Source organism: Thalassophryne amazonica, chromosome 3, assembly GCF_902500255.1.
Source record: "Thalassophryne amazonica chromosome 3, fThaAma1.1, whole genome shotgun sequence".
NCBI classification, from domain to species: Eukaryota; Metazoa; Chordata; class Actinopteri; order Batrachoidiformes; family Batrachoididae; genus Thalassophryne; species Thalassophryne amazonica.
Genome location: NC_047105.1, coordinates 55,573,114 through 55,686,883, shown reverse-complemented (window position 1 = coordinate 55,686,883; position 113,770 = coordinate 55,573,114). Strand labels below are relative to the sequence as shown.

At 41.5% G+C, this 113,770-nt stretch overlaps 1 protein-coding gene across 1 annotated transcript; it reads left to right on the top strand.

Moving 5' to 3' along the window:
• Positions 1 to 9,153: 9,153 nt before the first annotated feature.
• On the top strand, positions 9,154 to 109,481 carry LOC117506763 (sodium-coupled neutral amino acid transporter 3-like). The gene is given in 19 exon segments (XM_034166351.1): positions 9,154 to 9,335; positions 41,790 to 41,962; positions 42,328 to 42,348; positions 47,290 to 47,327; positions 47,330 to 47,370; positions 47,448 to 47,563; positions 68,152 to 68,225; positions 78,060 to 78,152; positions 78,322 to 78,403; positions 85,336 to 85,418; positions 91,417 to 91,475; positions 91,787 to 91,960; positions 96,614 to 96,693; positions 96,782 to 96,892; positions 99,305 to 99,417; positions 99,509 to 99,584; positions 99,586 to 99,653; positions 103,323 to 103,435; positions 109,377 to 109,481. Coding segments are annotated over 18 exon segments (1,551 nt in total). The 5' UTR covers positions 9,154 to 9,335; positions 41,790 to 41,858.
• Positions 109,482 to 113,770: the final 4,289 nt, after the last annotated feature.

Here is a 113,770-nt window from a genome sequence, read left to right as displayed (position 1 = left end):
GAGTAAATTCATTTATTTCCCTCAAAATTCTACTCACAACACCCCATAATGACTCTTCTCATTTTTGCAAATTTATTAAACATAAAACTAAGAAATTATAGTGGGGGGTGGACAAATGACTAGTGCTATTGGTTTCAATGTGGAAGGTTCCCGGTTCAAACCCCATGTAATTTCGCCATGTAATGTGGATTTTCATCGGGAAGCGTAAAACTTCAAGCTGCAGATCCACTTTGGAGCTATTGTGGTGACACTGAGTGAAAACAAGGGAGCAGCTGAAGGGACTTAATAAAAAAAGAAGAAATTACGTGTACGTAAGTATTCACACCCTTTGCTCAATACTTTGTTGATGCACCTTTAGCAGCAATTACAGCCTCAAGTCTTAATGACTATGATGCCACAAGCTTGACGCACCTATCTTTGGGCAGTTTTGCCCATTCCTCTTTGCAGCACCTCTCAAGCTCCATCAGGTTAGATGGGGAGCGTTAGTGCACAGCCATTTTCAGATCTCCGCAGAGATGTTCAATCAGATTCAGGTCTGGACTCTGGCTGGGCCACTCAAGGACATTCATAGAGTTGTCCTGAAGCTGCTCTTTTGATATCTTGGCTACGTACTTAGGGTCAGTGTCCTGCTCAAAGATGAATGTCACCCCAGTCTGAGGTCAAGTCCCCTCTGGACCAGGTTTTCATCCAGGATGTCTAAATTTCTGCATTCATCTTTCCCTCAATCCTGACTAGTCTCCCAGTTCCTCTCCCAGTTCCTGCTGCTGAAAAACATCCCCACAGCATGATGCTGCCACCACCATGCTTCATTGTAGGGATGGTACCTGTTTTCCTCCAAACATGACGCCTGGCATTCACGCCAAAGAGTTCAGTCTTTGTCTCATCAGACCAGAGAATTTTGTTTCTCATGGTCTGACAGTCCTTCAGGTGCCTTTTGGCAAACTCCAGGTGGGCTGCCATGTGCCTTTTACTAAGGAGTGGAATTCTGTGTGGCTACCATACATGCCTGATTGGTGGATTGCTGCAGAGATGGTTGTCCTTCTGGAAGGTTCTCTCTCCACAGAGGAATGCTGGAGCTCTGACAGAGTGATCATTAGGTTCTTGGTCACCTCCCTGACTAAGGCCCTTCTCCCACAAGCACTGTTTTAGAAAGGCAGCCAGCTCTAGGAGGAGTCCTGGTGGATCCAAACTTCTATCATTTACAGATGATGGAGGCCACTGTGCTCATTGGGACCTTCAAAGCAGCAGAAATGTTTCTGTACCCTTCCCCAGATTTGTGCCTCGAGACAATCCTGTCTCAAAGGTCTACAGACAATTCCTTTGACTTCATGCTTGGTTTGTGCTCTGACATGCACTGTCAACTGTGGGACCTTATATGTAGACAATTTAAATTTCAATTAATTTATATAGTGCCAACTCACGACAGTCGCACCAAGGTGCTTCACACAATTCATAACACAAATTAATTTAAAAGCAAGAAAAGCACAATAAAAACAAGACAGTAGAATAAAAGGAAATTACAAAGCAAATACAAATTAAGACAGTCTAAAGAAGTGGGTCTTCAGTCTTGATTTGAAAGTGTCCACCATGTCAGACTGCCTAATAACAGCAGGTAGATCATTCCAAAGAGTCGAACCACAGTAGGAGAAGGCTGGGTGTGTCTTTCCAAATCATGTCCAGTCAACTGAATCTAACCCAGGTGGACTCCAATTAAGCTGTAGAAACATCTCAAGGATGATCAGTGGAAACAGGATGCACCTGAGCTCAATTTTGAGCTTCATGGCAAAGGCTGTGAATATTTATGTACATGTGAATCCTTAGTTTTTTTTTTTTGTTTTTTTTTAATAAATTTGCAAAAATCTAAGAAAGTGTTTTTCATTGTCATTATGTGGTATTGTGTGTTGAATTTTGAGGGGAAAATGAATTTCACCCATTTTTTAAATAAGGCTGTAATAAAAAATAAAATTTGAAAAGTGCATCGCTGTGACTATTTTCTGGAGGTGCTGTAAGTTGGGGTAATGTAGGGATTTCTGTGTTGATTAAATTTTTAAACCAATGCGTCAGTGTTAGATTTCATTTTGCCCGCTGGGAAGATGAATATCTTGTAGGGAGTTGGTGGCAGGAATGGCGCTCTTTACAACCGTAAAATCCTTTGGACAGTTCATTGCTGGGCAAGAACAATCTCTGTCTCTGCTGAATCTCAGTGAGACTGTAAAGTTGGTAAAACAGTTGTGGGCAGTGAAAGTGGCATGAATCTTGTATCAGTCCTGAACTTGAGGCAGGTGAAGATGGCTGTTTTGGCATTGTTTGGTAAACTGGTATTCCAAAAGACTGGAAGAAAAACTCCCAAAAAGGAAAGATCACCTGGGCTGAACCAACTATGGGGCATTGTACTGTAATGTGTGCCAGGCAAGAGACCTGCAAGGGTCATCATTCTCAGTAGCATTCAGTGCCAGCTACTCCACAAAAAGCATTCTGGTTTCATGCCACTGTTTTTTTTTTATTTTCTTCCAGTCTTATACCTGTTAACCAAACAAGTGCCAAAAAGGAAAGGTGATCACCTGGGCTGAAACAACTATGGGACATTGTACTGGTCTGTGTGTCAAGCAAGATGCATGCAGGGGTCATCATTCTCAGTAGGATTCAGTGCCAGCTGCTTCCTGCTCTGCAAAAAGAGCATTTTAGTTTCATGCCCAAGAATGTAACCATCAACTGCATCATAGCTCTTTGGCTAATTCAGTCAATCAATCAATGCTTTATTTGTAATTGTCATAACACAATTATAAATTACAATAAGATATTGTTTAGAGCAACTTATTGCTGATGTAGAAGTATATTTAGAAAGTGCAAATAGTTCATATGACATTAATGCCCAGAGGAACGCAGCAGCAGTATAAACGTTTCAATGTATCAATGTCATATTTGGTTACTCGGGAGGAGCTCGGAGTCGAGCCGCTGCTCCTCCACGTCGAAAGGAGTCAGTTGAGGTGGCTCAGGCATCTTTTCTGGATGCCCCCTGGACGCTTCGCTAGAGAGGTATTCCGGGCACGTCCCAACGGGAGGAGGCCCCGGGGAAGACCCAGGACACGCTGGAGGGACTATGTCTCTTGGCTGGCTTGGGAACACCTTGGGGTTCCCCTGGAGGAGCTGTGTATGGATCGGGAGGTCTGGGCGGCTTTGCTTGAGCTGCTGCCCCCGCGACCCGACTCCAGATAAAGTGGAAGAAAATGGATGGATGGATGAATGTCATATTCTGTTACAACATTGGGAGGATGACTTTGGAGCAACATCTTTATTATGATATTATTATGTCCAGCAAAGTGGCCTGTGTGTGTGTGTGCGTCTAACTTTCTGTCACGGGGGATCTGGGAAGAGTTGCCATTTGGTATGCTTATGCATTTTGGGTCAAGGATGAACACCTTGAAAACGGAAACTTAATGAGATTATTAAAGGATTATTAAGTGAGCAAGCGAGGTTAAAATTTTATTATATGGTTGTTTGGAGCTGTGTTTTCATCTTGTTAGTCTTCATTTTGGATGTGCACTTCGAGCTCGTTTGCTGTTAATTCCTCCAATTCAAACTCGTCTGTGTAATAAAATTCGCTCATCATTTCTTTGTTCGCTTTTTGTTATATTTCGCACCATGAAAATTGTAAGCAAAGTCGCAAATCTGTTGCATGATCTGGACCAATTGTCATGGTAACGCTCTGATATGGGAAAATATCAGACTGAATATCAGCCAGTCAGAGTGCACATGCTGTTGTAGCCATATAATAAATTAGGGATAATACAGTGAACAATGGACATTGATGTCACTATTAATCAGTCCCTGCTAACCAGACAAGCTTTGAACAAAGGAAATATCTCAACCTTGCCAGTTGTAAAACATGACAAATTTGTCAAATATATACAATTATTCAAAAAACTTTCTCATTTTAATTTCCTGCACTGTCAGTTGAAATCATTATAGAAACTGCATAATTTATTACTACCTTTGAAAAATTTCAGCTACCCATTATAGAAACACTACCCAATCGAGGATCCCCATGGACAATGTGCTAGTTGATATTATATTGATGAATGTCAAGATGTGTTATAATGTCACTGTGCCTGCAGGTCCAGGTTGGAGGACCACCTACAGTCCTGTATGCAGTTTAACATCCAAAAAATGGATCAATTGCCAATGAAGGGTTTTTGTTTGTTTGTTTCATGAGATGTTTCCAGTGTAAAGTGGTGCTTCACTTTCTCCAACCCCACTTCTGAATACTCAGTATGGACTAACATCAGTTAAGGATCTACTGCTCAACTGTTCCTGCAGTGTACTAGAATAAACAAGTGAGTAGTATGGACACAATTTACAGTACCTTGCAAAGGTGTGTGGCCCCTTGGTATTTCACACGTTAATTTATTTATGCCATTTCAAATGTAAAAGGTAAATCACGCTTCTCAATATAAAAATTTCAAAAATGATCTTCCTTAAACTGAAAGCAAATCTCTGCAACTTAATACAACCCCTGGCAAAAATTATGGAATCACCGGCCTCGGAGGATGTTCATTCAGTTGTTTAATTTTGTAGAAAAAAAGCAGATCACAGACATGACACAAAACTAAAGTCATTTCAAATGACAACTTTCTGGCTTTAAGAAACACTATAAGAAATCAGGGAAAAAAAATTGTGGCAGTCAGTATTGGTTACTTTTTTAGACCAAGCAGAGGGAAAAAAAATATGGAATCACTCAATTCTGAGGAATAAATTATGGGCGGGACAAAGCCCAGCATTTATCCAATGACTCGTCTCGTTTCGCTGCAGTCTTTGCTTCGCTATTGAACTCTGTGGACGCTCAGTGTCCACACTGTTTAAAGCACTGTGAAGCTGCGGGAATACGTAAATCAATACATACCTTTTTCCTTTGCTCGTTTCTCCTTTTCTTCTTTCTTTTTCTTTTGAAATTGGGCACCTGATGGCTTTGATTGTTTCCTATCCATGATTATGTCTTACTCCGTTTCGACCACCTCATCGTCCAAACATTGAATGATTCCCCCCTCCCCCTGCACAAACTCTGCACTGTGCAGCGTTGCTCACCTAACGCGAGAGGTGAGATGGGGGGGTGCTCTGCCGTAACGTAACCACGAACTCATTCATGTCATCAGCAGAGTCATCAAGGGAGCCATCAGGAGAGGCTTCCGTCTCATCATTAGGAGGGACAGCTGCCCTTTCATTAGGAGGGTGCTAACTAGAGGACAATAGGTGCTAATTAGAGCTATTGTTTAGTCACTAGCCTATAGCAGTCTGCCTCTCAGTAGGAGGGGTCTGGTTAGGTTTAAAACTCCAGCTTTTGTGACTTCTTGAATATTCTTCTCTACAAGAGTCAAGACAGAAGTCAGACTACCAGAGCAAGAATTTCAGCTGAGGAAGCTTCTGCAATTTGAAGCGAAACGTCCTCGTGTCAAGCAACCCAGTCCAGTCGAAGATTCAAGCTTCTCTACTATGGAAACCACCTGGACAACTGAGAGCCTACACAGAAAGAGTGCCAGACTGTTTGTATTTCTACATAATTGATGTAAATAAATTCCAAGACATATTTGGTGACTTGGAAATGTTCATGTATCCATCTCTAACTTGTCTGAAGAAAACTGGCAATAAAACTGGTTTACAGGTATTATACTAAAGTGTTTCATTACTTATGCAACCCATCATCTTGGCTTTTATATTTTAATTAATGTATATCAAGTTGTAGAGCTCTACTTTGAGTTTGAGTTTAAAGAAGATAATTTTATAGAGAGAGAGAGAGAGAGAGAGAGAGAGAGAGAGAGAGAGAGAGAGAGAGAGAGAGAGAGAAAGATAGATAGATTGAACTGACTGACTGAATAAACTTTATTGTCCCCAAGGGGCAATTTGTGGAGGTGATCTTGGCCTGCCTCATCACTGCTTCTTCCTAAATGTGTTGAATTGTGGGATATTGTTTGAGTCCAATAATTTTCATTGCTGTCTTGTGAATGTTTGCTAACTTGTTTTTTGATTGAGCTGCTATATTCCCAAACCAGGCTATGAGCCCGTACCTGAGCAGACTCTCCACCATGGCTCGGTAAAAAACAAGTAACATGCTTGTGCTCACCCCATACAGCCTCAGCCTTCTTAGAAAATAAAGCCTCTGCTGCAAGCGGGAGCACAGAAAGTCCACATGAGGCTTCCAACAGAGGGCGCAGTCCACCTGGATCCCCAGGTTCTTGTAGGTAGACACCTGCTGGATGGTGGTGTTCTTTATTGTGACAGGGTCATGCTGGCAGATGTTTCTTGGATCCAGCACCATTTCCTGACTCTTCTTGGTGTTTAGTAGCAGACAGTTCCTCTCACACCACTGAGTGAACTGCTGTATTTCACTGTGGTATGAGGAGATGTCAGTGTCCTTATGCAGAAGACTCACTATGGCCGTGTCATCTGCATATTTCAAAATGTAATTGTTTTCATGTGTACTTTTGCAATCATTAGTATAAAGTGCAAAAGTACAGGCGATGCCACAGAGCCCTGTGGAACACCAGTGTTGCAGCTTCTGACCTCTGACAATGTACCATTCACCTTTACTCGCTGGGATCTGTTATTTAAAAATGAGTAAAACCATTTGATTAAAAATGCACTGACACCCATGTTAAAAAGCTTCTCTAAAAGTAGATAGAACTGCACTGTATTAAAAGCTGAGCTAAAATCAACAAATAAAATACGGGCATAGGCCTTTGTGTTCTCAAGGTGCTTGGAGACAAAGTGAACCGTGCTTAGAACTGCATCTTCAGTGCTCCTGTTCTTTCTATAGGCAAACTGAAAAGTGTCCAGTTGTGGTGCCACCTCCTTCTCCAGCAGAGTGAAAACATACCTCTCAAAGCACTTCATAACATTAGATGTTAGAGCCACAGGGCGCAGGTCGTTATTTGCAGTAGTACCAGGTCTTTTGGGAATTGGTGCTATATGTGACACTTTCCATAGAGCGGGTACTGTCTGCGTGTCCAGGGACCGTTGAAATAGAGGAGTCCAGGCAGATGCCAGCTCCTCTGTGCAGCTTTTTAATAGAAAAGCTGGCAGCTTGTCAGGCCCTGTTGCCTTGTTTTGGCACAGACGCTTAAAAAGGTGCTGCACATCACTAGGGTCTATCTCCACCCAAGGGGCTGCCCTAGTGTCTGGCAATGTTTGAAGGAGCTTGTGACATTGCTCTGAGTAGTCTTGATTATCAAATCTAAGAAGTCATTTAACTCATTGGCTCTTTGGAGTTCATCAATTGCTGTGATATGAGTTTTTGCTGGGTTCATATTTGTGACCATCCTCATCATGTCCCACAGCTTTTTGGTGTTTGACCCATGAAAGCTGTTTTCCATGGCCTGTTTATTCTTTTGCCTTGCCTTTTTTTTTAGATGATATTTAAGCTCTTTTTGTGCAACTTGTGACCCAATTCTGTCCTTTTCTCTAAAAGCCTGATTCTTCTTGTTTATGCACTGCTTAATTTCTTTAGTTATATAAGGTTTGTTGTTTGGATACACAACAACCTCTTTTTTTTTATCAACAAGACTGTCTACACAGAAATTAATGTAATCACTAATAGTTGCTTCATCAAGCTCTAGTGAATGGGAGATGGACCAGTCTGTGCAAAGAAAGCATCCCATAAGTGCTTCCATTGTGTCATTTGTCCATATATTAACTGTTTTGTGTTCTGGCTTACATGTCCTGAACACTGATCTGTAAGAGGGAATTAGATGTACAGTGTTATGATCTGAATTGGACAGGGGGGGCTTGGGTTTGGCCACATAGGCGTTCTTCACATTTCCATAGCATTTGTCCAAAGTTTTGTTTTTCCATGTGTCACACATACTGATACTCATACTGATCAAATCCTGCCAACACGGACTCTGGCTTGCAATGATTGAAATCTCCAAGGAAAAACAGAGGGGCTCCCGGTGTCCACTGGATTTGCTTGTGCGCGCACTCTGCCATGCACGCAGCAGCCCTGCCTGCATTGGCACTGGGTGGGATGTACACGGCGCACATCAAAACACAACCGAATTCTCTTGGCAGATAGTGAGGTCGTAGGGACACACAGAGTAGCTCAACATCTGGAGAACATATATATATGTATTGGTATTCAAAATGGCATAAACAAATTATGTGTGAAATGGGCGACATGGTGGATTAGTGGTTAACACTGTTGCCTCACAGCAAAAAAGTCATCGGATCAATCCCCACCTGTGGGTTTCCTCTGGGTGCTCCGGTTTCTGCCAACATTTAAAGACATGCAGGTTAGGTGAATTGGGAACTTTTGTCTGCGCTTTGACCCGTATGTTTACATGTATACTGTGAAATTTTTTATTTTGCAATGACAGACTTTTTAAAAAACAAAATCCCTCCCTGATACTTAATAAATGTGTATTTGTGAAATTCCACAGCCACTTGGATGCTGCTACCATTTATATATGTATGTTTGAAATCTTTGAATTTTCCCAGGAAGTTCTTCAGTTATGAGCTAGGCAGCTACCTTATGAGAGAGCGGACTAGTCTGTTTGCAGACTACAGAGATCATCCAGGTACCACTGCTAAATGTCTACTGAGTATTCAAATACCGTAAGGATGGGAAAGTACTGCTTGCTGCCTGCCATATAGTAATCTAGTATGAGTATTATAGTAAGTTCTTTTGACTGGTCCCCTTGTTTTCAATTGGGGTCACCATGACAGATCCAAGGATTTACATGTTGGTTTGGCACGTTTTACGCCGGATGCCCTTATGAGTAGTATAATGTAGCACAATACTAAACTTTGTGGTTATCCTGGAATCACATGAGCCACGTCTGGCCGAATTAACATTTTCAGCTTTTTGCCAACTTTTAATTTTAATGTCCCAACAACCCCCCATGCTTCCTCTGTGAATCAGCTCAAAGTGGCGCCTGTCTGTGCGTAATTACGGAAAGACATACTTTTTTTTTTCTAAAATTCTTTATTAATAAACTTTCGCCCTTTATTTTCTTCACCTAGCGGTTGGAGTGACGCACGCTGCAGTGCACGGGTTGAGGAAAAAGGAGGCGGAGCTAACGCGACCCCCACAGTTGCGCGTCATACAGGCTTTACAATGCCGTCCGGCCCATTTCTGCGACTCACATTTTTAACTGCTGACTTGGATAGACGGGCCTCAAACGCGCACAAGTAGTTTTTTTTTCCCCCCCCCTCCCCTTAAGAGAAAAGTCAAATAAATAAATATAACTCAAAGGGACGCCGTACCAGCAGAACACATTCAGTTTGCGTAAACTTCTACATCACTGATCTCTGGATTTATCCTGAAAATCCAGCGGCACGAACTTTTGGTAAGACAAAATGTGGCATTTCTTTACATATGTAAAATAATTTAAAGCATGGCTTGCAGCTGTTGTTTTTTTTCATGATGTTTGTATTTTTGGGGCGTGTGTATAAAACGCCATATTATACTGAGAGATGTTGAACACTTTTTGGAGCAACAACAGACAAAAGAAAAAAGTTTTTTAAAAACAAAACCCTTCGAATTCAGAGCCTGTGTTCTTCAAATAACACTCACGCGCTCTGCTTCCAAATGAATCTTGCAAGAAGATATAAAGCTTCGGACTTCTTGTGAGCGCCAAGCTCACATTCCGGCTCCATGTGTCTCCGAGGGGATCGCCGACAGATTGTTCAAGCATTGATGACATTTTTAATCTTCAGTACACGCGTCATTCAGAGCTAAAGTCGTCCTGTTACAGGTAACAGAAGCGTGGCGCGTGGAGGGACTGCATACGTCACCGTGTGAGTGGTTTCGGCCCAAAGTTTGGCGAGGACGCGTAGTTTGGCGGTACGTGGGGCGCTTTAGTTATCACATCTAACACATGTGCGTTTTTAAAACCGTTTTATTGAAGCTTTTGTCCCCGTTTTTTTCTTTTGGTTTTGTGGCCGTGGCCTTGTCCGCGTTCCAGTCCACACGTCCGATTCCTCCATGAGCCACATGGCACCGAGAGACAGAAAAGCAGCGCGCCGCCTTTCCTTTGCAACGTCTACACTGTTAAAGAAGCGTTTGTAAATTTGCCTGTGGCAAGATAAATGTCACTTTCCGACGCTATAACAATTTAAAACGCTGTGTTGTAGTAACTGAGAAGAGATCCACAGTTATTACGCGCGATCAGTCCACCCGATTCTTATTTTAACATCACTTTGTCACTTGGACCAAAAAAAAACAAACAAAAAAAAAAAGGTGAAAAAAATAAATGTTCACACAGCACTTCAAAACTCAACCATATTTACAGGTTTAAAGTAGAGAAAAATAATAAGTCATGAGATTTGATTATTTTCTATGATAAAACTGTAAAACATAATTAACTATTACAAAAGCTGTTCTTATTGTGTACCTGAGTCATTTTTGGTAAATGTTCCCAATGTTTATGAGTGAACTCTGTGAAATAAAACTTCATACAACACACTACTGGAGATACCAGTAAGACCTTAATGCAGATATTTTAAGTTATATTTGAAGTTTGTATTTTTAAATGCATATTTTTTGTTTTCCCCTGGCTCACTTGTATTTCCCATGATTAATTCCATGAACTGTTGAATTATGCAGTGTGTGTGTGGTCGGGGGCTATCAATATGTAGCCGTATTAATAATACCAAACTGTATACAAACGCAGCACTTCTGTGCTTCTGATTGGTCACTGTATTATGACATTATGCACCTTTACTTGCTGTCAAAATCTAACCCTCATCCATGACATGACACCAAGGCAACAGATCAGGTAGGGGATTGCCTGTTGGTGTGAAATTGTTGGGACCTTGTGTGCCCTGTAACCGCTACCCTCAAAAAACTGATTCATTGGATTGGATTTCCATCGAATAAATATATGTAGTCACAACTCAAAAAAGCACATCCATGCAAGATAATTCAATTTAATTTAGTTGGGACTACATATATTTATTAGATGGAAAGCCTGCACATAACTGAATAGAGTTCATCCATTGAGCCATTTTTTGAGGAACCCTGAACATGAAATGGCCAACGAGGCTGTGGTGAAGCAAGAAGTCCTCAACAGGGGATCAGGCGAATGAGGAGATGACTGCTTGTGACCCAATGGCTATGAAGGCGGATGAAGGCTGCAGCAGGTCTTCAGACCAGACTGTCGGACCAGACTGTCGGACCAGTCGGACCAGACTAAGGATTTGTCAAGGACCATGTGTTTGTCGGTATGCAGTGCCATTCCCACGCTAAACAAACACACAGACAGGTGCATCTAGACCAGTGGCGTCCACAGTATTCCAGAAAGGGCCAAGAGGGTGGGAATGGCACTGCATACCGACAAACACATGATTTCACTGATTAACATCAGTTTGAGCAGATGGGATGAGTTCATCAGTGAAATCTCCTGCTGGAGTCACACCCTCTTGGCCTTTTCTGGAATACTTTGGACACCACTGGTCTAGACTAACCCTGGATGCAGATTTTGTATGTCGTGCTGCATAACCACAAGCCTTTCAGCAATCAATTTGAGCAATGATCCATGTTGGAGTGAACGTCTTCAAAAAAATTGCTGCCACACAACACTGAAGAGAAAGAGGATGAGGAAGAGCAAGATCCTGACCGGCAGAAGCTTCCTGCAGCGCCACCGGGGTTTGCCATGATGCAACGTGTTTTCAGTCTGCAAGTAGGTCTGAAATTAGCTTTTGAAGTGATGATCTTAAACACTTTCTATCTTTTTAACTTTACCACGGTCATTTAATACCTGAAGTACAAAAACAAACCAATTCAAACCCATGCCACTGGCCCAAAACTCTGAGCAGTTACACCACAGTGTCTCATGGTGTGCAACATGTCGTAGCAGCAGAGTACTCTAAACTTAATTTAAAATCTGACCTTATCTGTAGCCCATAACACGGCAGTGCTATGTATAAATAGAATGTGGAATTATTAAAACAGCTACATGGAAATAGCCACTTTAAATGACCAATATTATCCCTTCACTCCAAAAAACTCAATTATGTGCAGGATTTCCATCTAAAGAACTCAAATAAAGCACATCCATGCAAGATAATTTAACTTAATTTAGCTGGGACTACATATTAGATGTAAAGCCTGCTCATAATTGAATTGAGTTCATCCAATGCATGTTTTTTGAGTGTGTACATCTTGTACGGCATTCTGTTTAATAGGTTATAGACACTTGAAATCTGTTAGTTACACAACATAGTGCCATTTTTGTTCTTTTTGTATCTTCAGTGTGGCGAATATTTATAATGATATTTTGTGCTGCATTGGGTGTATAAATGTGAGTTTCCTGCTACAACAGAGGTCTCCAACAGGTTGCCTGAGGGCCGGTTGAGAACGTAGATCTAGAAAAACATGGCCGCTACAGAGCCTTATCATTTATTATTAAAATCTTCTGTTTTTTGCATTTAATTCTTGAAAGTGTCCATTATGAACATCATGTTTTTGTAAATAAAAGCATTATGCCATGTTTTTCTGGTTCGTGTGACAAACACAACCTATCACAAGTGTACCCTGTGTACACTCACAGAAATATTTACCCTAACTTTTAAGATTTATGTAATTTTATTACATGACAAATTCCCATTTACTTTTTTTTTTTAGATCATTTTAATATAAACCTACCAAATAAACCTTACATGATGCATATTCATTAATCCTATTTATTTGAAATGCATAATCCTCAGCTTTCTGTATTTAGTATTAATAAAATATAATTACTCTAAATCAATAATGGTGACAGTATTTATTTAAAATACATAAAGTATATTGTTTGAATTGCATAATAATTATGTTACACTATACCATTTATCTTGTATAGGTAACAATTATTATGCAATTCAGACAATATACTTTATGTAGTTTAAATAAATACTGTCATTATTGATGTAGAGTAATTATATTTTATTAATACTAAATACATAAAGCTGAGGATTATGCATTTCAAATAAATAGGATTTATTACAGTAATGAATATGCATCATGTAAGGTTTATTTGGTAGGTTTGTATTAAAATGATCTAAAAAGTAAATGGGAATTAGTCATGTAATAAAATTACGTAAATCTTAAAAGTCAGGGTTAAATATTTCTGAGTGTACTGAGCTCAACCATTTTTGAGTCATAACATTGGAGTATTATTGATGTTGCTGCACTTTGGTGGAGAGTCCCATATTCAGAGGCCATAAGAAAAATTGATCTGTGTCCATTGTTATATTCTTCATTATGAAACACTGAGGTGCATACGCTAAAAAATTTAAATGATTATGCTGTAGTCATGAAACGGCAGCCATTCCAATCTGCAACCTGATCCTGTCAAATCTCAGAAGTTAAGTGGAGGACAAAGACCCCACCTTATGTAGCTCATATCATCCGGTAAGCTTATTGAATTGTGATTATAAAATCCTGACAAAAATCCTGGCTACGCGTATTGAAGCTGTTCATCCAAATATTATGAACCCCAACTGGTTTTATACCGGGCAGACAGTCTTTTTATAATAGGCGGCATCTAATTAACATATTGTATACACCTCATTCAGAACAGTCAGAGGTCGTGATATACTTAGATGCCAAGAAGGCATTCACCTCTGTCGAATGGCAATATCTTTTCGCTGTCTTGGAAAAGTTTGCATTTGGGCTGTCTTTTTTAAATCATGGATCAAAATCCTATATTCTTCCCCAACAGCTGCATTATGAACAAACATTACGGTCTCTGACTATTTCCAACTCTATAGGGGCTACAGGCAAGGTTGTTGCCTCTCCCCTTACCTCTCTGAGTTGGCGATTGAGCCACTCGCAATAGCTTTTAGAGCAGAGGGCAATATTAAAGGAATTACTTGGGGAGGTAAATCCCATAAAGTGTCGCTTTATGCCGACAACCTTTTGTTATATATATATATATATATATATATATATATATATATATATATATATATATATATATATATATATATATATATCTCACCCAGCAGAATCTATATCAAAATTATTACATATTTTCAATGATTTTGGTCATCTGTCAGGTTATAAATTAAACTATTCAAAGAGCTTGCTTTTTCCAATTAATGATATGGATAACAATTATTCTATTTTTCCATTCAAACTGGAAAAAAAACGAGTTTACATATTTAGGGGACAAAATTACTCACTCAATGGGAGGCTTGTACAATAATAATTTTAAGACATTACTAGACAGGATGACTCAAGATTTTAGAAGTGGTCAGCACTTCCAATTTCTTTAGTAGGCTGAATCAACATTGTGAAGATGACAGTAATACCTCAATTCCTCTATCTTTTTCAGATGACCGCAGTTTTCATACCAAAGACAACATTTCAGCAGCTAGATAGTTTAATTGTGTCGTTTATTTGGAACAATTCAAACCCCCAGAATGAAGAAAATATATTTAGAGGTGCCTAACGAGTCAGGGGGTCTCAGACTGCCAAGTTTTATTTTCTATTACTGGGCTGCAAACGTTGTAAAACTTTTACATTGGGTATTTACATATAAAAATAAACATGGCATAAAATGGGCGGAGATGGAATTACTATGTAACCCACTACCTATACTCACCTCCCAGTTGCCGTATAGTCGTAATATAGAACTAATAAATCCAGTGGTTAAAGAGTCACTAAAAATTTGGCTTCAGTTCAGGAGACATTTTGGGTTAAAACAGGCCAGTTGTTTTTTTGCAGTAGAAAATAATCCCTTCTGCCCCCCGTCTGTGTTGGATAATGTTGCATTTCATTTGTGTTGCATTTCAACATTTGCATGGAAAGGGATTGACATTTTTCAGTGACTTGTTTACAGATGGCACACTCTCCTCATTTGAGACTCTCAGGAAAGACCACAATTTATGCAACACCCATTTTTAGATACCTTCAAATATGTAGTATTACTAAGAAAGTGTTCCCCTCGTTTCCTTACCTGCCACCTAAAAGTCAATTAGACAACAGGTTTTTAGACAACATTAACGGCAATTACATATTTTGGCAAAATTACAAGTTGAAATTACCATTAAAAAAAATTCATCATGAGGTTTATGTCACAGAAATCCTACTTTACAATCACTGCAGTCATTGTTAAATTATTTCCTGTTGCATTTACAATAACCATTTGTATTTATTTACAGTGTCTGTTTTTCTGGTTGAAATGAGATATAAATAATCTACCAGACTTAAAAAATGTACAAATTTCCATGTTATTTTGTCTAAAAATAAATGTCTGAGGTTCCTTATGTTAAACAAGAAATTATCTAATCTGAAATCACAGGTGGTTTTAATTTACAGATGAAAAGTTTCTAAAGAACCATTTATTGATTTATTTAGCTATTTTAATTACAAGTGTTCTAAACTTTTTTTAACAGTAATCAGAAATTCTGAGGTAACAAACAACAGCAACAAAAAACATTTCCAAGGATTTTTCTTCAGAAAACTTCTCCATAAATGAGCAGTCCTGTGACACGTTTGTTTGTAGAGATCAGTGGTTTCTGCCACTAGTCTTCCATGTTTTGTCCCGACGCATCATTCCTATTGGACAACGCAAAGGTACGTCACAGCTCAGAGCATCGAAAGTTGGATTGGACTGAACTTTGACCGCATCAGACTGCCGACAAGCGGCAATGCGCGCTCCCGTCAGAAGCGTCGGTTTAGCTCAGCTTTTGACGTGACGCATCTGATGCATCTAAAAAACAACGCGTCTCATTGAAAATAATGCTTTTTAGACCGAGTTTTGACGCATCTGACGTATTCAGTGTGAAAGGCCCATAAGACACAATGTAATTCAGAACCTCTGAAAGTTACACACTCATTTTTAACCGCTTAAGTCCCTTTCACACCGGGCCTGCGTAGAGTTGCATTGTGATGCTCATCTAGTATGTAGGAATGGCTGCGTAAGTTGCATGCAGACGGATGCTTGGCAGGAAAGGCTGTGTAAGTTGCACGCAGGGAGGAGAAGCTTGGCTCTATCACACTGTTTTTACAGACTGCCTGGACACGCACAAGAATTTCATACATTGGAAAAAGTCAGAATACATTATTTCCAGCAGTTAATGGACTTTATGCAACGTGCCACAATTGTGAGAGAACGTTAGGAGGTGAAGGCATAGCTGCAACTTGTGATCGCACGTGGGATCTGTCCGTAAGGAGCTAGTGGACGTGGACATGTCCTCTCGCTGGCGATCCGTCCATGAGGAGTTATAGTGGATGTGGAAGCTTGATCTGCCTCTTCTTCTTCTGTGGTTTTGAAGCTTCAAAGCCAGCAAAGTTCAGCGGGATGAATAAAATCTAGCAATGCAGGTATGTACTGATAAAAAACCTAAAAGGATTTTTCGCCGGACTGGCGTAGGGTTGTGTACAATTGCGGAGGCATGGTGTACAGTCGTGCAGTGTTGCAGAGACTTGCATACAGTAGCAGAGTGTTGTGTAGGCTTGCATAGAGCACTGTGCCGTCACTGTGCATGTGCTTTTTCAGAGCGTCAGCAGCGTCATTTTTGAGTACCAGCAGCGATTCACCCATTATCACCTAATTTCTGCTCAAAACTGCACTCCAGTCATCATCTGTGTCAGTGACAGATATCTGAAGCTTTTGTACAACAATCATTTCCATATGAATTCAGGATTATTTCATCATAAAAGACGGGGGAGCAATCAGAGTTCCACAGCAGCATGTCTGAGTCTGATGTGCTGCTGCTGTGCCTGTGTCATTTTGGCACATCAGTAGCAAATTCACCAGTTAACCCTTCATTTCTGCTTAAAACTAAGAGATTTAAGAGATTTTAATTTGTCATCTGAAGGTTAATAATCACATTATTCCCTTTGATCGGTTTGGGTGTAGAGAGTCAGACTCAGAGAGTCAGACTCAGACTGACTCAGCTGCTCTGATTGGTCCCCCGTCTTTTATTATGAAATAATGCTGAATTCATGTGGAAATGATTGTTGTACAAAAGCTTCAGATATCTGTTGCTGAGATAGATGGTGACTGGAGTGCAGTTTTAAGCAGAAATGAGGCGATAATCGGTGAACCGCGGCTAATGACGCATGCGCAGTGAAGGCAGAGTGGACCAGTTTTTAGAAGGGACCGTTCGGTCGGTGACACCGGAACCTAGTCAGGAGCGTGGCTAATAGGGGCTTTGTGATGGCAGTAAAACGCACGCCCATTATGTGAGGGACGTGCCTCAGAAGTAATACACATGTACTCCACACTTGCTATTAGTAGGGCCCACAAGACAGAAGTACATCACACTTTCTACCCCTATGTGTGGCGTGCACGCAGCACATGCGGCCCACATGCAGCAGAGGTGGCAAGACTCTGGGTATATATATTGGGGAGATTGTGTAGCGTGTAGCATTGTAGAAGGGGAGATGATAGCTGTAGCGATAATGCCACAACGACCGAGAGCATTGGACCTCTATAGGCAGATGGTAGAACCTGAGGAGAGGCACAAGCTTCCGTGCTGCTACCCACATGCGTCACAAGTGCAGCCTATATTCCTGGCTTTCGAAACTAGTTAGTTGCAAGTCACACGCACTGATCACGTGCATCAGACATAGGCTTTGCACGGGCTAGTGACACAATTGTCCGTACACGTCGTGTAAGTCAGGCATAGCAGGCAAAGTCACATCCTGTGGCTCAGTGAGCCCGTCCAGTCAGGCGCATTGAGCTGAACGCGGCCACACAAACATGTCCTTATCTCATAGGCTATATCCTCATGTGCTCCTTTGTTAAAACTCACACAGAAGGTGTTGCGCTGATCTCCCATTGCCGATTTTTGCCACCCGTTTGGTTACGATAGCGATAAAAAAAAAAATTGGAATAAAAAAAATCGGATACCCATTCGGAGCATGTCATCGTATTCAACAGAGTGCTCATAGTGGTGTAGTAGAACTTTACAACCAGTCGTGAAAATTTCAAACCTGTTTGAAATTATTATGAGGCTGTGACCTATCGTGGTTCACAAAAGTAAGCCTGATTGTAGTCTGTGCAGATAGGAGCTGTAATGTGTATCTTTTACTTTAATTTTATGGATGGCTTTGGCTTTTATTTTGTAACTACATCCTAAAATAAATAATTTCTGCCTGAATGTGGATTTAGCTGTGGGGTGTCATCTACTCTGTGGGAATGTAGCTCAGTGGTAGCGCACGTTTCACATGTATGAGGTTCTAGGTTCAATCCCTGGTGTCTCCAGGATAGTTGTATGCAATTTCCACTGGGATTAATAAAGTATTGTCAGCATTCAATTTTAGAGGTGACTTTCCAGGATAGTTTGGGTTTATGTGTGTGCGTTGCTGTGCGAGGGTTTTTTTTAGTGCCAAGCAGCAAAGCTACAAAGGCACTTATAGTGTTTCTACCTTTTCTTATTCTTATGTTATTATTTTGTTTGTCCCCTTCTACTGGAATGGAAATATGTGGCAACCCATATAACTGCATAATTTGGCACATTAACTCAGCACTGTGCTCTAAATCTTTTCACCAACTTGGAAAAAATGGATTTCATATGACTTTTGTTGCAGTGTGGAATCAGATTCAAAATGGATAAGCACACAAATCAGATTTTTAATGGGACTCTGAAGAAGTAGTCTCTTACATTCATGTCTTTGGGTCTTCAGCCTTTGAAATCAAGAGATACTCTGGAAGAGCTTGGGAAGAATTTGGTGTACAGAGGTGTTTGGGAATGATGATATCTTCACAAGATGACAAAGGTCATCTGTTTGGTATGATCATCTGCTGTGTCAAAGTTCACCCGATATTAATCAGTTTATCATGAATAAGCCCTTTAATTTTGGAAACAACAGCATTTATTTATCTTAATTATCGTGTTCCAAACTGGAGGAAAAATGGATACATTAATTTGTTGATCTTTCAACTCACTATATTTTACAGGCATGGATGTTTTAAGGACTATTTACCTGATAGTGTACTTGTACTATCATACTATATATATAAACCAATGCTAAACATTCAAAGTCAGGAAAGTAAAAAAAAACAGGAGGGGGGGGGGGGGTGAGTGAGGCTGTATGTTAGCTGGTTTGGCTAATAGTAAACAAGTGTGACAGAAACTCCTTCATTTTATGTTGTACCTGTGTTATTTATATTACTTGATTTTGGTTGTAGTCTATTGTTTACTGTATTGAACAATGAAGAAGTTATTAATAAAGTTAAAAAAGAACATTAGCGGTAAGTAAACTGACCGGAGCTAACTTCTAACACTGACAAAGTCTGATTATTTTACTGCAATTCTGGTACATTTTTCTAACTCCCATGGCAGTTGCGTTGAGAGGGTAGCCCAGTGTGATAAAGAGTTGACCTATCAATACGTAGACCTGGGTTAAGATTCCTGGTCACACTACGAGTCTGAATCCTTGGACAAGACAGTTCATCTGTAAGTGGGTACTGGCCTTGACTGGGAGTGTAACCTGCGTCAGACTGCATTCCTGTCCACACGGGAGTGGTACATTATCATCCACTTCACGCTATGGCATCCAGGGATAAGCACCGGAATCATAAGCACAGGGATAAGGCCTCAGGGCCTGTACAGGACACAGAACATTGACGCTCCTTTGTTTCTTCCTCCATTGATTTTACAATAAAATGAGAAAGAAATCACCAAAGATGAGTGCTAAATATGTTTTGATATGAATGGGGTTGTAAAAATCTGAATCTACCCTTTAAAGCCCCCTGCCTATACTCAAATGTTTCATATGTCAGTTGTGGAACTCAGAATGGGTCTTTTCACTCCTATATCCATTTGTGGGAGATTTATTACACAAGACAACCCACTGTGGGCTCCAGCAGAGTGTAAGGTCACTCTCATGGTGCTGAGTAGATGGTAAGATGGTCGTAGGGTATTTTCTCAAGTGGATTTGCTCTGTAACTCTTGAAACCGAAACAACAATGCAACATCAGTGTATATTTTATCAGATGAGTCTCATGGCTTTTGTTACAGTTGTTATATCATTCCATCCACAAACCATGTTTTTTCAGAAAGATCTATCTGTTGTTTTGGTAACCAAACCCATCACTACCCCATCTTCAGTCCATTTGAATGTCTGTCGGTGTGTTCCGACACAATGTGTGATTTTGGTTACCCAGGCAACAACCGAGGTAACTGTAATATATTACTTAAAGATATACGAGGTCTGTCAATAAAGTATAGGTCCTTCTTATTTTTTTCAAAAACTATATGGATTTCATTCATATGTTTTTACGTCAGACATGCTTGAACCCTCGTGCGCATGCGTGAGTTTTTCCACGCCTGTCGGTGATGTCATTCGCCTGTGAGCACTCCTTGTGGGAGGAGTCGTCCAGCCCCTCGTCGGAATTCCTTTGTCTGAGAAGTTGCTGAGAGACTGGCGCTTTGTTTGATCAAAATTTTTTCTAAACCTGTGAGACACATCGAAGTGGACACGGTTCGAAAAATTAAGCTGGTTTTCAGTGAAAATTTTAACGGCTGATGAGAGATTTTGAGGTGATACTGTCGCTTTAAGGACTTCCCACGGAGCGAGACATCGCGCAGCGCTCTCAGGCGCCGTCGTCAGCCTGTTTCAAGCTGAAAACCTCCACATTTCAGGCTCTATTGATCCAGGACGTCGTGAGAGAACAGAGAAGTTTCAGAACAAGTCGGTTTCAGCATTTTATCTGGATATTCCTGTTGTGTGGGCCGCTGAAGAGGAGGTACTGCTGGCCCACCACCACTAGAGGGCGCCCTGCCTGGAGTGCGGGCTCCAGGCACCGGAGGGCGCTGCCGCCTTACAGGAGCAGCCAGGATGACAGCTGTCACCCATCACCGGAGACAGCTGATCCCAATCACTACGGAGGTATATCAGCAGGACAGCATCTCCACCTCATTTGCCGAGATATCGTTTCTACCAGAGAGGTAACGTATCAAAGCAAATAGAGTGCATCTTTTGGATTGAGCTAGTTTTTTGGATTACTGTTCCAACGAGAGGTGGAGGTACCTTTCCTGCTGTTCGGAGTCCTGGGTGCATACGCGCCCCCATCTAACTGTTCTTTGCTCCTCGCCAGCAGTACCAGGTCCGACACGCGGAGGCAGTGGCCACCTGGGAGTTCGGGACTTGGCGGCTCCAGTATTCCCGGGGTCCTGTGGCGGAGGAAGCCGTGTGGTTCCGGTCTTACCTTGGAGAGGCGTCTCCTATCTTCGAGCCTGCCCACACGACACTTTTGTGAATTGACTGTTGTCCATTGCTGTGATTGGTTGTATTCGTTGTGCACATTCACAACAGTAAAGCGTTGTTATTTTGACTTACTCCATTGTCCGTTCATTTGCGCCCCCTGTTGTGGGTCCGTGTTCCTACACTTTCCCAACAATTCCACTGTTAAAGGAGATTTTTTTAATGAAAGACATGTGGACGGATTGCAGCGTCGGCTCGCAGCCGCCGTGATGCTCCGGCACAGGAAAAACACCTCCGTTGGAAGCCTTAAGGACAAGTTGGAACATGTCCAGCTGTTAAACAATTTCTCATATATTCACTCCACTGAAAGCCATCAAAAGCCGCCTGGATTTTACAAATGGTTATCAACACGGAGGTGTTTTTCCTGTGCCACCGCACCGCGCCGGCTGAGTCCTGACGCGCGGACCCGTCCGCACGTCTTTCATTAAAAAAATCTCCTTTAACAGTGGAATATCCGAATAAAATGCTGAAACCGACTTCTTCTGAAACTTCTCTGTTCTCTCACGACGTCCTGGATCAATAGAACCTGAAATGTGGACGTTTTCAGCTTGAAACAGGCTGACGATGGCACCTGAGAGCGCTGCGCGACGTCTCGCTCCGTGGGAAGTCCTTCAAGCGACAGTATCACCTCAAAATCTCTCATCAGCCGTTAAAATTTTCACTGAAAACCAGCTTAATTTTTCGAACCATGTCCACTTCGATGTGTCTCACAGGTTTAGAAAAAATTTTGATCAAACAAAGCGCCAGTCTCTCAGCAACTTCTCAGACAAAGGAATTCCGACGAGGGGCTGGACGACTCCTCCCACAAGGAGTGCTCACAGGTGAATGATGTCACCGACAGGCGTGGAAAAACTCACGCATGCGCACGAGGGTTCAAGCATGTCTGACGTAAAAACATATGAATGAAGTCCATATAGTTTTTGAAAAAATAAAAAGGACCTATACTTTATTGACAGCCCTCGTAGATGCCAATAATGGATTGATATCCTTTCCTCTCAACGGCATTTATAACTGGATAGGTTTTAACTGGTGCAAATTCAAGAAAGTCCTACTGAAATTAAATCTCCACCACTAATGATGCAAAATTACAAAATTTTATGCTAATAAACCCGTGGGGTGTAACCAGAAATCCGTGAAACCAAAAAACTGAAAGTATTTATTAAAACCCAAAGTCTGCAACATTGGCTATATGGTCATGTTCATGTTTGTTTGATTGTTTGTTTATTTGTTAGTACACAAAATGCAAAATTAATTTTCAGGATGTGGAAACTGGAGATCTTTAAGCCAGTTGTTGAACATCTCAAGTCGCACAGTGCATCCTGAAAGTATTCACAACGTTTCACTTTTTCTACATTTTTTTTTTTTTTTTTACATTTTTTCCTTATTCCAAAATGGATGAAATTTTTTTTTTCTCCAAAATTTTACACACAATACCCCAAAATGACAATGTGGATTTTTTTTTTTTGAGATTTTTGCAAATTGATTTAAAATAACAACAACCACAACAAAAACCCAGAAGAACTCATATGTACCTAAGTATTCATAGCCTTTGCCATGAAGCTCAACACTGAGCTCAGGCGCATCCTGTTTCCACTGATCATTCTTGAGATGTTTCTACAGCTTAGTTGGAGTCCACCTGGGGCAAATTTGGTTGATTGGACATGATTTGGAAACCTGTCTTCATATAAGGTCCCACAGTTGACAGTGCATGTCTGAGCACACACCAAGCACGAAGTCAAAGGAAGTGTCTGTAGAGCTCTGAGACAGCATTGTCTCAAAGCACAAATCTGGGGAAAGCTACAGAAACATTTCTGCTGCTGTGAAGGTCCCAATGACCACAGTAACCTCAATCATCCGTAAATGTAAGAAGTTCAGCTCCACCAGGACTCTTCCTAGAGCTGACCACCCATCTAAACTGAGCAATGGGGGAAGGGCTTTAGTCAGGGAGGTGACCAAGAACCCAATGGTCACTCTGCCAGAACTCCAGCACTCCTCTGTGGAGAGAGAGAACCTTCCAGAAGGACAACCATCTCTGCAACAATCCACCAATCAGGTCTGTGTGGTAGAGTGGCCAGACAGAAGCCACTCCTTAGTAAAAGGCACATGGCAGCCCACCTGGAGTTTACCAAAAGGCACCTGAAGGACTCTCAGACCACGAGAAACAAAATTCTCTGGTCTGACCAGACAAAGGTTGAACTCTTTGACATGAATGCTAGGCATCATGTTTGGAGAAAACCAGGCAACATCCCTACAGTGAAGCATGGTGGTGGCAGCATCATGCTGTGGGGATGTTTTTCAGTGGCAGGAACTGGGAGACTAGTCAGGATTGAGGGAAAGATGAATGCAGCAATGTACAGAAACATCCTGGATGAAAACCTGCTCCAGAGCGCTCTTGACCTCAGACTGGGGCGACAGTTCATCTTTCAGCAGGACAATGACCCTAAGCACACAGCCAAGATATCAAAGAAGTGGCTTCAGGACAACTCTGTGAATGTCCTTGAGTGGCACAGCCAGAGCCCAGACCTGAATCTGATTGAACATCTCTGGAGAGATCTGAAATTGGCTGTGCACCAACGCTCCCCATCCAACCTGATGGAGCTTGAGAGGTGCTGCAAAGAGGAATGGGCAAAACTGCCCAAAGATAGGTGCATCAAGCTTGCGGCATTATGTTCAAGAAGAATTGAGGCTGTAATTGCTGCCAGAGGTGCATCAACTAATGTAACATAATTGATGCCATTCTAACATAACTGTCAGAATGGCCTAAGCAGTGGATCACCCCTTTGAGTCTGGTCTGCTTGAGGTTTCTTCCTCAGTATCATCAGAGGGAGTTTTTCCTTACCACTGTCGCCTGTGTGCTTGCTCTGGGGGTGGGAAAGTTAGACCTTACTTGTGTGAAGCGCCTTGAGGCAGCTTTGTTGTGATTTGGTGCTATATAAATGAAATAAATTGAATTGAATCAGCAAAGTATCAAGCAAAGGCTGTGAACACTTGTGTACATGTGATTTCTTAGTTTTTTTAATAAATGTGCAAAAATCTCAAAAAATCTTTTTTCATGTTGTCATTATGGGGTGTTGTGAGTAGAATTTTGAAGGAAAAAACGAATTTACTCCTTTTTGAAATAAGGCTGTAACATAACAAAATGTGTAAAAAGTGAAGTGCTGTGAATACTTTCTGGATGCACTGTATTTTTGTATTATTTTAATTTTCTGCAAATTCTTTGTTTATACCTGCTTTATGCAACGTGACAAGACTGTGCTGTGGTTTGAGCTGTAGCATGAGCTTTGGGTGCTAAAATCCAACCGCTCATCTGCATTGTGACACCTGGGTGACACAGGTCACAACAAATTTACCTCAAGATCAAGGTACATTTATTGTCATTCCAGCATGTAACACACAAAAGGAATGAAATTCCTTATTCAAGGCCCGATGAAGGCATGACAGTAAAAGCTATGCAAAATTGGTAAAAACAAGAGCAATCGGAAATTTCTGACATCCGCCAAGGGTTGACGAGAACTCAAAATAAAAGATATGTGATTCACATCGTGACCCGGACTTTACCTGGATCTGGATTCTACAACACAATCCAATAATTGCAAACTGATCCAGAATGGTCCGACTGAGCAAGATGCTGCAATCTAATACAATTGTATGCAAAAGTTTGGGCAACCCTGATAATTTTCATGATTTTCCTTTATAAATCATTGGTTGCCTGGATCAGAAATTTCAGTTAAATATATCATCTAGCAGACAAACACAGTGATATTTGAGAAGTGAAATGAACTTTCTTGTATTTACAGAAAGTGTGCAAAAATTATTTAAACAAAATTGGACAGGTGCATAAATTTGGGCACCCTTGTCATTTTATTGATTTGAATAAATTTAACACTAATTATTGGAACACAAAATTGGTTTGGTAAGCTCATTGACCCTTGACCTCCTTACACAGGTGAATCCAGTCATGAGAAAGCGTATTTAAGGTGGCCATTTGCAAATGTTTCCCCGCTTTGCATCTCTTCTAATGAATGGCAACATGGGAGCCTCTAAACAACTCTCAAATGACCTGAAAACAAAGATTGTTCAACATCATGGTTTAGGGGAAGGATACAAAAAGCTGTTTCAAAGATTTCAGCTGTCAGTTTCCACTGTGAAGAACATAGTGAGGAAATGGAAGACCACAGGCACAGTACTAGTTAAGGCCCAAAGTGGCAGGCCAAGGTAAATCTCAGATAAGCTGAAGCGAAGGATGGTGAGAACAGTCATAGTCAACCTACAGACCTGCTCCAGAGACCTACAACATGATCTTGCTGCAGATAGCATCTCTATGCATCGTTCAACTATACAGCGCACTTTGCACAAAGAGATGCTGTATGATGCTGTAATGCAGAGGAAGCCTTTTCTGCGTACACGCCACAGAGTTGCTTGAGGTATGCTGAAGCACATTTGGACAAGCCAGCTTCATTTTGGAATAAGGTGCTGCGGCCTGGTGAAACTAAAATTGAGTTATTTGGATATAACAAGGGGCAATATGCATGGCTGAAAAAGAACACATCATTCCATGAAAAACACTTGCTACCTACAGTAAAATTTGGAGATGGTTCCATCATGCTGTGTGGCTGTGTGGCCAGTGCAGGTACTGGGAATCTTTTTAAAGTTGAGGGTCACATGGATTCCAGTCAGTATCAGCAAATTCTTGAGAAAAATGTTCATGAATCAGTGACAAAGTTGAAGATGTGCCAGGGCTGGATCTTTCAACAAGACAGTGACCCTAAACACTACTCAAAATCTACTAAGGCATTCATGCAGAGGAACAAGTACAATGTTCTGGAATGGCCATCTCTGTCCCCAGACCTGAATATTATTGAAAATCTGTGGTGTAATTTTAAGCGGGCTGTTCATGCTCAGAACCCAACAAACCTGACTGAACTGGAGATGTTTTGTAAAGAAGAATGGTCCAAAATACCTTCAGCCAGAATCCAGACTCTCATTGGAAGCTATAGGAAGCTTTTAGAGGCTGTTATTTCTGCAAAAGGAGGATCTACTAAATATTGATTTATTTTTTCTGTTGGGGTGCCCAAATTTATGCACCTGCCTAATTTTGTTTAAAGAATTATTGCACACTTTCTGTAAATCCTATGCACTTCATTTCACTTCTCAAATATCACTGTGTTTGTCTGCTATATGATATATTTAAAGGACATATAAAGGACAACCTGCCTCCATGCCATGGTCCCCAGCACTGGGAACCTCCCACTCAGTGCTGGGCCTCATTTGAGCCTGTTAATGTAGAGGACATCTCAACCATCATGAATAAAGTGAAGCCATCCTCTGGTATTTTGGATGTTCTTCCGTTTAAACTGTTTGTGAATGTATTTGACTCCATCGGGCCCTACATTGCTAAAATGTTTAATATATCTTTGTCGAGTGGTGTGTTTCCCTGTTATTTTAAACATGCCATTTTGGAACCACAGTTAAAGAAAGCTGGATTGGATTCTACTGAGCTCAAGAACTTTAGGCCAATATCTAAAATCCCTTTCTTCGCCAAAGTCTTGGAAAAGGTAGTCTGTGCTCAACTGAGATCGTTTTTGCAGGCTAACGACATCCATGACACTTTTCAATCTGGGTATCGTGAGTTTCATTCTACTGAAACAGCCCTGTTGAGGGTGTCTGGTGACATGATGATGGCAGCTGACACTGGCAAATGTTCTGTGCTGATTCTGCTTGATCTGTCTTCGGCATTTGATACCGCTGACCATGGCATTCTGATAAACAGATTGTGGGATTTGGTTGGAATGTCAGGTTGTGTTTTAGAGTGGTTTACCTCTTACCTGACTGGTAGAACTTTTAGTGTGATGGTGGGCAATGCAGTGTCGGAATCAGCAGATCTTCTGTGGGGTGTGCCGCAGGGATCAGTCTTTGACCTATTTTGTTCTCGTTGTATCTCGTTCCTCTCGGCAAGCTGATCCAGCAGTTCAGTGATGTGTCCTATCATTTGTTTGCTGATGATCTGCAGCTGTACTGCTCTTTTAAGATGACTGAGCCTCAGAAACTCTGCTCTCTCACTTGTTTGGCCAAAATTACGGAATGGCTCACTGAGAACAGTCTGCAGTTAAATTCCAGTAAGACTGAGACTCTGATTGTAGCACCACATAGTGCTGTACCTGGAATTAAGCAGCATCTCGGTAGCCTAAGCTGCACGGTCAAAAGCAGCCTGCATAACCTGGGTGTCATTTTGGATGGAGGGATGTCTCTGGAGCAGCACACAAATGACCTGGTTAAGAATTGTTTTTTCCAAATTCGGAACATCTCTAAGCTCCATAAGATGGTGACTTTAAAAGAGCTTGAGATAATTGTTCATGTGTTTGTCTCATCGCGTTTGGATTATTGTAACAGTCTTTTCACCTGTCTGAATAAGAAGGAGTTGGCCTGCCTGCAGGTTGTGCAAAATTCTGCTGCGCGCCTGCTTACCCGTACCCACAGGAGGGACCATATTACGCCTATTCTTAATAGGCTGCCTGTCTCCTACAGGATTCATTACAAAATCCTGGTATTGACTTTTAGAGCTCTGCATGGACAGGCACCGGAGTACGTCAGGGACCTGATCCAGCCTTATGCTTCCTCCAGGAGCCTCAGGTCGTCCAATCAGAACCTGTTGATGGTTCCTCGGACTCGTTTTAAAACTCGCGGGGACAGATCTTTTAAAGCGGTGGCGCCTAGCCTCTGGAATGAGCTTCCCTGTGCTCTTCGTTCGCTGGATTGTATAGATACTTTTAGAAGGCAACTAAAGACGCATTTCTTTAAGTTAACTTTTTAGCCTAATATTGTATTTTATTGTTTTCGTATGTTATTTTTAGATTATTTTTGTATGCCATTTGTAGCACTTTGTGACCTTGGTCTGTGAAAGGCGCTTTATAAATAAAGCTTACTTACACTCAACAAAAATATAAACGCAACACGTTTGGTTTTGCTCCCATTTTGTATGAGATGAACTCAAAGATCTAAAACTTTTTCCACATACACAATATCACCATTTCCCTCAAATATTGTTCACAAACCAGTCTAAATCTGTGATAGTGAGCACTTCTCCTTTGCTGAGATAATCCATCTCACCTCACAGGTGTGCCATATCAAGATGCTGATTAGACACCATGATTAGTGCACAGGTGTGCCTTAGACTGCCCACAACAAAAGGCCACTCTGAAAGGTGCAGTTTTGTTTTATTGGGGGGGGGGGGGGGGGATACCAGTCAGTATCTGGTGTGACCACCATTTGCCTCATGCAGTGCAACACATCTCCTTCGCATCATCCGTGAAGAGAACACCTCTCCAACGTGCCAAACGCCAGCGAATGTGAGCATTTGCCCACTCAAGTCGGTTACGACGACGAACTGGAGTCAGGTCGAGACCCCGATGAGGACGACGAGCATGCAGATGAGCTTCCCTGAGACGGTTTCTGACAGTTTGTGCAGAAATTCTTTGGTTATGCAAACCGATTGTTCCAGCAGCTGTCCGAGTGGCTGGTCTCAGACGATCTTGGAGGTGAACATGCTGGATGTGGAGGTCCTGGGCTGGTGTGGTTACACGTGGTCTGCAGTTGTGAGGCTGGTTGGATGTACTGCCAAATTCTCTGAAACACCTTTGGAGACGGCTTATGGTAGAGAAATGAACATTCAATACACGAGCAACAGCTCTGGTTGACATTCCTGCTGTCAGCATGCCAATTGTACGCTCCCTCAAATCTTGCGACATCTGTGGCATTGTGCTGTGTGATAAAACTGCACCTTTCAGAGTGGCCTTTTATTGTGGGCAGTCTAAGGCACACCTGTGCACTAATCATGGTGTCTAATCAGCATCTTGATATGGCACACCTGTGAGGTGGGATGGATTATCTCAGCAAAGGAGAAGTGCTCACTATCACAGATTTAGACTGGTTTGTGAACAATATTTGAGGGAAATGGTGATATTGTGTATGTGGAAAAAGTTTTAGATCTTTGAGTTCATCTCATACAAAATGGGAGCAAAACCAAAAGTGTTGCGTTTATATTTTTGTTGAGTGTACTTACTTACTATTTAACTGAAATTGTTGATGCAAACAACCAATGATTTATAAAGGAAAATCATGGAAATCATCAGGGGTGCCTAAACTTTTACATACAGCTGTATTTAATTCACAAGCTGAAACAAAATAGTGTCTTTCTGATCTTGGTTTTACATTGTGATTTCATATCCGTGAAGTCATTTTGACGTAGTCCTTAAAAGTCTACAAAGTGAAATCCTGATCCAGAATCCGGATCCAAATCCAGGGCACCTCCAAAATGTAATGGAGTCTTCCAAAACCTAACACCAAGATGTGGTGAAAATTTGGTGAAAATCTGTTTTGAGTTTTGATGTAATCCTCAAAATCCAACGTGAAGGGTACAAATTGAAATCCTGATCCAGAATCCAGAACTGGATCATCTCCAAAACTCAGTGGAGTCTTCCATGCCCTAATATGTATCTGTGGTGCAAATGTGGCGAGAATCCATAAAGCAGTTTTGACATAATCCTGCTAACAGGCAGATAGACAGGGTTGGGATGGTTAATTTAAAAATGTATTCCGATACAGTTACTAGTTACCTGTTGAAAAATGTAATCAGTAACGTAATCCAAGTACCATAATATTAAAGTAATTTTGATTACTTTCAATTACTTCTGGATTACTCCAATATCAAATATGCTAATACAGACAAAAGCAACTAAATAGAAATAGTCTTGACCACATAGTACAGTTTATTAAGCAAAAATAAAACTGTTTCTTTTACATGGCATGCTCTGTTTTACTTCACATTATGAATTAAGAGCACCCACAATATTCTTTTAAACACACCCAGTGTTCACCTGCTAAATTTTCAACAAAAAATGCCAAACAAATGAAGGATAATGAAAACTCAGGTGGTGGGCGCATGAATTTTTTAATTAAAAGTGGCTTGCAGAACAATATACACAGGGGGTCTGGATTTTAAACACTGCTTGAAAGAAAAGCCTAGACTGCTGAAAATACATCTTGCGTATAAAGAAATAAGTCCCATATACAGTAGGCTCTAAGCATGTCATTCTGCTGTTCGTATGTGTCCGTTAATGTTAATAAAGCCAGTTAATTTCCTGTATGATTGTAATGTCAATTGTGTCAGTAGCATGGCCCAAGCAGAGGGTCGCCCCTTTCAGTCTGGTCTGCTTGAGGTTTCTTCCTCAAATCATCAGAGGGAATTTTTCCTTACCACTGCCGCCTGTGTTCTTGCTCTAGGGGTTGGTAAGGTTAGACCTTACTTGTGTGAAGCGCCTTGAGGCAGCTTTGTTGTGATTTGGCGCTATATAAATGAAATAAATTGAATTAAATTGAATTGAAATGAACAAAACAAAGGCTGGATAGTTCATGACAATAACCAACTCGGAAGTAAACAAAACTGTCGCGCATTGGAGCCGTCTCTTGGCAACGGCGCTCGTGAGGCCGTTATGCCCATGAAAACTGGCGACTAAGGTTAGACGGCTAATACCCAAGTTAAATTGTCAATGTGAAGCAGTGATTAAACGGATATGTTGGGCGACTAACTGTAGTTGACTAAATAAGTATAATACACTAAAAGATTAGACTGCCCTATGAAACCAGGCCTAGATATGAATTTAGATTAGACTTATCTAAACATTCCAGTCATGGCACCTTTCAGGGCAGAGCACGTGAGATGGATAGAGTGCTTTTCAGTATGATCAGCTCTTTAATTTGGGATTTTTGTGCATTATTGTAATGTACTTTTTATTGTTGGCATTTATTCTTGTTTAGTGTTCAGATTCCTGGGAAAGTCCTATTTAAATAAATCATTATAATTATTGTTATTATTAAGGAATGTGTGAGTGTGCAGTATATAATCCTCACTGGAGTATAAATTACAGGCCCTCCCAACTTAGTAAAAAAAAAAAAATTGAATTACACTCTGGAATATGTGGCACTTTAATTTCACTATAATAAAAGTAACACATCGCTGTTGATTGAAAACTGACAAATTACACTGTAATTATTTAAATTGTATCAAGCTGGTAGTATAAATTTCATTCACTTCAGTCTTGTCAGTCACACTATTTAAATATATTACTTTGAGCTAAATGGCCAGTTTATTTTTTGCCATTATAATGCTTATCATGGGAAAGTCAAAATTGCATTTTGGCGGTGAGATGACTTTAGCATAGATAGATGATAGAATTGAAACCAGAATTGATGAATTCCCCTGAGAAGAAAAATATATTTTTTTAAATTCTTTTTTTTTTTAATCTTCATGCCAGTTCTGAGGTTGTTGCCTGAATTCCAGCAGGAAATGGGATTGCGTTAAAAACACGGCCGCTGATGGGCCAAGCTGGTGAGATGTTGATCGTGGTGTCAGACGGTGAGAATTGGCGAACCCACACTGAACGCCTCGCAGGGCATCAAGTGTCAGAAACACAGGGAGGAGACGGAGGCATGCTATAGCTGCGTCATGTGATCTGTATGTGCCTGAGCGTGATGGAGAGCTGCAGCGTATTTATTGTGTGTGTGTTTGAACTAATAGAGTGATGAACAGAAGTGTAGAAAGTGTAGAAAAAGTCGACTACTTGTTCAGTAAACATAAAATTATCTTACTTTAGTCTTTCACATAACATTCGCACCATGTTTAACATATCAGTCCACTTATTGAACTTTCAAAATAAGAACAAAAGCATAATGAAAACCATTAAGTAAATACTGTCAGTAAGGAGGCGTGGTCGCCATTTTAATTCCGGGCAAGTTAGTGATTTGCGTGCATAGAAGTTCAAGAAACAGGTGGAATATGCCGGAAAGCTGCACATGTTGACAAAGCCACAAACGGAGGAACAAGGGAGACAATATTTCCTTCCATAAGTAAGTGGTTTTGGTTCTTCTTGTCACTTTGTCCGTGATATTTGGATGATAAACAGCTGTATGTCTCCTGCCGTACCTGTGTCGTCCGATGACACGGACCATTAACTCTTCACTTATGTCTAGTTGATATTTTCCACTGCTAGACCAATGTCTAGTTAAAATAGTTGTTAAAATAGCGGAAAGGGGGCACCTTTTGAGAATTTAAGCTAAAAATTGGCCATTCTAGGGTTACCCAAAGGGGAAAAGCCAGGTACGACAGCCCAAGTTCCTTCATCATGTCCAGAAGGCTGGGGAAGTTTGTTGAGTGGGCAATCTCATTCTGGGTTAGCCAGGACATGGCCCTCAGTGAGGCAGTCGGAGTCCATGGACATTTTTAAGTCAAGACTTAAAACCTATTTTTATTCTCTTTCTTATGAGTAGTTTTTATTTTGTTATGTTATGGAGTGACATGTTTAGCCGCATGTTCTCCTTGAATTGCTGGCTGTCTGAGTGGTGTCCAAAAAAAAAATGAGGTGGGCTTCATAGATAATTGGCAAAGCTTCTGGGGAAAACCTGGTCTTGTTAGGAGAGACGGCATCCATCCCACTTTGGATGGAGCAGCTCTCATTTCTAGAAATCTGGCCAATTTTCTTAAATCCTCCAAACTGTGACTATCCAGGGTTGGGACCAGGAAGCAGAGTTGTAGTCTTACACACCTCTCTGCAGCTTCTCTCCCCCTGCCATCCCCTCATTACCCCATCCCCGTAGAGACGGTGCCTGCTCCCAGACTACCAATAATCAGCAAAAATCTATTTAAGCATAAAAATTCAAAAAGAAAAAATAATATAGCACCTTCAACTGCACCACAGACTAAAACAGTTAAATGTGGTCTATTAAACATTAGGTCTCTCTCTTCTAAGTCCCTGTTGGTAAATGATATAATAATTGATCAACATATTGATTTATTCTGCCTTACAGAAACCTGGTTACAGCAGGATGAATATGTTAGTTTAAATGAGTCAACACCCCCGAGTCACACTAACTGTCAGAATGCTCGTAGCACGGGCCGGGGCGGAGGATTAGCAGCAATCTTCCATTCCAGCTTATTAATTAATCAAAAACCCAGACAGAGCTTTAATTCATTTGAAAGCTTGACTCTTAGTCTTGTCCATCCAAATTGGAAGTCCCAAAAACCAGTTTTATTTGTTATTATCTATCGTCCACCTGGTCATTACTGTGAGTTTCTCTGTGAATTTTCAGACCTTTTGTCTGACTTAGTGCTTAGCTCAGATAAGATAATTATAGTGGGCGATTTTAACATCCACACAGATGCTGAGAATGACAGCCTCAACACTGCATTTAATCTATTATTAGACTCTATTGGCTTTGCTCAAAAAGTAAATGAGTCCACCCACCACTTTAATCATATCTTAGATCTTGTTCTGACTTATGGTATGGAAATAGAAGACTTAACAGTATTCCCTGAAAACTCCCTTCTGTCTGATCATTTCTTAATAACATTTACATTTACTCTGATGGACTACCCAGCAGTGGGGAATAAGTTTCATTACACTAGAAGTCTTTCAGAAAGCACTGTAACTAGGTTTAAGGATATGATTCCTTCTTTATGTTCTCTAATGCCATATACCAACACAGTGCAGAGTAGCTACCTAAACTCTGTAAGTGAGATAGAGTATCTCGTCAATAGTTTTACATCCTCATTGAAGACAACTTTGGATGCTGTAGCTCCTCTAAAAAAGAGAGCTTTAAATCAGAAGTGCCTGACTCCGTGGTATAACTCACAAACTCGTAGCTTAAAGCAGATAACCCGTAAGTTGGAGAGGAAATGGCGTCTCACTAATTTAGAAGATCTTCACTTAGCCTGGAAAAAGAGTCTGTTGCTCTATAAAAAAGCCCTCCGTAAAGCTAGGACATCTTTCTACTCATCACTAATTGAAGAAAATAAGAACAACCCCAGGTTTCTTTTCAGCACTGTAGCCAGGCTGACAAAGAGTCAGAGCTCTATTGAGCTGAGTATTCCATTAACTTTAACTAGTAATGACTTCATGACTTTCTTTGCTAACAAAATTTTAACTATTAGAGAAAAAATTACTCATAACCATCCCAAAGACGTATCGTTATCTTTGGCTGCTTTCAGTGATGCCGGTATTTGGTTAGACTCTTTCTCTCCGATTGTTCTGTCTGAGTTATTTTCATTAGTTACTTCATCCAAACCATCAACATGTTTATTAGACCCCATTCCTACCAGGCTGCTCAAGGAAGCCCTACCATTATTTAATGCTTCGATCTTAAATATGATCAATCTATCTTTGTTAGTTGGCTATGTACCACAGGCTTTTAAGGTGGCAGTAATTAAACCATTACTTAAAAAGCCATCACTTGACCCAGCTATCTTAGCTAATTATAGGCCAATCTCCAACCTTCCTTTTCTCTCAAAAATTCTTGAAAGGGTAGTTGTAAAACAGCTAACTGATCATCTGCAGAGGAATGGTCTATTTGAAGAGTTTCAGTCAGGTTTTAGAATTCATCGTAGTACAGAAACAGCATTAGTGAAGGTTACAAATGATCTTCTTATGGCCTCGGACAGTGGACTCATCTCTGTGCCTGTTCTGTTAGACCTCAGTGCTGCTTTTGATACTGTTGACCATAAAATTTTATTACAGAGATTAGAGCATGCCATAGGTATTAAAGGCACTGCGCTGCGGTGGTTTGAATCATATTTGTCTAATAGATTACAATTTGTTCATGTAAATGGGGAATCTTCTTCACAGACTAAAGTTAATTATGGAGTTCCACAAGGTTCTGTGCTAGGACCAATTTTATTCACTTTATACATGCTTCCCTTAGGTAGTATTATTAGACGGTATTGCTTAAATTTTCATTGTTACGCAGATGATACCCAGCTTTATCTATCCATGAAGCCAGAGGACACACACCAATTAGCTAAACTGCAGGATTGTCTTACAGACATAAAGACATGGATGACCTCTAATTTCCTGCTTTTAAACTCAGATAAAACTGAAGTTATTGTACTTGGCCCCACAAATCTTAGAAACATGGTGTCTAACCAGATCCTTACTCTGGATTGCATTACCCTGACCTCTAGTAATACTGTGAGAAATCTTGGAGTCATTTTTGATCAGGATATGTCATTCAAAGCGCATATTAAACAAATATGTAGGACTGCTTTTTTGCATTTACGCAATATCTCTAAAATCAGAAAGGTCTTGTCTCAGAGTGATGCTGAAAAACTAATTCATGCATTTATTTCCTCTAGGCTGGACTATTGTAATTCATTATTATCAGGTTGTCCTAAAAGTTCCCTAAAAAGCCTTCAGTTAATTCAAAATGCTGCAGCTAGAGTACTGACAGGGACTAGAAGGAGAGAGCATATCTCACCCATATTGGCCTCTCTTCATTGGCTTCCTGTTAATTCTAGAATAGAATTTAAAATTCTTCTTCTTACTTATAAGGTTTTGAATAATCAGGTCCCATCTTATCTTAGGGACCTCATAGTACCATATCACCCCAATAGAGCGCTTCGCTCTCAGACTGCAGGCTTACTTGTAGTTCCTAGGGTTTGTAAGAGTAGAATGGGAGGCAGAGCCTTCAGCTTTCAGGCTCCTCTCCTGTGGAACCAGCTCCCAATTCAGATCAGGGAGACAGACACCCTCTCTACTTTTAAGATTAGGCTTAAAACTTTCCTTTTTGCTAAAGCTTATAGTTAGGGCTGGATCAGGTGACCCTGAACCATCCCTTAGTTATGCTACTATAGACGTAGACTGCTGGGGGGTTCCCATGATGCACTGTTTCTTTCTCTTTTTGCTCTGTATGCACCACTCTGCATTTAATCATTAGTGATTGATCTCTGCTCCCCTCCACAGCATGTCTTTTTCCTGGTTCTCTCCCTCAGCCCCAACCAGTCCCAGCAGAAGACTGCCCCTCCCTGAGCCTGGTTCTGCTGGAGGTTTCTTCCTGTTAAAAGGGAGTTTTTCCTTCCCACTGTAGCCAAGTGCTTGCTCACAGGGGGTCGTTTTGACCGTTGGGGTTTTACATAATTATTGTATGGCCTTGCCTTACAATATAAAGCGCCTTGGGGCAACTGTTTGTTGTGATTTGGCGCTATATAAAAAAATTGATTGATTGATTGATTGATGTTTTATTCTTTTACTTCTGTTTTTACTTAGGTATTTGAATTTTTTATTTATTTATTTATGTTAATTTTTTATGTTGAACTGTTCTGTGTGAGGCACCTTGAGACAGCTTTTGTTGTAATTTGGCCCTTTATAAGCTGGCTAAATTGAAATTGAACATTTTATTGAGTCTTAAAGTAAATAAATATGAAATTGGTTACTGGATCCTTAAACTCTGGACATAATAAACTCTACATGGTGGATCCTTGATCTCTGGACATAAACAGAAATAAAATGTTAGTTTTTGTCAAAAGCATTTCCTTTCAGACAATATTACTGGCATGAATGTATTTCCATACCTATGAGCTGCAGCTCTTGCAGATGTGCTGCAGGTCAGGATTATAAAGAATGCAGGATGTCTCATTTTGGCAGGAAAAAACGTTTTAGTCGACGGTAGTTTATTGTCTGTATTGCAACGTTTGTAAGAGGTGTCATTTTATTTAAAGCGGCGATTCGTTTTGAAGTTATTCATTCTGAACGGACTCTGTCTCAACAGAGAGCCGCACAGCGTTTAAAGCTGTTACAAAACGGAGGCCGATTCTCGTTTCTCGACTGCAACAAGACCAGAGTCCCAGTTAGTGACTTTAATCCACACAAAAGTGACTCATGGTATTTTAATGGCTTTCAGAGGGGTGAAGAAGCGGACTTACCGCTTCTGAAGAGCAGCGAATCAAAGAGCCACGAGCCATTGAATCGAAGCATTGCTTCGATTCACGCTTCAAACTGGAGTCACGCTGCAGAAACGGTTGATTACAGACGCTGTACTGAAAATCATAACGGTCCAAAATTATAGTGTAATGGGCGGTGACGCAAGTTTGCACTAGCTAGAACCCTGGATAATATCAGAAAATGCATTAAAATTGTAATCCTGCGAAGTAATCCCCATTTTTACTAAATATACCTGTAATCTGAATAGGTCTTTTTTTTGTAACTGTAGTGGAATACAGTTACCTTTTTTTTGTATCCTAATTACGTAACGCCGTTACATGTATTCCGTTACTCCCCAAGCCTACAGATAGACAAATAAATATTTATTTTTATTACGTCTTTGCCAGACGTAATAAAATATAACAATACATTAAACGTAACTAAAATAAGTTAAACCTAACAGAAGAGCCAGTGTGGTGAACTGAAAAAAGTGAATTGTGACCATTTTGCACTCCGTCCTGTTTAGCAGTATTGCATTAGCTGTGTGACCTTTTGCTCATCAGTCTGATAGCTCCTAGAAAGAAGCTCACCCCCGTCCTGGCTGATCACCAAAAAAAAACAAAAAAAACTGTACAAACCGGTATGATGACAAAGCAGTTTTGGTTGTATCCTGTAAGATCCTGATTTTATCAAAAGTTGTACCTTGACTTGTACAGAGATTTGAAATGCCGCGGCCAGGACTTACTGTTCTGTAAAATTAACTAAATACTTATCACTTTACAAAGTTCAGAGAACAGTGTCAATTTGTGACAGGTGCATAGAAAACAACTATTTTCACAATTAATTATTATTTAATATGATTGATCATTTAGAATCTCTAAATATTTCAGTGAACCAGATCCTCAAATTTGCAAATTTAAATCACATATAATGATTTTTTTTTTCTGTCTTAACATTTTGAAATATGACATACATGTTAAAATACCACAAGAAAGCAGTGATCATATATGGAAAAAAAAATCATGATGCATCACAATGAGCCTCCATACAGTATTTACTGTAAGCAGTGGTGGGCACAGATAACCAAAAAATTTACTTTGATAACAGATAATCAGATAACTGAAAAGTTATCTTCGATAAAGATAAAACAATAAACCACTCAAAAATGTATCGGAAGCTACAGATAACCGATAAATTCCAATATTGTCTCTGGTACATTTACAAGTACTAATAAAATGAATTTAAGTTTTATTGCCACAATAGCTTCTAGTAATATCAAAAGTAACAACAGACCCAAACAATGAGACCACACTTTCATCTTTGAACATTCTGCCCCTGGTAGAAGCGCTTGTTTATTACAGCGCTTCCAGCACAGAGGCACTCTGAGAGCAGCCATAAAGCCAACTCTCTATCAATTACAACATTCTGGTCAGGCGGAGGTCTTGAAAAATAAAGTCATGCTGACTTATGGTTTTGATTTATAAATAACATTAATACCGATAGAATAATTCCATTAATGTCAATTCTGTCATTTGTACAAAGTTAAAATATAGCATATATCTTTTAATGTTGGATAATGCACTAATTCTGAGGTTTTGTAACAAACACAGACAGATCGCAAAGGATTCTGGGTAAAAGTGCCTCTGCTAAACACTGATTGGTTCAGTCATTCATTATGTAAACCAACACGTTAATGTGACGTCTGTCGTGTGTTGGTGTTTACAGATAAATGTGCTTTTGTAAAATATTCTATTTTTTTAATTTGTAAAAACAGGCATTTTTACGGAGCCCTGGAAGTGTCATCGCAAAATGTTTTGCATCTGGAGAGAATGTGCGCACGTTTTATGATGTTGTAGAACGTGCTTTACACTGTGCGAGATGATTTTTCATGCAGGAATTTTTGGGACCATGTTTCAGGTTAATCGTGCGTCCTGCATCGTGTAGTGTACATGGAGTAACAAGCTGCGTTTAACATCTCAGGACCACCTCCTGATCGCCGATCGTATGGTCCAATGAAAATCAAACCTGTTACAAGCATCTAATTGCTCGCACTGTGCCTGTGCAAACACCGCAGAGCTGTCTTGTAATGTTATTTTATTTTTTATCTTTGCTGTTGTTTTGTTTTGTTTTTAAACTTCATTTGTAGAAAAAAAAGCCGTTTGCAAAGCCAAAAAGTTGATTTGGTGCCCAGACGCTTAGTACTTAGGGTGAATACTGCCATGAACACTACTGGCCAGTAGATGGCAATAGAGGCCTTGAAAACAAAATTCCAGATAATCCCTGTCTGCTACATTTAAAATGCGTGGAATTTAACAAACGCAAATACAATAACAATGTCTATAAATCCAGAGAATATATTCATGAGAGTTTTAGGCACTAGAGTTTAATGCTGTTGTCCGTGGAGCCTGAACAGAGTGTCTGAAATCCAATTGTCCTGTCGTGAACGTACTGAGATTCCATCATCCTACCCATAATGTACTGCTGGGCACAGCATGTGCTCACAAAACCTTAAAAATTAGCACATTACTTTAAAACTAAAACATATATCTGATATTTTCACTTTATAAAACGTCAGGCATGACAGTAATTTTAAATAACTTGTCCAGAATTAGTTTGGTTAAAATTTGAACCATAAGTTAAAAATGTATGCCTCTGGATGACTTAGGTGATATTGCCAGCATATTGGTATGGTGTTAAAGAAAATGATTTTTTTTTTTTTTTGCTTTTTGGACATTTCTCCTTTGTTTACAGAGGGTAGAGATGCTTTTCATAGAAGCAGCTCTCTTCTGTTAGCAGAGGGTATAACTGTCCATTTGTTACACAACTTTTAACAGGTAGGTGCTGAACTGATTTTAAAAATGATTGTCGCTGTTCAGCTTTGTTTATCGGTCTAAAAGTTATCGGACAAAAATTAATCGAATGATAATTGGTCCAATAATGTTTTTTAAAGTTATCTAAAAATATAATCTGATAATGAAAACATTATCTTCGATAATTATGTTATCGGATTATGGGAAGTGTGCCCACCACTGACTGTAAGCAATGCAGATGTTTTGGGTTTTTAAAAAGGGCATTTCTTTTTGAAATTGACACATGTTTTGTCATCCTGTCTTAGCTCGTGAAAAGTGATCGTTATCATCAGTAATGGTGTAACAGGAAACACTGGCATTAGCTGAAGGTGTTTTCTGTTTTCGTTTCCAACAAAATGTTAAGTTTGCTAATTTAGGTATAGAACGGTGAGGTTTTGTGATATGCTTAGATTAATTTTATATAATACGATAAAAGAAATGGAGCAAGCTAAAAACACTTGCGGTAAACTGCTTCAGGCAAAAAAGTCATTAGAAGTGTCTAGTAGCACAGAGGAGATCCCCACAAATATTAAATTTAGGTTTTCTCCCAAGCGAAAAGATAAACCCCATAACATCAAAAAGCAAGGGCAAACTGGGATTTCTAACGTCCACCAATCCGGACCCAGATCACCTCCAAAATTCAGTGGAGTCTTCAACGCCCTAATATCTATCTGTGGTGAAAATTTGGTGAGAATCCTTCAAGTAGTTTTGACATAATCCTTCAAAGCCGATATAAAGTGAAATCTTGATCCAGAATCTGGATCACCTCCAAAATTTAATGGTGTCTTTCATGCCCTAATATCTATCTGTGGTGAAAATATCCGTGCAGTAGTTTTGACGCAGTCCTGTTAACAGACAAATAAATAAACATTGATGATTTTATTATGTCCTTGGCGGACGCAATAAGAGTCATGGTAGAACAAGGTTGGAGTTCCCAATTTGCTTTGCATTGGAATGTTTTTTGTAGTTGCAGTGACAGAATTTTTCATGACCCACATTAGAACAGGTAGTCCAGTGGGATAAGTTGTTGGGTTACCACTACGTATAGTAACCCAACCCTTACCCTAACCTGGGTTTGATTCTTAGTCACTCTACCTGTCCTCGGACAAGACAACTTTCTTTATTATCCCACCCAGGGATAAATGGGTATCAACCTTGGCTGGGGAAGCAGCCTGTGTTGGACTGGCATCCCATCTAAAGGGACTATCATCTGCTTGACATTGTAAGCACTGGCAAAAGTGGACAACAGGTCCTATATAAGACTTACTTCTACTTCTCTTCAGCTGGATATTTAAATAAGAGTGACAATGGCCTTCTGGCACAGAGGACAGTGCAGCCACAGTTAAGGCGCTCTTACTGATTCATCATGACACAAACATCAATCCTCTCACTTTTAGCAACAGCGACAGCTGCATCCTGAATGGAACACCTTTGAGCCATATAATTAGTGGATTGCAGTAATAACTGTTTTGAGAACAGCTTCAGTGATCCTAGCTTGTTATGCGTAATTAAAACATGTTGTCTTTATTTGCCATAAATGGATGTCACTGAGCAGGATCCGAACAATACGTCTGAGAAATTGATTTGTGAAACAAACACAGGAAAAGCAAATAAAAGCCAAAAACTCAAACAGAACTTGACCTTTGATTTGTTTGCTTTGCTGGGTCCTGAAGTTGAGGAAAGCACAGACGCTGTCATATTATAGTGCAGTCGCTCGCAGCTGTGTCCCCCTCATGTCGGTGTATGTAATGCACATGTTTCTGTGACTGAACTGAAGGCGTGAAACTGTGCAGGGTGTCAAACATCACTGTGTCAATAGTACAAATTGAGTCACAGCTGCTCAGGCGTACAGACAAATGAACCACTAATTCCACAGTGTAGTCTATCAATACGACACGTGAGATCACCTCATGGAATAATGTCTCATTAAAAAGAAAAAAAAAAAACAAACCCATGCTTTTGTGAAAGTGTTTCTGTGACGAAGCTGTACTTCCTGTGTTCTAGATTTCCAAGACACTGGGTTATCTTCAGTGAACATACAGCAGCCACAGCCGAACGGTTACAGCGTGGACGATGGAGCCTTCTCAGTCAGAGATGAACATCTTATCAAACGGGAATGGTCACGAGCTTGGAGATGACATGGGTGTTCCACTGAAGACCTTCTTAGAAGACAATCAGTGAGTTTACGCCCCTTTTTTGTAAACAGCGAAGAATGTGCTACCTTTTGTTTTGTATGTACCGGCAATTATGCTTGAACAGAGCATGTGCAAAGCGTTTTTATAGAAGTCCTTTTGTCTTTAGATGTAGTAGATGATAAAAAATATTTATTATTAGAACTTTTCAGGCAAAAAATACTTATACTGTTAGCAACATAAATGCAAGTTGTGACTTGAGCACTTTATGATTGATAAAAGTTTCCTGTTGATAATGATGAAGGTGATGGATGTGATGAATGATGTACAGTGGGACTGTTTGTTTTTAAATGCATGTTTACCTTGTTTTTGTGCTTGCCTCAATGGGTGGATCCTTTCTTGCCATACAGAAATGGCACTCATGCAGTCAGGTACGTCTGTAGTTTTTAAAAAAGGCTTTTGCAAATGCATGTTTGTTGATGTTCATAATTTTTTTTAATGCATGCTGTAGTTTTAATTAATGTATACTGTGCTTCCGGAAAGTATTCACAGCACCTTTTCCACATTTTGTTATGTTACATCATTATTCCAAAATGGAGTAAATTCATTTTCTCCCCTCAATATTCTACTCACAACACCCCATAATGACAACATAAAAAGTTTTTTTTTAATTGTTGCAAATTTATTCAAAACAAAAAGCTAAGAACCAGGGGCGTAGCATCAAATTCTGGGCCCTAGGTACTAGCCATATTGAAGACACCCCCCCACTGTTATGTTCTTTTTTTATTAACGCAAACACCAAATTTCTAATGCGTAGTCAAACCAGGTCTAAATCATGTATACAAGGGTAGGCTGAAAAGTTCTAAGGCTCCCCATGAAGGAGTAATGCATTAACTGCATTATAGTGAGCCTTAGAACTTTTCAGCCTACCCTCGTACCTTAGATCACACCTGGGAGTCAGAACCCTTTTTAAAGTTGGGGGGGCCATATTGAGTTGGGGGGTCTGGGGGACCAAATGCATTCCTGTGCATTTTAACAGACGGGAATGCACCAAATTGCACCATTTTTCTAGAAAATGGTGTAATTTGGTCCCCCAGACCCCCCAACTCAATATAGCTAGCTTTCAAGCTCACCTCTCTTTTCAAAGAATTTGGTTAGCAGCTGCTTTCCCTCATTTACTTTTCTTTCCCTGTCCTTTTTTTTCTTCTTTTTTGAAATCCGGACTTTGATTTTTTAGGAAAGACATATTTTATTTCAGCCTAAACACTAGGGCTGCAACTAACGATTATTTTACTAATCAGTTCATCGGTTGATTATTTTTTCGATTAATCGGTTTGGGTTTTTCTTTTTTAACTTACATGTGAGTTTTGCCATTATTTCTTTAAGTGAGTTATTATTAAAAGGCCTTTGTCACACAACATCAACGTTTGAGCTTGTAACAAAGTTATGTTATATTCTCGTCAAAAACATACCTGGAGTAGTGTTTTGTTTTATTTTGCACATATACATCACCGACACACCACAGAGATTTCTATCAGGTTTAGATGCCTACAGCACCTATCTCAGCCACTGACAACATATTACAGCAAGAGTCCACAAAAGTATTTTAAAGGCCTGACTAAAGTGTAATATGTTATATTTAATAAGATATTTTCATGAAAAAAGACACAAATGTGCAGTTTACTGCATTTTTTTTTCTTGTGTAAAAACACAGCTTAGATGTGGTTTGACCGAAACAAATTGTCATTAAACTTAATAAAACAGGGATTTAGTGGAGGTTTAAGAGTCACTAGGTGTTCACAGGAAACAGTTATTTCTATATTTATTTATGTTCATTGTTAGTTGCTTTAATCTTTTCTGTTTTGTTTTATCAGATTCTTTTTGTCCGTTTCTCTAAAACTGTATTGTGCCATTATTAGTTATTATTACTATTATTGTTGTTGTTTATTACGCTATGTAACACAGTTTTTGTTCCTGGCTTCTAAGTGTTATATTTCAACTGCTTATGTCTAAAGTCTATGGAAAAATGACTACATTCAGCACAAACTTTGATTTTATTTTTTTTTAACGTTCTAGAAAGTTCTAAAGGTTTCTTGACATTTCTAGATAATTCTGGAAACGTCTAGAAAATTCTGGACCGTTCTAGCAGTTAAAAAATATTCTAGAAGACTACTCAGTAGTAGTGAAGGCAAATCGAGAATATTCTTGAAAACAGACAAATTTCAAAATATCATTGTCCTGATCACAGAAGCAAAGTTTCTGTGGAATAACAGCTATTTTCTATTTATTTAAGGTATAACAGGTTAGGAAAACACACTGTGTACCCAGGAACAAAACAAAAATAAAAATTTGTTACATAGTGTTATTATTATTGATATATAAATAAAAATAAATGAATAAAATATTACAATTTGTAATACATTTGACTCTTTTACGAGAACAAACACTGAGCCATGAATTATTATACAGAAAACAAATGTGCTGACAGCTGCAACAGCTTAATGCTAACTTTAACATTGAAAACGCCATAGACATGCTAACACGTTAGCATTGGTCCCGTTTTTAAGTTATAAAATACATCTATCAACTGTTTCAAAAGACCATAACAGGTCAGATTAACATAAAAAGGTAAATGTTACTCACAGACATATGCTCTTTGGGGTTTTAGTGGGGAAAAATTAAGATTAAGCGAAATAAAACACTGACTCAAAAAAGCACCAGACCGAAGCACTGCTTCGATCTTTGAATCACTGCTTCGATTGGTTCATGGTTCAAAGCAAAGCCGTGCTGCAGAAATGGTTGATTTACGGTATATGGAAGAAACGAAACATTTGCGGTAAAACAGTTATTTAACAACTAAATTGATGACTAAATTAGTTGACAACTATTTTAATAATTGATTAAATCGATTAGTTGTTTCAGCACTACTAAACACCTCCTCTTTCCGTCAGATCCCGTTTGGGATGTGTGTGTGTGTGTGTGTACCATTGTACAACTGTGCAGGGGTGGAAGAGCCCTCAGAGATCTTTCAATATTATTGTTAGAACAGAATTATGTTTTGCAACATTTATACATTCATTCTAATTATATTCTTTTACAACATGAATTGTATGGACATTAATAACATGCAACACAAAAATGTATTTAATGCCAGTTTTTTGTGGGCCCCCCCCCATGCTCTGGGCCCTGGGTACATAGTACCCGTTACCCCCCCAGTCCGACGCCCCTGCTAAGAACTCACATGTACATAAATATTCACAACTTTTGCTCAGAACTTCTTTTGGCAGCAGTTACAACCTCAAGTCTTCTTGAATATGATGCCACAAGCTTGGTGCACCTATCTTTGGGCAGTTTTGTCCATTCCTCTTTGCAGCACCTCTCAAGCGCCATCAGGTTGGATGGGGAGCGTTGGTGCACAGACATTTTCAGATCTCTCCAGAGATGTTCAATCATATTCAGGTCTGGGCTCTGGCTGGGCTACTCAAGGACATTCACAGAGTTGTCCTGAAGCCACTCTTTTCATATCTTGGCTGTGTGCTTAGGGTCATTGTCCTGCTGAAAGATGAACAGTCGCCCCAGTCTGAGGTCAGGAGCGCTCTGGAGCAGGTTTTATCCAGGATGTTTCTGTACATTGCTGCTTTCATCTTAACCTCAATCCCGAATAGTCTTCCAGTTCATGCTGCTGAAAAACATCCCCCCAGCATGATGCTGCAACCACCATGCTACACTGTAGGGATGATGCCTGGTTTCCTCCAAACATGATGCTTGGCATTCACACCAAAGACTTCAATCTTTGTCTCATCAGATCACAGAATTTTGTTTCTTATGGTCTGAGAATCCTTCAGATGCCTTTTGGCAAACTCAAGGTGGACTGCCACCTCGGAGTGGCTCCTGTGTGGCCACTCTACCATACAGGCCTGATTGGTGGATTGCTGCAGAGATGGTTGTCCTTCTGGAAGGTTCTCCTTTCTCCACAGAGGAATGCTGGCGCTCTGTCAGAGTGACCATCGAGTTCTTGGTCACCTCCCTGACTAAGGTCCTTCTCTCCGATTGTTCAGTTTAGATGGGTGGTCAACCCGAGGAAGAGTCCCGAGGAATCTGAGCTTCTTCCATTTACAGATGATGGAGATCACTGTGTTCAGTGGGACCTTGAAAGCAGTAGAAATCTGTACGCTTCCCCAGATTTGTGCCTTGAGACAATCCTGTCTTGGAGGTCTACAGACAGTTCCTTTGACTTCGTGCTTGGTTTGTGCTCTGACATGCACTGTCAACTGTGGGACCTTATATGTAGACAGGTGTGTGTCTTTCCAAATCATGTCCAATCAACTGAATTTACCCCGGATGGACTCCAGTTAAGCTGTAGAAACATCTCGAGCATGATTATGGCAGCACAGTGGCTTAGTGGTTAACACTGTTGCCTCACTGCAAGAAAATCATGGGATCAATTCCCACGTGTGGCCTTTCTGTGTTGAGTTTGCATGGTCTCCCCGTGTTTGTGTGGGTTTGGTCCGGTTTCCTCCCACATTTAAAGACATGCAGGTTAGGTGAACTGGAAACTTTATAATTGCCCAGGTCTCCCTTGCAAAAGGGAGCTCGATCTCAATGGATAATCTGGTTAAATAAAGATTAAATTAAAAGTTCAGTGGAAACAGGATACACCTGAGTTCAATTTTGAGCTTCATGGCAAAGGCTGTGAATACTTATGTACATGTGATTTCTTCCATCCATCCATTTTCTTCCGCTTTATCCGGAGTCGGGTCGCGGGGGCAGCAGCTCAAGCAAAGCCGCCCAGACCTCCCGATCCACACACACCTCCCCCAGCTCCTCCGGGGGAACCCCAAGGCGTTCCCAAGCCAGCCAAGAGATGTAGTCCCTCCAGCGCGTCCTGGGTCTTCCCCGGGGCCTCCTCCCAATGGGACGTGCCGGGAACACCTCTCCAGCGAGGCGTCCAGGGGGCATCCATAAAAGATGCCCGAGCCACCTCAACTGACTCCTTTCGATGTGGAGGAGCAGCGGCTCGGCTCCGAGCTCCTCCTGAGTGACCGAGCTCCTCACCCTATCTCTAAGGGAGCGCCCAGCCACCCTGCGGAGGAAACTCATCTCGGCAGCTTGTACTGTGATTTCTTAGTTTTTTTTTAAGTTTTAATAAATTTGCAAAAATCTCAAAATAACTTTTGTCACATTGTCATTATGGGGTATTGTGTGTAGAAGTTTGAGGAAAAAATTAATTTAATCTATGTTGGAATAAGGCTGTAACAAGAAAATGTGGAAAAAGTGATGCGTTGTGAACACTTTCCGGATGCACTGTATGACCCTATTATTAGAGATAAATATAGAGGCCATCATTTAGCAGTAATAATTGTGTCCCTCAGATATGATGATCCCGATGGAATACTGGAGAGTGAGGAATTTTGCCCAGTGGGGATGGGAAGAAACCAGTCCGCTTCACAGATGTAAGTATAAACATGTTTATAGTTACAGCAAACAAACTGAAGGCTTTGCATATGATTTTGTTTGTCTTTTCTTTTAGTTTGAAGGAAAGACCTCCTTTGGCATGTCTGTGTTCAACCTAGGAAATGCAATTATGGGCAGTGGAATCCTGGGTTTGGCCTATGCCATGGCCAACACTGGCATAATCCTTTTCTTGTGAGTAAAAATGCAAGTTTATTAATAAATAGGCATAATAAATAGGCATCTATAGAATACTGACTGAAATCTGCTCTAGCTTTGTGCAATTGGACAAGTCCATCGAAATGTTGGTCAAATTCGTAAACGCTAGATGGCTTTTTGTGCTACGTAAACCATTGACTGTTGACTGGATGACAGGATCCCTTGAATGGAATATTGATTAAATGTAAGTACCCCAGTTGCTACGTTTTGTACATTATTGATTTTATGGTAGTTTGTAATGGTGATAAATCTTTGACCCAAATACATTATGCTATGGTATAACATAGTGCATCATCATAATGACATTTTTACGCTGTCCCAGGGGTATAGCGTTCCGGAATGTGATGTCATGTATCCATGACAACAGTCAAGGTGGTTCTATCTATAGGCTGTATATATACTGCGTGACGTCACCCATAGGTTTTCTAAAGAGACCCCAAACAGCAGATATGAAGCCCGTATCTGGGCGTTGCCATGTTGGCAGCAGCGGCAGTGCTAACTTTGGCAACATCACCACAAAACCATAAATGATAAAGACGTGGAATTTGGGTGGCTTCATTGTGTGTTAAAAGAAGCCTGAACATCTTTTAAGTCCAAACCTGCTAAACTAATAGGCTAACCGTGCTTGAGGTGCTTATTAAATATTAAATCCTATTTTTGGTGACTGTTCTGTGTTCTCATAATGATTTGCGCTGGTGTGGGCATAAAAAGCTATGAGCCAAACAATCTTGTCTGTTTCTGTAATCTCTATTTTGATGAGACATTCAAATGTTTTACAAACATAACCACTAAATTCAACATGTCAAACCATCGTCTATTTAGAGTTCACTTTCCATCTTTTCCCAAACAGCCTGAAAAAATATTGTTGGAAAATATAATGTCCTTCCCAGTACTGCATAACAATATTTCATCAATTTACAATACTCTACTTTCTTCACACTCATCCTCTCACTTTTGGCTGAAGGACACATGTAGGAAAGAGCTTGGGCTTCAGCTAGACGAAGACTGATGGAGGGACACATACTCAGAGTCAGTTCAACTTGTGTACATGTGCTCGTATGAGCCTCATTCAGGATCCACTATACCAGAGCCGACTTCACAAAATTGTTTCCTAAAATAGATGATAGCTGTATCAGATTCTCCCTTTCCCCAGTAGACCACACTCATACTTTTTTCTCCTGCTCTAAGCTTAGAGTTTTTTGGACGTCCGCTTTCAACACTCTTTCTAAGGTTCTTCACATGCCTCTCCCTCCGTGCCCCTTGACAGCCATTTTCGGTGTGTCTCCCGCTGGAAACAGGCTCATTAGTCGTAAAGATGATTCTGATGCATTTGTTATGCTCATGGCTATAAGATATATATTACTATGCTGGAAAAGTCCAGATCCACCAGGCATAATGTCATGGTTAAAAGACTTGGTGTCTTTTGTCAGTTTGGAAAAAGATTAAACACGCTGTAAGAGGATCACTTAAATTATTTCACAAAACCTGGGGCCGCTACTTAGATAGACCTAAATAATTGACCCCCTCTCCCCTTCTGCTTCCCCCCTCCCCTTTTATTGTTGGGTTACCGACTGATAGCCCACTAACCCTATGTTGTGGTGCGGCGTGCGTTGCCGTCGCCGGTGTCCGTTTATTGCGATATCTCAAACTGTATAACTTTTTTTTTCTAATTTATCAATGGTGTAATATGGGTCGTTGACATATTTCATGTCAAAAAATTATAGTCATATTCGTTCATTTGGAAATGGTGACTATTTTATGATGAAAACAGCCAATTTGGGTATTTAGACCTGTCAGAGACTGTCAGATACCTTTTCTTTTAGTTTAAAAAGGGCACAATGTTGGTCATTGACACTGTTTCTGTCCCCAAATTATTTGCATAGATTCATTCATTTGGAAATGGAAGCCATTTTTATGCGGAAAATGACCATTTTGCCTTGGGCTTTAATTGGGCTGATAAGCCACAGGGCCCTTGGCACTGTAGTTTTCTTTTGTGAATGAGTGAGGGTATTTTTTTTATTATTTATTATTTCATTGTTGTTATTATTTGATTTATTTACTTAATTTAAATAAATCAAATAACAATGGAATAATAAATAATAATTTAAAAAAAACTTAATTTACTTAATTTAAGCCTGGGGTTGGGGCTCGCGTGCGAGCGCCTGGTGGTTGGGCCTTAGCCCATGGGGCCCGGCCGGGCTCAGCCCGAAAGAGTGACGTGGGCCCGCCCTCCTGTGGGTTCACCACCTGCAGAGGCGGCCATGGGGGTCGGGTGCAGCGAGGATTGGGTGGCGGTCGAGGGCGGGTGGCCCGGCGGCCCGGTCCATGCTCACAGCCCCTGGCTGTTGGGACGTGGAATGTCACCTCGCTAGGGGGGAAGGAGCCTGAGCTTGTGCGGGAGGTTGAGAGATACCGACTAGAGATAGTCGGGCTCACCTCCACGCACAGCTTGGGCTCTGGTACCCAACTCCTGGAGAGGGGCTGGACGCTTCATTTTTCTGGCGTCACCCACGGGGAGAGGTGGAGAGCTGGGGTCGCATTGCTTATTGCTCCCCAGCTCAGTCGCCAAGTGTTGGAGTTCACTCCGGTGAACAAGAGGGTCGCGTCCCTACGCCTTCGGGTCGGGGACAGGTCTCTCACCATTGTCTCGGCCTACGGGCCAAGCAGCAGTGCAGAGTACCCGACCTTCCTGGAGTCCCTGGGAGGGGTACAAGATAGCGCTCCGACTGGGGACTCCATTGTTCTCCTGGGGGGATTTCAACGCCCACGTGGGCGGCGACAGTGAGACCTGGAGGGGGGTGATCGGGAAGCATGGCCTCCCCAGTCTGAACCCGAGTGGTGTTCAGTTGTTGGACTTCTGTGCTAGTCACAGTTTGTCCATCACGTTAGAGACATGGAGTCCGAGTGGACCATGTTCTCCACCTCCATTGTCGATGCGGCTGCTCGTAGCTGTGGTCGCAAGGTCTCTGGTGCCTGTCGCGGCGGCAATCCCCGAACCCGGTGGTGGACACCGGAAGTAAGGGATGCCATCAAGCTGAAGAAGGAGTCCTACTTATCTTTGTTGGTAGGTGGGACCCCAGAGGCAGCTGACAGGTACCGGCAGGCCAAGCGTGCCGCAGCCCGTGCGGTCGCAGAGGCAAAAACTCGGGTCTGGGAGGAGTTCGGGGAGGCTATGGAGGAGGACTATCGGTCGGCCTCGAAGAGATTCTGGCAAACCGTCCGACGCCTCAGGAGGCGGAAGCAGCTCTCCACCAGCACTGTTTACGGTGCGGGTGGAGAGCTGTTGACCCTGACTGGGGATGTTGTCGGGCGGTGGAAGGAGTACTTTTTTTTTTATACTTAGCATTTTTATTTTTCATTATAACATAAATCACATTTTAAAAGAACGATAACACCTCAGAACAAAGTGGCATGTGACAATTGACAACATATTTTTTCACAATACAATCTTAAATAGGTCTCAGTTTACATCACCGAAGTTTGAATTCTGTCCATTTTTTCCACAGCTCTTCACATTTTGGTAGCTGTAGTCTTATGATATATGTAAGCCTTTCCATATTGTAGATGTCATCCACTATTTCTCTCCAGTTGCCCAAGGTGGGAGTGGTGGCCTTGTACCACTTTTGCGTAATTGCTTTTTTCGTGGCCGCCAAAAGAATCTTCACCAAGTATCGGTCTTTAGTTGGGATTGCAATGTCTGTTAAATATGCTAAATACAATACTGTACATGTATTGGGTAGCTCATATCCCAGTATGTCTTTTAATTCTTTCCGAACATTATCCCAGTAGCTTGTCAACTTAATACAATGCCAAAATATGTGTGTGGTTAACATCCTGCTCTCCACACAATCTCCAGCAAGGTTGATGTACAGTGAACTCTTCTTTATCTTTGGAGTAATGAAAAAACGTACAATATTTTTCCAGCAAAACATTTTCCACATTTTAGAACTCGATGTGTCCTGTTGTGTTACACAGATGTCATACCACATTTCATCACTTATCTCCGTCTTTAGTTCTTTTTTCCATTTATCTCTTATGTATAATGTTGAAGTTTTACTGTTACCTACCAAGCCTTGATACAATTTTGAAATTAGTTTTCCAAATATATTCTTGTATGCATTACTTAGTACTTCTGTAATTGCATTTATTTTCCCTGTTACACCTGGTCTTATTTCCTTGCGGTAATAGTCCCGAATCTGAAGATACATATAAAAATCTTGTTTGTCCAAGTCAAATTCTCTTTGTAGAGTCTGAAAGGTCTTAATTTCACCTCTTTTGATTAATTTACTAAACATGTCAGGCCTCTGTTTGACCATTCCTTAAATTTTGAGTTCATGATTCCTGGTTTGAAGTTTGTATCGTATGCCAACCAACTAAAGATCTTAATTTCACTCTCCATCTTGTATTTTTTAACTACTGAGAACCAGGTCTCCAATGTGAATTTAGTAAGCGAGTCTAAATATTTCTCGTTTTCTTTAAACATTTTCTTGTTGGTTATCATGGTTCTTATACGGCCCCCTTCAGTATCCAATTCTGTTTCCTTCCATTTAGTAGAACAGTCGATGGTACACCAGCAAATCAAAGTTTTCATCTGTGCGGCGTAATAATAATTTTGTAAGTTTGGAAGTGCCAATCCCCCCTCTTTCTTAGGTATTTGAAGTGTTGAGTATTTGATTCTTGGTTTCCTCGCATTCCAAATAAATCTTGAGATTTTCTTATCCCACTCTACAAATTGTGAGGTGGGTATTGGCACCGGCAAACATTGGAAGAGATACAAAATTCTGGGTAGTACATTCATCTTAATTATATCAATTCTTGCATTCATATCGAGTAACAGTATTCCCCACTTCTCCATATCTTTGTATATTTCCTGATTAAGAGGAATATAGTTTATTTTGTACAGATTGGTTAGATTGTTTGTAATTGTTATGCCCAGATAACTGATTGTTTCTTTCACCCACTTGAAGTTGTATTGTTTAATCATGTCTGTTGTTGGACTATAGTTAAAAGACAAAACTTGAGTCTTCATTTTATTCAATTTGTACCCTGACAAGAGACCATAAAAGTCAAAAATGTTCATCAATTTAGGGAGACTTATTTCTGGTCGTTTTAAGTATATTAAGACATCGTCTGCAAATAATCCAATATTATGTTCAGTTTCTCTAATGTTAACTCCCTCTATTTCCTCGGCCTGTCTTATTGCTTGGGCCAAGGGTTCAATAAATATTGCAAATAGAATAGGGGAGAGGCAACAGCCTTGTCTTGTGGACCTTTCAAGTTTGAACCAGTTCGAGAGACTACCATTTATCTTGATTCTTGCTTTAGGATTCTGGTATAATGTTTGAATACATGCGACAGATTGTGAATTTAAACCAAATTTCTCCAGACAAAGATACAGAAATCTCCAGCTAACACTGTCAAAAGCCTTTTCGGCATTTAAACTTAATAATATTGCACTTTCCTCCTTTTTCTGGATTTCTTCGATTACATGTAGAGTCCTCCTAATATTGTCATGAGTCTGCCGCCCTTTAATAAAGCCAGATTGATCTTCGTCTATTATGTCTGATATGAAGGTTTGGAATCTATTAGATATAATTGATGAATATATTTTGTAATCGCAATTTAGTATTGATATTGGTCTATAGTTTTCGCAGTATTCTCTATTTTTGCCTTCCTTGGGTATGACCGTGATTGTGGCCTCATTCCATGATGGAGGAAGTTTCCCATTCTTTAGTGTTTGATTAAATGATGCTAACATCATTGGATTAAGTTCTTTTTTGAAGATCTTATACCATTCTATGGGAAATCCGTCAGTCCCCGGAGTCTTATTAGGTTTCATTCTTTTAACTGCATCTTCTAATTCTTTCTCTGTAATCTCAGAGCAAATTTTAGTATTTTGTGAATTTCCTATATTTGGAAGATCTAATGAATTTAGAAATATTTTAATTGTCTCATCGTCGGCAGCTCTGGGTTGTTTATATAAATTTGTATAATATTCTTCAAATGTCCTCTCGATCTCTTCTGGTTTAAACTTTAGTGCTTTTGATATAGGGTCTCTAATTTTTAAAATTGTACTAAGCTGTTGTTTGTTTCTTAATTGCCTCGCCAATGATTTAGTTGCTTTCGGACCTCCTTCATAGTAAGTCTGTTTTAGAAATCTGATTTTTTTTTCCACTTCCATTGTTAGTATATTATCAATCTTAGTTCTAGCTTCCTTGATTTTTAACAATGTGTTTGTGTCGTTTATCTTCTTGTGCAATTCTTCGAGTTTTTGTAATTCCTTCACAGTTTCCTGGTACTCCTTCAGTTTTTGTTTTTTATTGTATGAAGCTATTGATATTAGTTTACCCCGTATTACTGCCTGTGGAAGGAGTACTTTGAGGATCTCCTCAATCCCATCGTCACGTCTTCCGAAGAAGAAGCAGAGACTGGGGACTCGGAGGCGGACTCATCCATTACCCAGGCCGAAGTCACCGAGGTGGTTAGAAAGCTCCTTGGTGGCAAGGCTCCTGGGGTGGATGAAATCCATCCTGAGTACCTAAGTCTCAGGATGTTGTGGGCTGTCTTGGCTGACACGCCTCTGCAACATCGCGTGGCGATCGGGGACAGTGCCTCTGGATTGGCAGACCGGGGTGGTGGTCCCTCTGTTTAAGAAGGGGACCGGAGGGTGTGTTCCAACTATAAGGGGGATCACACTCCTCAGCATCCCCGGTACGGTCTATTCCAGAGTGCTGGAGAGGAGAATTCGACCGTGGTCTCGAACCTCGGATTCAGGAGGAGCAGTGTGGTTTTCGTCCTGGACGCGGCACACTGGACCAGCTCTACACGCTCCATGGGTTCATGGGAGTTTGCCCAACCAGTCCACATGTGTTTTGTGGATCTGGAGAAGGCATTCGACCGTGTCCCTTGGCGCACCCTGTGGGGAGTGCTCCGGGAGTACGGGGTCCGGGGTCCTTTGCTAAGGGCTAGCCGGTCCCTGTACGACCGCAGCAGGAGCTTGGTTCGCATTGCCGGTAGTAAGTCAAACCTGTTTCCAGTGCACGTTGGCCTCCGCCAGGGCTGCCCTTTGTCACCGGTTCTGTTCATTATTTTTATGGACAGAATTTCTAGGCGCAGCCAGGGTGTAGAGGGGGTCTGGTTTGGGAACCACAGAATCTCGTCTCTGCTGTTTGTGGATGATGTGGTTCTGTTGGCTTTGTCAAATCAGGACCTTCAGCGTGCACTGGGGCGGTTTGCAGCCGAGTGTGAAGCGTCCGGGATGAAAATCAGCACCTCCAAATCCGAGGCCATGGTTCTCGACCGGAAAAAGGTGCTTTGCCCTCTTCAGGTCGGTGGAGTGTCCTTGCCTCAAGTGGAGGAGTTTAAGTATCTTGGGGTCTTGTTCACGAGTGAGGGACGGATGGAGCGTGAGATCGATAGACGGATCGGTGCAGCATCTGCAGTGATGCGGTCGCTGTATCGGACCGTCGTGGTGAAGAGAGAGCTGAGTAGGGGGGCAAAGCTCTCAATTTACCGATCGATCTACGTTCCGATCCTCACCTATGGTCATGAGATTTGGCTCATGACCGAAAGAACGAGATCGCGAGTACAAGCGGCCGAGATGAGTTTCCTCCGCAGAGTGGCTGGGCGCTCCCTTAGAGATAGGGTGAGGAGCTCGGAGTTGAGCCGCTGCTTCTCCACGTCGAAAGGAGTCAGTTGAGTTGGCTCGGGCATCTTTTCCGGATGCCCCCTGGACGCCTCGCTGGAGAGGGGCACGTCCCACTGGGAGGAGGCCCCGGGGAAGACCCAGGACACGCTGGAGGGACTACATCTCTCGGCTGGCTTGGGAACGCCTTGGGGTTCCCCCGGAGGAGCTGGAGGAGGTGTGTGTGGATCAGGAGGTCTGGGCAGCTTTGCTTGAGCTGCTGCCCCCGCGACCCGACTCCGGATAAAGCGGAAGAAAATGGATGGATGGATGGATACTTAATTTAATTTTTGACAAATGGGCGGTGGGTGGGTGGGTTATTCAGGGTGTTATTTCTTCATATTTGTTCTGTTTCTATGTCTGATCACATGGCTGAATCAGACAAAAGGGTGGGGGGGGGGATCAAACTTCTTATTATTGGATTTCATCTGCACTTGTAATTGCTGTGAAATGTTTGGAAGTTTGCTCAGTAAACAAGTATTATAAAACAAAGGTCCGGAGCCGCTTATTTTCTCAGTAATCGTGCATTCAGTACCATTCAGTATTACAAGTGCTAACACCATTATTATACAAAAATTAATGAGATGAGAGTTTCACTCAGCAGGGACATCTTAGATGATCCATTAGGACATTTCGCCACACAACAAGCCATATTGGTCACTTTTGGAGCCAGCTTCAAGTGGCCAGTCAAGGAACTGTAACTTTTTCTTCTTCCATTTGGGCTCCATCTGAGCTCATTGAAGTTTACTGTTTGGTTCTTCTGTGTCTTTTCAAACCACTCGTTTTGTTTTGAAGACCAATCTCACCATAATGTGTGGACTTTTTCTCCCTTGTGTAAAGCAGTGATGGATTAAACAAATAAGTTCCATTATTTATATGTTTAATGTATCAATTGTCAGTTTTGGGATAGAAGTTCCACTGAGTTTGTGCCCAGAACGCGATTAAATGCCACACTATGTACAAACCTTCCCCCACCAGTTTTAAGTTGATTGTATGGCAGAGTTACCTCCACAGTTATGGAGCTACACAGGAGCTGACATCTGAGCTGTATTACTTGTTTGTACAGTAAATTCCTGTTTGTGCACACCCGTCCCCACCAAAATGTCCCAAGGGCCTTAACCTTCAACCTAGCAGTGAAGTTTTAATGTGCAAAAAGTTTTGTTACAAATACTCGTAATGATGCATGCCATCGTGTTTACAAGCTGGCATGTTGGCATAGAGGGTAGCGTGTGGCAGGCCACGGAGTCTTCACGTCTGTTGTTGTTGTTTTTTTTTTTTTAAGTTAACAGTCAATTTATCAGAACTGTAAAATAACATCCTGTCTGCAAACAACACCAGCTATACCAGCAAGATTGACAAACAAATACAGAAGGGATCTAGACAAGCACCAACCTCTAGTGCTGAAAAATTAAGCCAACACAGAAGTTGCCAAATCTTGCAGTTCCTTGAATGTACTCTTTATAGACCCCCATGTTAAAATCCCCAAATGTGCAGCCGAAATAAACATATTGACAGCCTGTTACAAAATAAATAAATAAATAAATAAACTGTTTTGGTTTCATTAGCGGTGTGATCGCTTTACGTGATAGCTGTGTGCCGCGAGAAGCGTCCATGCTCCAAGGCCCTGCTAGCAGAGGCCGTTAGCTGCTGTGATTTTATTGTACTAACAAACCATCAAACAAGTCAGAAAGAAGTCAGTGCTCAGTATTTATGCTGAGTGAAACTTTAGTCTTGGTGGCAATCCCACAGTGGTGAGGAAGATGGTCTCCTGGTTCGATTCCCAGTCAGGATAATGAACGTGGAGATGACTGAACAAGCCCGGTCTTGACATGTACTGTTTCTTACAGACGCTGCATGCGGTTGCTGCAGGAAGCTTCTGCTGGTCAGGATCTTGCTCTCTCTCCTTCCACTTTCTCCTCTTCTCTTCTGTGTTGTTCATCCACATTTTTTGGAACACTTCCACTCTTGTATGGATAACTGCTTGTCACCTGACTTGGTCCCTAGCGTGTTCTTCCAAGAGCTTCCAGTTGATGGAGCAGCCCCTGAGGTTGTGTTTCAGGAGGTCCTTGTAGCATTTCTTCTACCCTCCTTTGGACCATTTTCCTTTGCTCAGCTGGTAGTGGAAGATCTGCTTGGGAAGTTGGTGATCATCCATTCCAACAATGTGACTCACCCACAAAGCTGGTTCTTGATGATGAGACACTCTATGCTCTGAAGCTTGACTTCTGCCAGAATGCTAATGTTGGTGCAGTCATCTTTTCACCAGATGCAGAGGACAAGCCTCATCGCTTGAGGGTCTTCAAGTGGTGCCAGTAGGTGGTCCAGGTGCCAGATCTGTACAGCAGGATTGGCATGATGGCTGCTTTGTACATAAAGATTTTTGTCTCATGTTGAAAGTCTGTTGCTGAAAACACGGGTGTGTAGCTGGCCAAAGGTAGTTTGTGCACATTTAAGTCTGTGTTGGATTTTCTCATAAATGTCACTGTTTCATGACACATGGCTGCCCAGGATTGGAAAGTGGGTCATGTTCTCCAGGACTTGTCTGGGCAGTTTCACAGTAGGAAGCTTTGGATTGACCATGTTGGGTGGAGGTTGGTACAGGACCTCTGTGTTCTTCACGTTGATGTGAAATCCAAGCGTAGTGTAGGCTTCGTCGAACATTTCAAGGAGTTTCTGAAGACCTTCTTCCATAAAGGATGACATGCTGCATACTGGACATCCAGGAGCGAAGTGGTGGTGATGTTCTTCTTGGTTCTCAGTAGGTTGAGGTTGAAGAGCTTTCTATCTGTTCTGTACTTGATGTCAGTTAATGGTGGGACCTTGTCCTTGATCAGGTGGAGGATGGCTGCCAAGAATGTGATGAAGGGGCATTGCTTTGCTCCTCCTTGAAGTGGGCATGGCATGTTGTTAGCTTAGTGACTTTAGGTCCAATGACGGTGTAACTGTTACTGAGGCAGTATGCGCCCCCAATCCAGCCGTGATGAAACCCATTGACCACTACACCAAAATATACATTAATCAAACACTTGAATCATAGTTAGCCTATGGGCCTTAGCTTGTTTGGGAACTCTGAGATGGGTCATGTTCGGGCTTCATTCATTCCACCCGTCTGACCCACCGCAGAGCCAGGCACTGCTAAAATGGCGATATTTGAGTTACAGACACACCCTTCAAAAAATCTATGGGTGACGTCACAGAGACATTTGTCTCGAGATCTAAATCACCATCTCCACTATCGGCAATCCCTAACAGTTACCAACGTGTCCAGAAAAGCATGAATCACCTCAGACCAATGGGCATTTCATTTCTCTGAGCTGTTATTTTTATACAACTGGTCTATTTTCACTCCCACCTTGTGGCTCTGAAGCACAAGCTGCATATGTGACTCTGCACATGCATTTATTTATTCAGGACTGCTCAGAAACTAACATTAATCTTTCCGTACCCTGCGCATACAGGAGGCTAGATTATTATAAATACACACATATACAGACACAACATTGAGGGGCAGAGAGGCAGTGATCCAGAACCAGAGCGAGGGAGTGAGGAGCGTACGTGTGCAGCCACAGAGTGAGCACTACCAAATATTCAATGAAAATAAATGGAGTCTGGCTGCTGTCACTTGACTTCTGATGCATGTCCCATGGACATTGCATCAGCTGCAGGTCCACAACTGAAACAGAGCTGGACTGTGAACATTCAGATTCTGTAGCACTTTCCCGATTTGTTCCTAATATGCACTTTTCTTCACTTTCATATATCTCTGGATAGAAGCATCTTTCACATTCATGAATGTTAAATCTGAGTTTTGCAGCTCAGAAGTGGCTGCATTACAGATGAGTGCTGGGTGCACGTAGGAGTGTTTTTTCTTTCTATAATGACATGCTGTTGGATATCATGTTCCATGACACGCCCACATCTATTGAAACCCTCTGTCTCGGGCTCTTGTCTCCGCCCCTGGCTGCCACATATACAGATCCCAGAAAGGCCACAGCCAAGAATAACCTCACCTCCAGTTCCTCTGTGAGGCATCTGTATTGCTCATGTGCTGACTTCTCTGTGCTGACTGCTGCCGACCGACACACTGTGACAATGGTGGTCTTTGTGTGTGGGTAGTTCCAGAAGGTGAGCAGCAAAACTAGGCTAGATGGTGGGCCTGACATTATAGAAACAGGAAGTCAGATGCTTCTGAAATCTCTAGTTTAGCCCATTTTGCCCAAAATCATTGGGGGCAGGGTGATTGAAGCTATTTATAGTTGGTGGCTTCTGGTTTGGTGAAATTAGATCATTGCAGTGATGGTGCACTCTAAGTTAAAGTCAGCCCAGGGTTACGTGCATGTAATCAAGAAGTTGCAGCAAAACAGATGTCATGTCCTCCATCACTGTTCTTGCACAGATGGAACTATACAGCATTGTAGTGTTGTAAGTCCACAGAATGCATTCGAGGGATTTAGTTTGTCTGCCGCATTCAACATCCTCTCTCCTTTTGGAATCCTTCATAGAATGAGGAGACCTACCTGGTGTAGTGATGGAAATACAACATAATGTGTGAAAATGGAATTCATCAGATTAAGTTCAGGGCCCGGTTTCATTAAGCAGTCTAATCTTGTTCAGTCGAATAAACTGACTTAGTTGACTAATTTTTTGACTTCAGTCATTGCACAAAGGGCTTAGTCGGCTAAAGTTTCATGATTCCGACTAAAGTTTTTAGCCTGGTACAGAGGAGGCTGACCTTATTTCACTCAAAAAAAACTTCAGTGTCTTACCTCAAAAAATGGCAGCTATCATGTACCACCACTTGATGGACCACTCCAGAGAACCCCTATGTCGCTCGTATTCCTCCAGAAGGAGAGCTTCTTCTGCTTTTGGCCATGGTTGTAGCAGATGACTGTCATGATGTGTTTGTGACAGTTCTCACATGAGCCACCAAGCGTTGCTGTTACGCTGAGCAACATTGTGTGCGCAGAAAGCCTTGATGGAAGTGTAGAAGAAGAAATTGAAGAGTGAAACAGCTACACTAAGAGCTAAGCACGTCATTTTGCTGTTCATATGGGTGTGTAAATGTTAATAAAGCCAGTTAATGAAACAAAGGCTGGATAGTTCATGACAAAGACCAACCCAGAAGTAAACAAAACTGTCATGCATTGGAGCCGTCTCTTGGCAATGGCATGCGCCAGGCCGTTATGCCCGTGAAAACCATCGACTAAGGTAAGACGACTAATCTACAACTTTAACCATCGATGTGAAACGGTGATTAGACAGATAATCTTGGGCGACTAACCATAGTTGACTAAGAAAGTTTAGTAGACTGAATGATTAGACTGCTTTATGAAACCGGGTCCAGGTGTCACTGTGGGAGATGAACTGTAAGTGCCAGCATCCTCAGTGGCCTTAGTAGATATATGCGATGGGAAAGACAAATCATCACATGGAGAGGGAGATGGGCTGCAAGAAGGGTGGACAGAAGACGCTTTGGGAAAACACATACTTCTTAGAAGAAAAAACAAAATAACCAGAGACTGTCACTGGACAATCCCGATTATACTTCTCCTAAATGAACTGCCTTCCGAGGCTAACAAGTTCCATCTACCTGAAACAACTGGTTTTGAGGCACCAGAGACCCGCCTTCACCCCTTCTCCTGTTAGTAGAAGCAGTTTCGTCGGGCTTATAAGCTAAGCCACAAGCGCAGGCCAGGAGCTGGACTTGGTTGTCAGAGGCTATTTGAGACGCATGCCATATGAGAGCACTTAGGCAGCGGGAGCTTGTCCCCACTACCACCCCTGGCTGTAACAACCTCGGAACCAAAAAAACTTTATTTACCACAGTTTCCAGAGCCATGACCACAGATAATGCCATTTTTCTTGCCATCGCACAAGCATCCTCTGAAACTGTTCATTGATGATGCTGATGACTGTGTTGAGGAGGGCCAGTGACCAACATCTTAGTCTTTCCTGAGTTTAGAACTCAGACTTCATATGACATGTTTTACCACAGCTTTCAGTTGGATGGATTTGTTTAGAAAAGAGTTTTCCCATAGACTTGTGCCAAAATCCAGAATTGTGACACCCTCAGGCATTTTTGGGACAAAGTTGGCAACCAGTCTTACTTTGTCAATTGGGTGTGCTGAATTCAAATCTGCAATATGCCAAGCTCTATCTGACCTCTGTTGACCTCTAGAGGTCATTGACCTTTGTGACCATAAGCACCCCATTGGAACCTAGTTTCTCAGCTTCATAAGCAATCAAATGGAATGAAGTGATAAATAAACTGAACAAATGGCCATTTTATATCAATTGTTTGGTGCTGAATTAAAACTTTTTTATTTTCAGAATTCTATATGACCTGGTGACCTCTAGAGGTCATTGACCTTTACGACAAAAACGGCAAGCTGAAAACAGATTTTTGATTTGATAAATCAATTGACTGCAGTAATATGATGTATGAAATAGGAAATTGGTCTTATTTTGCCAATCTGGACATGCATATGTGCAATGGTCTATGCAGTTGTGCTTTCATACTGACACATGAGTGAACGCTACATCAATCCTACTTCAGCTTTAGAATCAATATTTCTTAAGTTCTTTTGCAAAATCTTGACGACCATAATTTGACATCAGTGTACAACCATATTTACTCTGCTTTGTTTCTGCAAACATTGCCAGAGGTTTGGCAACGACATGCAGCAGTACACTGGAGTTTGTTTTTCCTGCAGTTGCAGTTCTTCCTTTGACACTGCGTGGTGCAGCCACATGTCACAAGATTGACGACAGTCTGTGGCACAGAGGGAAGGGAAGAGAGAACTGACAAAAGAGCATCTTTCTCAATTCGCCAACCCATAGTTTCTGGTGGAGGGAGTGCAGGTTTTTGTTGATTTGCTTGGATGCATACAGCTGCTTGATAGTCTGCCCTCTTGATATGGAAAGACAAGGCATCCTGGCTTGGTGGTAAAGCCTCCAGAGGAACAGCTTGAGGAAACAGTGATTCCCTGGCACTGTTTGATGAGGTGTACAAGCCAGCTTTGAAAACCTTGCAAATAAAGGCTTCTCTTTCAAGTTCGTTCAGAAGATTGTGGTGCTCCATGAAGACTATGAAACAAGATTTCTGGGAATGTCCAACCAAGAAAGACGTACAGATGTGATTGCATGGAAGGCTGGCAGGGAACTGAGCAAAGCACCATCAAGGTTCTCAGCCACTGTATGCATTGGAATGAATTTCTGCTTCTTTGAGGTGCCTGCCTTCATCCATACTTTATCACAGCTGATGCTGGCAAAATGCGCTAAAAGAAGAACCAAAACATCTGTGTCTCTTGAGGCCACAACAATAGCTTTGTTCTTGGTGCAGTGGAGCACCATCCTGGTGTCTTCCTTTTCATGTCTAGCCTCAAGTTCTTCCACATTCACATCAGACGTTGATGCCTCAATGTGCTCTTCATCAGTGAATCCACCAGCAGCAACAACAGTTTTGTTAGATGGAGCCTGAAGTAACAACTGTTGAAAGAGATATCTAGCAAGGTCTGCCTTGTTGTCCTCACTGGCATTGAAATTGTCCCACTTCAGAGGCAGTGGTACATTCCTGTCTTTGATCTTTTGACGAAATGGAACTGTCTTTGTTGGGAAAGTGTAGTGACACGGACCCACAACAGGGGGCGTAAATGGACAATGGATGAGCCAAAAACAACAATTTACTGTTGTGAATGTGCACAACGAAATACAGACACCTCCACCTTTAATCCAGAAACTAGGCACGCGCTGCCGGACAACTGCCACGGTTCTTCGCACCCCTGGGTGACAAGAGAGCTTGAAACCGTGACAGAAGTCCAGGACTGCAGCTCTGGCCTCTGGTGAGATGTACAGTCGGTTCTTCGGGCCGGTCCCCGGGTCCGGGCTCCGTGCCAGGGCCTCCCGGACGGTCTTCTCCACGTCCCAGGTGAGGGTGGCCACGATAGTGGACTCGGGGATGATTGGTTCTGGAGGATCTGACAGCTCCGTTTTGACCTCCTCTTCATGTACCCGGGACAAGGCGTCGGATCTCTGGTTCTTGGTCCCGGGGCGGTAGGTGTTCTGGAAGTCAAAACGCCCGAAGAACAGTGACCAGCGGGCTTGCCTGGGGTTCAGACGCCTGGCGGTCTGGATGTACTCCAGGTTCCGATGGTCCGTGAAAACCGTGAATGGCACCGCAGCTCTCTCCAACAGGTGTCTCCATTCCTCAAGAGCCTCCTTCACTGCAAGGAGTTCCTGATTGCCCACATCATAGTTCCGTTCTGCCGGGGTCAACCTGCGGGAAAAATAGGCACAATGGTGGAGGACCTTATCGGACTCCCTGCTCTGGGACAGCACGGCTCCTGTGCCTGAGTCAGAGGCATCCACTTCAACGACGAACTGGCGGCTAGGATCGGGATTCACCAGAACTGGTGCAGTCGAGAACCGGCGTTTCAACTCCCTAAATGCGGCTTTGCACCGATACAACCAGGTGAAGGGGACTTTTGAGGAGGTCAGGGCTGTTAGGGGACTAACCACCTGACTGTAGCCCTTAATGAACCTCCTGTAGAAATTTGCAAAGCCGAGGAACTGTTGCAGCTTCCTACGGCTTGTCGGTTGGGGCCAATCTCGCCAATCACCGCAACCTTAGCCGGATCAGGGGCGACGGAGTTGGAGGAGATTATGAACCCCATGAAGGACAAAGAAGTGCGGTGGAACTCGCACTTCTCACCCTTCACAAACAGCCGGTTCTCCAACAGCTGCTGCAGGACCTGACGTTCATGCTTAACATGAGTCTCAGGATCCGGGGAAAAGATGAGTATATTGTCCAGGTATATGAAGACGAAACGGTGCAGGAAGTCCCGCAAAATGTCGTTTACCAAGGCTTGGAACGTCGCGGGGGCGTTGGTGAGGCCGAACGGCATGACCAGGTACTCAAAGTGACCTAATGGGGTGTTAAATGCCGTCTTCCACTCGTCTCCCTTCCGGATCCGAACCAGGTGGTACGCATTCCTAAGATCCAGTTTAGTGAAAATTTTGGCTCCATGCAGGGGCATGAACACTGAATCTAACAGGGGCAACGGGTATCGATTGCGAACCGTAATCTCGTTCAGCCCTCTGTAATCAATGCATGGACAGAGTCCGTCGTCTTTCTTGCCCACAAAAAAGAAACCAGCACCCATCGGGGAGGTGGAGTTCCGGATCAACCCGGCAGCTAACGAGTCCCGGATGTAGGTTTACATTGATTCGCGCTCTGGACGTGAGAGGTTGTACAGTCTACTGGACGGGTACTCAACGCCCGGGATCAAATCAATGGCGCAATCGTACGGACGGTGCGGGGGAAGAGTGAGTGCCAGATCTTTGCTGAAGACGTCAGAAAGATCGTGGTACTCCTCAGGCACCGCTGTCAGATTGGGGGGGACTTTTACCTCCTTGTTAGCAGTCAAATGGGGGGAACCGAGGATCCTAAACACTCCCGGTGGCAGGTTTCGCTCCACTGAGCCACAACCCCAGACGGCCAGTCAATCCGGGGATTGTGTTTAATCATCCATGGGAAGCCCAAAATGAATCAGGAGGTAGAAGGAGTTAAATAAAACTCAATCTCCTCCCGATGATTCCCGGACAACCAGAGTTACTGGTTGTGTCTTGTGTGTGATTAAAGGAAGAAGGGTGCCATCTAGCGCCCGCACCTTCAATGGTGAAGGGAGCGCCACTAGAGGGAGCCCTACTTCCCTTGCCCATCTGCTGTCCAGCAGATTCCCTTCTGACCCCGTGTCCACCAGTGCTGGGGCTTGAAGGGTTAGATCCCCACTCAGGATCGTAACTGGGAGGCGTGCAGATATGCGTGTGTGTCCCACTTGAATGTTATGACCCACTCTTAGCCCAGTCTCTAAACGCGAGTGTTGTCGTTTTGGCCGTTTGGGGCAGTTTCTCTGTATGTGCTCTTTTGAGCTGCAGAGAAAACACTCCCCGCGGGCCAGCCTCCTCAGTCTGTCATCTGATCTTATTTTGGCCCTGCTCGTTTCCCTAGCAACGTCAGCAGGGGGAGCTGTTACCACACGGAGCACTGAGGAGGTGGAAGGTGGGGACGGCGGCGCCTTTTCGGACCCAGAAGGGAGAGGGACGGCTCGTGCCCAGCCACATCCTTCATCTCGCTCCCGACGACGTTCTTCTAATCGATTGTCTAATCGTATGACCAGGTCGATAAGCCCGTCTAAATCCCGCGGCTCGTCCTTAGCCACCAGATGCTCCTTTAGGACCAAAGACAGTCCGTTTACAAAGGCGGCACGGAGTGCAGCAGTATTCCAGCCGGACCTCACAGCCGCGATGCGGAAGTCGACTGCATACTCGGCTGCACTCCGACGCCCCTGTCTCATCGACAGTAGCACTGTTGAAGCGTTTTCGCCTCTATTTGGGTGATCGAACACCAGTCTGAACTCCCTCACAAACTCAGTATATATCGATAGAAGCCGTGAGTTCTGCTCCCAGAGCGCCGTAGCCCAGGAGCGTGCCTCACCTTGAAGCAAATTAATAACATAAGCCACCCGGCTAAAGTCCGACGCGTACATGACGGGACGCTGTGCAAAGACGAGCGAACACTGCATTAAGAAGTCTGCGCATGTCTCTACACAACCTCCGTACGGTTCCGGGGGACTTATGTATGCTTCAGGGGACGGTGGGAGGGTTCGTTGAACGACCACTGGAATCTCTGTATCCGGCACCAGAACAGCAGGAGGAGGAGCTGCAGCTGCGCCCCGTGTGGGTGCTTCCACCTGTGCGGTGAGAGCCTCCATCCTGCGATTAAGTATTGCGCTCTGCTCGGTCACTAAGTTCAGCCGAGCAGTGAAGGCAGTTAAGATTTGCTGCCACTCGCCTAACATGCCTCCTGCTGGTGCCTGTGCACCCTGCTCTTCCATTGGTTGTTCAAACGTTGGTTGACGTCCCTCGGAGTCCATGACGTTGGCCAAGATATCCCGTTGGGATAGTGTAGTGACACAGACCCACAACAGGGGGCGTAAATGAATGGACAATGGATGAGCCAAAAACAACAATTTACTGTTGTGAATGTGCACAACGAAATACAGACAATCACAGAATTTGTATGCAATCAATATACAAAGGTGACATGTGGGCAGGCTCGAGGATAGAAGACGTCTGTCCAGAGAAGAGCCGGGCCCCACACGATTTCCACTGCCAACGGGTCTGAAGCACACCGGAGCCGCCAAGTCCCGAGTCCCCAGGAGGCCACCGTCTCCAGCTGTCAGACCTGGTACTGCTGGCAGGAAGCAGAAACAGTTAATGGTGGGTGTGTGTGTACACACCCAGTAAACAGTCAGCAAACACGTTCGTTCTGTAGTCGGGTGGGAAAAACACCTCCACCTTTAATCCAGAAACTAGGCACGTGCAGAAATCTGTGAGTACTTATCCAAATTTGGCGTGGGGAGCGAAACCGTCAGCCCTCCACGTACCACAAACCCAGCCTCCAGCTGCAAGCAGTCACCAACTGCAAAAGTACAGATGCAAAAACGGTCAGGAATACAGCAGAGCAGTTTACCTATTTGTCTCGGCAGGGAGGTGGAGTTGCTGCACGGCTTTTATGGAGATGGTGATGAGGTGGTGATGAGTGACAGCTGTCAGGTGGTGATAAGAGACAGCTGTCATTCCCGGCTGCTCCCGTGAGGCGGCTGCGCCCTCTCGTGCCTGAAGCCCGCACTTCAGGCAGGGCGCCCTCTGGTGGTGGGCCAGCAGTACCTCCTCTTCAGCGGCCCACACAACAGTCTTCTTGGTACATTTGGTACGAGTGCCAGACGTTGACAGGTCATATTATCTATCAAATACAATGTGTATGTGCTTGAAAGGTTCCCCAGCTTTCGTATGATAGACATCACAAATGATTCTGCCAAATCTCCAAAAGATTTGGCTTTTGGAGTCTTACCAAGTGCAACCACATGTGCCTGACCATCAACAATCAAGGTTGCATTGGTGCCTAATTCAGCTCTTTATAGTGTTTGAGGACAGGGTACATTGCTGAGCAGTGACTCCATCAAGACAGATTTTGTCCAGATCAGAGATTGCCTGTCATGCCAGCAAGGGAAGGTGGTGTTGGAAGTAATTCATACTGCAAGATTTCCTCCAAATTCAAATGCCTCCCAGCCTGAGAAGAAGTGAGGACCCTCTGAAGGAATTTTCTATCTTCACCAGGCTATAAAGTCAAGAATCTATGTTTAGGTTGTTGTTTTTGTCCTAAAGGTCAATGACCTCTGAAGGTCACCAGAGGTAATATAGAATTCTGAAAATGAAAAATTTTAATTCAGCACCAAACAGTTGATATATAATGGCCATTTGTTCAGTTTATTCACCACTTCAAAGCATTTGATTGCTTATGAAGCTGAGAAACTAGGTTCCGATGGGGCGCTTAGGGTCACAAAGTTCAATGACCACTAGAGGTCAACAGGGGTCAGATAGAGCTTGACATATTGCACATTTGTATTCAGCACACCCAAACTGACAAAGTAAGACTGGTTGCCAACTTTGTCCCAAAAATGCCTGAACCTTTCTAAATATCCACAATTTTCGATTTTGGCACCAGTCTAACTTGAACTTCAGGACAAAAAGTACTGTGTATTTTCCATTTATGCCTGCTGTAAATGCACACAATGAGCCAAGTCAGGTGTGTTCCATTGTTGGCAGCTGTCGATTGGATGAACACACCTCACTGAGCTCATATGGTCTGAGTGGATCAGGGACAAATGCAAAACATGCAGTACTTTTTTATACTTCTACATAAATATAATATAGAGAATACAGAAAAAGAAAGCAGGATTGTAAGAATTCTAATCCTGGGAGCTTGATACAGTAAAAGGATCAGAGATTTAACTGTCCCTTTTGTGTTGTTTCACAGGTTTCTGCTGTCTGCAGTAGCAGTGCTGTCGTCTTACTCTATTCATCTGCTGCTCAAATCCTCTGGCGTTGTGGGTAAGATTGTCCATGCCTTTGGCTTTTATATTTCAATAATCGGAATTAGCATTAATACAGGGAAAGTCAGCATGGTTGGTAAATAAAGGCAGACTTTGCCCAGAAATGTCATCCATATCCTTGTTAAACAGTAACAATATTACATTTATATAATCAAATTAGCATTATATTAATTTGTTGGTTCAAACTTGCCTTGGTTTTATGAAAACCTGTCAGCACTACGTTTGATTGGTACTCCGAGAATGATTTTCAACTTTCAAGGAACAAATAGATTAAATTAAAGGGATGCCAACTCTGCGTGCAGTGCACACTGGGATATATCCATGTCTGATAGCTCTTGTTAGTAATACATGCAAGCTTTTGAGTGTGCACAGTGTTTTGATTACAAAAGAATAGTGGCGATAATTTGTTTCTTAGAATTCTCTAATTTTGTGTTGAAAGATTACATATATTTTTATTATTCTCTCATTCAAAAAGCGGACTCATTTATAAGCAGGGAACATAGTAACCTCAAAGAAATTGAGATATCTGTCCATCCATCCATCCATCCATCCATCCATCCATTTTCTATACCCGCTTACTCCAATTAAGGGTCATGGGAGGGGGAGAGATTGAGATATCGTGAACATTATTTTTTTTTTCCAAACATGGCTTCCTTTTTTTGATTTTCTTGTGATTTCCTTATGACATCACTTATAGCAATCGATGAGAAGTATTTTGTTGATCAATATAAACTTTAGATAATTTCTGTTGCACTATTGGCTGCAGAGATATAGCACTAAATGTGTTTATCAAATCATGTTTTTGTCGACCTTGACCTTAACCTTTGTTTGATCCTCTCCATAAGATCAAATCAAATCAAATCAATTTAATTTATATAGCGCCAAATCACAACAAACAGTTGCCCCAAGGCGCTTCATATTGCAAGGCAAAAGCCATACAATAATCACAGAAAAACCCCAACAGTCAAAACGACCCCCTATGAGCAAGCACTTGGCGACAGTGGGAAGGAAAAACTCCCTTTTAACAGGAAGAAACCTCCAGCAGAACCAGGCTCAGGGAGGGGCAGTCTTCTGCTGGGACTGGTTGAGGCTGAGGGAGAGAACCAGGAAAAAGACATGCTGTGGAGGGGAGCAGAGATCAATAACTAATGATTAAATGCAGAGTGGTGCATACAGAGCAAAAAGAGAAAGAAACAGTGCATCATGGGAACCCCCCAGCAGTCTAAGTCTATAGCAGCATAACTAAGGGATGGTTCAGGGTCACCTGATCCAACCCTAACTATAAGCTTTAGCAAAAAGGAAAGTTTTAAGCCTAATCTTAAAAGTAGAGAGGGTGTCTGTCTCCCTGATCTGAATTGGGAGCTGGTTCCACAGGAGAGGAGCCTGAAAGCTGAAGGCTCTGCCTCCCATTCTACTCTTACAAACCCTAGGAACTACAAGTAAGCCTGCAGTCTGAGAGCAAAGCGCTCTATTGGGGTGATATGGTACTACGAGGTCCCTAAAATAAGATGGGACCTGATTATTCAAAACCTTATAAGTAAGAAGAAGAATTTTAAATTCTATTCTAGAATTAACAGGAAGCCAATGAAGAGAGGCCAATATGGGTGAGATATGCTCTCTCCTTCTAGTCCCCGTTAGTACTCTAGCTGCAGCATTTTGAATTAACTGAAGGCTTTTTAGGGAACTTTTACGACAACCTGATAATAATGAATTACAATAGTCCAGCCTAGAGGAAATAAATGCATGAATTAGTTTTTCAGCATCACTCTGAGACAAGACCTTTCTAATTTTAAAGATATTGCGTAAATGCAAAAAAGCAGTCCTACATATTTGTTTAATATGCGCTTTGAATGACATATCCTGATCAAAAATTACTCCAAGATTTCTCACAGTATTACTAGAGGTCAGGGTAATGCCATCCAGAGTAAGGATCTGATTAGACACCATGTTTCTAAGATTTGTGGGGCCAAGTACAATAACTTCAGTTTTATCTGAGTTTAAATGCAGGAAATTAGAGGTCATCCATGTCTTTATGTCTGTAAGACAATCCTGCAGTTTAGCTAATTGGTGTGTGTCCTCTGGCTTCATGGATAGATAAAGCTGGGTATCATCTGCGTAACAATGAAAATTTAAGCAATACCGTCTAATAATACTGCCTAAGGGAAGCATGTATAAAGTGAATAAAATTGGTCCTAGCACAGAACCTTGTGGAACTCCATAATTAACTTTAGTCTGTGAAGAAGATTCCCCATTTACATGAACAAATTGTAATCTATTAGACAAATATGATTCAAACCACCGCAGCGCAGTGCCTTTAATACCTATGGCATGCTCTAATCTCTGTAATAAAATTTTATGGTCAACAGTATCAAAAGCAGCACTGAGGTCTAACAGAACAAGCACAGAGATGAGTCCACTGTCCGAGGCCATAAGAAGATCATTTGTAACCTTCACTAATGCTGTTTCTGTACTATGATGAATTCTAAAACCTGACTGAAACTCTTCAAATAGACCAATCCTCTGCAGATGATCAGTTAGCTGTTTTACAGCTACCCTTTCAAGAATTTTTGAGAGAAAAGGAAGGTTGGAGATTGGCCTATAATTAGCTAAGATAGCTGGGTCAAGTGATGGCTTTTTAAGTAATGGTTTAATTACTGCCACCTTAAAAGCCTGTGGTACATACCCAACTAATAAAGATAGATTGATCATATTTAAGATCGAAGCATTAATTAATGGTAGGGCTTCCTTGAGCAGCCTGGTAGGAATGGGGTCTAATAAACATGTTGATGGTTTGGATGAAGTAACTAATGAAAATAACTCAGACAGAACAATCTGAGAGAAAGAGTCTAACCAAATACCGGCATCACTGAAAGCAGCCAAAGATAACGATACATCTTTGGGATGGTTATGAGTCATTTTTTCTCTAATAGTTAAAATTTTGTTAGCAAAGAAAGTCATGAAGTCATTACTAGTTAAAGTTAATGGAATACTCAGCTCAATAGAGCTCTGACTCTTTGTCAGCCTGGCTACAGTGCTGAAAAGAAACCTGGGGTTGTTCTTATTTTCTTCAATTAGTGATGAGTAGAAAGATGTCCTAGCTTTACGGAGGGCTTTTTTATAGAGCAACAGACTCTTTTTCCAGGCTAAGTGAAGATCTTCTAAATTAGTGAGACGCCATTTCCTCTCCAACTTACGGGTTATCTGCTTTAAGCTACGAGTTTGTGAGTTATACCACGGAGTCAGGCACTTCTGATTTAAAGCTCTCTCTTTCAGAGGAGCTACAGCATCCAAAGTTGTCTTCAATGAGGGTGTAAAATTATTGACGAGATACTCTATCTCACTCACAGAGTTTAGGTAGCTACTCTGCACTGTGTTGTTATATGGCATTAGAGAACATAAAGAAGGAATCATATCCTTAAACCTAGTTACAGCGCTTTCTGAAAGACTTCTAGTGTAATGAAACTTATTCCCCACTGCTGGGTAGTCCATCAGAGTAAATGTAAATGTTATTAAGAAATGATCAGACAGAAGGGAGTTTTCAGGGAATACTGTTAAGTCTTCTATTTCCATACCATAAGTCAGAACAAGATCTAAGATATGATTAAAGTGGTGGGTGGACTCATTTACATTTTGAGCAAAGCCAATAGAGTCTAATAATAGATTAAATGCAGTGTTGAGGCTGTCATTCTCAGCATCTGTGTGGATGTTAAAATCGCCCACTATAATTATCTTATCTGAGCTAAGCACTAAGTCAGACAAAAGGTCTGAAAATTCACAGAGAAACTCACAGTAACGACCAGGTGGACGATAGATAATAACAAATAAAACTGGTTTTTGGGACTTCCAATTTGGATGGACAAGACTAAGAGTCAAGCTTTCAAATGAATTAAAGCTCTGTCTGGGTTTTTGATTAATTAATAAGCTGGAATGGAAGATTGCTGCTAATCCTCCGCCTCGGCCTGTGCTACGAGCATTCTGACAGTTAGTGTGACTCGGGGGTGTTGACTCATTTAAACTAACATATTCATCCTGCTGTAACCAGGTTTCTGTAAGGCAGAATAAATCAATATGTTGATCAATTATTATATCATTTACCAACAGGGACTTAGAAGAGAGAGACCTAATGTTTAATAGACCACATTTAACTGTTTTAGTCTGTGGTGCAGTTGAAGGTGCTATATTATTTTTTCTTTTTGAATTTTTATGCTTAAATAGATTTTTGCTGGTTATTGGTGGTCTGGGAGCAGGCACCGTCTCTACGGGGATGAGGTAATGAGGGGATGGCAGGGGGAGAGAAGCTGCAGAGAGGTGTGTAAGACTACAACTCTGCTTCCTGGTCCCAACCCTGGATAGTCACGGTTTGGAGGATTTAAGAAAATTGGCCAGATTTCTAGAAATGAGAGCTGCTCCATCCAAAGTGGGATGGATGCCGTCTCTCCTAACAAGACCAGGTTTTCCCCAGAAGCTTTGCCAATTATCTATGAAGCCCACCTCATTTTTTTGACACCACTCAGACAGCCAGCAATTCAAGGAGAACATGCGGCTAGACATGTCACTCCCGGTCCGATTGGGGAGGGGCCCAGAGAAAACTACAGAGTCCGACATTGTTTTTGCAAAGTTACACACCGATTCAATGTTAATTTTAGTGACCTCCGATTGGCGTAACCGGGTGTCATTACTGCCGACGTGAATTACAATCTTACCAAATTTACGCTTAGCCTTAGCCAGCAGTTTCAAATTTCCTTCAATGTCGCCTGCTCTGGCCCCCGGAAGACAATTGACTATGGTTGCTGGTGTCGCTAACTTCACATTTCTCAAAACAGAGTCGCCAATAACCAGAGTTTGATCCTCGGCGGGTGTGTCGTCGAGTGGGGAAAAAACGGTTAGAAATGTGAACGGGTTGGCGGTGTACACGGGGCTTCTGTTTAGGGCTACGCTTCCTCCTCACAGTCACCCAGTCGGCCTGCTTTCCCGACTGCTCGGGATCTGCCAGGGGGGAACTAACGGCGGCTAAGCTACCTTGGTCCGCACCGACTACAGGGGCCTGGCTAGCTGTAGAATTTTCCACGGTGCAGAGCCGAGTCTCCAATTCGCCCAGCTTGGCCTCCAAAGCTACGAATAAGCTACACTTATTACAAGTACCGTTACTGCTAAAGGAGGCCGAGGAATAACTAAACATTTCACACCCAGAGCAGAAAAGTGCGGGAGAGACAGGAGAAGCCGCCATGCTAAACCGGCTAAGAGCTAGTAGTTGCGCTAAGCTAGCGGATTCCTAAAAACACGCAAAGTGAATAATGTGTAAATAATTTAGAGGTGATTCAGCAGAAGGAGTGCTTTAGTTAAGGCACATGAAGATTACACTGGGAAACAAATCGTAATCTAGATAACTAGATCAATCTAACTGCGCAGATTAAACAGCTAACAGATACAGCAAAACACCGCTGTGCTCCGGAACAGGAAGTGATACAATACCGCAGTGAGAGCCAACCACCAGTAGAGGCAAAAACTTTATAGATAGCATCGTGAGATATCTGCCCAAGTATTGTTCCCGCCAAGTTTAGTGAAAATCCGTCGAGCCATTTATTAGTTATCTTGTTTACAGTCAGTCAGACAGACAGGCACACACAGACAGATTACAGTGCCCTGCTTCACCGTGTCATTTTGTTGTTATTGTGGTTTTCACACTCAGCAACCATGTATAAATTGCAAGTAGGATTGTTTAGATACATGACAACAAATCTGAATTGAAAACAGTTATAGAAGAAAATAAAAGTAAACACTTGAACCTCAGGGAGCTTTGGTGGCCAGTATCCACATAAACGGTCTCACAGGTTAGTGCAAGTCTTTTAACACAACATAAAACCTCTCATTTGAGTCGCTTTGTCAGTAACCTCTTACCTAATCGTATGCAATACGTGTAAAACCGTAGCTGCCTCTAACGCTTGTTGCTAGAACTATTTGCGCACACCAGCAGCAGAAAAACAGAGTGTGCCCTGTGAGAGCCCATTGAACCCTCTCGTGGCAGGTGTCAGCCATATTCCAGCTGACACACACGAACATCTCACACCGCTCGTTTGGCACTTACAAAATGTGTGGCCATTTGCGCTGTTAACACGACAACAGTCAGCAGATGATCACTGTTTAGCTGGCAGTGAAATTTGCCTAGTGCCCCACGAGAGTGTTGCTTTGCAAACAGACACAGTGATATGTTGGTGTGTGCACTGAACTGACAGGGGGTGTGTCCACGGAGAGGAGCAGCTGTGGAGATGTATGGTTCTGGACGTCACGGCTGGGGCACATGTACCGTGTTTGAACGGACATGAACTAACAACTGTCCACTGTGACGTCTGTCTGCTTGCTGTCCTCACGTGGACATACACAAAAACATATATTGCTGTTGCAATGGGCTGCATCGAGCACACGCATGTCCCGCACATTGACAGGCTACCCCAGGTGATCCGGAACGTGCTCGCACTGTGTTCCCGCATGCACAAACCGTCGCAGCAGCATCGTGCACGCCCGCCCGTCGGCGCAATGTTTTCATGGTTGGCTCATACGAGCTGTTCCACCATTTATTATATGGTATGTGATTTTGCCAACTTCTGATTCGCCCATTCGCCACTTTCTGAGCTGTACCACATGCCGAGTTGACCGCTGGTGGAGCCGAGTACACCTCGTGTGCAGCGTAGTGCTAGCCAATCGAGCGACGCCTTCTATCGATAATGACCAATCAGATAACACGATACAACGCCTACTTTAGCCCGCTTCAAGTTGCGTCATGCGTCGTCATGACGACGCCGTGTGCACAATGCGGTAAAAACTAAGGGCACAGAAAAAAAAAATGCTGCTGGTTGCAGTTGCTGCAGCAGCTCCTCAGTCTTCTCTCACAAATGTGTTTAAATACAGTCGTGTGCGCAGGTATGAAAGGGGCTTTAGAGATTGTGCTCATGAAGTATTTTGGACCTGTTGGTTAATACTAAAGAGCTGAAACTTGAGATTGATTTTTCAGTTTTAGTATGTTTGACAAACTCTCAATTTTCTTGTTTTACCATATAATAAAACAGTTATAGACTTTTGATTTCGGTGTACCCGTGATTATGCGGACCTGGTCAGGATGGGGTTCACTGAGGCCTTGGCTGAGGTCCGCATAATCACGGGTACACCGAAATCAAAAGTCTATAATGGTATAGAGTCACCCTGAGTTGTACTTATTCATACTATGTGTGAAGGGGCCTAACAGTTTACCTGGAGCACTGCAGCTAAAAGTGACTGACAGATGACACTGATGGGGTTATTTCAGGTTATGCCCAAATCCGGCCCACACCAATGAAGGAGATAAGTACAAGTCCTTTTCATCCAGCGACTAACTTTGTGCTCAGATTACGTGCTCTCTGAATAGCACCATTGAGTGAGTCACAACCTTCAATGGATCTCCGTTATGCCCTGTAGACTGTGTGTAATAGACTGTCAAGTTAAGCCCCTTACTCTTTAATTTTTAAAACCTGCCAAGTATGTTTTCTATATGAAACTGCTTGTATGAACCAAAAATAAGCTGCTTTAATAACTGGTAACTACATCAACTTTATTGGTATCTCACGTGTTAAAACAAACTGGCCTGGATGTGGACATCCAAGATTCTGGGTCTAAGTCAAGGAGCAAATGTTGTGAAGTTATTCTAAACATTAAACTGAACAGTATTTTAGGTAATTACAGCATATATATTCTTACATACCAATATGATGAGTACTGTAGGGTACTAATCAGTTTAGGTTAGGGTGAAAATGACCAGTCATCAATAAAATGCTTATAATATGAATATGTAACACTGCTCTACAAATTTTAAGAAGTTGTCTGCTTCAGAAATATAATGTGCTATTTACGATGGATTTTGGCACGCTGAATTCAAATATGACAATAAAAATGACTGGTTGGCTACTGTTTCTAAGATATTTAAGTTTTTACATTTTAAGTCTACATAATTATATTGTGTTGATAGTACAGTTTTCATGATAAATCATACACATAGGTCTTTTCATGTTTCTCTGACTGTTCATATAATAATATTTCACCTGTTATTTTTTGTAAGACTTTAAAAATCATCAAAAGGTAACCCTTAGTAGCATAGCATAGTAGTAACATGTCTTAAAACTAGAGACAATCAACCATTTCAAACATCATTTTCATTTTCAGTGTCCCAAAATTAGGGAAAGTTTGACAACATTTATTTCAGAAGCATTTCGACTGTAGGTCAGTGTAGTGGCTCATGGGAGTCCCAAATTTTGTTAATTTGAACATCTGGTTCTCTGCACTATTCGGACTGCCACAGGCAATCATGAGCAGATGGACAAAATTTAGTTGTGTTACTTTGTTACCATTTATAGACCTCCAGGTCCATACTTCAATAATTCAGCATCTCAGTCCGTGTGGTGGATGCGAGGCCATTTCAGAGTTCACACCTACCCAAAATATACAATAAGGGCTGACAGCAGCGTAAATATCGAAGATTTTGAGTCGTGGAAAGTCGATGTTTTGAAAGACTTTTGCAAAACACTGGGCTACGAAATAGGTGGTACGCGTAAGAAAGAACTTTTGGCCCTAGCTTATATACTCACTACAAAATACCCCATAGTACTAAGTGAAGAAGGTGAACAGGAGCCCATTAAAAAAGACTATAAGTCTTCTTTGTTGTTTAAAGTCAATAGTTGTCAGTTGACAATTCCTGATCCGTTACAATTGTCAGATGGTTGGGAAAACAAGACATTGGCAACAAGCAAATAGACCTCATTAACTTTTACATATATGCATATGTAAAAGTTAATGAGTATCTCATACAGAAAGATGAGCAAAACTTGCATGGCCATGAAACAATAGGGTACACAGACTGAGACCTGTCCATTTATCGATTTTTTTTTAATATATATATATATATAGAGAGAAATATATACTGTAATGTAGACATTACATGATCAAATATTTGGTTGGGTTTGTTTGGATATGTAACAGATAAAAGTAAAAATAATAATTATAACGTACTAATTTATCCAGTCAGCACATCCTTTGGGATCTTGCAATTCCATTGGAAAAGTGTATGGTAGATCGCAGATGCGACGCGCGGTACCTTGTTTGCTGTCGTGTTCTGGGCAAATTTTCTGTTTTCACTTTTGCAGCCCACACGTACCATTGTGATAACGGGCAACAAAACAATATGGATCTGTCACGCTGCTTTAACACTGCTGAAAAATGCTAATTTTACTTTAAGGGCAAGATATGAATGGCTCACACACTCAAGTAACGCAGCATTGTTTACTAAAGTGGGTAACCGTGAACATTGACTGGAATATTTGATATGAACATGGTGCATGCGTGTTGATAATGCTGATTCGGCTTATGTCTTAGACCAGTCTATTTTTGATCTGGATGGCGCAGTGGTGTAGTGGTTAGCACTGGTGCGTCACAACATTTTGGTCCTGGGATCACTTCCCACCTAGTCCTTTCTGTGTGGCATTTGCATGTCCTCCATGTGTTTGCATGGATTCCTTCTAGCTTCCTCTCTCTTCCAAAGGATTGCAGGTTAGGTGAATTCGGAACGTTAAATTGAGTACGTGTGATAGACTGGCATCCTGTCCATGGTGTACCCTGCCTGTCAACCAGTGACTGCTGGGGTCAGTACCAGCACCCCATTGACCATTAATTGGAATAAGTGGGTATAAAAAAAAATGAATGTGTGTGTGTCTGAGAGAGACAGAGACAGACATGTTTTCATGTGTAATCAAGGCAAAGTGGCAGCTGTAGAACACTGTGAGTGATTGTCTATTATTGATTGTACTTCCAGGAATCCGAGCTTATGAACAGCTGGGATACAGGGCGTTTGGTACTCCAGGAAAAATGGCCGCTGGTATCGCCATTACGCTGCAGAATATTGGATGTGAGGAGCCACTGTGACTATTTCTGTCTTTCACTGTTGTGTTTTCTTATACGCATATTGTCTGTCAACTGGCTGTCGGAGAAGACTTTGACCATTATCCTTCTTACTCACGCCTAAATACATTTTTCACATTTGTGCGATCTTTCCCCGTTGTTCTTATGTCTTGCAGCCATGTCCAGTTACCTGTACATCGTTAAGTCTGAGTTACCGCTGGTCATCCAAGCTTTTTTGAAGGCAGAGCCCAACTCTGAGTGAGTACTGATATACGAGCACTTTTTGGCTGTAACATTTGTGGTAGAAAGCATGTGAATCCTGCCTGCTGTTGACTCACAGCTCAAACAGCGTTCAGGGTCAGACTGTGGACTGTGAATGCCCAGGTTACACCATTCATGGCTTGGGTGTTGGGGGGTGTGCTGTCGCTGGTAGCTTTTTATTGGCTGAGAAGTTGGGGGGGGGGGGGGGGGGGGGGGTTCTGTCATATGTGCATAAACACATCGTAGCTGTCACTGCTGCCAACCGGTAAAGGTCACTGACATTCACGTCAGTTATTCCACAATCACAGGACGGTCTGTGTAAGGTCACGGAGGACTAGCATGTCCAAACCTCAGAAAAAAAAAAAAAACTGCTGAAAAACTTGTTCTCAGACACTTTATTAACTATGATGTATGTGAAAGAGTGATGGAGCTAAATTTCTTTCATTCATCATGTTTATACAGTAAGTCAGACAAATCATTTTGAATTTACTTGAGCTAAACCTTTCAGTATGCAACGGGACATTTTAGGAAGGCTGTTTCTATAATTGTAGTCTATCCCTGTGGGAATATTGAAATATTCACCTCCAAATTGTGCTGCATAACTCTCTTTTTTGTCCACTCACCACACTTCCTTTTCTTTGAAAATCAGATGCTGATAATCTCCAATTAAGTTCTGTCTTGAAAATCACATGTAGTTTGCATTAAGAGAATGGTCATAGAAAATTTGTTCTTCATAATCATAACAGACACGAAGATCCGACCGTGGACAATAATAATACTAATTATTATTATTATTATTTTTTTTTTTTTTTCTGATATTTTAAAATCTGCCATTCCTGAACTTCTAGGTTTCATATGTCCCTTGTAAATTTCTATTCGGTGTTTCCCAGTTGTGAAATCTTGCGCCATCTGGCGGTCCGTGACTCACCTGAGAGATTGTTTTGGCAGAGTTCCAGTTTAGGGCACAATGTAAACACACCTCATGGATTGTGAACAACAAGACAACATCAGCGCACAGCAGAAGTTTATCACAGGTGCTACATCTCCTCTAGATAACCCTCTCAAGTTGAAAGAACGTGTCATCATCATAATTGCTCATGAACTCGCTGAATCTGCGCCATCCACATCCTCACTTTGCCATTGTTTACATGCGCTGTGAGACAGCGGAACTCTGCTGGTACTGCGGTGCATTCTGGGAAGTGTAGGCGGCCGCCAGGGGCATTATGGGAAACTACGAAACACAGAATTGACACTAATGTTTTGTCCTTAAGACAGTACTTAGGGCCCCTTCACACATAGTACAAATCAGGGTGAATCACAAATGGTACACAAGGTCACATTTCTGGGACTTTTTCCCCACAATGGGGAGGGTATTCCATGCCCGATCTGTGGAAAATGCTGTGTTTCCAACTTTGGGCTCTGAAGCCATCAAAGGAGACACCAAAGACATCGCCCTCCTCCTTAGCTTTCTGAACTTCCCAGAGAGAGAGAGAGAGAGAGAGACGCTGTCATTGACAAAGTCGGACACCTGCAAGCAAGCTTCTCCAGAGTTTACTACTGACTGGGCACAGACAAGCAGCACAATTGCTACCACTAGTAACAATCTCCAAGATTATCCAAGAACACTTACATCAGAGTAAATTATGTCATGGAAGCTCAGAACCATGCACGTTTTCTTTCAATATATTGTGTTTGTCTCTACAGTACTGCATGGGCTTTTATGCTTACGGCACCTTGACACTTGCACAAATTTGATTCCTGCACTGGCACGCAATCTTGTGTCCCAGTGAGTAAACACCTCATAAACTGTGCGCAAAGAAAATTTTGAAATGTTCAAAATTTCTGGTACACATTCATTTATTTATCTCGTACGCATTCATTACACAACCTATTCGGAAACACTGCGTGTCAAAGTGTGTTATTGCGTGCAACGCATCTGAACGATTATGACGAGATGTTACATCTATAATAAACATAACTTTACAGATGCATTATCTAACTCATGAGAAGGAATGAAAATGCAACTGTTTTACCAGTCCATTACAATATATATATTATAAATAATTACCTTTAAGATGATTCCAAATGTATTCTCCACTGCACAATGTGCACAAGACAACCTGCAGCTGTAGATAATTTCTCTGTGATTCTGGGAATGATGATAGAATGGTTTCATCAGCCAAGTTCTGAGAGCATATGAGTCATTGGCTACAAAGTGATTATTTTATATAGCGTGGCGCCAAAGCAGTATACATTGGCATGACGAATTGCAGGGTCAAATTTGTGCAAGTGTCAAGGTGCCTTTAGTCACTTATACTGTTTCCTTATTATGTGTTGTCACGCAGAGTGTTAATGGCTCCTGTTCTCTCATTTTGTTTGCATACACACACACACACACACACACACACACAAAGGACAGCAGCAGGTGGTGTGACAGAGGCGTCAAATTGTGAGGGTTGTCATGAGGACAGGTCATTGCAGTGTGAGCCCTCGTCCAGCCATGCGCTCTTCATACGTACTCCTCGTGTCTCTGGATTTTAGTGTCCATTGCATCTGGAGCGTAGAACAGAAAGAGTTTCTATTCATGACCGGAGGCTGTTTAAATAGACAGTGAAGAGGTGCAGCTGAGGGACAGAGCAGTGCCCTACCCTTATGATTGCCTGGGGACAAATTTAAGCACATAGTATGTGCATCATATATGATGATTATCAAGTAAAATATTATGTGGGACAAAATGATCAGACAGAGTTGAATTACTTGTAGCTATATAAGTCAGTGGGAGTGATTTCTGTCGCATCTGAAAGCTGATCATTGGCAAGGACCTACTGGCCAAAGGTCCCATGAGGACACGACCTGTAATGTACAGTGAGGAAAATAAGTATTTGAACACCCTGCGGTTTTGCAAGTTCTCCCACTTAGAAATCATGGAGGGGTCTGAAATTTTCATCTTAGGTGTATGCCCACTGTGAGAGACACAATCTAAAAAAAAATCCGGAAATCACAATGTATGATTTTTTAATAATTTATTTGTATGTACTGCTGCAAATAAGTATTTGAACACCTACCAACCAGCAATAATTCTGGCTCACACAGACCTGTTAATTTTTCTTTAAGACGCCCTCTTATTCTGCACTCTTTACCTGTATTAATTGCACCTGTTTGAACTTGTTGCCTGCATAAAAGACACCTGTTCACACACTCAATCAGTCACACTCCAATATCTCCACCATAGCCAAGACCAAAGAGCTGTCTAAGGACACCAGGGACAAAACTGTACACCTGCACAAGGCTGGGATGGACTACAGGACAACAGGCAAGCAGCCTGATAGAAGACAACAACTGTTATGATTTATTTATTAGAAAGTGGAAGAAACACAAGATGACTGTCAATCTCCCTCGGTCCGGGATTCCATGCAAGATCTCACTTTCTGGGGTAAGGATGGTTCTGAGAAAGCTCAGAACTACACAGGAGGACCTGGTCAATGACCTGAAGACAGCTGGGACCACAGTCACAAAGATTACATTAGTAACACATGATGGTTTAAAATCCTGCAGGACAGCAAGGTCCCCCTGCTCAAGCCGCACATGTCCAGGCCCATTTGAAGTTCACCAGTGACCATCTGGATGATCCAGAGGAGGCATGGGAGAAGGTCATGTGGTCAGATGAGACCAGAATAGAGCTTTTTGGAATCAACTCCACTTACCATGTTTAGAGGATGAGAACAACCCCAAGAAAACCATCCCAACTGTGAAGCATGGGGGTGGAAACATCATACTCTGGGGGTGCTCTTCTGCAAAGGGGACAGGATGACTGCACCGTATTGAAGGGAAGATGGATGGGGTCATGTATTGTGAGATTTTGGCAAACAACCTCCTTCCCTCAGTAAGAGCATTGAAGATGGGTCATGGCTGGGTCTTCCAGCATGACAGTGACCCCAAACACACAGCCAGGGCAACTAAGGAGGGGCTCCGTAAGAAGCATTTCAAGGTCCTGGAGTGGCCTGGCCAGTCTCCAGACCTGAACTCAATAGAAAATCTTTGGAGGGAGCTGAAACTCCAAACCTGAAAGATTTGGAGAAGATCTGTATGGATGAGTGGACCAAAATCCCTGCTGCAGTGTGTGAAAACATGGTGAAAAACTACAGGAAACTTTTGACCTCTGTAATTGCAAACAAAGGCTACTGTACCAAATATTAACATTGATTTTCACAGGTGTTCAAATACTTATTTGCAGCAGTAACATACAAATAAATTATTAAAAAATCATACATTGTGATTTCCGGATTTGCTTTTTTTTTTTTTAGATTATGTCTCTCACAGTCGACATGCACCTAAGATGGAAATTTCAGACCCCTCCATGATTTCTAAGTGGGAGAACTTGCAAATTGCAGGGTGTTTAAATACTTATTTTCCTCACTGTATGTGACTTCCTCTGCTTTCAAGGGACGTGTCATGTCCTCTGCTGTGCTTGTAGATCCCTCGGTGCTTCATTGCCCACGGCTATATGGTAGACAGTTGATCCCACTGGCTGTGGTTCATTCACAGGGTGAACAATAACAGACTTATCACCTCAAAAAAGGGGGCTGTGGGACACTAAGAACTGCATATACACTGGAATTAAGAGACGGTAGTTTTTAATGGTTTTTCAGTCTATCAGTTGCTCCTCTCATGATGCACCTAATCATGTTTGAAGTTTATTATCTTTGCTTCCAGATTCTATTCACCTTTCAGTCCATTACACACACAAACACACAACAAATGGTCCCCTGACCGGCTGGTTTCAACATATTACTGCTGGCTATAATAAATATCTCAAGGCTCATTAGTGAAGTCTGAAGTAATTTATCCAGACAAAATGCACTTGATTAAAGCTTCTCAAACAATATCATGCATACTATATCTCTACCATTAGAAACGGAGTATGCTTGCATTTTGGGTTGTTGTACTTCGAGGAATTACTTTTGCAGAATAAGTTGTGTTTTCACTTATGTCTGTTGGTTGGTTTGTTAGCCACCAGGATTGCACAAAAATATACTGGGCCCCGTCGTCCACCTGGAGCAAAGATGCACACAGCACAAAGCAAGTGTAGTTGATTGTTTCCAACCGGAGCAGTTGTAATTTTCATGTCCAGTTCCCACATCCTGTAAATAGTGAGTAGTATTGCAGTCATCATGGTCATGTTGGTCTTAAACTGAGGTGTGGTCAGGCACAGTGTTTGACTTACTGTCATTGTCCAGCAGCAGAAAGCAATTGTCCCAGAAACCACCAAAAACCTCGTCAAGGGCAGATGCACCTTACATAAGTGGGTTTACAACACATGTCCACTCTTCTGTGGGTGCTTTATGCTGGTACACTCTGACAGGTGGGTGCAGGTCCCATTAACCCACCAGAAAACCTCTCACTTCAGTTTGCTTTCTAAATAGCAGTGCATCTGATGCTATTACACTTGTGTCTTAAAGCTACAGTGTGTAGAATTTAGTGTCATCTCCTGGTGAGGCTGCAACTTGCATTATGCTGTTGCCAGTCACAATTTCATTTCCCTTCATATTTTCACTTCTTTGATGACGAGGACTTGCCTTATCTTAAGATAAGCAATATGTATGAGCCTCCACTTCGCAATTATGAGGGTTTTCAAATCTGCTTACCTGTATTAGCAACCAGTAGACTGTGTAGTGGGGGGGTGCAATTATGGATTCCTCTTTTTTTCTTCAAACTGCGAAAACCAGAATAACTATGTCCCTTTTAGATTAGATAAGATAGAACTTTATTGATCTCTTGGGAAGACTCCCTCTGGGAAATTGAGATTCTAGCAGCATTGTATAGCAGCACAGGGTAGGAAGCACACAGAGTATCAAAAGTGAAAAAAAGAAAAACAGTTTGCAAATATAAATACAAATACACAATATAAATACCAGATATACTGATCAGTACTCATTTAATGGCTACTACTGGTCTTCTCATTCTCAGTCCCATCCTCTGTCATCCCTGTTGAGAAGTTGTACAGTCTGATGGCCTGAGGGACACCACTGTGTCACCATGCCAGTGCAACATGACGACCTCCATGTGGAGGTCCGCTCCCATGAAGATAAGCTTATGATGACACATACACTAGTGAACAGAATGATATGAATGCTACATACCATTCTGGCTAATAAACACCCCTAAATCCTAATTAGGTACTGAATTCAAAAGGGAGGAGAGTTGTTTTGGTCTAAGATGCTGGGGCTTTAGCGTGACATCTAATGGTACTAAATCATTGTAGGTCCTTAAACAGATGCATGTTTTATTGGTTGCTTAGCTTCTGTGACTGATTTGTGTTTGATGGTTGGGTGCAGGATTGGGAGATGTGTGATTCCTACCTTTAGCATACAGCAGCACAGCTCCTCGCTGGATTGTACTAGACGGTGAGCTAAGATTGGATGTGTCATTCTGTCCGTGATCCAAAACCTCAGAAGTAAGAAGAAAACTATTTTTGGATGGTTGTGAAGCCAAACAGCGAGGCGGCAAAGGTGTGCTGGAGCAAGATGACATGCAGGAATATTTACATAGGTCTTCAGTGCGGTCTTGTTTCGACTCCAGTTTTGGTTATTTCAGTGCTACCGTGACCTGTCACATAAATCATCAGTTATATAACAGTGCCTCCCTCAAGTCTATTCTGGTACTGCCAGAGGAACATCAGCAGATAAGTATTTTCCCCCAATCTTATGGCTGAGGACGTTCCCGGCAGGTTGCTACCAGTTTGGTAACACTTTGAACACGTCACATGTGCCGCCACCTGTAAGAGCAACCAATGGTTTCACTAAGCTGTCAAATATGTATTGATTCCAGTTTCTCTCCAGCTCTTGCTCTGTTTCTGTCTTGTCTCTGTTTGTGTTGTGACTGTTTAAAATGTTGAGCTCACAGAAGTAAACTAATTTTTGTCCAAACAGTCTGTGGTACTTGAATGGAAACTACCTGGTCATCATAGTCTCTGTCACCATCATCATGCCCCTGGCTCTAATGAAACAGCTCGGTGAGTAACGCTCACGCAATTCACATTGTCTGTTTTCATCTGCACAGACTGAAATGTGTCTCTAAAGACAGACACAATTTTAGATTCTGTTTTCATCTGCACAGACTGAAATGTGTCTCTAAAGACAGACACAATTTTAGATTTATTAAACTATTAGCCACACTTTGGCTTAAAACTGAACTTTCCTGTTTTATCATAACATTACATTTTATTTGCCTACACAGAGGTTTGGCAATATTATCTGTCAGTAAAAGTCACAATTGCATTCGTTCATATTCTAATTAACATGGACATCACATCAGTTCAGTGAAAACAGTTTGTGACTTTATTTCTAACTCACATCATAAAATGTTTAAGTTTAAAGTTTATTGTAACTGAGAATTTGCGTTCCATACAGCAAATTACTGTTTCTTGTATTTAGGCAACCTGAAAAACAAGAAATCATTCTGCTGACATAGATGATTTTAGTGCTGATCTTATTGAGCAGTGAGCATTTGTGATGCGCAGCAAAGTGTTTGGCATATATATATATATATATATATATATATATATATATATATATATATTAGGGGTGGGCAAACATAAAAAATCTTAATCGCATTAACTCAATGACTTTCTGTGATTAATCATGATTAATCTCATGGTATATGTGAAACCCAAAAATGAATTCAAAAGCCACTTAAAAGCAGTTTTATTTTAAAATGTAAATGAACATTGCATAAATTTGAAAATGTAAATTTCAACTGAAACACACTAATGAAATCAAATACAAAACCACTGGCAGGTCATTTGTTATCCTGTTTCATATCAAAATAACAATATTCATGTCCATGACTAAATGTACTAAAACAAATACGTCACAATTGTACACATACCACAATTTGATATGTGTACAATTGTGATGTATTTGTTTTAGTATATTTAGATTTTGTTGTGATTTGGCACTTTATAAGCCGATTAAACTGAATTGAAATTGAACATTTTATTGAGTCTTAAAGTAAATAAATATGAATTTGGTCACTGGATCCTTAAACTTTGTACATAATGAACTATACATGGTGAATCCTTGATCTCTGGACATAAATAGGAATAAACAAAATCTGTAGTTTTTGTCAAAAGCGTTTCCTTTCAGACATTGGCATGAATGTGTTTCCATATATCTGAGCTGAGCTCTTACAGCTGCTGTGCTTCACTTCAGGATGTAATTTGAAAAGAAAATACAGCACGTTTCATTTTGGGAGAAAAAAAAAACGTTTTAGTCGATTGTAGTTTCTTGTCTGTATTACATTTGGAAAGAGGTGTCATTTTATTTAAAGCGGCGATTCATTTTGAAGTTATTAATTCCGACCGGACACTGTCTCAGCCGTGCAGCGTTTCGAGCTGTGTGAACGGAACCGAGGACGATTCTCGTTTCTTGACAGCAACAAGACAAGAGTCCCAGTTAGTGACTTTAATCCACACAAAAGTGACTGACGATATTTGAATGGCTTTGAAAGGGGTTAAGAAGTGGCTTGCCGTTTCTGAAGAGCAGTGAATCAAAGAACCAACGAGCTACTGGATCGAAGCATTGCTTCAATGGTTCATGGTTTCAAAGTGGAGCCGCGCTGCAGAAATGGTTTATTACAGACCAAACCCTTAATATCCGACTTTATTTGTACGTCCGTATGACTCTGAAACTCGGAAAAATCCGTATAATTTACGGACTATAGGTTGACATGAAAACCACCGAAAAGCTGCGTTCACCACGGGGACACGTTCGGCTATTCGAGATTAGTCAAGATTTTTTTTTTACCGATGACGAACGATGCGTAAAAAAAAATTGGAGCTGCATCGGTCCAAACCGGTCTGGATCCGGGCCTGATCCTGTAGAACTTTGTACCGAAAATGTCCATTCAAAAGTTTGGCGTCTTTCTGCATTTTGTTTTGTTGTGCATTGCATAGCCTGTACTTTTCTCAATCCTCGTGTCGTTTTCTGTGTGAACTCAGCTATCAGCAGGAAGCAGCAGCATAAGCTCACCTCCGACTGACGCTTTCAAAATAAAAGGCAACGAGCAACAGTCATAAAAGGCTAAAAAAAAACAAAAACGCAGCGTTAAGGGGAGGAACAAAATTGTTGGCGATAATGACCTCAATAATTAACGCAACGTTAGCGCGTTAACGTTGCCCAGCCCTAATATATATATATATTTATGTGTGTGTGTCTGCTATATGATATATACATATATAGCAGACGAACACACTAATACTTGAGAAGTGAAATGAAGTTTCTAGTATTTACAGAAAGTGTGCAATATTTATTTAAACAAAATTAGGCAGGTGCATAAATTTGGCCACCGTTGTCATTTTATTGATTTGAATACATTTAGCACTAATTATTGGAACACAAAATTGGTTTGTAAGCTCATTGACCCTTGACCTCCTTAAACAGGTGAATCCAATCATGAGAAAGGGTATTTAAGGTGGCCATTTGCAAATGTTTCCCCTCTTTGTATCTCTTCTAATGAGTGGCAGAATGGGAGCCTCTAAACAACTCCCAAATGACCTGAAAACAAAGATTGTTCAACATCATGGTTTAGGGGAAGGATACAAAAAGCTATTGCAGAGATTTCAGCTGTCAGTTTCCACTATGAGGAACATAGTGAGGAAATGGAAGACCACAGGCACAGTACTAGTTAAGGCCCGAAGTGGCAGGCCAAGAAAAATCTCAGATTATCTGAAGCGAAGGATGGTGAGAACAGTCATAGTCAACCCACAGACCTGCTCCAAAGACCTACAACATGATCTTGCTACAGATAGTGTCTCTGTGCATTGTTCAACTATACAGCGCACTTTGCACAAGGAGATGCTGTAATGTAGAGGAAGCGTTTTCTGTGTACACATCACAGAGTCACTTGAGGTATGCATAAGCACATTTGGACAAGCCAGCTTCATTTTGGGTGCTGTGCTGCTCAAACTTTACTAAGGCATTCATGCAGAGGAACAAGTACAACGTTCCTGAACGGCCATCTCAGTCCCCGGACCTGAATATTATTGAAAATCTGTGGTGTGATTTTAAGCGGGCTGTCCATACTCGGAAACCAACAAACCAACAAACTTCTCAAATATCACTGTGTTTGTCTGCTATATAATATATTTAACTGAAATTGCTGATCCAAACAACCAATGATTTATAAAGGAAAATCATGGAAATCATCAGGGGTGCCCAAAACTTTACATACAACTGTATATGTGTGTGTACTGGACAAAGCCTGAGTGATGGCAAACAGGTAGGTTTTTTGTTTTGTTTTTATAGAGATCCAGAAGAGTTGTTTTGAAGCACAAAAATGGAGGACAAAATGGAGGAGACACAGCCCTCCACAACACTCCTAGATTAAAGGTCCACTTTTGAAGACATTTTTTCATACCTCTAATAATACTTATAATAATAATAATGATAATAATGATAATAATAATTTCAACAACTAAAATGTTTAGAATGTGAATGTTACAAAAATGTTAAAGAATTGAATAGTTACATTTCTAAGCAATGTAAGTTAGAAATGGTAAGTTTTACATTACAGTGCTGTCAACAGTTAAATACGAGGTCAAGAAGGATGTCTTTATTTTATTTTTTTATTAAATAAGTATTTATGTTTATTGAAGTCAAGACTATAAAGTGAGTACTGGCAAAACAGGTTATCCTTTTCATGTTGAGGTGGCAGGGGGTTGTTGTTGGCAAAGTAACTAATAAAGTAACTAGTAATATAACTTATTCACTATTAAAATTGAGTAATCAGTAAAGTAACTAAGTTCCTTTTCAAGGAGTAATCAGTAATTGGATTACTTTTTCAAAGTAACTGTTGCAACACTGCGGCCAGCCTGTAGTAGGATAAAGATGTGGTGCGAGAGCAAGACCCTGCATGACCTGGATGGTGCAAATACAGCCTGAACACACCAGCATCTTAAGTGTTACTGAACAAGCTCGCCTAACGGATTGGGATTTTTATTAAATCATATCCTTAGGGACTGAGTGGTGGCTATTTGCTTTGGTGTGGGCAATAAAACTTATGGCCTGCTTATTTCCTCAGTAATTGTGGACCTAATGTTATCAGTATACTGATAGTAAGTCACTTCGGGCTGCTCCCTTGTTTTCACTCATGGTCATAACAGCAGATCCAAAGTGGCACAAATTTGACGGCAGATGCGCTTCCTGACACAACATGGAGAAAATGAGCAGGAGTGGAGGTTTGACCCGGGAACGTTCTGCACTGACACCAAGCGCACTAACCACTTAGCCACCACCACTGCTGTTACCAATATACCAATGTTAAAAAATGCCAGCACGTTCGCATCCAAAATGAAATCACACAATAATTTCACTTGATGAATTTACTGGTGGTAGATGATCTGTTAGGAGAATAGGACAAGCCATATTATTACAGATACTTATAATAAAATGCTCAAAAAAAAAAAAAAAAAAAGACAGTCACGGTCCCCCACAACAACTACCAGCTACAACACTCTGAGTCTGCACTCTAGTGACAAACACGAGCTGTCACTCAAAGTGGCCACACAACTAATTATGCATTATGCATAATTAGTTGTGTAGTTTTTATATATAAAGTTATGCATAATGCATAACTTTATGTATAAAAACATCTTTAATCTAAGAAATCATAAACAAACAAAAATGTCTACCCTGTACAGTTGTCATGGAGGGGAAGCTAGCTTTAGAGACCAAAACAGTTTTTTGGATCAGGCTGTAAACTTTCTGCTCTAAAGTTGGACATTTTAACTTGGGATTCTGTGGAAACCTGCTCCTTCCTGAAGTCAGCCTCAAGTGACCAGTTAAAGTAAAGGCGCCTTAATATTTACACAAACGTGATCCCCGCACTGGCACGTAATCTTGTGTGTCAGGGACTAAACTCAGCATAAACTGTTGTAACCTGTGCGTGAATTGTGTGCGGCTGCGTGTCAGTGCGCAAAGAAAATTTTGAAATGTTCTAAACCTTTGGCACGTATTAATTTTGTGAACTGTTGTGTTGTTGTTGTAAACATTGCCCAACTTATTCAAAAACACTGTGTGTCACTGCGTCTCATTGCTGCAGCACATCTGAACGATTATGAGGAAATGTTGCATCTGTAATAAACATAACTTTACAGATACATTATATAACTCATGAGAAAGAATGAAAATGCACCTATTTTACCAATCCATTACAAAATATATTGTAAATAATTACCTTTGAGACGATTCCAAATGCGTTCTCCATTGCATGATGCGCACAAGCCAACCTGTGGCTATAGATAATTTCTCTCTGATTCTGAAAGGAAATGCATCATTGGCTGTGAAGTGATTATTTTATATAATGTGGGGTCAAACGGGACAAAGTGCGGCTTCCAGCCAGCCAAAGCAGGTTGCATTGGTATGACGAATTGCGCAGCAGTGCGGGGATCAAATTTGTGCAAGTGTCAAGGTGCCTTAACTGCAACATTTTCTTGTTCTGTATGTCTCATTGTGGATCATTGAAGATTACTGTTTGGTCTGCACTCTGTAGGACACACCCACATGTGGATTGCCCAGCCGTTACATTCCTCTAGCTCCTCCTCTTTTTTCTTTTCTTTTTTTTTTTGGCGGGCTGGTCAGCGGTAGCTCTCTTTTATGGAGAGCTGCAAGCATGAAAGATATGAAATAGGTTTTTATAGGTCATAACACCTTAATGTCTGTGGATATTTTTAGTTACAAACTTAACTGCTGAGCCCTTTCACCTCCATTTGCTCAGACATGATCGTGCCAGTTATTACGGCTGAAATGACTCATTTTCACTGCAAAATTTACTTGTTTTATGATATCTGGGGTCATTTGTTTGTGTGCAGACGCTTCATTTATAAAACAGATGGAAATGGGAAGCATGGGAGGGTTTGTGTAATAGTGCTACATTTCATTTGTCTCATTTATAAGCCAAAAGGATGCTTTCCCTGACAGACTTGTCTTATTTTCCCCTTTCTTTTTTTTCAGGTTATCTTGGCTACACAAGCGGCTTTTCTCTCAGCTGCATGGTGTTCTTTCTCATCTCAGTAAGTTAGTCCAGTTCACATTGTGGCTTGTTAGCCCAGTAACTCTTTATAAAAAGCCTCATTTGTTTTGGCATTTTTGCAAATATCTGATGCACTTTCCCACCCCATCTCTATTTTCAGTGGAATGTGGTTTGTTTTGTAACTGCTGTTTAAAGACAGTGAAGCTTGAGGCTAAATATCCAAAGCACTTAAATGTCGAGTCATTCCTAATTTGATGTTTTATTTTTAAATCTTAGCCAAGCTCTTGTTCAGTGACTCAAACTCCCCGATTCTTATGTCTTCCCTTTTTTCTCTCACACATCTTTCTGCAGGTTATTTTTAAGCGATTTCAGATTCCGTGCCCGTTTGAGGAATTTTCAGCGAACAGCACCGCTGCCCATCCCGCCCTGAATATCTCAAGCCACGCCCACGAGTTCACCAATGGTCTGGTTCATGAGAATCACAACGCCCTGTGCACCCCGTGGATGTTCACCATGAACTCGCAGGTCGGCCTGTACATCTGAGTAAAGTTTGCCTACCTAGTGTAGAATTATTTTTCTTGAATTCAAGTGATTTCTTGTCTAAAAAAGACTTGAAATTTCAGCTGCAGTTTGCAAGAAGGCACATGGGAGACTAAAGCCTAGATGTGACTTGTTTTCTTGCATGGAAATCCTTCTTTGTTCCACTGTAACATGAAGCTGTAAGGGTACGGTCACATTAGCTACAAGCGACAGAAGCAAAGCGTCAACTTGCTGTTCATTTTCAATCAGAGTGTGCATTTTGCAGTGACAAGGGACAACGGCCACTATGTTGCCAGCTAAGCACGTCCAAAATAGATCAGAAGTCTATTTTATGCAAATGTTGAGTGACGCGACATGGAGACTGCCAATCCGAGTGAAAAGGCAGCGTGATGTCAGCTGGCTGTTCATTCAAACTGAATAAACCAAGATGGCAGAAAACAATCTGAAACACCTTATTTCTGTATAAATCTGTTTTATTTGGCATTTTTCTTCATATATTTTGAAAAGGTTAGAAAGAAATAAACACTTCTAAATCTAAAACCGCTGTTTTTGTAATTAGATAATACCTGTGAAGTGATTTGCAAGACGTCTTACAGAGATATTAGCATGCTAACTAGCGATACAGGAATGGCACTGTGGAAGACGATTGACTAAAACAAATCAAGCAAACTTTGTTTCTGCTAAACAGTCAAGCTTGAAGTAAAAAAAATCATAGTGGCAGTGTCAGATTTTCTGTTTTTTCTAATATATCATGTAACATTGTGCACATTAACGCCAAATAACCTTGAGCTGGCAACTCCCCTGGAACGCCACCTGCTTGTTGCTCATTTGTAGCTAATGTGACAGTAGGGTAAAACAGGTGATGCAAGATGCAAAAGTCGCACTTATCTTTGGCTGATTATCCAGTCACAGCCACAGAAGCCAATAACTCCTTCAAAGTTGGCATATATGTCTTGGTGCCTTCCCTCACTTGTCTCCTTCTTGCACAGTCACTCAGTTTTTGATAACTGCCTACGCCAGTTGGCTTTACCATACGGAACCATACTATTTATATTTTGTTTTGATTGATATAAATGAAGTCCAAGACAAATTCAGTGACTTGGAAATGTTTATATATCCATCTCCTGACCTGTCTCCAGAAAAATGTCTGTAAAAGGGATTATAAGCATTTAGAATTATTCTTATATTTAATTTATCCGATCCCTTATAGCCTCTGAAAATGGAGGGAATATAAACGCAACACTTTTGGTTTTGCTCCCATTTTGTATGAGATGAACTCAAAGATCTAAAACTTTTTCCACATACACAATGTCACCATTTCCTTCAAATATTGTTCACAAACCAGTCGAAATCTGTGATAGTGAGCACTTCTCCTTTGCAGAGATAATCCATCCCACCTCACAGGTGTACCATACCAAGATGCTGATTAGACACCATGATTAGTGCACAGGTGTGCCTTAGACTGCCCACAATAAAAGGCCACTCTGAAAGGTGCAGTTTTATCACACAGCACAATGCCACAGATGTCGCAAGATTTGAGGGAGCGTGCAATTGGCATGCTGCCAGCAGGAATGTCAACCAGAGCTGTTGCTCGTGTATTGAATGTTCATTTCTCTACCATAAGCCGTCTCCAAAGGCGTTTCAGAGAATTTGGCCGTACATCCAACCAGCCTCACAACCGCAGACCACATGTAACCACACCAGCCCAGGACCTCCACATCCAGCATGTTCACCTCCAAGATCATCTGAGACCAGCCACTCGGACAGCTGCTGGAACAATCGGTTTGCATAACCAAAGAATTTCTGCACAAACTGTCAGAAACCGTATCAGGGAAGCTCATCTGCATGCTCGTTGTCCTCATCGGGGTCTCGACCTGACTCCAGTTCGTCGTCGTAACCAACTTGAGTGGGCAAATGCTCACATTCGCTGGCGTTTGGCACGTTGGAGAGGTGTTCTCTTCACAGATGATGCGAAGGAGATGTGTTGCACTGCATGAGGCATATGGTGGTCACACCAGATACTGACTGGTATCCCCCCCGCCAATAAAACAAAACTGCACCTTTCAGAGTGGCCTTTTATTGTGGGCAGTCTAAGGCACACCTGTGCACTAATCATGATGTCTAATCAGCATCTTGATATGGCACACCTGTGAGGTGGGATGGATTATCTCAGCAAAGGAGAAGTGCTCACTATCACAGATTTAGACTGGTTTGTGAACAATATTTGAGGGAAATGGTGATATTGTGTATGTGGAAAAAGTTTTAGATCTTTGAGTTAATCTCATACAAAATGGGAGCAAAACCAAAAGTGTTGCGTTTATATTTTTGTTGAGTATAAATGGTTAATGTGATAGTTTGTTAAACCCTTTGAACCCTTTGATTAAAGCTAAAGGTCTACACTACAAAAACATCTTGGTTATGGTATTTCATCTTAACTCCAAAATGACAAATAAATACAGTGGGGTAAAAAAGTATTTAGTCAGTCCCTGATTGTGTAAGTTCTCCTACTTTTAAAGATGAGAGAGGTCTGTAATTTTCATCATAGGTACACTTCAACTATGAGAGACAAAATGACAAAACAAAACAAAAAAAAAAAACAGAAAATCACATTGTAGGATTTTTAAAGAATGTATTTGTAAATTATGGTGGAAAATAAGTATTTGGTCACCCACAAACAAGCAAGATTTCTGGCTCTCACAGACCTGTAACTTCTTCTTTAAGAAGCTCTTCTGTCCACTCGTTACCTGTATTAATGGCATCTGTTGTAACTTGTTATCTGTAAAAAGATGCCTATCCACAGCCTCAAACAGTCAGACTCCAAACTCAACCATGGCCAAGACCAAAGAGCTGTTGAAGGACACCAGGAAGAAAACTGTAGATGTGCACCAAGCTGGGAAGAGTAAATCTACAATAGTCAAGCAGGTTGGTGTGAATATATCAACTGTGGGAGTAATTGTAAGAAAATGGAAGACATACAAGACCATTGATAATCTCCCTCGATCTGGAGCTCCACGCAAGATCTCATCCCATGGGGTCAAAATGATCATGAGAACGGTGAACAAAAATCCTAGAACTACATGGAGGGACTTGATGAATAACCTGCAGAGAGCTGGGACCAAAGTAACAAAGGCTACACACTATGCAGAGAGGGACTCAAATCCTGCAGTGCCAGGCATGTCCCCCTGCTTAAGCCAGTACGTGTCCAGGCCTGTCTGACGTTTGCCAGAGAGCATATGGATGATCCAGAAGAGGATTGGGAGAATATCATGTGGTCAAATGAAACCAAAATAGAACATTTTGGTAAAAACTCAACTCGTTGTGTTTAAAGTAAGAAGAATGCTGAGTTGCGTTCCAAGAACACCATATCTACTGTGAAGCATGGGGGTGGAAACATGATGCTTTGGGGCTGTTTTTCTGCAAAGGGGACAGGACGACTGATCCGTCTTAAGGGAAGAATGAACGGGGCCATGTATCATGAGATTTTAAGCCAAAACCTCCTTCCATCAGTGAAAGCATTGAAGATGCAACATGGCTGGGTCTTCCAGCATGACAATGATCCCAAACACACTGCTCGGGCAACGAAGGAGTGGCTCCGTAAAAAGCATTTCAAGGTCCTGGTCCAGTCTCCAGACCTCAACCCCATAGAAAATTTGTGGAGGGAGTTGAAAGTGCGTGTTGCCCAGCGACAGCCCCAAAACATCACTGCTCTAGAGGAGATCTGCATGGAGGAATGGGCCAAAACACCAGCTACAGTGTGTGCAAACCTGGTGAAGACTTAGAGGAAACGTTTGACCTCTGTCATTGCCAACAAAGATTATGTTGCAAAGTATTGAGTTGAACTTTTGTTATTGACCAAATACTTATTTTCCACCATCATTTACAAATAAATTCTTTAAAAATCCTACAGTGTGATTTCATGTATTTTTTTCTCATTTTGTCTCTTATAGTTGAAGTGTACCTATGATGAAAATTACAGACCTCTCTCATCGTTCTAAGTAGGAGAACTTGTACAATCAGGGACTGACTAATACTTTTTACCCCCACTGTATATGAATAAGAAAAAGTCAATGTCCGATTACTGAGTGTAAATAATATGACAAAGCCATTTACTCATTAGCCTGACGCAGTGAGCTTTGACCTGGTTAAACGTGTGTTTAGGGTGTTTTTGTTTTTTGCTTCGGCTTGTAAATATATAGTATTTTGTATGTAAGTAGGTATGTGTAGGTGTATATTTATGTTTGTGTATATATATGTGTATATGTGTATATATGTGTATGTATATGTGTATGTATATGTGTATGTATGTTGATGTGTGTATGTATATATGTATGTGTATGTGTATATATATGTATATATATATATATATATTGATATCGGTTAGGTGTGTAGGAATCTATGTGTATATGTGGCAAAGGGTATTACTGGTTGTGGGGAAGAAGGGGTAGGGATAAATAAGCTGATGCTTCACCCTACCCCTTTTCGGACATGTTGGGTACACAGTAGGAACTTTTTTGTTGTTGTCTTTACTGATCTATCTTGTAATTGTTGTATCAAATGTTCGAAATAAACAGTTTTCATTCATTCATTCATTCATTCATTCAACGTGTCCTGGCTCTAATATGATGTGTTTCTTCACAGACGGCATACACCATCCCCATCTTGGCTTTTGCTTTTGTTTGCCACCCAGAAGTCCTGCCTATCTACACGGAGCTCCGCAAGTGAGTCCCCTGCCCGGAACCCGCCCTGTTTGATAACACGTCCATGCAGAATGTGGCACTCAAATCGCTCTTCACCATCTCATTTCAGCCCCACGAAGAAGAGGATGCAGAGAGTGTCCAACATCTCCATCTTTGTCATGTACATCATGTACTTCCTGGCAGCCCTCTTTGGATACCTAACATTTAATGGTGAGGGCAGGTCTCCCCCCCCGGTGCTACTGTGGAGATTTTGTTTCCAGTGTTGATGGTTGAGTAGAAAATGTTTGCACCCCAAACAGACAGTAATTCTTTGAATACACAGTTATCACTTTGTGTCTGTGAAAACAGTGTTGTAGTGAAATAAAAAGGCATGCTGGCTTTGGCTAAGATGCTGTAAACCCAAAAGATTATCTTTTAAAAGACCGACTTCAATGGCCCAACAAAAGTCATTGTAAGAGACATAAAAGCATTTATTACCTCCAACAATAAGAGCATGTTCTCAGCTGTGTTTGTTACTTAAAAGCTTATGAGCAGACTTGGTGTGAAACATGTTGAAGATGTGCGGAGTGAACCTGGACCCATAAAAGTGGTATGAATCCAGGAAATTTCCTTAATGTTTTCAGTAAAATAAATTCCCTGCGGCTGCTCCCTTGTTTTTTCCGAGGTGGATCTGCATGCTGATTTGGCACAAGTTTTACACCGGATGCCCTTCTTGATGCAACTCTGCATTACATGGAGAATGGGCAGGGGTGGGTTTGAACCGGGAACCTTGAAACAAGTGCACTTATCTGCTTGGCCACCACTCCTGGCCTGCTTCAACCCAATCATATATGTTGTCAAAACTCCAAAATCCAGATTTTAAAGTTTGAATCAAAGTGTTGTAGTTGTTTGGTGTGGGATGGAGCGAGGTTTACTACATCGTGCATAATTAAAAGTGCCTTGACACTTGCAGAAATTTGATCCGCGCACTGGTACTCAATCTGCCATGCCAGAGAGTAAACATTGTAAACTGCTGTAAAATGTCCGTGGCTTCATGCAAGTGTGCAAAGAAAAATTTGAATACTCAAATCTCTGTCATGCATTAATTATATGAACGTTATGTGAACATTTAAAAAACAGTGTGAGTGTGAGTCATTGCGTCAGCACACCGCATCACAGCACAGCTCGTCTGAATGATTATGATGAGATGTTAAATCTATCATAAACATAAATTTACAGGTACTCATAAACAGGAATGAAAATGTAACTGTTTTACCAAGTTATTGCAATATAATGATAACAAATAATTACCTATTTGTAATAATTACTATTAATAATACATATTAATAATTATAATTAATAATTACTAATAATAATTACAAATAATTCCAAATCCGTTCTCCACATTATGAAGCGCACGAGAGAGAGAAACAAAAAAGCTCCAGCTGTAGAAAATTCCTCTGATTCTGGAGCCAATTACAGGTGGTTTCATCAGCCAAATGATTAATCTGCTATGAAATAATTATTTTATATAATGCAATGTCCAGCGGCACAAAGCGCACCATCCAGCGGAACACAACGGGTCACATTGGCACGACGAAATGCGCAGCAGTGCGGGGTTAAACACGTGCAAGTGTCAAGGTGCCTTAACCATTAGTGGACTTTCATGTCCTGTTTGATGATATGTGCTCAAAAAGGTTTGTCAAAAAATCTAATATGGCAAGAAACTTAAGCACATAACTCAACAGTTTGTCTGCTGCATCATCGGTCATGCAGTTGCTCAGTAATATTTGTACAGATACAGTACTGCACAATGGAGAAGGAACTGGCCTGCTAATAAGCAGACCTGGGTTTGAATTCCACTCCTGCTTCCTGTCTGTGTCCTTGGACAAAACACATCTACATTATGTCAGTCCCACACGGATGTAATGGACACTAAACTAAACTCAAACATACAACTCTCCAAGTCCAACAAAATTAAACGTATCTGTTTTTCCCCAGTTTCATTAAACTTCATCAAACTGATTACCAAGTTATCAACTTAAAAAAAAAAAAGAAAACTTGTTTCATTATCTGTGTCCTGGTCGTGACCAAAACAATCAAACAAAACTTCATTTCATGCGAATGTAAGTATGTTCTGACATGCTGCTACTTTTTGTCCTTGTTTGGAGGTTAAGGACTGTATGAGTTTTTTCCCCCCTTCCCTTTTTCACAATTTTTGATTTAAGTCCGTGAAGTGGGGTGATGATTTATTTTCGATTAAGTAGTTTGTACTTCTTTTATATGTCTAACTTTTAAAGGTGACAGAAATCGCAGAGTCATTACTCAATAATAAATTATTGCAAAAACAAGGATTAAATAAAGCCACATTTTTCTCATAAATTGCAGCGAACCGCATAAAAGAAATTATATAGTTTTAAAGGTAAGGTGTCACATTTTACTCATTTGTTAAATTTTGGGTCTTTAGTGGTCTTATTGTGTTGTTTTGGCTGATAACACAGCAGTCAGGACAGGATGTCACCTGCCACATGTGATTTTTTTTTTTCCCTGCATACTGGTCCAACCTCCCTCTAGTGGTGAGTGTGTATTACACATGATATATGCTGTATGTTTGAAATATTTTCTTTTTGTACATCCCTCAGACCAGGTGGAGGCCTGAACTGTTGCACACTTACAGCCGGATCGATCCGTACGACACTCTGATCCTGTGCGTGCGTGTGGCCGTCCTTATCGCCGTCACGCTGACCGTCCCGATCGTGCTGTTCCCCGTATGTTTCGTGTCATATTCCGCATGTGTTACGTTGCTGTTGTTTCTTTTGTCTGATGTGTATTGTGTGTTTGTGGAAACTCCTGCCCACAGTGCGTCGAGCCATCCAGCAGATGTTGTTCCCCGCCAAGTCTTTCAGCTGGTTGAATCACATTGGCATTGCTGCGTTTTGCTCTCCTTCATCACATGCTGGTGATATTTGCTCCAAACATTCTGGGAATCTTCGGCATCATTGGTTAGTGAAGTCAGAATAGGAAACTTGGTTCTTGATGCTTTAAGCATTCGTGACTCCACCGCTAGTTAATTATCAGCTTCTGTTGCTGTATCATTAAAGGCTCATTTAAAGGCAAATAAAGGAGTTCCTAATAGTACAGCTTGACGTGACATGGATGATAGAACTTTATTCTTCCTACAGGTTTCATCTGGGGTCCATGAGGATTTGTTTGATTTCAGGTTATATTCTGATACACATTATGTAATTACTGGTAGTATTCTGTCTATGGTCTAAGGATAATTGGCTTTAGTCGCTCTAAAAAATACACGCATGCAGGAAAAATCCAACAGGATTACTTTAAATGCAAGAAAACACAAATGTTGACAGTAAACATCTGTACCAAGAATTGACTGACAGTGAAGAAAAGTTATTTGTGAGGTGGATGAATTCACAAATCTGGACAGAGATGTGTGTAAGAAGGCTGTAAGCGTAGACACTGAATGAGTTTTTTAAGTCAGGATTGCTTTTGTCAAACTACAGTCAATTTTGACATCTAGCTGCTGTATATAACAACAATGTGTCATTAGTCCAGTGTCTGAATGCTCATGTGCATCAGATACAGTGCATCCAGAACGTATTCATAGTGCTTCACTTTTTCCACATATGTTACTGCCTTATTCCAAATTCATTTCCCCCTCAAAGGTCTATTCACAACACCCCATAATGACAACATGATTTATTTTTTTTTGCAAATTTATTAAAAAATAAAAAAACTAAGAAATCACATGTACATAAGTATTCACACTCTTTGCTCAATACTTTGCTGATGCACCTTTATCAGCAATTACAGCCTCAAGTCTTCTTGAATATGATGCTACAAGCTTGGTGCACCTATCTTTGGGCAGTTTTGTTCATTCCTCTTTGGCAGCACCTCTCAAGCTCTATCAGGTTGGATGGGGAGCGTCGGTGCACAGGCCATTTCAGATTTCTCCAGAGATGTTCAGCCAGGTCTGGGCTCTAGCTGGACCACTCAAGGACATTCACAGAGTTGTCCTGAAGCCACTCCTTTGATATCTTGGCTGTGTGCTTAGGGTCACTGTCCTACTGAAAGATGAACCATGGCCCCAGTCTGAGGTCAAGAGTGCTCTGGAGCAGGTTTTAATCCAGGATGTCTCTGTACATTGCTGCATTCATCTTTCCCTCAATCCTGACTAGTCTCCCAGTTCCTGCCACTGAAAACATCCCCACAGCATGATGCTGCCACCACCATGCTTCACTGTAGGGATGTTATTGGCTAGGTGATGAGCAGTGCCAGGTTTCCTGCCATTCATGCCAAATAGTTTTGGCATGAATGGCATCTTTGTCTCATCAGACCAGAGAATTTTGTTTCTCATGGTCCTTCAGCTGCCTTTTGGCAAACTCCTGGCAGGCTGTCATGTGCCTTTTACTAATGCTGCGTTCACACTGGGCGCGACGCGAATGACAGCAGCAAAACGTTGCCATGTAATCCCTATGGAAGGATGTGTTGTGGCGCCAAGCCACGCAGCGCGACACGTTAGCGGAGGTTTTTTTTTTTACGTGCGCGCGCGAGCAAATCATCCGTGAAGATTATTTTATTTATTAACTACACAGGTGTAATAAAGCAAATGGTGACTGGTTTCTAAACACAATTATGACAGAGTTTTTGGGGGAAGAGCGAGGAGCAGCCCCACAGCAAGCAGCTGAGTTTTTTTTTTATTATTGTTTACATGTGTGCGCGTGAACGGGACAGGAGGTCCTCAAACTGGGTCCTGCAGAGGCGGAAGGACCGCTTAAAGCGGCCATCATCCAGATGCAGCTCCTGCAGCAAATAATGATACTCCCCGAATTGGGAACGTCTCATGACGTTTGTCAGCTTTCCACAACAACTCGCTCCGTGTGATCAAGATCCGTCATGTTAACTTGACTGACAACTGGAGCCGGCGAGCGGAATGGAAGCTCCTCCTATTTGATGACGCACTGGGGCGAATTTTTGCAGTGAAAGCTGAGCGACACACCGGGCGATGGGTGGTGCGTCCGTCGCCCACGTGAACGATGCAAATTTTTGCTGTCTGGTCGCGGCCGGTGTGAACGCGGCATAAGGAGTGGCTTCCGTCTGGCCACCACCGTACAGGCCTGGATTGGTGGATTGCTGCAGAGATGGTTGTCCTTCTGGAAGGTTCACCATCACTCTGCAGAGGAATGCTGGAGCTCTAACAAAGTGACCATGAGATTCTTGGTCACCTCCCTGACTAGCTCCCCCAATCGCCTCAGTTTAAAACTTAACACCAATATTTCTGACTGCTTAGTGAACACAGGAGAACAGACAGCCAAGATCCCTAACCACTAAGGGAACAAACTCCTCAGGGGCATTTGTCTCTGTATTAAGAGACAATAATTAGCTAGCCATCCAGCCTCTTATAGCCTCAACACAGTTCTGAAGGAGATCCATAGTAACACTTTGAGGAGTAAATGAAATGTACAACTGGATGCCATCCGGATAACAGTGGACATGAAACTTCATAAAAAGAGCTCAAAACGTGTCCAAGTGCACGCAAAATAAATGTCCCAGAACAGAACCTGCTCGGTGGAAATGAGGCTGTCACCATACGCTGGCTAAATTGTCAAGGTGTGGACAGCTGCGTTAACGTATTCTATGTATCCAGTGTATTCGGTGCATTTTCCCTATGTCGGCATGCGCTGGCTAAATCGTCAAAGTGTGACAGCTGCGTTAACGTATTCTATGTATCCAGCGTATTCGGCCCATTTTTCATATGTCGGCATGCCCCGGCTAAATCGTCAAAGTGTGAAAACTGCGTTAACGTATTCTATGTATCCAGCGTATTCGGCGCATTTTTCATATGTCGGCATGCGCCGGCTAAATCGTCAAAGTGTGAAAGCTGCGTTAACGTATTCTATGTATCCAGCATATTCGGCGCATTTTTCATATGTCGGCATGCGCCGGCTAAATCGTCAAAGTGTGAAAGCTGCATTAACGTATTCTATGTATCCAGCGTATTCGGTGTATTTTTCATATGTCAGCATGCGCTGGCTAAATTGTCAGTGTGTGACAGGGCCCTTAGGCTTAAAAGAGGATGAGGAACAGGCTGTTCAGAATACTGAGGGTCACAGGCAGAGTTCAGTGATCTGGTGATTACTGATAAGATACACCAGAATGACCACATTTCTAAGAAAATAGCAACTCAAACCTCAACTCAAGTGACCTCCAATGATCAATCAATCAATCAATTTTATTTATATAGCGCCAAATCACAACAAACAGGTTGCCCCAAGGCGCTTTATATTGTAAGGCAGGCCATACATAATTACAGAAAATGACCAGTGACTCTTAACTTTCTTACATCACTGTGGCATCAGTGACCCCAACGGAAGATAAACAGTGAGTCTTTCACTACACCGTAGAAATGATGAAACTTTTCTGGATGAAGAGTGAATCACCTTCAAGGAGCTAAACAAGTCTGACCTGAGTTAGATACCATGACCTGGACCACTAGATTGCCAAAGTGGTCTTACACTGCAGTTGTTTTGCACACTTTGCATGTTAGTGATGAACTTTAATCTGTTTATGTAATTTTTCCAAGTAAAACTACCACTTTAGTTTCACATACTTTGCAGTAAAACGTAACTAGTCTATCTTCTTTATCCTCACAGGTGCAACTTCAGCTCCCTGCCTCATTTTTATCTTTCCTGCCATTTTCTACATTCGGATCGTCCCCACAGAAAGAGAACCAATGAACTCTGTTCCCAAGGATCCTGGTAAGATAGTAGAACCTTCTCTGTTTCCTCCAGCATGCATTATTTTCACTGGCTCGCCATCAGGCACATTATGCAAGCTGAGCTTTCTACAACTCCAAATCAGAAAAACAGCTGGGACAAAATGGAAAAAAGTAATTAAGGATAGAAACCCTGTTGTGATCTTTGTCACACGTCACTCTGTCAGAAACTCTCCTCACCTTCAAAACACTTTCATATTTTCTTCTTCAGATCACCCCTAATCTATCTCATAATAATAATAATAATAACAGTAAGCGACACAGTGGCTTAGTGGATGGCACTGTTACCTCACAGCAAGAAGGTCATGGGTTTGCTTCCCACATGGTCCTTTCTGTGTGGAGTTTGCATGTTGTCCCTGGTTTATGTGTGTTCCCTCCAGTTGCTCCAGCTTCCTCCCACATCTAAAGACATGCCGGCTTGGTGAATTGGAAACATTAAATTTTCTGTAGGTGTGAGTGTGAATGGTTTTTTTTGTCCATCTGTTTGTGGCTCTGCGACACCTCTACACCCCCCCCCCCCCCCCTCCATTACCTTTGATTAGAGTAAGTGGGTATAGAAAATGAATGAATGAATGAATGATACTATAACAAGCCCAAATCAAGAGATGGGACAGTTTGGAAACTGCAAATAAATAAATAAAAACCTTGCTTTGATCCTTCCATTGCTTTGACTTTTGATTTATTGCAGACGGTAAGAACTCAAGATATGTTATCTTTTGTGTGGTCAACATCATTTAATTTGCTAATAAACCTCCATTCCTGCATTTAAGACCTGCAACACATTCCAAAAAAAAAAAAAAAAAATTGGGACAGGTCAATTGATTCTAAATAGGATTAAATTATCACTTATGCAGCATGTTTTCTTGAAACAAGTTGGAATGGACACATGAACATTTCCAAGTCACTGAGTATGTCTTGGACTTTTTTTTTTTTACATCAACAGTTCTCAAACAGTGGTACAAATACCACCTGTGGCACACCAGCTCCCTCTGGTGGTACAGCGAGACACTGAGATTTTTTTAATGAAGATAAAAAAATATATATATAATCTTACCCCCCACCCGCACCCACCCACACCAGAAAACATTAACCACAAATTATTAATCACTGGAATTATATTTAAATTAGGTTTTCAATTTAAAAAAAAAAAATACAAAAAATTATGTTAATTTTAAGCAACATGCACAACACATCTGTCAACTACGAGAACTCCCATTCAAACCACCGGTGAAATTTGTATACGAGTATAGACCAGCTGACCGTGAACTTTAAAGCATTTTAAGGTGTTAAGAGTTGAATAACAATGACTGGTGCGGACTGCGTTGCATACGACTGTAATAACAACAGCTATTAACTAAAATGTATGAGTGTCAGGGAGAAAAAACCCAGAGGAAATGTGGATTAAACCTGTTTGTTCTGATTGCATTTCTTACTGAGAAGACTTGAGTAAAAAGATGTAAGTTTCTTGCAGATTTAGTTTGTCAGTATTTCTGAAACTGAATTCCTCTGTTGTTATTATGCAGATTAGTGTGTGGATACCTGAACCGGGCCCGGCGGGACATGATGGGTTGGGCAAATAGTTTGAAATAATAATCGGGTTCGGATCCAGTCACGTGTGCACAAAGACACTGGGTGGCTCCACAAAAAGGGATGAATGTACCGTATGTATGTAGATCTTTACCGAACAAACTTGTTTTTTATGGTATAATTAAGTCAGTTGCTTTATTTCAAATAAGGTTAACGTTAACTAAATTAGGGTTTCATTGAATCAATACAATTAAATGGAGTAGACGATTCGTAATGAAGCATTTAAATGCTGCACGACTTCAACACAAACAAAGCCGATCTGACACCGAATCTCTGCTGTAAGTGAAATGAAACAATGCTTCATAAGAGTTGGACTCAGTTAATACAGGCTTCAGATACTGATCGGTTTCTGCTTTAACAGACAAACATGACAGAAAGTAATTATAAATTGACAGAAATCTCCCACGTGTGTGGACCTATTTACAAGGGATGTCAAAAAAAAAAAAATAAAAAAAAAAAAAAAAAAAAAAATATATATATATATATATATATATATATATATATATATATATATATATTTCTTTATTTCTTCCGCAGCTTACAAGTCACCATGATACAACTTGTGTTATGTCTTCAAAATCGGTCTTTTGTGCGCTTCTCCTTCTGTGTTGCCACACAGCTCGGCGCTGCTTTTAGCGGCTTCACTGGAGTTATTTCTTCCGCGGCTTTAAACACACATCCACTTTCATGCAGTCATCCAAATTTTAACTTTGTGTTCGTCCAATATTGACAGAAAAATCACAGTTTTGTGAGCTGGCGTTCTGCCTAAATGCTCCTTTGGAGCGTGATGAGTCACTGCGTCAGTGAGCAGTGCGCACGCACAGCTGAGCTCATGTGATCCATTAACAAGATATTAAATCAACTATAGATATACTTCTACAGCTAAGAACTGTTTTATCAAGCTATAAAAACATTAAAAATAGTTACCTTTAAGCTGTTCCAAAATACATTCCTCATTGAGCAGGAGAGGGGAAAAAAGTGTCCCAGATGAAACAGGCCTCTGTGATTCCAGAAGTGATTAGAGGTGTTTTCAGCATCCAAGGTTTGACAAAAAATGATTAATCCGCTACAAAATAATATTTTATATACAGTGTCCAGCGCACAGAGAAGGTGGAATTGTTGTGCGTGAGTGGGCTCCAAAAATAGCCTCTACGGTCCTGCATAGCTGCCAGGGCGCACAGATAATGGGCTTTTAGCAGACTCGTAAGCACCCACGCAAATGCCTGTAAGCCTTTGCAGTAACTCGTACACAAACTGCGCCATGCTGTTGTTGCTAAATTTTGAATTTCTTGAAATTAGCACTACGCTCAGAGAGGAGCCTCTTTAACTGAAGATAATGCCTCTAAGAGCCACTCTGAGCCACCACACTCCCATGAGTTCTTCATTATTCTGTGCGACCCAGGCTTTAGTTTAAACTGATCTGAATCATAGTAATCCACACTGCTTTTTGCTATCTTGAGCTGTGCCTTGGGGCGACTACGTTGTGATTTGGTGCTATAAAAATATGAGTGTAATTGAATTACTTTAGTTCTGGTTTTTACAATGGTACTTGGAAAACCAAATGTATTTTTAAGGTGGTGGTTGTGGTACTTTCAGCTGCTCCCGTTTTGGTTGCCCTTTCTGACACAACTCCAGTGTAACCTGGAGAAACACACACAGCTGCTGGTGTTCCAAAGAGGTCTCCCATCTATACTCAACAAAAATATAAACGCAACACTTTTGGTTTTACTCCCATTTTGTATGAGATGAACTCAAAGAGCTAAAACTTTTTCCACATACACAATATCACCATTTTCCCCTCAAATATTGTTCACAAACCAGTCTAAATCTGTGATAGTGAGCACTTCTCCTTTGCTGAGATAATCCATCCCACCTCACAGGTGTGCCATATCAAGATGCTGATTAGACACCATGATTAGTGCACAGGTGTGCCTTAGACTGCCCACAATAAAAGGCCACTCTGAAAGGTGCAGTTTTATCACACAGCACAATGCCACAGATGTCGCAAGATTTGAGGGAGCGTGCAATTGGCATGCTGACAGCAGAAATGTCAACCAGAGCTGTTGCTCGTGTATTGAATGTTCATTTCTCTACCATAAGCCGTCTCCAAAGGCGTTTCAGAGAATTTGGCAATACATCCAACCAGCCTCACAACTGCAGACCACGTGTAACCACACCAGCCCAGGACCTCCACATCCAGCATGTTCACCTCCAAGATCGTCTGAGACCAGCCACTCGGACAGCTGCTGAAACAATCGGTTTGCATAACCAAAGAATTTCTGCACAAACTGTCAGAAACCGTCTCAGGGAAGCTCATCTGCATGCTCGTCGTCATCATCGGGGTCTCGACCTGACTCCAGTTCGTCGTCGCAACTTCGCACAGCAATTGAAGAGGAGTGGACCAACATTCCACAGGCCACAATTGACAACTTGATCACTCTATGCGAAGGAGATGTGTTTGCACTGCATGAGGCAAATGGTGGTCACACCAGATACTGACTGGTATCCCCCCTGCAATAAAACAAAACTGCACCTTTCAGAGTGGCCTTTTATTGTGGGCAGTCTAAGGCACACCTGTGCACTAATCATGGTGTCTAATCAGCATCTTGGTATGGCACACCTGTGAGGTGGGATGGATTATCTCAGCAAAGGAGAAGTGCTCACTATCACAGATTTAGTGATATTGTGTATGTGGAAAAAGTTTTAGATCTTTAAGTTCATCTCATACAAAATGGGAGCAAAACCAAAAGTGTTGCGTTTATATTTTGTTGAGTGTATGTACTAACCAGGTCCGGCACTGCTTAGCTTCTGAGATCTGACGGGATCAGGCTGACACAGAGCAGTGAAATATTTTCTAAGGTGGTACTCATTGTAAAAAAGACTGAGAACCACTGATTTACAGCCTTCATTTTCTGAACCTGATTATTCCAATTCAGGATCACAGAGGGCACCATGGTCATTGTGCAAGAGGTGTGGTACATTCTGGACAGGCCGCCAGTCTACCACAAGGCCACATATAGACAGACAATTCATGTGCTCACTCACACCTACAGTCAATGTAAAGTTTCCAATTCACCTAACCCCTCATGTCTTTGGAAGTGGGAGGAAGGACTAAGCACCTAGAGGGAACCCATGCAAACACTGGGAGAACATACCAAACTCCACACAGAAAGGACCAGATCAGAAGTGAATTTTGGACCTTCTTGCTTCACTTACATTGAGCATTAAGCAATACAGCACAGTACGGTAGTGTCAGGTAAATCTGTGTCAAGTAGGCAGTCGTCAAACACTGAGCGACTGTGCTGGAAGGACACTAGTGAGGGAAGTTAAACAAACCCTTGTATATGGTTAAAGAGCAAAGGAAGGGTTTACAGCAGGGGTCCTCCTGGACCCCGAACTTGAACATTTTTCATCTGTCCTTGCCTTCTGCCAAAAGCTGATTAGTTCATTCAGGTGTGCCCAGCCAGTTGACCAAACAGACACCTGAATGGGGCAGTTGACTGTCGGTCGAGCAGTAAAGATGGAAAAGGTGCAGGTTCGGGGTGGATTGGGAAACCCTGTCTTACAGCATTGCCAGTGTTGTGCTTTTCTCTTGGGATTTCTTGCAGAATGTTGTAAAAATAATGAATGTTTATGAATTCAGTGGTACAAATATTTCATTCCATTGAAAGAATGTAAAAACATTCCTTATTTGTTTTATATAACACCAAAAATAGATCCTTGTCATTTGATATTTTATTAATTTATTAACAACAGAAAAGGGACTTACATTTTGGTGTGCGTCACTGGCGCTTTGACATCAACAGTCCAGCACAAACTTTAAATAGGAGTCTAAAATTGATCTTGGTCACATTGCAAAAAACAATCCTGACAATGTATTCTTTGATGCCGTGCACTGACTTTGTGTACAGACTGCCGTCTGCTTTCCTCACTCCAGCAAAAAATCACATCAGAAATTTGTTTTTCATCTGAACTTCCTCCTCTTCATCCTAACAGCTCTTCATGCCTGCAGACGGCTTAGCACCATCAGTTAGCTCCTTAAAATCGCTGTCCACCAGCAAAACAAACTCTGCCATGTTTAGCTAAATGCCGCCCCCACTAGTGTGTGCACGTGCCTGGCTGATGCAGCGTGCAATGGCACAAAATGTATGGAACCAAGTTTGCACGGTAAATGGAATATCACACAAATGGGACGAATAATCCATGTCATGTGACATACAAAGCACCAATCAAATGACAAGGATCCACTCAGCTGTAATATAAATGCTGATTTTCCATACCTGTATGTTCAAAGAACATTTTTACTTTGTTTTTCTAGACTAAACATCTCTGCTTTCTTCCTCAGGCTGCTTGTTTTGCTGCTTTGGGGTTCTCCTTCATGATAATGAGCTTGAGCTTCATAATCGTGGACTGGACTTCAGGACACAGCCTTGCTGTTGGAGGCCACTAGATCCTGCTCCTGGCTGGTGCGTGGGCCTGGGGAAAATGGGAAAAGAACTAGTCAATGCAAAGGGAGCCCGAACACCTCAGCAGGAGCACACGAGTGGGCCACTGAGCACAGAATCTGGATGTCAGTATAGTTTGGTATTTGTGCTGCAGTCACACTGATCTCCATCAAGTTTCATTAACACATATCTGAAGAAAACACTGACATTCATTTTAAAATGATACAACAGCAATATTGTGCTTTATGAAGAATCAAGACTGAATCGGGTTATTTTAGACAGCGCATTTCAGCCCACACGTGGTCAAACACATTGCTCCTATCCCATTTTCCCCTCATTATTCACACACGAAGAAGAGCAGCTGGTTCCAAACAGATAAATATCACACATTATTTGGAGAATCACACATAAGCATTAGAGGTTTTGCAAAGACCTGCAAATATGGACAACAGGTGAGGGTGAGACATGAGATCAGGTGCAGTGAAGTGGTTTCTCTTTGAACCAGCAGAGCTCTGAACTTGAATTCCTGCATCATACACAATAAAAGTGTCCTTACACTTTTACGTCGGTTACCAAAGTTGTTGTGTAGTGTCATATTATACAGGTGCCTTTTCGTATTGGGACACCACAAGTACAGTAAAAACCGAAGTACATATTTATTTCGAAATGCTTTAATTTAAAATAAACAATATTTAACTACTGTATATGATCAGATTTACGATCATCAATATGCGTTATGGTTTATGTGGTTAACAGATTGTAAGAGAGTGACAGACCTTGATTTTAGGATTTGGTACCTCATTGTGTCAAACTAACAGCACATTAGACAAACTGTGACCTTGAATATGGATCATGTACAGCTCAGATTTACCCTGACGTTTCACCAGAAAACCTTTTAATGCTTTCCTCAGTTTCTACCATTAACTTTCTCTAAATTTTGAATTCAATTTTTCAACACTATTGCATTCACATATTTCCATGTCCCAACACTATGATGCTTAAAGCGAAAAAATACAAATATTCAAATAATATGCAAGCTGCCAGGAGTTTATGTATTGTCTCTTGGAAACTATCATTGTCTGTAATTTAGAGTTCTCTGAGTTAAAGCTGTATGGGTGCTGGTTTGTACCAAGAAATAAAACATGGCAGTTATGGAATGATGTGGAAAAAATACACAAAAGTTAACATTTTGAGCTTTAAAAGTCAACATTTCAATTTCCCAAGTTATACGAGTATTATTGAGATACTTATTTGAATTTATCACTTTCCACATCATAGTTATGAGATAAATGTAAAAAAATTGACTTTCAAGGATATAATTACAGGAATTAAAGTTCTGCGTCCCTGCAGGAGATTTACACCAATTAGGCTGCCAATTGATACAGATGTCATATATTAGATCAGTGCAGATCTGATGAGAATTAATAAAAAAAACAGATGAGGGTCTTATTAGATTGCTGATTATGTTATGCAGCTTCACCGAGCAGACATGAAAGTTTTACATGTAAAAGCGGATTTCTGATTTTCCCCATAAATTCAGATTTTCTATGATTTTGGTCAGGTTTGGTTAATCCACTCACACATGACAAAGCAGCACTGGCATGCAATTTTAAAATATATTATTTTTGAATATTGTTCAATCAGTTTATCATGCATTGCTGTGCAGTTTAAAATTTTGCATAATTGTGTCCTATATCTGTGGCTTGACCTCTGTCATGAATGGAAGAAATCCTATTTGTTATGAGCTAAATATGTTAATATCCTGGTATTCACAAACTTAAAGTTGCATTTTTAACTTTCCAAATCAAAATTATGTCATAATTACAGCTGACCCTGAAACTCTTGAGTTTATTTTTAATCTCACAGTGATGTCTGAGAAAGGTGACATTTTAATTGAGCATCTTATAATTATGAAACTCCCCCCACCCAACACACACACATCATTTAATAATTTTCAGGACCCCCCCCCCCCCCCCCCCCCCCCCCCCCACTGCTCCCCCATGGCAAATATTACTTTCCATAAAACTGCAGCATTGATTTGTGAACCTGAAGCCTGTGGTGGGTCTGGCAGAACTAATTTAACATTTTGTGAACCTGCCGTAAGTCCTGGCTGAACTGATTTGTACTATTTTAATCTGCTTTCACACTTATTGGATGTTTTGACTTTAATATTTTTGTGATTATTGTGTATGTTTTAGTGGATCTATGGAGGTGTTAGAGTTTCTTCCCAACACTGATCTTCTGTTCTGTGCCAATCTTATACTAGTGTCATATTAGTTTATGATAAAGCCCTTAAGAAACATTATCTGTCAGTGATGACGTATATAATTTTGGTGTAATTTGTTGATGTGGTCTAAAGCTGTTATAGAACTGACAAACTGCATACAGCTGCACTTTGTACAGATTACAGCACTGTTCAGTAGAACTACAGCCCACAAATGATCACGTTTCATTAAAGAGCACAAATTTTGGAACCAGACTCGGCAAAATGTTGGGATAAATTTCAGATAATTGCCCACCAAGATTACTTTTACTTCATATTACAACTCTGATTTTCTGAAAGTGTAAATCTGTATTTCTCTCATTTTATTTAAATACTGTTATTATTTCAAACATGATTGATGTGTTTTAAGTGATAAATTATAAGCAGAAGCAGGCAGGGTCGGACTGGGAACAAATTTCAGCCCTGGCATTTTTCCTCTGGACCAGCCCACTATTGGCCCGACGAATCCACCCCCAAACACACACACACACACCCGTCCATACCGAACCCCCAATGAACAAATACTATACACCTAAACACCATGAACACACACCTAAACACACACTTTCACTGTCATTTCACCTTGATCATAGTACAAACGCGGACCCAGCGCCACGAGGGGGCGTCACATATTTTGACGAAATTACAAGTTTAAATGACTATATATATATATATATATATATATATATATATATATATATATATATATATATATATATATATATATACACACTCAACAAAAATATAAACGCAATACTTTTGGTTTTGCTCCCATTTTGTATGAGATGAACTCAAAGATCTAAAACTTTTTCCACATACACAATATCACCATTTCCCTCAAATATTGTTCACAAACCAGTCTAAATTTGTGATAGTGAGCACTTCTCCTTTGCTGAGATAATCCATCTCACCTCACAGGTGTGCCATATCAAGATGCTGATTAGACACCATGATTAGTGCACAGGTGTGCCTTAGACTGTCCACAATAAAAGGCCACTCTGAAAGGTGCAGTTTTATCACACAGCACAATGCCACAGATGTCGCAAGATTTGAGGGAGCGTGCAATTGGCATGCTGACAGCAGGAATGTCAACCAGAGCTGTTGCTCGTGTATTGAATGTTCATTTCTCTACCATAAGCCGTCTCCAAAGGCGTTTCAGAGAATTTGGCAGTACATCCAACCAGCCTCACAACCGCAGACCACGTGTAACCACACCAGCCCAGGACCTCCACATCCAGCATGTTCACCTCCAAGATCGTCTGAGACCAGCCACTCGGACAGCTGCTGAAACAATCGGTTTGCATAACCAAAGAATTTTTGCACAAACTGTCAGAAACCGTCTCAGGGAAGCTCACCTGCATGCTCGTCGTCCTCATCGGGGTCTCGACCTGACTCCAGTTCGTCGTCGTAACCGATTTGAGTGGGCAAATGCTCACATTCGCTGGCGTTTGGCACGTTGGAGAGGTGTTCTCTTCATGGATGAATCCCAGTTCACACTGTCCAGGGCAGATGGCAGACAGCGTGTGTGGCGTTGTGTGGGTGAGAGGTTTTCTGATGTCAATGTTGTGGATCGAGTGGCCCATGGTGGCGGTGGGGTTATGGTATGGGCAGGCGTCTGTTATGGACGAAGAACACAGGTGCATTTTATTGATGGCATTTTGAATGCACAGAGATACCGTGACAAGATCCTGAGGCCCATTGTTGTGCCATACATCCAAGAACATCACCTCATGTTGCAGCAGGATAATGCACGGCCCCATGTTGCAAGGATCTGTACACAATTCTTGGAAGCTGAAAATGTCCCAGTTCTTGCATGGCTGGCATACTCACCGGACATGTCACCCATTGAGCATGTTTGGGATGCTCTGGACCGGCGTATACGACAGCGTGTACCAGTTCCTGCCAATATCCAGCAACTTCGCACAGCCATTGAAGAGGAGTGGACCAACATTCCACAGACCACAATTGACAACCTGATCAACTCTATGCGAAGGAGATGTGTTGCACTGCATGAGGCAAATGGTGGTCACA